Raw genomic sequence first — 127,591 nt, forward strand, 5'->3', positions numbered from 1 at the left:
AAATCATCACCGCTCAGCTTACGTACTAATGTGTACAAATCACTAAAACAGATTGATTGTTTCCATATCCTCAAAGAATACACTACTCCCACTTGAAAAGATTTGTCACATGAACGTGTTCTACGAACGGGTGCCGTTATATTAAATTATTCTAAAAAATATTAGCAACTATGCATAGCTATGAAATATGAAAATTATATTAATTACTCGTTTAAATTTCTTGCACCACTATGCATAGCTCTATAAAAAGGAAGCATCAAACCTTGATAAAACTTACCGACTTCTTTTTATTGTTAGGTTTAATAATAGAAGTTTGATTGAAGTTTTGTGAGAATGTCCAATGTGACGAAGATAATATTGAAGCTACTTGAATAGCAAAACATTCCCAATCACAATAAAAGAATTATGATAAACACTACTTAAAATGTAAAACTATATTTGTCGAGACATTTATTCCCCCTACATATAATACAAATATGTTTTAGGGTTATTAGTTCAATGCATTTGCATCAAGTTTATGATTTTTCATTCATTATTCTTTGAGGTTAGTTTAATGTAGTACGTTGAATCTAGTTTCCAAATTCTCATTAATTATTCTTTGAGGTTAGTTCAATGCAGTTGCATCAAGTTTCCGATTTTCCGTTAATTATTATTTGAGGTTAGTTCAGTGCAATTGCATCCACTTTATGATTTTCCGTTAGTTATTCATTAAGGTTAATTCAGTAAAGTTGCATCCAATTTTTGATGTTTCGTTAATTAGTATTTGAGATTAGTTCATTGCATTTGCATCGAGGTTCCAATCTCCCATTAATTACTCTTTGAGATTAGTTCAATATATCTACATTCAGTTTCTGATTTTCCGTTAATTGTATTTCTAGGTTAGTTCGATAGTTTACAATTTCTATACAATTTGCATACATGTAAGAGTCCGTTTTTATAAACTCACTTTCGTTTTGGGTTCCTAATTACTCATGTGAGAAGGCTAAAAAAGCAGACATTTATGCTTTGAGGTCAGCGCGATGCAGTTACATCCGACTCCTGATTTCCAGTTAACTATTTTTTAGGCTATTTCAATGCATTTGCATCCAATTTCTTATTTTCCGTTAATTAATCTCTAATTTTAATTTAATGTAGTTGCATCCAATTTTTAGTTTTCCATTAATTATTCTTTGAGGTTAGTTCAATGCAGTTGCATCTAATTTTCGATTTTATGTTAATTGTTCTTTGAAGTTAGTTTAATGCATTTGCATCAAGTTTCCGATTTCTCGTTAATTATTTTTTAAGGTTAGTTCTATGCAGTTACATCAAATTTATAATTTCCCGTTAATTATTCATTTAGATTAGTTTAATGTAGTTTCATCAATTTTTCAATGTTTAATTAATTAGTCTTTGATATTAGTTCATTGCATTTGGATTCAGTTTTCGATTTCCCGTTAATAACTCTTTAAGGTTAGTTCAATGCATCTGCATTTAGTTTATGATTATTTATGTTTTGAGGTTAGTTCGATGCAATTATATCCGGTTTCTGATTTCCCGTTAATTATTCTTTGAGATTATTTCAATGTATTTGCATTTAGTTTTTAATTTCCCACCAATTATTCTATGAGGTTAGTTCAATGCAGTTGCATTCGGTTTTTGATTTTCTATTAATTTTTTTTGAATTTAGTTCAATGCATTTACATCCAGTTTCCGATTTTCCATTAATTATTATATGAGGTTTGTTTGATGTATTTGCATACTGTTTCCGATTTTTCGTTAATTATTTTTCAGGGATTTTCATCCAATTTCTAATTTCCCGTTAGTTATTATCTGACGTCAGTTTAATACAATTGCACCGAGTTTCCGATTTTTAGTTAATTACTTTTTAACTTTAGTTGATTGCATTTGCATAAAATTTTCGATTTTCCGTTAATTACTCTTTGAGCTCTATTATGTATTTGAATCCAGTTTCTGATTTCCTTTTAATTATCCAATGTGGTGTGTAATACCAATTTCTACTGATTCATCTGTAGTGTCATTGCAAACATGACATAAAAAGTAAATTATGCTTGATTTACTATGTGGGATCATCGAAGATTATCCGGTTCGATTTTCCATTAATTATTATTTAAATTATGCATGACTCACTATGTGGAATATTCAAAGATTATCTATGAACGGGTGTTCTCACTATGTGGAATATTCAAAGATTATCTATGAACGGGTGTTGTTATATTAATTATTCTGAAAAATATTTGCAAATATGCATAACTATTATATATTAATATTATATTAATCACTTAACCAAATTTCTTATAACGTGAAAACCTCACTCTCCATTAAAAAAAATAACTCGCATTTGATAAAATCATTCAACTTTATTTTGTTGTTTAATAATAGAAGTTTGATTGAAGTTTTGTGAGATTGCCTAATAAGGTGAAGTTCATATATATTGAAACTGCTTGAATAGCAATGAGTTCCCAATCATACGGAAAGAGATAAGATAAACACCATTTTAAATGCAAAACTATACTTATCGAGATATTACCACAATATAGCCCAACTATGTTTTGAGGTTAGTTCAATGTATTTGCATATAGTTTCTGATTTTTCGCTATTTATATTTTGATGTTACTTCAATGCAGTTGCATCCAATTTCTAATTCCCGTTATTTATTTTTTGATATCGGTTCAATATAGTTGCATCCGGTTTTTGATTTCTCGTTAATTATTCATTTCGATTAGTTCAATACATTTGCATCTAATTTCCAATTTCCTGTTAATTATTATTTGAGGTCAGTTCAATGCATTTGCATCCGGGGCCGATTTCAAGAATTATTTTGTGAGATTAGTTTAATGCATTTTCATCCAGTTTCCGATTTCTCGTCTATTATTTGATAAAATTGCATTTGCATCTAGTTTCCGATTTTCGATTTCCCGTTAATTAATTTTTAAGATTAGTTCCACGCATTTGCATCATGTTTCTAATTTATAATTAAATTTTCTTTGAGGTTAGTTCAATGCAGTTGCATCCAATTTCCGATTTCCCGTTAATTTAATCTTTGAGGGTTAGCTCAATGCATTTGCATCCAGTTTCCGATTTTCCGACATTTTTTTTTTATGTTAGTTTGATGTATTTGTATCAAAGTTTTGATTTTCTGTTAATTATTCTTTGAGGTTAGTTTAATGCAGTTGTATTCATATTCCAATTGTCTATTAATTACTTTTTAAGATTAGTTTAATACTTGCATTTGCATCCAATTTCTGATTTTCTGTTAAATATTATTTGAGGTTATAGTTTGATGTATTTGCATCCAGTTTTCGGTTCCCCATTAATTGTTTTTTTACATTAGTTTCATTCAGTATTATATATTTTTTAAAATATTTGTCATTATTGCTTTGCCGTTAATTTTTTTTTTTTTTTTTTTAATTTCTATTATATATTTTGTGATGTTATTTTTTGTATAATTGTTTTTAACTATGTTTTGAGGCCATGTTAAGGATATATTCGAAATAAGTCGGTGTTTTATTAAAACTGTATGATTTGTAATAGGGAATTAGTTTATACAAATCACATATTTTTAGCAATTTTTTTTATTTGATCAAATATATAAGAATTTGAACACTAAAAATGTTTGATTTGTAATAGGAAATTACCTTTTATAAATCACCTATTTTTTAGCAATTTTGTTTATCTGATCAAATATATAAGAAGTGGAAATACACTCCAACTCTTCAAATATAAGAATTAAAAATACACTTAAACTCTCCAAAGAGGTTACTATGCGTGGAATTGTAGGATATTAGAAAAGATTATCTTTTCATATTAGAGCCACACAAAAAAAAAACAACTTCTCGTATTATTATTAAGTGTCACAGGAGAAAAAAACCCTCTATTAGAGGTCTCTGTTTTAGTATATAGATAGTAGATATCAGCGATATATCGATATTTTCGGGCCTTGTGAGCTACTTTTGTTTTATCTTCCGACCAGTGTATGCTTGCGACCCGTTGCTAGTGTGAGAGCAAAAACGACTTTGTGACTTTTGGCGTTCTCTGGTACTGAATGGCCAATGTTCGCCCGACAGAAGAAATGGTTCATTGAATTTGAGAGGCGAGGGCATGTTGGAAAACATGGCTTTCAGCCTTCCAATAATCTAAAGAGACGCTACCTTTAGGAGTTTAGGACGCCAACAAGAGTCAAAAGAAGTCAATTCTTTAAAACGAAAATTAAATAAATAATAACAATGACTTAGATCTTTCATTGGTCAATTACTTTAGCATGGACTGATGGAGAGTTGCTCCTTCTGACCTTTTCTATCTTGTTAACTTTACGTACGAGAGAAAAATGACAAACATATATTTTTTTATTCTGATCTGACATGATCTTACTGCAATTGAAATGCTAAATCGAATAGAGCTAAGCAGGAAGCCAAACAAGCCTGCAGAGTATTAGCAGAGCAGAGGAATGCTGAAGAATCAACCTCTAGCTTTGTATTGAAATAGTGAATACAGTCAGTACGCAGTTAGTCAGTTACACACTATCAAGTATCAACTATCAAAAGCGTTGGAGGCATGAATATTTCCCTATTTCTTGGACCTTGCATTCACGTTCTTGAAAGTTTAGAGTATCATAATTCAGAAGACTCTACATTCGGCAATTATACATTTCATCAACAACAACAAAAAAAAACCAATTATATTTTGTTGTAAATTTGTGGTAATATATACAATAACAAATAAAATTTGCAATTTACATAAATTTATGTTTTGTGGAATCTTTGTCGCCGGCAAAGAATATTTAATAAGGTCATTAGTCAGCAAATATTTTGAAAATGGGTGCCACTTGTCATTGTACGTTGCGAATGGATGCATGTTAACCAGGGGTGGCTCAAGCCAAAATGTAGCCTTGGACGAGGCCTTTATTTGCGAGGCTTTTATTTCCTAGGCCATCTATAATCATTAAAAAAATTCACTATATATTTACAATTCTATTATAAATTAAAAGCAAAAATCTAGTATCATTATTCAAATCGAACGAAAAAATGACATGAACGTAACCAAATAAACATCAAAACTATAAATAAATTAAATAATAGATTTATATTGAAATAAATTAAAAAAAAAATCAAATTTCATAAAAATTGTGAGTATTAGATGATGAATTGATGATTTACCGTTTATAACTCAAAAGTGAAATTGACAAATGGTTAAACTTGAAATTGGTGAAATAGAACAAGTGAGAGAGAAAAATTTAATAAGAGAAGTGTTATGATAATTTATTTAATTAAGACAGTTTAATTAAGAGAGAGAAGAAGAAATGCATAGAATGCGGAGATTCTTTCATTAAACGCGGGATTTTTCATTTGTTTTTATTCTTCAAATGAAACAATTTGATTAAATTAGCACACTCCTATCAAAATTAAAATTACTACGCGTTTGTAGCCATTGGATTCATATCAATACATCGAGATGTCATTTTTGCGGTAGACTATTGGATTGTATACACTCCCTATTAATTCACTTTCAAATTTAGTGGGTGGATAGAAAACCCATTTGTAAACAAATTGATTATCATTTTTATTTTATTTTTCGTATTTTTTTCTTTATAAAATTAGATAATAATAAACAAATATATGGATAAATTAGGAAATACGAGCCCTTCCAAATTTGGAAATTTGAGGCCTTAGGCGGCACTAATGCTAATGTTAACGGAATCCAATATCCAGTCCTATTACTCCTATATATATATATATATATATATATTTATATATGGGGATGGTTATATGAACTCCACCTTATAGCGACTCCAAAGTTACTCCACTCATAAAAATGAACTTATAAAATGAACTGAGGACTAATTTTTTGTAGATGTGTACATCTCATGATGGAGAACACCTCCACCAAAAATCAGTTCAATTGAATATGTCTAACCTTGTCAAAAATTGTATCGAAATTAAAAAAATCTTGACCGTTGGATAATTTCATAACTTTCTAAATGATTTTTTATGAAATTGTACATTTTCAAATGAGCTGATTTTTTGTGAGTATGATCTCTATTGTATGGAAAACATCTCCACCAAAAATCAGCTTCTAGTTCATTGAATTAAGTGGTGGAGTTCATTTGGAGTTCGTTTTAGTAGAGTTCATATAACCATCCCCTTTATATATACATACTCCTATAGAATTTTTAAATAATAATTATTATTATATAATTAATTTTTCCGTTCTTTCTGCGCCATGTTATAAAATAGACCATGCCTACATGCCTTTCATTTGTCACAGATAAGAGAGGCGTTTTCTTCTGGTGTCTGAATTTTGTGTAGTAATGGCAAGATTCTTGAGTTTTAGCAAGAAAGGATCTAAAATCTGCAACTCTTTGCTTCAAAAGGGACAGTTATCGTCTTTTGTGCAGAAAGTCAGAGATTTACCTAAGGATTTGCCTGGAATTAACGTGAAAAAAGATGTCTCTGAGGCAAGTTCTTAATTTATTCTCGTCTCTTCTTAGTACACTATATGCTTATTCTCCTTTTCTAGCTAGCTAGTCTATGATTTTCACTTTTCCAGTCTGTGTCTGTGCCTCTGTGCTCGATCATGTACACTTCAAGCTCACAAAACTACAAAAGTCAATCATAGTCACAATTTGTAGAGATTATAAATGTATAACTACAAGTCTAAGATCAGGTCATGGAATAGTTATAATTCAGATAGAGAGAGAGGTTTCATGAAATTGCAATCCAAGTAGTGCATATATTTGTGTGGCTGTCTTTTGATCTATGGATACTGGATAGAGTCAGCTGTGCTTGCCTGGCTGAAATCACTGTAGTAATTTCTACTGCACTGTAGTAATGGCAAGATTTATGCTGACTTGCTTAGAACTGCTGAATACTTGGAAGGCTGAAATTTTGAACTTCGGGACAAAATCGGTGATGTGGTGTATCAGTGTATCAGTGTATGGCAATAAAAAATTTAGACGGACTGATCAACTACTGTTCGTTATATAAATTTATAATAGTGACACGATCAGGTACATACACGAGTTAATTATCTAGTAGTGGAAGAAATAACTAAAATAGTTGCTGCCTAACTTCGGTGTTCTTCTTTTGGTTAGACACTTAGACAGCCAGCAACAACATATTTTCAGTAATAGTAAATTGACAGCCTATCGAAATGATATAATATGCATTGATTCCCCAACAATTGGACAGAGCATCAAGAGTTTGTGTTTATTGTTCATTAGTCATTTGTAACAATTGATACCATATACATGCACCATTACATCCGCGTGGGTCACACACTCATATCTATCTTTATTTTTACTTTTGGTTGCTATGGTGGTACAATTCTTGAAAGAAGGGCCCACGGCTAAAAAAGCTAATCCAACGTGACGATGGCCTGTCTCTCGCTCCCAAAGTTTTGCTATATAGGTTTGGGGGCCTGGACACCAAACCCACCCCGAACAGTAAATATAGGTCCACTGGGCCTACTGTAGCCCGATATGTCCTTTGCTTTTACATACAGCTATTTTACTTTTTTTTCTCCATACATGCAGACTTACGAAGTTACAGGAAATAAAATTGCAATGAATACATACTTTATTAGTTTCATATATATAGTTCATTTTATTAATTTGTCATGCAAAGTGCTTCATTAGAGTAAATGCGAACATGATGCACACATTTTCCTCATCGGTTTACTATACTAACAAAATCAATTCCTTCAGCTTATCTTTGGATGTATTGCCCAACTAAATAAGCTACAAGTAGTAATATTGATTTTTCCATGTTTCAGCTTATAGGGAAAACACCTCTGGTTTATCTTAACAAAGTTACTGAAGGATGTGGAGCTTATATAGCTGTGAAGCAAGAGATGATGCAACCTACAGCCAGCGTCAAAGATAGGTACTCGCGAGTACTTCATAGTTCAGACTAGTATTTGACATTTAAAGATTTCATTGAAGATAATCAAGACTAAAATAATTTGCTAGTCCCAAATATACTGATTTAAAGCTAATCAAATGGTGTACATTTGTTGTAATTCTGTACAGTGCAGTAGATACCACTATCTCTTTTGAACAATTAATGTAGCTATCTCATTTGTTGTCTTTGTTTTATGTCTCGTGATAGGCCTGCATTGGCGATGATCTTAGATGCCGAGAAGAAACAGTTAATAACTCCTGGCAAGGTGAGCTTATAAAAAGATTACAATTTAAATAATCAAATGTGTAAATTTGAAGTAAGAGCAATTATGTTAACATGATCAAAGGGAAGAGAAACTAAACAGAGATTGCACTACTCTGTGCATCCAATTGAAGATGCCATGACATTTTTCAAGCGATGCTTGCACTCCCTCATATAGACCACCGACACTTGATTCCATTAGTTATACCTGAATAGAGCAATATCTTCTTCAATTTCACTATCAGGTAGTGTATAATATTTTTCTAACTTTTACGTGTTTGAATTATATAGACAATGTTGATTGAGCCCACATCAGGAAATATGGGGATAAGTATGGCATTTGTTGCAGCAATGAGAGGCTACAAGATCACTCTCACCATGCCATCTTACACAAGCTTAGAAAGGAGAGTTACTATGAAAGCATTTGGTGCTAATTTGATCCTCACTGATCCAAATAAGGGGATGGGAGGAACTGTGAAGAAAGCTTATGATCTCCTAGAATCTACTCCAGATGCTTATATGCTACAACAATTTTCAAATCCTGCTAATACTCAGGTATGAACTAATGGTCTCTCCCTATGTCTCTGCTTTACCTTTTTGCTTGTAGCCTGTAAATATTAATCACGTCATGAACCAATCCTCCCTAAAATGCAGCAGGAGTACTTTAGGAGTTATTTCTATCTTCGCCATATGGCGTAAAAGGTTTTTACAGTCTCGAATGTAATTTTGTTAACAGGTACATTTTGAGACTACAGGGCCTGAGATATGGGAAGATACTCTTGGCCAAGTTGATATCTTTGTGATGGGAATAGGAAGTGGAGGCACCGTTTCAGGTGTAGGGCAGTATCTAAAATCTATGAATCCTAATGTTAAGGTGATTTATTCATCCATGCGATTTTCCACTTTTAAATGTAATGCATTCAACATTTAATTGAAACGTGTTTGTGCTTCTGTAGATTTATGGACTTGAACCTGCAGAAAGCAACATATTAAATGGTGGGAAACCAGGTAAATCCTAATTTGTACAAGCTCCATTATAGTGAATTTACTGGTTTGCTTGTATATAAATCGAAAAACAAAATTATGTGTAGGGAATAGTTTGCTATATAAATATGTGCATTTGTTGAGAAATTTGTTGTCTTATATAAATTATATATTATTATCTGTATTTTTGTGTTTTGTGTGAAACAACGTTGTTCATTTTTATAGGTCCTCATAGTATAACTGGCAATGGAGTTGGCTTTAAGCCAGATATATTGGACATGGATGTAATGGAAGAAGTCCTTGAGGCAAGTACTTCACTTTATATATTGGAAGAGTTTGAGAGTATTAATCCCCAAATATATTGGAAGAGTTTGAGAGGATTAATCCCGTCATATAAATAACATGTTTTCGGTACTTAAAACTATGAGTTGACTTCTCGAGTCCCTATTTTATGTTATATATAGGTTACAAGTGACGACTCAGTGAAAATGGCCAGAGAGTTGGCGCTAAAGGAGGGACTTCTGGTAATAATTCATCACAGCTGTTTCTATATTTGTTTCGTAATTTTCTGAAGTGCTTGCGATTTTCAAGTAACGAGGGGGTTTAATTATGCTTAAGTGTGCCGTTTCATTTGAAAAAGACAACATTAACTATATGAAGTATCAGATTCTAATGCAAAGAAAAAACTTCCACCGTACCAGACCATCACATTTAGCAGTGAAGTTTAATTCTTCAATTTGTCTAGGTGGGGATATCCTCTGGTGCTAATACGGTTGCAGCATTAAGACTTGCAAGAAGACCGGAGAACAAAGGCAAACTCATTGTGGTATGAACATTACATTTATTTGTTCGGTAACGAATTTATGTCTTAAAGTTAGTATCATTGATTCAGTGTGTACTAAAGTTAGGTTAATTGTCCATTGCAGACTATTCATCCAAGCTTTGGAGAGAGATACTTGTCATCTGTATTGTTCCAAGAGCTGAGGGAAGAGGCTGAGAAGATGCAACCTGTCTCAGTAGATTAACGTATATCATCGGTTCGCTATGGTGTTTCTCCTGTGTTAAATCTTCATTAGGAGTCAACAAGCTACTGATATGCATATAGACTCGTGTGAAGTACAATATCTGTTGTGTACTAAATAAAAATATCAGTCAGGCTTTGATGATATGTTGGAAATTACGCATATCAAATTTCATCTACTGGTTATCAAAAGATTTTTGTTTGGAAATCTCTCCTTAAATCTGCAAGTGATACAAAATATAAATTTTGAATTGGGTATACTGTTAAAGTTAAAGAACTTAAGGCAAGCGGAAGTAGTGATCGCCTAGTTTGTCACTCTCATTGCTAAGCCATGTAGAGCATTCATTTTACAGTTGAGCTCGTTCCTGCGTGTTTAGTCTCATTTATGTGACCACACCACAAAAATAATGATAATAACAATGTTGGTTAACTCTCAAGCGTTTCACTCTATAATAGACGCCTTCAACTTTTGTTTAGGGAAAAAGAGGAAAAAAGTTACGTTTAGCATGTAAAATGGAGTTTACCACACCTCCAAGCAAAATTTGATATACAATTTTCCCTGTCCGTCCTCATATATCTTTCAAGTTTTTGTAGCAAAAAAGTAAAGCTAATTGGATAACTGATAAGCAGTGGGGGCATGAGCGGAGGTGGAAAAGAGAGAGAAAAAGATGGATTTGTGGGTGGAAAGAGATAGAGAATTAGGGTTTGGTTGAGAGGAAGAGGAATAGGAATAGGTGAGGACAGACATAAACCAACCAACTTAGTTTTTGTCAGCCATAACCCCCCTTCTATCTAGATCGTTCGCTCCGCTCACTTGATTGATTACAATTTATATTGATGTGTTCCCAAAACTATCTTGCACGAGTAAAGTTGGTGGCAAGCAATGTTGTCGTAGATGAAAACATGAAATAGACAATTCCAATTAGCGATTGACTGACGATATCATAGTTATCCACCAAGCATCTTCCTCTTTTTTTCAGCCTAAAAAAACATCTCTTGTTATATATTTCTCTAACACCTAACCACGATACATCCAGTTGAACACAATATTTATGGCTTAAACATGACTTTGTTAGTAGAAAGTAAACGGGGACATAAAAGTTTGATTTTATTCCGCCAAAAGAGGCTCAAATTGAAACTTGCTACCTAATCAACCCAAGCCCATTCCGTGTGATTATATATAAACACATTTACAACATAAGCAAATCCGGCTTTAGCTCAGTTGGTAGAGCGGAGGACTGTAGTTGGTTTAACAGGCATCCTTAGGTCGCTGGTTCGAATCCGGCAAGCCGGATCAATTCCTCTTTTTTTCATAAGTTATTAACTTCAAGGACAAAAAAGTAATAACACACAACAAAACCCTAAACTCTTCTCAAAAACTTAAAACCCTAAAACCCAACCCATCTATAAACCCTCTATAAAATAAAAGTTCACTCTTCTGCTTCCCCTAAAAATTTCCCTCTCCTCTTTTTCTCCAACTAAGAAACTAGCCGCAGCAGCAGCAACCATGAGACCCCCAGTAAGAGGAGGTAAATCAAACTCTTTTACCTTCTTTATTCAAACCACTTTCATTTGATAGTCACTTACTCATTTTTTTATTTTATTTGCAGGACGTGGTGGATTCAGAGGAAGAAGTGATGGAGGTGGAGGAAGAGGAGGATTCAGTGGAGGAAGAGGAAGAGGTGGTGGTGGAGATAGAGGTGGAAGAGGAGGTCGTTTTGGTGGTGGTGATAGAGGAGGTAGAGGTGGAAGGGGTGGTAGAGGTGGACGTGGTGGTGGTGGTGGAATGAAAGGTGGAAGTAAAGTTGTTGTTGAACCACATAGACATCAAGGCGTGTTTATTGCTAAAGGTAGAGAAGATGCTCTTGTTACTAAGAATTTAGTCCCTGGTGAAGCTGTTTATGGTGAGAAGCGTGTTTCTGTTCAGGTAAATTAATCAAAAGATTAAATTTTTATGCTTTTGAATCATGCCGTAAATATGTGTTCTGATATTGGGTCTTGGTGCTGATTTGTAACACGTGTTTATATTTTTGAGGTGGAATGTTTATGTTATTTGGAGTTTTGATATGATAATGGTTACTGGTGGGAGGTCTTTTAGAAAGTTATAAGTTGTTTTTAGGGAGAAGGGGTGGCAAAGATGAATAATGCTAATTTCTGACACCTCTTGTATGAGAGGAGCTTTTATTGAGAGCTCTTCCTTGAGCACAGAACGCAACTTTCTGAGCCCCTCTGTCTATTTATCTTTCAGTTTTTAAGTTAATTACAAAAACATTTCTAAGCAAGTATTTCTATAGCAAGTTTGTATATAATTTGAAATTATTTGTATATCATTAGAGAATCATTCTGTTTAAAAAACCGGAGAATGTTTTAATTTGATAATTATGAGTCATTTTGTATGTTGTTGTTTAAAAAAAGGGGCGCAAAGATGAAGAGTGCTAATTTCTGACACCTCTTGTATGAGAGGAGCTTTATTATGAGCTCTTCTTTGAGCACACTAAGCAACTCTCTGAGCCCACCCCCCTTTGTGTTTTTTTTGCCATTATCAAGTATACAAAATATCTATAGAAGTAAGAGTTTCATGTCTTTCTTGGTTACTACATAAAATCAAGTTTTTTTTATTATAAAACCGTGATTGGTTTTAATGATTGTATTAAGAAATATAATAAATTGATAATGGATAGATACTTACCTTTTCTTAGAATTATATTGATGTGGAGCTTCGAGTGAAGAGGGTATTGAGTGTTTTATGTACTTGCCTCTTCTCATAATGCTCCGAATAGAAGATGTTGTCTGTTAGATTCATAGAGAAACGGATTCATACATTCTGTTTTTCGGTCTAGCGTGGCATATATGGTCTTGCTGTGGTACTTGCATTACCCATGATTCTGCACAGGTTCTGTTTTCAGATAGAATAAAGACGACAAGAAAACCTGATTTTCACATGTTTTTATAATGATGTTAACATAGATTTTTAAATTAACTGTGCACAAATTACTATCCATTTCCCTGCTATGGTATACAATTGTTGAGATGCTTACTCTTTATTTTGGATGCTTACAAATTTGTTGGCTCTCTTTTAAGATGCTGATATTGTTGTTATGTTCATCTTATAATTAAATCTTAAATTTTACAGAGTGAGGATGGAACAAAAATTGAATACAGGGTCTGGAACCCTTTCCGTTCAAAGCTGGCTTCTGCTATTCTTGGTGGCATTGACAACGTTTACATTGTAAGTTCTTTTTTTGCATGTTTGTAATTATTCAAGTTGTTTTGTGGATCTTCATTCATTTATTGGTTGAGGTGCATTTTTCTTATTTTTTCTTATGTTGTTTTATATCAAGGTTCCTGGTGCTAAGGTTCTTTATCTGGGAGCGGCTTCTGGTACCACCGTATCCCATGTATCTGACATTGTCGGACCTGTAAGTGTGACTCAATGTGAACTTTGCCATGGTACAAGTTGTTGTTTCCTTAACTGATACTTGATATCTGTTCTGAAAATTTGTGCTCTTTCTATTATCTTGATAGACTGGTGTTGTCTATGCGGTTGAATTTTCTCATAGAAGCGGTCGAGACTTGGTCAACATGGCAAAGAAGCGTACCAACATCATTCCTATTATTGAAGATGCTAGACATCCTGCAAAGTACCGAATGTTGGTTGGCATGGTTGATGTTATTTTTTCTGATGTTGCTCAACCGGATCAGGTATACAGTTCTTTCCTTCAACTTTTTTGCTGTTCTTTAATTAACCTTGTGTTTGCTTTATGTACTGGTATAGTTTTTAGCTTCCTCTGCCCTGCAGCATAATAATTTCCACTTTCGGCCCATTTTATTATAATTTTTGAACAAATGGGATAATTTTATCAATTTTGTATTGTCAAATTGAAATTTCTGTTTTCTATGATCTTTCCTATTGAACGAAGCAAGTGATGAAATTACTCGGATTCCCCTTCAGACATTCTGGAAGTTGATAAATCGAGTTTCTGATGCTGTAATGTTCAAAAGGTTGTTATAGATGTTTTCTAGTAAAAGTGTCTTTTTTCTACTTTTCAAGATCTACAATTTTTTTTCCATGTAGAAATATGTCATGATGTTTATCTTTAGCATGTTTTTACTACTGATACTTTTACGGCTTTAACATATGTAAAGCATATGAGGAGGTTATCTTTAGCTTGTAAGTGTTTGTTGGATGGGGGTTTTGTTTTTGTAAAATCACTTATCCCGGTTCTTTTATGTCATAGTGGATTCTTCATCTTCCTCTGCCCTGGCCTAGATTTTGTCTCTGTAAATCTGGTGATGGTTTGCGAGTAAGTTCTTAATGCGTGTCGCCGTATACTAGTATGTTAATGTTGTTACATGTAATCCAACGAGATTGAGGTTGGAGAATGAAGTGTTTGTGCATAGAATTATTCATTCTTATGTAATGTTTTAAAAACTTGTTTGGATATTTTTGTGTGACTGAAGACTTTGTTGTTGTCGTTGATGTCTGGTGGAGGCTGGTTATTTGTGATTGCTCCATCTGTTAACACAAAAAAGGAATGATATACTTTAGTTGCTTGGAAATTGGCAACAATGTTTTTCAAAACTTGCCTCTTCAGTCGTGAAAATTCATCATTGCAGACTATGTTTGAGTATGCGACAGAAGTCCATATCTACTTCCTTTCTAGTTTTGATGATCGAGTGATGGTTAAATCTTGTGTCCAGAATTAGTTTTCAGACGTTTATATACATAAATAGTAAATGTTCAAACAGTTTAAAATTTTTGTGACCTGAAGTTTGCTAGAGATTGCTAGATTCTTATTAATAGTTGAATTGTTGGATTTGTTAAAATTGTTTTACCATCCTCATTTTCAGGCCAGGATCTTAGCACTAAATGCTTCTTTTTTCCTTAAAAATGGGGGCAATTTTGTGATATCAATTAAGGTTTGTGATGTAGTATTTTGTTATCTTTTTCACATTATTTATTGTTTTGTTGCCTGAATGTTTTGCAAAGACTGACTAGAACAATCTGTTCTGACTATTTATAATATTTTAGGCAAATTGCATTGATTCCACTATTCCTGCCGAGCATGTGTTTGCGAGTGAAGTGAAGAAATTACAGGTAGATCAGTTTAAGCCTAAAGAGCAAGTTACGCTTGAGCCTTTTGAAAGAGATCATGCTTGTGTTGTTGGTATCTATAGAGATCCCAACAAGAAACAGAAGGTTGCTTCTTAGGAAAAGGGAAAGGCGGGTTGTGTTTTTGTTAGATACTACTCAAAGGTTGGAGGTTGGAGTTTTTTCCTGAAACGGTTACACTGGCCTTGATTTATTCAAGTTTTAGCTTCACCTAGACTTAAAAGTATTGGGATCAATGTTTATTCTAGATGTTTGGTTCAGATTATCTTTTGAATTTGTTGGATATCTAAATCTTGAGCATTTATATTTCAATTTGTTCCGTTTTAATGAATAATGGCGGTAGCTTTCTCATTTGGATCTGTCAACGTAGGTGAAAATATTTGTAAAAGCAAACTGTTTTCGCTAAAGCTTTGGATTGGTGTTTTTCTGAAAACTGTTTTGTCTGTCACCGAGAACTGATGATTCTTAATAGCCATTCAAAGCTTGATTATCCTAGCTGTTGATATACTGTATTTCATATTAGAAAAAAAAATTGGGGCGACATTTGCGAAGGCACACGACTAGACAGGTGATGCGAAATTTCAAAATTTGGAAGCAAATTTGATGAATTTGGAAGGTTATTCTACCTAGAGATGCTCTAATATTGCATTCTCTTATCAAGCAGCACATGTTATGTGTTTTGGTCTGGAGAATGATCAGAGATGTGAAAACCAACTGAATAGAGGAATAAATTCTTCACTGACCTTATTTGAATATCTGAAAACCTTTTATGTTCTTTGACTTCTTTTAGAATTTTTTTATATTTAAGAGCATGTCTTCAGTGCGCAGGTCGTATGGTGCGCAATATGGGCCTTTGGATTAGTATTTTTGCCATTAAATACACACACATTCCTTGGAATGAGTGGCCGAGATGTAATGGTGCACCATACATCTCGCGCACCATAGATTTAGCCTATATTTAATGGTGTTTAGAAAAGTGACTTAAACAGTTAAATTTCAACTTGGAAAAATTATCCGTAAAACCTCTTTTATCTTCGAAATGGAACCCAAACTGTCAGAAAATTTATTTGAAAATATTCTTTTATCTGCCGGTCGTAAGGTCAAGATTGATGGAGCAGCTTGAACCGATATTCATGAAAGACATATAGTTGAAGGATGAAGATGAGGCCATGTACCCCAAACTTTTAATAATCAAATTGTATAATCCGCAATTCCGCATTGCCTTGATCCCTTGACTAGTAAGAAGTTATAATTCCGAACGAAGATAGAGTCCATTAGCCAGAGCAGTTGAGCAATCCAGACTAATAAATTTATTAGGTAACGGGAAAATAAAGCCTGGATGAGCGCATGACTTTTGTTGTTGTAGCAGCAGTCGTAGGGCGTAGGCTCTCTTTATTTCGAAATTGAATGGTCCATCTACATATTTTCCACCAGACACCGGTTGAACATTTAACCAAACACTTATCAAAGGCCGTATGGGGACTGTTTCATATTTGGGAGTGATTTTTTGCTCCCACCTTTGGTTCCTCCAAGGAGATTTTGAGTCATACACGTCTCATCTTTTTCACAAAAAAATATAAGTTACAACATGTACAAAATTATCAAAATTTCCAATTTTACTAGTTTGTCTCTCATAAAAAAAATACAAATAAGAAATAAAAAAATATATAAAATAGAATAAACCAACAAATATGTATATTTATTTCTTATTTTCTTTCTGCAAAAACGTATTAATAATAATAATATCATCTTCTTGTTAGCTTGTTTTTAATACATCTATTGCGTTTTTCATATTTTGATTTATATTTTTTGTTTTGTTTTGTTTTATTTTTTATTTAGTAGTTATGACTTATGAGAGACAAACTAGTAAAATTTAAAATTTTGAGGAGACTAAAAATCGCACATCCAATTGAGACTACCTTTTAATATGCAGATAAGTTTTATATGTTTTTATCCTAGGAAAGCCAAAATCAAGAATTTGGCCACTGTATTGTTTTGAAGCTCTCTCACGCCCTTTGGCTAAATTGGCAATTAAAGCTGGCATTAAACTCGTCTTATTAAAAGCAAATGAGATTTGACAAGGAGAGATCATTATCTCTAAATTTTAGAGAGATCAAGACAAATAGTCGTTGGATGAAGAAATTTCTTCTCGAGATCGAGATTGTTGCATGGCCTACAACTGACAAACCACACCAAACCATATGATCATGTCATCCAACATTGTTGCATGGCCTACAACTGACAAACCACACCAAACCATATGATCATGTCATCCAACGGTCGATATAAAATGCGAACTAAATTTAGAGAGAATGATCTCTCCTTATCATTTGCCAAAGCAAATTAGCAATTAGGCAATCTGAGGCCAGTTAGCTATTTATCTTGTGAGAGCATGCGATACAACCACCAAATAAAGATTCTCTCAAAAAAAGGCAGACCATTCTCGTAAATAAATGAAACCACAAGTCCAATTTCCCAATAAAGAACAATCCTAACCGTGGTTAACACAAAACCCAACCCTGGAGTCAACAACAAAAAAAAAGGACAGCTTTATCATATCAACCAACCCAAATTCAGAAAAAACAAAATTATAAAAATAAAAACCACCCCCAAACGTTTAGGGTTTGACCAATACCACCAATCCTGAGAGTTAAAAACCACAAGTGGTTTTAATTTTACCAGATTCCGGCTCAATCACAGCTGGATCTACCTTAATTTTCTTAAACCCACTCTCGATCTAAGTTTTTCTAAAACGTAGGAAACCCTAAAAAAAAACACAGCGAAAATGTTGGAAAGAGAGAGAGAGAGAAAAGGCAGTTAAGTTTATATATATAAGATTTGACGTTGTTTGGGATTATTATTATTATTTATTATTATTATTAGCGGGACAAAAAAAAAAGCGCTTTTTTCGAAAACGAGTCCTCCCCTCCGTAATTCAGTTAAATTAGTTGACGGGTGTGTGTATTATTCTTTTTCTTGGAGTAAAATTGAGAGGGGGGATTACATGCAATCAGGTGGTGGTGGGTCCCAACAGGCCAGTCATGGCAGGTCTTCTGCATCTCCGTCTTCTTCTTCTTCAGCTGTTTCTGCTCCTCATCTTGGCTTCGATTCTATCCAACAACAACAACAACAACAACAGCAACATCATCAGCAACTAGCGTTTAGGCAGGTTAGTTAGTTGTAGTGTAATTTTGTGTTTATTTACTGAAGGGGGGGTTTGAATTGAATAAAGATTAGTTATTTACTGAAGAGGAGTAGTGGATAGTGGAAAATTGGTAAATAATTTAATGTAAAAGGCAGGGGAGTAATCACTTAATGTATGGTAAGTTATTCAGTGAAGTTATTAATTAATGCTTGAACTCTGTTTAGTAAAATTTAATAGTGACTGTATATGTAATGCCTAGTTGGGATGTCTATGTGCTTGGTGATACTTCTAAGTTACTGCTTTTTTATTACTGTTTCTTTAGTCGTTACAGCAGCAATATAGGAAGCCTGAAGGTGATGAAGCACTCCTAGCATATCAAGCACGAGGTATACATGGAGCTATGGGTGGGAGCAACTTCCCATCATCTTCTGCTCCAATCCATTTCCCTCCTCAACAGTCAAATAAGTTCCTTGGGATGTCTCAGCAACATGGGACCATGCAGAACCGTGACGAGAGCCAGAATAAGGGTCAAGGGTTGGAACAGAATATGCTGAATCCTATCAATCAAGCTTATATGAGTTATGATTTACAGGCTGCTGCACAGCAGAAGTCAGGTCATGTGTATATGATGCAACAGCAACAAGGTAAAATTGGAAATCTTGGTCCTCCATCTGGCAATGATCAGGAGATGCGCATGGGAAATCTCAAAATGCAGGACCAAATGTCTATCCAGGCAGCGAACCAATTACATGCATCTTCATCTAGGAAGTCATCTGAACAGTATAGACACGGTGAGAAGCAGATGGAGCAACTGCAACAGGCAACAACATCTGATACAAAACCTTCCCACCAAGTGCCAGGAATTGGGCAGATGACGGCTGGAAATGCTGTCAGGCCTTTGCAGGCACAGCAGGATCATCCTGGAGTCCAAAACATTGGAAACAACCCCTTCGCCATGGCCCAGTTGCAAGCAATGCATGCATGGGCACGCGACAACAATATTGATTTGTCTCTTCCTGCAAATGCCAATCTGATATCTCAAATTCTCCCCCTTCTGCAATCTAATGTGCCTGCACTGCAAAAGTTGAATGAAAGTAGTGTGGCTATGCAACCATCCTATCAGCCAACATTGAAGCAACAAACAGTATCTTCTCCACAAGTTGGCAGTGAAAATTCTGTCCATGGGAATGCTTCAAGTGATGTTTCCAGTCAGTCTGCCTCTGCTAAAGTAAAACAGACAGTTCCTACGGGCCATTCACAAATACTCCGACACCTTCAATGGCTAATCATATTCAGATGCAACAGAATGCTGTTCGCAATCGGGAAAACCAGGCTTCTAGACAGCCAATTGCGAATGTAAATGGAATGCCTCCTATGCATCCACCTCAGTCATCTGTGAGTGCAAGCCAAGGTATTGATTCTCCTCAAGCAAAGAATAACTTTAATGGGCAGCAGTTCAGTCGATCCTCATCACAATCAGCCGTTTTGTCTAATGAAGGAGGCTTAAGAGGCCGCACACCGTCTCCCGCTGGTCCTTCAGCCCAGATGTCACAACAGCGTTTTGGTTTTACTAAGCAGCAACTTCATGTCCTTAAAGCACAGATATTGGCATTCAGGCGTTTGAAGGTCTAAAACTTCATTTCATTTTGGTGTCCTGCAATTTATTTAGTATTATTTTGTGTAATTTTTGAATGGAAAATCTTTTTGTGCCGTAATCTAAACCTTTTTTAATGATATTTCACAGCGTGGTGAAGGTAGTCTTCCACAGGAAGTTCTTCGATCTATTGCTCCGCCACCCCTTGATACCCAGTCACAGCAAGCTCTTCTACCTGCAGAAACAATTAACCAGGATAGGGTTACTGGGAAGAATATAGAAGAAAATGCTAGAGGGATAGAGTTTAATGAGAAGGCAACGCAAGTTCTGCTTGCTAATAAACGTTCCAGTCTTCCAAAAGAGGAGTTTGTAGCAGGAGAAGGGACAACAACTGCATCTGCTGGTCACATGCAAGGGGCCGCAGGTGTTACTAAGGATTCTGAATGGGGGACGTCTGCTGGAAAGGAAGGGCCGAATACCTCAATTTCTGTAAAATCTGAGCGGAAGTTGAACGAGGTTTGCAAAATGTTTCTGTTAAAGGTGACCTGACAGCAGATAGGTTAAAGGGACTTCCTCCACAGGGTGCTGTATCAGATGCTTTACAAGGTAAAAAACCTACTCAAACAGGCACTACCCCTCAGCCGAAAGACGGTACGGTCACTAGAAAGTATCCTGGACCACTTTTTGATGTGCCCTTCTTTACCAGGAAGCACGATTCCTTTGGTTCGGCGGTGACTACCAATGCAAATAATCTGACACTTGCATACGATGTGAAAGACCTGCTCTTTGAGGAAGGCATGGAAGTGCTTAATAAAAGGAGAACTGAGAATCTTCAAAAAATTGGCGGTTTACTTGCTGTAAATTTGGAGAGGAAAAGGATCAGTCCTGATCTTGTTCTTCGGTTACAAATAGAGGAAAGGAAGCTTGACTTTTTAGATTTTCAGGCACGTTTAAGAGATGAAGTTGATCAGCAGCAGCAGGAAATATTGGCAATGCCTGACAGACCGTATCGGAAGTTTGTTAGAGAATGTGAGCATGGCGCCTGGATCTTTCCAGACAAGTACACCTCTCTAAAAAGTTCATGAGAGAGAAGCAATTGAAATCCATATTCCTGTGGCGTAAAAAGCTTCTTGAGGCTCACTGGGCCATACGTGATGCACGAACTGCACGCAACAAAGGTGTTGCCAAATATCATGAGAGAATGTTGAGGGAGTTCTCTAAACAGAAGGATGAAGACCGGACTAGAAGGATGGAGGCTTTGAAGAACAATGATGTTGATAGGTACCGTGAGATGTTGTTGGAGCAACAGACCAGCGTTCCAGGTGATGCAGCTCAGCGGTATTCCGTTCTCTCATCCTTTCTGTCTCAGACAGAAGATTATCTGCATAAGCTGGGTGGGAAGATAACAGCTACCAAGAATCAGCAAGAGGTGGTTGAGGCAGCAAATGCTGCTGCTGCTGCTGCCCGGTCTCAGGCATGTTTCATTTCCTTCTTTATACTTTTATTTTTCTACGACTTCCCATGTTCTTAGATCTTCTCTGATTTGTCTAGATGTTGTGTCTTTCTAAGTGTTTACCACTGTTAACATTAGGGTCTCTCTGAAGACGAAGTTAAGGCAGCAGCAGCCTGCGCTAGAGAGGAAGTGATGATTAGAAACCAGTTCTCTGAAATAAACGCCCCCAAGGACAGTCCATCAATTAACAAGTAAGTTCATCTTATTGACTATTGTTGTATAGAAGCTTAGATGAAAGTAGCATAGGAGAAATTATTTATGGCTTTCAAAAGCAACGTTTATAGGTTCACGCTCACTGATTAAACTTAGTTTTTATTTTCTCTTTTGGTTGTAAGTACATAATCATAGACCAACATATGTATATATGAGAGAAAAAAAGAAATTAACCCATTTAGATTTTAGAGTAATTTGGACTTCACTATCCAAACCTGTGCCTTCTAATAACATAAGGGCTGACTTTTGGTGAAGACGATCTCGCCAGTTGCCACCTTGTAAATCTTCCTCACAAAAACTGAACTTTCTGGGTGTGTCTAATTTTATTGAAATATTTGTTACAAAGCTGAGAATTATAGACCTTTTGGTAAAACCTAACATTTGAACAGACTTTGACAGGGATACACGTGTCCGATTGAGCTGAGTTAGTAGAGACTAGAGACGATGATTTCTTTTTCCTTGTCCAATTTGAATTATTGAACGACGTAAAGTAACGTAGATCTTATAGAATACATTGTTTCTCATAGGAGAATGTGTTATCAAAACTTCAACTGCTTTATAAACACTAGAGTATAGACTACCAATTATGCTGTTCGTGGAAATGGATGATGCGAAGTACTTCAATTTATAGACCAATATTGATGGGCTAGAAAATTCAGATTTGTCTCTTCAATTTTGTTTGTAGTGCTACAACATTTTGCAAGTGGCAGCATTATCCATGGTAATATACATGCTGTGCGAATAGAAAATAGAGCTGTTTGCTTTTGCTTTAGGCTTGCTACCCCCTTCCCCACTCTCAAACACGCCATAACGCCATAGTAGTCCGCCAAGACGGATAATGTTATTGATAAAAAGGCCCAGAAACTTTGTGAAGCAGTAGGACTATTGTTTATAATACTCTTAAAATGCATATGATGCTATAGTTTGTATATGCCTGAAAACGTGGTTCTCATTTTGTTTCTGTTTGATAACTAGTTCTCTTCTTATTATTATTTACAGGTATTACAATCTCAAGCACATGCTGTGAATGAAAAGGTCACGAGGCAACCTTCAATGCTACGTTGTGGCATTCTAAGAGACTATCAGCTTGTAGGTTGCGACCACATAATTTTTTTTTCCTTGTTTTTTTTTTCTTTTATATAGGTTTAATTACTTATTCTGAACTTGTGCTGTGAAACGACTTGAGTTGACTGTTCTTTCCTTTCCAGGTTGGATTGCAATGGATGCTTTCGTTGTATAATAATAAATTAAACGGAATTTTAGCAGATGAGATGGGTCTTGGGAAGACTGTACAGGTTAGTATATACCGTATAAAGTGGTTTTAGCAACTGGTTTCTACTTCATCTGATGTATCATGTTCTTTTGGTTCCCTTTAATGAAATAGCACTCACATATTCATGCCTGCGTGGAATGAAATAATTGGCATATAGTAGCACATTCTTAGTTTCAGGTGTTAAAATTATGTACTGATGCTTAGGTATCACGTAGGAGACATATTTTTTGCCAGGCTTTGTGCAGAATCAGTTGTGATTGTAGTTGATAGACTCAACTTTATCAATAACTTTAATGTATTACTTAAATGTTTATTAAATATCAAGAAGAAAAACTGGTTAAAGTGACTAATGAAGTATTTGAAACTTCTGATTGCTATATTTCAAACAGGTGATGGCACTGATTGCATACTTGATGGAGTTTAAAGGCAACTTTGGGCCACATTTAATAATTGTCCCAAATGCTGTTTTGGTTAACTGGAAGGTCAGGCTCATCTTATATGGATCTGTTTTTTTTCCCCACTTATATCTCACAGCACTCGTTATCTTCAACTTCTGACAATTTTATATTTCAGAGTGAGTTGCATAGTTGGCTTCCGTCTGTGTCATGCATTTATTATGTCGGCGGAAAGGATCAACGGTCAAAGTTATTTTCTCATGTACGATGCTGATACTTTCTCTTTTTCTTTTTCTTTTATGACCTGATATGACATCTGGTGCTGTGCTGTTTTCTTATGCTGATACTTGTCGTATAGGAGGTTTGTGCGCTGAAATTTAATGTGCTAGTGACCACATATGAGTTTATTATGTACGACCGGTCGAAGCTATCAAGAATTGATTGGAAGTATATCATAATCGACGAAGCACAACGAATGAAAGACAGGGAATCAGTTCTAGCGCGAGATCTCGATAGATACCGCTGCCAACGCCGTTTACTTCTTACAGGCACTCCATTACAGGTAAGTTATCCTCTCATGTGTAATAATTAGCAATGTATTCACTGCTCAAAACAAATAAATAAGCAACAAACCAAAGTGCATTTTTTTTTACCTTACTTTATATTGGAATTTATGCTATTTTCAAAAGGGATACACCATTTTTGAGCATTGTGGGTATCTCTCGATGCATTTTTTCTGGCTTACTGCCCTCTCGGTGATTGGTAAAATTTGGTAGTTACTTGAGATGTTTGTCATCCCATTTCTTCGCTTTGTTTCAATGAAGCGTCCTTGAGAGTAATTGAACATTAATACTCCGGTAAAGCCTTTTTTCTTCTTTTCAGAAAATATTAAGCGTCGACATTTCATACGGAAAATAATTTTTTTAATATAGTTATGGTTCACAGTATTTCTTCTTTACGAATTGAACCCTTGATGTTGAAGTTGGAACTGATCCATGCCCCTTGATTAAACATAGTGTCACCAAAGTTTTAATGAACTTATCAGTTGCTTGTATGTTTTTTTAAAGTTTAATATTTCATTAACTGTTAATCATTTACTAAGGTAGGTCATATCTATTGCAGAATGATCTTAAGGAGCTATGGTCATTATTAAATTTACTCCTTCCAGAAGTATTTGACAACCGCAAAGCTTTCCATGATTGGTTTTCCAAGCCCTTTCAAAAGGATGTTCCTTCACATGATGCTGAAGATGATTGGCTTGAGACTGAGAAGAAGGTTATAATTATCCACAGGCTTCATCAAATTTTGGAGCCCTTTATGCTAAGGCGTCGAGTTGAGGACGTGGAGGGATCACTACCCAGAAAGGTGCAATTTTTTTTTTAATTCTAGTTGTTATGTACATAGTGGATAGCTAGTTTGTTCATCACAGTCTATTATATCAGTGATGTACTTATGTATAGTATCTTGTGAACAACGGATAACTGAAGTTGATGTTTTCTAGGTCTCTATTGTCTTGAGATGTAAAATGTCAGCTATTCAAGGTGCGATCTATGACTGGGTGAAGTCAACCAATACTATAAGGGTTGATCCAGAGGACGAGTTACGGAGAGTTCAGAAAAATCCAAACTACACGGCTAAGACATATAAGGTTCTCAATAACAGATGTATGGAGCTCCGCAAAGCTTGCAATCATCCTTTGCTCAATTACCCTTATTTTGATGACCTATCCAAAGACTTCATTGTTAGATCTTGTGGTAAACTATGGATTCTAGATAGGATCCTCATCAAACTTCACAGGACAGGACACCGTGTACTGCTCTTTAGCACCATGACAAAGCTTCTTGATATTTTAGAGGAGTACTTGCAATGGCGGAGGCTTGTTTATAGAAGAATCGATGGAACAACGAGCTTGGAAGACCGTGAATTGGCCATTGTGGATTTCAATAGCCCTGGTTCCGATTGTTTTATTTTTTTGCTCAGTATCCGTGCTGCTGGAAGAGGGCTAAATCTTCAGTCTGCGGATACAGTTGTCATCTATGACCCTGATCCAAATCCAAAGAATGAAGAACAAGCAGTTGCTCGAGCACACATCATTGGACAGAAGAGAGAGGTTAAGGTTATTTATATGGAAGCTGTTGTTGATAAAATATCAAGCCATCAAAAAGAAGATGAATTTAGAACTGTGGGTACAGTTGATCTAGAGGATGATCTTGCAGGGAAAGATCGATATATGGGTTCCATTGAGAGTCTTATACGCAATAACATTCAACAATACAAAATTGACATGGCTGACGAAGTAATAAATGCAGGTCGTTTTGATCAAAGGACAACACATGAAGAGAGACGCGTGACTTTAGAGACATTATTGCATGATGAGGAGAGATATCAAGAAACTTTGCATGATGTTCCCTCCTTGCAGGAGGTGAATCGCATGATTGCACGGAGTGAAGAAGAAGTTGAACTCTTTGATCAAATGGATGAAGACTTGGATTGGATTGAGGAAATGACAAGGTATGATCAAGTTCCTGAGTGGATTCGAGCCAGTTCTAGAGAAGTAAATGCAACTATTGCCAAACTATCTAAGAAACCATCGAAAAAACTTTAGTTGGTGATATTGGCGTGGAATCCAATGATATGGTTTCGGATCTGTCAACTACTAAATCGGAGAGGAAAAGAGTTCGATCCAAGGGTGGCGTAAAATCTCCAAAATACACTGAGTTGGATGAAGAAGATGGAGAGTTTTCTGAAGCCAGTTCTGAAGAGAGAAATGGGTCTTCTTTGCATGAAGATGAGGGAGAGATCGGGGAGTTTGAAGATGAAGAACTTAGTGGTGCTGTTGGTGCACCACCAATAAATAAAGACCAATTAAGAGAGGAAGGCTTGGGTTCTGAGAGTGCTTATCAATACTGCCGCAAGAATTGAAGGCTCCAGAAATAGTAATGTATTGGAGGAAGCAGGTTCTTCTGGATCCTCCTCAGGAAGTCGGAGATTGGCACAGATGGTATCGCCCTCCTTGTCTTCCCAGAAGTTTGGATCTCTTTCAGCGCTCGATGCTAGGCCAGGTTCTCACTCAAAAAGGCTGGTACGATCTTTTTAAATATTTTTCCTGCATAAATCATTATTACCTGTATATATTTCTTTTAGGTGCCAACTGATGCTCCTCTCATCTTTCTTTATTCATTTTATTTTCTTTATTTATTTATTTCTCCCTGGATTTAATCTGTTTATGTGTGCTTTCCAGCCTGAGGAACTAGAAGAAGGAGAGATAGCCTTGTCAGGAGACTCTCCTATTGATATCCAACAATCTGGAAGTTGGGCTCATGAACGTGATGATGGGGAAGATGAACAAGTCTTGCAACCAAAAATTAAACGAAAACGTAGCATCCGATATCGCCCTAGACAACGAGTTGAAGAGAAGTTAGGCAATGACAAGCCTTTTTCTCCAGCGTGGAAATTCTTCTCAGTTGGCACTTCATGCGGAGCGTGAGAATGACATGCAATTAAGGAGTGATCCTGAGGAGTCGTATGGAGATCCCCCTGTTATCCGGCATGATGCAAGTGGTTTAGTTGTAAAAAACAAACGAAATTTACCATCAAGAAGGGGTACAAGTATTTCGAAATCGCATGCTATACCAAAGACAGGTAGATCAAAATCTTATGCAGTCGCTACAGATAACATTGTGGAGGACTCTAGAGAATGTTGGGATGGTAAAACTATGAACACTAGTGGATCCTGTTATTCCGGTACGAAGATGTCTGACGTCATTCAAAGAAAGGTATTCATCACTAATGAACGCTTAGAACACTAGATCTCTTAACAGTCTGTTGTTATATTCGTTTCCTGTCTTTAACTGTCCTGCCAACTGATTTTTCTCCACTTACTAGACTTAGTAGTATACTTGTATATGTATAGATAGATTGTTCGTTATCTAGGTAATGTAGATGTATCATATAAAATCACGACTGACTTGAACCATGGATACACCATCGCCAAAGTATAATAGAAGTTACTGAAACAAGCCTATTGACTCTCATTTTTATGATCTGTTTATTTTAGTTGTAAGTTTTGGAAGAAATTTCACCAGTCATTGGAACAATAGTAAACAAAAAATTACTAATTTTTCCTCCAAGAAAGAGTGAGTTAATAAAACAAGTCCACAACTCATATATATATGCATTCTTCATTCTGTCATTTTAAGTTGGATCTGGTCCTGATATCTTTTGTTTCTCACTACACGAAGCAAGCATTTGACTACCTAGTAACTTGATGTCTGGATATATGTATGTATCCTATCACGCCTCTAAATTTTAGGAGTGCTAGTACTTAAATAATTGTCTCCGTATGCTTCTTTATTATTAGACTACTAATTATGCTAGTTACTGACGAAAGATAAAATAATATAAAGCAAAGCTTATGTGCTTATAAAATATTTTTGCAACAAGAACGACATGTCTATTCCCACAGGACATACAGATCGTTATAGACATAAAAGACATGACTACATGAGTCATAGGAATAAACTAACATGGAATTTTTGTATCTTTGAAGTGTAAAAATGTAATCAGCAAGCTCCAGAGAAGGATTGACAAGGATGGTCGTCAAATTATACCTCTTTTAATGGATTTTTGGAAGAGGACTCCACATCCAAGTTACATGACTGCTGTGAGCAGGAGTAACTACTTGGATCTAGAAAGGATTGATCAGCGTGTGGACAGATCTGAGTATAATGGGGTGATGGACTTTGTGGCAGACGTGCAATCCATGCTGAGAACTGCTGCTCAGTCTTTGGTCTTTTCGTTTGAGGTATGCTTACTGGTATCTGCTCTTATGGAAAATTATTGCATCAATATTTTCACTTTTTTTTTGCACGAGCCCTTTAAAAGGGCAACGAGGTATATTGACACAGGACGGAGAGTCTCGCGGCTTCACCTCTGATTCTCTTTTCTTAATTGCAATAAATTGAGTACCTTTTTCCATATAATACTTTTTACTGAGATATTCTTTGAAATTAATATGAAACAAATACTACAAAGAGCGAGCTCGCAATTTAAGGTCTTTTTGTTCTCTAGATAGAAAAGAATTTGATCTCTTTGTTAATTTCATGAGTGAACAGTTCAAAAGCGTATCAAAGCGCTATGGTATATACGGATATTGGCCTGATGTCCACTTTTCTTTACTTTGTTTTTTTAAATGTATATATCTACTTTCAGACCTAGAGAGCATGTTCTTCGCTTATTTATACATATGAAAAAACAGTGGAAAATAGGACAACAGGAGAACCTGTTGATACTGTGGTTAGATTGTATAGATCAAAACAAATATGAGGAGCTAGTGTAGCGCAGGACCAAAAACTAGTATACACTATTTGTAAAGGAGAGCAGTGTATTGTGGCACAGAAAAAAAAACTTAGTATACTTGGAATACACTCTTCTGAATAGGAGACCAGTGTTTGGTTTATTTTATGGTTCCAGGATCGTCTATAGTTACTTTTTTAGATTCCCCTTGAAATTCTCACATAACTGTCCTGTTTTGGTTGAAGACGCTATGGTGTAGTCAAGGTGCCTTGTCTTACAAAGGACCAAAAATAAATTAAAAGAAAAGGGGAAAAAAAAAGACTGGTCCTAGAATATGTAATATGTTCAAAATTTGGAGACATTTTACTTGGTATGAGCCAGGCTCTGAGTTATCTGTGAACTCTTACGCACAGGTGAGGTCAGAAGCAAGGAAAGTACAAGATCTGTTTTTTGACATAATGAAGATAGCATTTCCAGACACTGACCTCCGAGAAGCAAGGAGTGCAGTTACTTTTCTGGTACTGGAGCTACACCCACTCCACCCCCAAGCTAGCTCCTTCTAGCCAAAACAAGCGCATAAGCTGATCAATGAGGTAGAATCTGAACCTAGTTCTGCCTCAAAACTATTTCCACGTGCTTCTGTCTCCACTGACGAAGAAATGAGGACCCACAGCTACACAACCAAGTTGCAGAAGGAATCCAGGCTAGCAAGCAGCAGTGGACGGGGGGAACGTGGTCAATCAGATGACGTCTCATTGCCCACTCACCCAGGTGAGCTTGTCATATGCAAGAAGAAGAGGAATGATAGGGAAAAGTCAGGTGTGAAGCCTAGGGCAGGACCAGTGTCTCCGCCTAGCATTAATCGCGGTGTTAGAGGTCCAGGTCCTTTGCATGCTCAGAAGGATGTGAAGATAAGTCATCAGGTTGCCAATCAGCAAGGTTGGCCCCAACAACCAGTTCAACAGACTAATGGGAGTGGTGGGAATTTGGGATGGGCAAATCCTGTAAAGAGAATGAGAACTGATACTGGTAAACGGAGGCCAAACCATTTATGAATGCAATGGAAGCGATTGTAGATATAACAAATAGGAATTGTTTCTCTTAATTTCAGGTGTAATTTTAGCGGCCTTCAAGGCCTGTAAAAGCCCAAATGAGTTCAATATTGTCAATATAGTGTACCCTCAAGTCCTTTTTGTACCAATTTTACATGTTTTAAAATAATCCATATTTGAAGCTGCTATTGCCACAACTCCGTAAGTTGTACTTTTTGACTGACTTCTTAGGTAGGTTATAGTAAATCCCACAATCTGTTTATGTGGGCTAAACAACATGGACCTATGGAACTATGTAACTTATCCAGCAGTTTTAATTAAAGTTTATTTTCATTAAAAAATTGACCCAAATGGCCAAATCTGTAAGTGAATACGAGTGTCAATTCAGATTTCAATTCATTTGTGATTCTCTGTTGTAAATTTAGTCACAAGACATGCAACTGCTTAGGAAAACAATTTTATGAAAATCATGGATAGTATCAGTAATTACTCACAGGTTGTAAGGTTCTCCTTGCTGCATTAGTAGCGTAGCAGGTGCCTTACTAGCAAAGTCGGTAAAATTTTTGGGTGATGACAAACTCCGCCAGCATCAAAGAGTTACCAAGTTCATTTAAAACAGGCTTGCCAAAAAAAAAAAAAAAAAAAATAGAAATAAGTGATATCAATTTAAGTCTGCTCTTCTACAACCATTTTTTTTTTTCTCACTTGTGGTAAAGTTTCTGTTTGTATGTATTTAATTACTTCTTGCTATTTAGAGGGTTCTTTACCAGTCACGTAAATGGGGGTATTGGATTCTCATATTGTCCAAGCATCTTGAAACTTACACTCAAGGGGAATTGGAGAACGGTATCACACATGTGATAAACTAATATCCATCTGGAAGCGTAATACATGATCACTGAATACTGCTAGTTGCTAATGCTGTTGGACATGGAACTTGATTCCAGAAATCTAGACCTACTGAATCTTAAATAGTCCAAAGTGTCCAAACTACAGAAGTAGATAAAGACCCACCTGACATCTCTTTGTAGAATATATAAACCAGAATACAAGCTCTCGTCCCAACAAAAATTGTTCTTGATTGATAGAAGTTGTCCAGGGACAAGGCTATGAGTTGATTTTGTATATTGTTTGAAAGACCCAAGCATGTTACTTTTGCACATATAATATTTCTCTCCACATGCACATATTCAACCAATCTGTAATTCTGTATATTACGCCCAAAGGTCATTTTGAGCCCCATTCAAGATATTTAACAACTTATCTGGACGCCTTGGATCTTGTTGAGTGTGGACTGTTATTCCATGATCCCAAAATCAAGACTGTTAGATAATCGTAAGACAAGAATCTCGAGGATCTTTTTGAAAATATGTCGCGTGAAACAATGATTGGTTACAGACTTTCAGCTGAAAGCATCGTTTTCCATTGAAGTTGGTGGCAAACACGTGCTAATTTGGTCTCATACCAAAATATTTAGATAGATAAGCTCAACTTAATCTTGTTTATTAAAGCCTGACAACCAATAAGTCGCTGTGAAAACACTAGGAAATTTCCAGTGTATAACGTGTAATGAGGACTGTGCCTTGGTCTTAATACAGTTGACTACTTTCCACGGTGCACGCGCGAGGAGTTGACAGGGTTCCCCTGAGTTTTTTATGTCAAAATTAGATCGTCCACACCGGGGTGTTGAGGTTGCAAGAAAATACTCAGTTATCTTGACATCATGTTTGATTGTTTTGACTAAATTCATGTTAATATCTTATTAGCATGCATTTTTTTTTTTTTTTTGGTAAAGGCAACGTTTTATTGTCTGATCATTCTTTCAAACTTTACACCACGAAGATCAGAATCTAAACATTCAAAAAGAAAAGATGGTGGATGCAGCCACCAAAATGAACAGGTAGAAGGAACAACGTTGGAGATTTGCTGATAATCCAATGGTCTAGTCGGTATGTAGTTGGTCCACCATTGATCATCCATAGCTATTGAAGAAGCATGGCCAGCAAGTGCATCAGCAACCCTGTTAGCTTCTCTATATGTCCATGATAAAGTTGTGGTAGGAATTTGAGCCAATAACTTGTTAATATCTTTGAGTAACACTGAAACCTCCACTGGACAATGACTAGCTGTACTAGTAATCATCTGAAATAGTGCTTTAGAGTCCACTTCAATCACCACTCTATTCAGCTTCAGTGCAACGACCACCATGAGTCCCAACTTTAAAGCATAGAATTCAGCCAACAAAGAAGAGCCGACTCTGATAGAATCGGCAATTCCAGCCATGAAGTGACCAGTATCGTCTCTTATGACACAACCAGCTCCAGCTGGTCCCGAACATGCATTTGAAGCATTAATAGAACACTCTGGTGTAGGCAATTTGATTATACGTAGATGCCACTAGTCTTACTATCTCAAGTTAAATATAACTTAAAGTCGATTCTAGTGAAAGCAGCTAAATTAGAATCTTAGTTCACTGCAATCCAGAATTTAAACGTGTAATTAGTTGGTATAAGCAGTCAAGGCGGAAAGAGGCGTGCGATTAAGGCACGAGGCCCACTTTAGTGCCTCACCTCAATTAAGCACGGGTGCACACATAAGACGCGTGCCTTCTGTGTCTTTTTGTGCATTTTGTTGAGGTGCAAGGCGTACAAGACGCGCAACAGTTTTTCTTGTTTTTTATACACTTTTGATTATGTGACACATCCACACTCAATCCAATAGTTGTATGGTACAAGAAATCATACAATTTTTATAAATTTTATATTAGAGTACACTATAAATTTGTATTTTTACAAATTTTTGTTAAGATGAATAGATTGAGAGAGAGACACAAAAATAAATTAAATAAAATTTTATGAGTTTCCAAAATTTGAATAAGGTGTTCTATTTTTTGAAGTCCATTTGGTTCAGTTCAATTTTTTTTTTGCACACAAGTAAGGATTTTATTAGAACCAGAAATAGAGTTACAGAGAGGTGAGTTTGTTGCATGCAATTAAAACTAGGAGTTACAATCCAGTCTAATTAAATCTGTAGTAGGTTCTCCAAAGACTCTCTATAGAGGTGATAAAACTTAGTCTGGATGTGCTTTATAAAGAAACTTCAATGATTAGTGAAGTACCCTTGTTTGCAGCTTAATCTGCACCAAAATTTGCCTCCCTTAAGGTATGTGTAATACACCAAAGGTCAAGCTTGCTTACTGCTCTCAACCATCTTGCTTTCAGCATCCAAGGCACCTGATTCTGCCCAAAAGATTGGACAGTTGTCGTTGAGTAGGGCAGGGAACAAGTCGGGTTCGGGTCGGATATGGCTATATCTGAATCCGAATCCGAATCCGAATAGTTTCATAATATCCGAACCTGAACCCGAACCCGATTAAAACTGAAATTTAATATCCAAATCCGACCCGAACTCGAACCGAACCCAGCTAACCCGATCAGATAACACTAAAAATTCAAAAATAACCCAAAAAATATATCTGAACCCAAACCAGAACCCAAATCCGACTCGAATAAATAAACGGATAAAAAAATCAACCCGAACCCGAACTACTCGAATTTGGGTCGGGTTGGATTCGGGTCAAATCTAACCCGATTCCCTGCCCTACCGTTGAGTCACTTTCGATCCAAAGCTTCTTCCAATTATGCCTTGCAACTATCTTTGCTGCCATGACGATGGCAGTGCACTCAGTTGTATAGTTGGTAGTCACTCCCTTGCCATATGCGAGTACACCTAGAACAATTGCATTATGATTTCTAAATAGCACATCGACACCACCAGTTCAAAGATTTCCCAACGCAGAACCATCTGTGTTCGCTTTAACCACTCTCCACTGAGGTGCAGACCATATCACTTCTCTAATATTGCTTTTTTTGGCTCTGCCCTTCAAGTTAAATTTGTTTGCTCATTTAGTTTATTAAAGTTGAGCTAGATTGTTTTGAGAAAAACATTTTTTATTTTACTATGTAATTGTTGCTTACGTTTTTCTTTTAAGTGATCGATTACTATCTAAACGATTCGCGATTTTTACGGTTGTTGCTTAATAGTTGACAAATTTACAATCCTATAGAATTGATTTTATTGTTTAGCCATGCAAATCAATTATAATTTATGTTATATATATATTTTTTCAATTTTTTTTTTTAATTACTATGTGTCTCACTTTAATAAAGCGTATGCCCGCCTCAATTTAATAAGACGCATTCCCCGCCCCGCGCCTAAGAGAGAGAGAGAATGATGCGCCTTATTACCTTGACTACACTCATTGGGCGGAGCTGGGGGCCAGTGGTACTGGCTCACCCTCAATTTTCGCCAAAAAAAATATATAGTTTTCCTATTTCCAAGTTAAAGACCAGGAAATAGTGATGATATTTAATAGCATGAGACCTAGTGTTGTTGCTGCGGACTATTGGTGTCAAATGAGTGGGCGGAGCCCCACGGGCTTATCGTGTTGGGTAAATAACTTAATATTATCAGCGATGGATATGTTAACTTGGTTTATGGTTTTTTCTTAAAACAAATAATTATGTCAAGGTATTAAATCTCAACTACAACTATTTTTTACAAACTAGAATTCTATAATTGCAACAAAACATGTAAATTGTTTTTCATTGACATTACCACTCCAATTAGCATCAAACTAGGGTAACGAAGTTGTATCGATGAGATACAAGGATAGAAAGGCTGTCAGAAGTTGGAACACCTATGTTCACAGATAACAACTTCATATGCAAGATGTAAGCATCTGAATTTGTGCATAAAACTACACGGATTAAAGTAGATAAACAAGAAGAAGAAACCAGTTTGGATAAAGATATATAAACTGTGGATGCAATTCATGTTACAGGGGATGAAATTGTAGAGGTTTATGAGGTGGAGAAAGATGCTATTACTAAGAAAGATGAAGGTTGGGAAGAAGCACTCATTTAGGCCTAAGAAAAAAAATAGATGATAAGGTAGCTAATAAGGAAGAAAGGTTACACCTTTCTTGGATGGTACTCATGCAAAAGAGAAGAGGATACAAGCTAGTGAGACAAGTCCAAGAAGGAATTCAGAACATAGTACTAAGCGGTTTATGAGCACTTCTCCGATTTGCTTAATCCAAGGCTGGTAATGGCTCGGTTCCGCCCTCGGTAAGTAATTTTGGAAGATCGAATTAAAATGTTTTATAACTTTTCACCGGTAATGGCTCATGTTCCGCCTCTTTAAATCTAAATTGTATTAGTCACATGATAAATGTCTATGACTTGTCGTAACCAAAGTTAAAAGCAAAAGCGAGATGCACTATGGATAGTTGATCCGAGACACTATCTTGGACCTAATGATTGACTTGTAATTCTAGAGATGATGATTGAAGTTCCAAATTACTATTTATGACCTCACAATCCGGTAAAAATAATTTCAAGATTTATATAATTCCTCGAAGAACTTGGAATAATCTCTATATATAGTCCCGACCCCTTTCAACCAAAAACAAAGCCCCTCTTTAAACAATTGCATCACTCTATGTGACGTTAGTAAAACCTAATCATATCTAGAACACCTAAGAGAATTAGGAAATAAAAAATGTAGATGCACAAGAATTGTTGAAATTATTCATAAAAATCTAGACATTAGTACATAATAACATTAATGGGTCTAGAGATTTGCACTACCATTCAGTTTTGATTTTTTTCATTTCGTGTGACAAATAATAATTTCAAATAAGAGTTGTGAATAATTAGTTTAAAAATTGAGTTTTTTTTTTTTTTATGTTTGGTTGGGTTGGGGTTGGCTCACCCTCACTCAATTTTCTGGCTCCGCCACTGACTACACTAGTTACATTGACTACATGTAATTTAGTACCAACAATTAGGGGTGTCAAAATGGCCCTCAAACCCTTAGCCCGCCCGCCCCGACCCGGCTCATGGGCCGAAAAAACCCTCAAAATGAGGCCCTCACACATCGGGAAATTTCGGGCCGCCTCCCCAAGCCTTTGAGGGGAGGGTAAGGGCCTAGACTTGAAACTTAAGCCCTCCCTTAAGCCCGCCCCTCATTGGGCCCTCAACATTTATTACATGTATTTTAATAAAAAATTTACAATATATTTCATTTTAACATTAATATGCTAAAAATCACTTAAAAAACGTTTATCTATTAAGTTTACTTAACCTTATAATTTCATTATAATATTTTATGAAATGAATTTAATTGATCTTAATTGACTAATATAACTTTAATAAGTTTTTTTTAGTAGTTTGAAGGTTTAATTGTGAAGTCGATTCGATTTTATCATTTTTAACTAATGTTTAAATTTATTTTGTAAATCAAATATATAACATGGGATCTCGGCCCTCACGCTTGGCCCTCAAGTTCTGGCCCTCAAGCCTCCGAGGGGGTTGGTGAGTAAAGGCTTCGAGATTTAAATATTGGCCCCGACCGATTTCGGCCCTCGAAGTAAATGAGGTAGGGCTGGCCCGGCCCCTCAAAGCATGACCAACAATATAGGCAATGGAGTTCTTCACCGAAAAAAATGTAGCAATGGAGCTGCCCCAATTTATATGGACAGTAGAGCCTGACAATTGAGTAATTGACCCATACATCAGGGGTCGTATGGTCCCAGTTTAGTGATGTGACAAATGTATTGCCATTAAGGAGCATATCCAAATCAAATGAACTATGGAACAAAATGTCTCTCAAACATATGCAAATGTGAGTCCATTTATACGTAGTATCCGTCAATCACTACTATTATTGAAGATTTGTGGGGCATGAAGTGTCCTTACCCCTTGGGAAGGTGTAGTTTTGTTACTGGAACCATTATTTTTCTAATCCTGGAAGATTTGTCTCCACTTGTGAAGACACATCAAAAACCCTACCTAGCTAGTCTTTTGGTGTTTCCTGTAGTTTGTTCTAACCCCATTGGACAGTTGCACAGTTTCATTCTTCAAAACTTGACTTTGTCGGTAGAGGTATAGAGGCCAATTTCGCTTTAACGCACTTTAGGCTGGGTGCAATGGCTCTCTATTATCTTAAAAGTGGAGAGAATGGCGGTGGTTTTTACTCTTTATCTCCATAATACTCTCTATATATAGAGAATAATATTGAGAAATAGAAAGTGTATTCCACACAAATTGAAATGATGTAGTTTGTAAAAACTCAAACGGCACTATTTAAAGTGACATAAAATACATTTTTCAATTTTATACTGTGCCATTTGAAATAATGTGGTTTGTAAAATCCCAAACAGCACCCACTTGAAGTGGCGTGGAATGCATTTTTTTTTAGTTCCGTGCCAGTCGAAATGGTATAGAATGGTCCGAACCATTGGACACCAAAATTGACTCCCCATCCTCAAAACACTGTTTTTTGGTAGAATGACACCATTAGACTCAGCCTTACCTTAATATAAAAGGCGGTTAGAAGTTCAGAAGTTAGAACTAAGAAATTGTAAACCGAAACTTCGAGGTCATCATCTGATAGTTAAAAATGGACCTCACACCAGTGTGATGAAATCAATCTCTTCAAACAGGTTGTACGTAAGATTTAAAGATATTTTAGAGTCACTAGTGCAGTTTAAATGGTTATTACTCCAAACCTGTTCCATGTTGTAATTTGTCACTTGTGAGATGCAACGGTGTGGGTATGCATAACCATGTTGTAACTTGTCACTTGTGAGATGCAACGGTGTGGGTATGCAAAACCTTTTCTTTATCTGGCCAGAATGGCAGAATGTGTGTTAAAGCCGGAATATACGCGTATGTAACTGTTTGTGTGAGTGAGTGAGTGAAACAAGGATCACAAATTCACAACAATCCAATCGGTATACTGGTCTCACATGTAGAATGAAAAGAGTATTTTGGACTACTCAAAACCAATAAAGTATAGTGATTCTCTCAAGTCAACATGGGTACAAGTCCTTTGGTAGATTTCAAGGACACTGATGCTACAGCTGTGGAGGTAAAGTCAAAATACACTGATACACATCTACACCAGATTGAAAGTATTTCTGGATTTTAAGGGATGCACCTGCAGACCATGTGACTATTGAAAAGGGCTACTCTATGGGAGAAACGGATGAATTTAGGACTCTTTTCGTTATGCTCACTTGCTCAATAACAAGGCGTGATTGATAAAAATTCCCAATTAATTGGGCAAATACTAGTGCCGGGCGAATCTGGAAGTGGGAAAAATAAGGAACTTTTTATTTGGCAAGGGAGAGATAGATAAGTTTTTTTCACTCTAAACGAGAAAATAAGGTGCGTGAGGGAAAATTTGTCAAATGTCAAAAACTTTGGCAAGTCTTAAATTGCATCCAAGTACTTTTTATGTGGGAAAATAACATTTGCCAGTAGAAAAACAATGTTATCAAGCAGGCCCAAAATGAAAATAAAATTGAAAAACAAAGAGCATATATCGAGCAATAATGAGGACATAGTGTTAAATTTATGAAGATATATTTGAGAAGTTGGGAGTCATAAGTCCAGAAGTATTCACCACCATAGTACTAAATATTGCAATATATAATAATATATCGTGATATTTATCAAGAAATTGGTAACAAATATGATATTGTCGAGGATATACAAGGGGCATTTTCAAGTGTAAAATACTAAAATGCGTTGATATATTGCGATAAATTCAAAATATCTATGAAATATTCAATGTGTATAAATATTATATGAAGAGAAATTGAGTATTCTTTTTGAGAAAAGGAGAGACTGTGGACACGTTTTTTGAGAGCTGTAGATTTTTTGTGGAAAGAGATGATTTTTTTTCTTTATTATGAAAAGAGAATTTTTTTCGAATTAGAGTGTTTCATGGGTATGAGCTTGTAAGAGGAAAAAATTATGGATTTATGGGATTGGAAATTTGGTCATGCATAATTCTTCAACGGCTTTGTTCTTCTTCTTGATTTCTTCCATGGAATGAATCCTCCATTTTTTTTTTCTATTTTCTTGTATATATCGATCACATTGAAATATTTACTAAAATATCATAATATCCCTTAAATATCAATGATATTTACATGTCTTCCAATATTAAATATTCTCAAAAGAAAGGGAAATATCAACGATATATATCGTCATTTTGCAGTTTGATATATCGGCCTATCCCGATATTGTGTACTATGCTCACCACAATGATGGCATGAATAATTGAACTTTTATGTAAACATTCCAACGACCAACTACTAACAAGTAAGAATTCAAAAAAGAAGAAAAATGGCCTGACAGAGTTTTGCATCTACACTAGTGAGGACTGAGGACTGCCCCAAGACTCCAAGTCTCCAAGCACATAGGAATATAGGATGATAAAAGATACGCACCGAAGGCTATCTTGCGTTGCATACATGGACACGACAGTGGATGTAACTAGCTAAATTTTAGTGCAACAGTATCTCTCTCGAGTTACCAAATACTGCCACTATTGGAAATTTTGGAGCGTACTAAAAATGTGCAAAACAGTAAAAGGGCATTCCCTAGCCATCAGATTCTAACTGTAAAAAGATGCCTATGTGTCCTGTCACTATTAGTTACTTAAATACTTCCAACGGTGACATAATCTAACAGTTTTAGAGTGAGCCTCAAAACTCGTCACTAGATTTTCTTCCACAAGTAAATGTGTTTGTGTTTATTAACACTCTACCTGTTACAAGATACTAACCAAAGTTGCAAATCATTCGTTTATAATATTTCCAACTTTAGAACCTTTGGGTATCTTTGGAATCCCATTGAAATCTAGTAATGATGGTATCTTGAAACAAGTTTTAAAGATCTTGGGGTGCATTCAAATTCAGAAAGTTAGACTCTTTATTGGGATTCATGGGAATTTGAAATGTCAAAGACCATGTTCGAGTTAACAGTGCAAGTAAGTACTGAACTCTCAAGTAGCAACTAATTTGTTTGTATTTTTTTATTCCTTTCATTTAATAGCTTCTGGGTTTTTGGATTTAATGCATTTTCAATATGTTTAAGCATTTTTTTTCAGATCTGTTAATGGACAAAGTTTGTGTCTTTTGTGTTCTATTTTAAGAGAATTTGGATAGTTTTTTAAACATGTTGCATAGATCATAGAGTCTCTTAACTTGGTTTCCATTTGTGTTTTTTTTTTTGAATCTTTGGTATGGAAGTTTCTACTTCAATCAAGTTTTGAATATGATTCCCGGGATCTAGAAGTACCGAAAGAAAACCTGTTCTTTTGAATCTTCAGACTGTTTTTTGTATTACTTGATTTCATACTTCCTTCTATAGTTCTATTGGAGAGTTTCTAGTTTCTAAATATGTTTGGTTTTCCCTATCTTTGTTCTAAAATGCTGTTCAATTGATCTTTATTTTCGTCGCAATATTGCCAGTACAAAGTGAGTTTTGGCCTTTTGAGTTACCTATCGTTTTGTAAACTTTTAGTTTGTTTCTCTCATTGTTGAAGTGTTTCTTATTTTTCTTAGTGGAGGTGATAAGGCTCAAAATAATGTTTTGCTGTTAATTAGTCTTTTAGAATCATTTCAACTTTCAAAAAGTTTTGTATACTGAATGGGAAAATTTATTTCATTGCAGAGAGGCTTGTGTTATGTAGAATCGTGGGAGATCCGTCTTTTGAGTGTGGGAGATTGTATGAAAATGGATGTATGGAGCTTCAACAAGACTGGTCTAAGGCATTATCAGCCACAACTTCAAGGAATCTGTCATCTTCTTCCTCAGCATTCTTTTCTGCTAACCAGTCGCCATTCTTCTCTCCAAGATCACCAACATATCTAGGATCGGAGTAGACAAAACCTGATATTCTGAATCCATCCAATGCTTCCCTTGCAAATTTGGAGCCAATTGTTTCAAGGCCAGAGACTTTGTCTGACGTTGGGTTTGTTTCAGCTAATGTTTCACCACCCCAGTTTGTACATCCCGTAATTCTCAGAAATCAGAGTTCCATGATCATGTATCTTCTTCACTTGCTCGCAACAGAAACTCATCTACTTATAGCCATGCCAGTGGCACTGGGTATTCAGGACACAAGGAAAAGCATAGAAAGTCGGGGAGAACCCATGGGAAGTTCTCACTTGCTCTAAACTCAGCTTCATACACATCTAATAGATTGAGGAGTTATGATGTCTACATAGGCTTCCATGGCGTAAGCCTTCTTTACTGAGATTTGCTAATTGGTTACGGGCAGAGTTGGAAGTTCAGGGAATTAGTTGTTTTGCAGCAGACAGAGCTCGGTGTAGGAACTCACGCAACCATGATGTTGTCGAGAGGGCAATGAATGCTTGCACAGTTGGAGTTTTGATCCTCACTAAGAGGTCATTTGGAAATCCATACAGTGTCGAAGAACTAAGGAACTTCCTGGGTAAGAAAAACTTGGTTCCCATTTTCTTTGATATGGGTCCAGGCGATTGTCTTGCTAGGGATATAATTGAAATGAGAGGAGAATTGTGGGAAAAAAATGGGGGTGAGTTGTGGATGTTATACGGAGGTTTGGAGAAGGAATGGAGGGAAGCTGTTGAAGGTCTTTCACGCTTAGATGAAGGAAAATTAGAGGCTCAAGATGGTAACTGGAGGGATTGTATTTTCAGTGCAGTGGTTCTCTTGGCAAGAAGGTTAGGACGACGAAGTGTGGTAGAGAAATTGAGTAGGTGGCAGGAGAGGGTGGAGAAAGAGGAGTTTCCGTTTCCTCGAAATGAAAATTTCATTGGCAGAAAAAGAGAAGTTTCTGAATTGGAACTCATGTTGTTTGGTAGTGTTAGTGGAGAAGCAGAAAAGGAGTACTTTGAACTCAAAACTAGACATAGGCTTAAAGAACGCCGTGTTAGGTTGGAGCGAGAACAAAGGGATCGATCAAACAGAAAGTAGTAGCAGCAAAGGAAAAGAACCAGTGATCTGGAAGGAATCTGAGAGAGAAATTGAGATGCAAAGGCTGGAGATTCCTCATGGGGAGTACAAGGCTTTAGGGTCAAAAAGAATGCTGGAAGGTGTAGGAGAAGAAAAAGATATGTGAAGATATTGTATGGGAAGGGCATTGCTTGTGTGTCTGGTGATTCAGGCATTGGCAAGACAGATCTCATATTGGAATTTGCATACAGGTTTTTTAAGAGATACAAGATGGTTTTGTGGATAGGAGGCGAATCTAGATACATCCGGCAAAACTATTTGAACCTTTGGTCATTCTTAGAAGTTGACGTGGGTATTGAAAACCAGTATCTTGACAGAGGCAAAACGAAAAGCTTTGAGGAACAGGAGGAAGCTGCTATTTCCAGAGTCCGAAAGGAGTTCATGCGAGATATTCCTTTCTTGGTTGTGATCGACAACTTAGAAAGTGAGAAGGATTGGTGGGATAAGAAAATTTTGATGGATCTTCTCCCACGCTTTGGCGGAGAAACCCACTTTATAATTTCAACACGCCTTCCTCGAATAATGAATTTGGAGTCTCTAAAGCTCTCTTACTTGTCTGGAGTAGAGGCAATGACATTGATGAAGGGAACAAGGGAGTATCCGATTGCAGAAATTGATGCTTTGGCTGCTATTGAGGAGAAACTTGGTAGATTGACATTAGGCCTTGGGATTGTTGGAGCTATCCTTTCTGAGCTTCCTATAAATCCAACCAGGCTTCTTGACACTGTTAACAGAATGCCTTTGCGAGATTTCATTTGGAGTAGTAAGGAAGCTCCTACATTGAGACAAAATACCTTCCTTCTTCAACTTCTGGAAGTGTGTTTCTCAATTTTTGATCATGCAGATGGACCAAGGAGCTTGGCCACTAGAATGGCTCAGGTAAGTGGGTGGTTTGGGCCTGGGGCTATTCGATTTCCTTATTGGCTCTAGCAGCAAATAAGGTTCCACAGAAGCATCAAGGTACTACTTATTTATGGAAATTGTTTTTCCATTCCCTGACTTGTGGTCTCATGCAACCCTACAATAAAAGAACAGAAGTGGAAGCAGCTTCCATGCTTGTAAGGTTTGGTATTGCAAGGAGTAGGACCAAGGAAGATTGCATCCATTTTCAGGATATTGTCAAGCTCTACTCTTGCAAGAGAGGAGTTCCTGTTGTTGCTCAAGCAGTAGTCCAAGCAGTCAGTTACCGTGGATTTACTTCCATGCATTTGGAGCATTTGTGGGCTGCTTGCTTCTTGGTTTTTGGATTTGGTTCCAGTTTAGTGGTGGAGTTAAATGTATCGGAGTTGCTAGTCCTTGTGAAACGGGTGGTTCTACCTCTTGCAATTCATACATTTATCACCTTCTCACGCTGCAATGCTGCGTTAGAACTCCTCCGTGTGTGCACCGAGGCTTTAGAAGCTAAAGAGGAATCCTTGGTTTCTCGAGTTGAGAAATGGTTGAACCGGTCATACTGTTGGGGTTCAGCCAAATCCGATGCACAGTTGAACCCATACCTTTGGCAGGAGCTAGCTATGTTAAGAGCAGCCGTGCTAGAAACAAGGGCGAAGTTAATGCTAAAAGGAGGGCACTATGACATTGCTGACGACCTCATCAGAAAAACTGTTCATATCAGAACTTCAATATATGGTGAGCATCATCCGGATACAGTCTCTGCTCGTGAGACACAAAGCAAAATAACCAGACTTCTAACTAACAAAGAAGGCAATTGATTTTTTAAGTTAGTTTGCTGTATGTCCATTCTTTCTTGTAATCAGGAAGCTTCGATTAGAATCACACAAGTCTCCAATAAACTTCTTTGTTAATGCATTGTGCAGATGTATTCCTATTATTGGAATGAGATTTTTTCCTTGTCGAGTAGCAAGTAGCGAGAATACCTCAATTTCACAATATTTGCAGATTTATAAATTTTTGTATCAAGTACGATGTGTAGGCACTAGGCATTAGTAGTTTTCCCTTTGTAAACTTGTCAGTCTGTGGGCACACAACATTTAGAAGCGCACATTTTGATCAGCCTCAGAATTTTGAACTCTCAACCATCCAATAAGATCGTACTCAAACCACTACTCTTCTAACCTACATTAAATCTTAGGGCTAAAATTACGAGCACTGGTCGGGTTCGAACTTGGAACAGAGGTTAAGCCTCTCTGAGGAGCAACAAGCCAACAAGTATCCACCAAACCCAAATTGGTTGTGACATCGTGTGTTCGAAGTTTATTGAGATCAGTGTTCTAAAAAACACTAGATGGTAGTCGGGGCGGTGGGAGAGCTCCTAGGCCTTCTAGGCATTGCCTAGACGGGCTAGGCGCTAGGCAGTTTTTTTTTCCTAATATATCTTATAATATATGTAGTAATACACACCTATACTATAAATAATGAAGAAAGTCATTTATCATAACTCAAAAAATAAACATAAACAAATATATTTATTACAAAAATGCGTAATAGTTGAAGAATATTAATTTCATATAAAAACATATTATTTTTTATAGTAACATATAATTTGCATTAGACTTTAGTCTTTTAAATTCATTCAAATCTTAAACCTACGGGTCTTTAAATTTCAAGATTTAATTATTAAAAAAAAAAAAAAAAAAAAAACTTGACTGGACCGCCTAGACCTGCCTAATCGATCAACCGATTCTTAAACGACTTAGACCTAGGCGAGTTGGGCACCGCCTAGACCGATTTTTAGAACAGTGATTGAAATAATATTATCTCCAAAGAAACCCAAACACATAGCACCTGCTTGTGTCTGGGCCGGTCCCTTATCGGGTTGGACTGAGGTCTGTCCAGAACTGACCAAAATTAGTTATCGGCCCAAACTCTATCGGGCCGGATCTTTAATGGGCTCAAAAACTAAGAGTCTAACTCATGTATTATCAGGATCGACTTGATCGGGTTTCGGGACTGGCCCAGTCCATTGACGGCCCTATTTAGGCACTGATATATTTAAGTTTAACCCTTTTTGAATTTGGAGATGGCGCTTTGGGCCTTTGGTTTCGGTTTCAAATTTTGTATTTACCCCTGTTTTGTATTCACGCCATTACGTCCTCCTTCCCTAAAATAGTTTGGTGTAGCCACACAGAACAAACCTCAATTGCAAGTGCGCAATGCCACCCACGGAGCTCACGTAAAGGAGTTTGTCTCAAGAGACTGCACTCCTAATGTAAGGAAGAAAGATATAGAGAACAGCAGGAAATGGCAGTGGTGGTTGACAGTACAGTTCCTATTTCAAGCAGTAGTTTGCCTAAACGTGGCAAACCACTGCTAATTGGTTTAGTCAATCACTCTTCCTCTTGAAAGAGAGTCACAAAATTTGCCACTTTCTAAGAACCAAACAGGGCAAGAACATTTATAATGCGAAACCCAAGTAAATTTATTTACAATGGCAGATGAAATTGATGAAAAGGTGGTCAGGGGCTATTTGTCCCCTTAACCAGAGTTTTATGCAGAGGTAACATTATGATTCAACATTGAACTAAATATCATGTACAGATACAGAACTCAAACTGCAGACTGCATATGCATATGGTGCACCTACGGATCTGCATGACCAGCTACTGCCTCATCACTGGAGGCATAGTCATAAATCTTCACTCAGCTCCTCATCACTGGACTTCTCCTCTGCCACGGCCCCAATATCTTCAGGCTTGGCATATTTTTCACAATATTCTGGACAGAAAACAAGTATTACTAAATAAGAAGTCACACATGAAATGGAGAAGAAACAGATGAACAGTTAGTTGGTGCTATACTGCTATTCGATCCAAATATAGGATTGAAATTAAATTTCCAAAATGTGTACGCTCAACACAAGATCAAATTGGGTTTTACAAGAAAGATACTACATAGAAAAACAGGCTCATTGTTCGTGTAACATTAGACGAGGAGGAAGGATCAATTGAATGGTTGTGGGTACAGCCAATTCATCCTTGAGCTGGATGTTCTTAAACCTCCCTCATCACAGAACAGGGAACTGTATCCTATATGTCACCACAAGTCTCACTGCTACCTGCCCAATCTTCCCAAGAATACCAGGAGGGGAGGGGGATGCTTTCAGTTTAAAGTTACTAAAGATCCACTCGAGTACTAAAAATATTTCTCACACAAACCACTTCCTACCCCACATTAAGTGAAGCTCCTGTTCTATAAGAAAAAATAATATCAATGATGATAGGTTCCAAATGTTAAAAGTAAATACCAGTTCCTTTAACACAAACCAAGTGTGCAAACCTCTAATATCAGATGTTCATCAGCAGATATTGGTAAATCATCCTGAAAGCTGAGACCAAAAACCTTCTACAATGGAGGTACTTTATAGGAAAGTATAGATGTGGCTTGCAATATACTGAACAAAGTAATTAAAAGATAAACCACTGAATCATCTTTCACTGAACATAAAAAAGGTTAAATCCTATTGATTTTTTTTCAATAAAATGGAGGATAACAAGAATTGTGTGGTGGTTCAATAAAAAGTTAAGGAAACAGAACTAACCCTATAGAGTGGTGGTTCAATAAAAGGCTAGGTTACATTCACACGCCGTATCGGACACGGATACGAACTGTCGGACATGGCAAAATATCAACATTTGAGGTAAATTACATGCAATATGTGTCCGACACGGACACTTGGATATGTATCCGACACGGATTTTTTTCAAAATATGGCGTGTCCATGTAACCTAGAAAAAAGGTAGAAGCAACAACCCACGACAACGGTGTATGAAAAACAACTAAATAACTCCTAATACAAGTAGTAAACAATTTACCAATGGCAAATCAACAAGAGAAGAAACACAAAGATTTAGATGGTTCGACAAGTTTTGCCTACATCCACAACCAAAGGGGGAAGTTTCCACTACAAAGAAGAATCACAATAGTACAATAAAACACTCACCTTGATTCCGAAGAATCCCCAAAGTTCCCAAGAAGAAAACTTGCAACTCTCTCTTTTTCTCCTCACAACAAATGTTCTCTCAAACTTTACAATTATCCAATAGTGTAGGCAAATACCAAAGAGTTTGGGCATAAAAAATAAAGAGAAGACTTCGAAGTTTTCTTCTTCCAAAGCTCTCTCAAGAGAGACACCAAATCCCAAACCCTAGCAACCAAATATGTCTCACACCCAAACAACCTAAACAATCTCCATTTTGTCAAAACGAATCTCGGTCAGTTCTACTGGGCTGTCCGTTTGCCAGACCATACCATTTTCGAAACAAGACCAAAGCCAACCATACTTCACAATGCCATCCAAACCAAACCGTCCCAACATTAAGTACTTATTTTGCATCAATCCCTTTTCTCTATTCTTCTCAATTAATGGTGTGTGCCAATAACAAATACTACAAAACCCATTTTCGGGTGGAACTTAACTTAGTCTAGTCGTATAGCTAAGTTACATTGACACAGATACATGAACCCGTATTCGACATGAATATGAGGTGTCTGACACAGCAAAATATAAAATATTGAGGTATATTGCATACAATATGAGTCCAATATATGTCCGACACAGACACGTGTATACGTATACATATTCGTACGCAGCACGGATTATTTTTAAAATATGGTGTGCATGTAGTAGCAGTCATATAGTTATTCAACCAGCAGAAAGGAACTAGACAGCATAATAAGAACTCTTCAATTTAAAGTATGTCTGAACTCTGAATACCAAAGATCAGGGGTAAAAACGAGCTCCCTCAATATAAAACTTATGCCCGAAAGATAATATATAGATGCTGCAAGTTCGTCATAAGTCATAACTAGTCAATGGGTGAATTGGCAAAGCAAATCACTTTTACCTAATTATTTCTCTGCAGAAAGGAACATGGTAAACTATTTTATATTAAGACGATCAGCAATTACTTTGAAACATATCATACAAAGAATTTTCTTTTATATCTAATAGCACCAACAACCATATAAGAAGTAAAGCAGGAAAAATTAGCATGCAGTACCATCCAAACAAAAAAAGATCATGCACTTAAATTTTCCCAATTAAAACCTTATTGAGATGAGTAGCAAATATCATGAGTTGTAAGCATTGCAGAGAACTAGACAGCCATTAACATGGCTAATTTCAAAAGCAAGCATACGAAAAGTTTAAAAAATGATCCTACCTTTCACTCTTTGCTCATACGTAGATTTGTCACGCATCATAAGAGCTGCGGCTTCTCCGTTCAAAGGATCTGATGGGTTAGGATAAAGAAGAAGCTGCGGTAGAAACACTTCAAAGACATTTACCAGATCTGCAACATACAACAAGACATCAGAAAGAAAATTATTTTTTTCCTTTTTCTGTTAAAGATCAGTGACAACAGAAAGCAATTGAGCACGCCCATGAATATTTAGCAACAAGCAACCGTTCCAATCTTAATATAACTAAGAATGGTTTGTAATTAGTTTACCAAACATTGGGCTCCACGTCTGATTGATGACATCCAAACATACGGAGCCTGACCTGAAATTTGGAAACAAATGAGATAAAACTAAAAATCGGGTAATATCAACAATTTCCAGATGACTCCTAAACAGACTAATTTTTTTAAACTTTGAAACAAAACTAGAAGTACTAAGAGTTCTAACGATTTTTTACTTACACTTCATCAACATTTGGATGATATATCTTATTAACAAAGCCAACTGATGGAGATTTGTAAGGATAAGCATCAGGTAACTCTACCCTTATCCTCCACACTCCTCCATGATAAGGACCTGATTTGAAAATAATCCAAAAGAAAAAAAATGAGCTGATGAAAATTTATGCCAACATATCAACAAAGTCCAAAAATCGGGGCAAACTGCGGACAGCTAAATTTACATGAACACATTACAGATTTCTTCGGCTAAATTTACATGAACACATTACAGATTTCTTCCACTACTTGGAGAAAGTAGACTGTGAAGCTTTAACAAACAGTCAACTGAATGAAGTAACTAAAAAATAACTTTCTTAACTACAATATTACAGAGAAGTGATAAAACTTAAAGAAGTTCAATAAATCTAGTGATTACCGACATGACTGGTTAATTAGAATAATATAAACTGCCCCTGAAGTCTATTATCTTGAAGAAAAAAAAAGTTGATATTTTTAACAAAAAAATCCAATAGTTAAAAAAGCCCCGTAACAGAAAAAGGAGTGGTGAGAGTTTTGAAGAATTATTACTTTCAGTTGGTCCGTGGAAATCCACAAAAAACTCTTGCATGCCATCGTTGATCATCTCCACCTTGTAGTCACTCATCATCCTATATTATTCATCACAAAAAAACAAAACTTTACAAACAAATACATGGAAGAGAAGAAAAAAAAACAAAGAAATATTACAGTTTCATTAAATCCATCTCTCGGCGTTTGCTTGGAGAAGACATAGTGATGATTGTTTGCTGTGTCTTTCTTTTGTGTGTTTTTTAGTTCAAAAGAGTTGTTGGACTTGTGGACTTGTGGTTGCTTTGAGAGATGATAAAGGCGGTGAGAAAGTAAAACAAACAAATAAAAAAAAAAGTGGTACACAGTTAGCAGGTTTTTCAGTATTCAGACACGGAGTAGTGAAATGAGGTGGGGTGAATGAATGAGAATTTCATTTTCATTTAATTTAGGGTGCAGCACTGATAATAATAAGATTCTACGTAAGTACTGCCAGAGATTGACTTGTTATTTATGTACCTAATGCAAAACACTCTCCTTTAATTCTGCACCGTTGATATTTTCATCTCATTACTATTGCTCTTATTAGTTTTTTGTATTCAATCAGTCAAAATGATGTGTGTCATCACCTTGAAACCCCACCTCTCATCTCCTACCTATAGTTTTCTCTACTTGATCACATGCAACTGTGACTAAAGAATGAAAACACTATTTGGTGATGTCATATTATGCCATGGTGTGTATTCCACTCTTGTGTTTTGTTTTATTGTGTAAAACAGGAAAGGACCATAGATTTCGTCTTTCTTCCTTGACACAAATAATCCAAATCTAAACAAATTTAGTTTGCTTCAACCTCCTTTAATAAACACAATTTGTGGTAACATGTATCTCTGCCAAAAATACATGGTTTTACATGTATATATTTGGGATTCTTTCTAACTTTAACTTTATAGACTCTTTTTATTTGACTTACTATTTGAATCTACTATATGTCAAAAATTTTAATTATTGATTTATATAGAGATATGTGTTCGTGTATATTGCAATGCAAACCAACATTATCCAAATAGTAAGTCAAAATAATAGGTTTTAAAAATAGATCCGTGTAGTACTACGCCACTACTCATTTTTATCTCTAGTAACAAAATGGAAACAATATTAGGCTTGGTCAAACCAAACTATGCATTTTTGGAAATTCCGCCCACAACCATAAGTCCATAACTGAGGTTATGACAAAAACATCAACTTTGATCTAGACAAAGCATTCAAGTCGTTGTATGTAAATAACCACATAAAAGATTTCGATAAACACTGAAATTGTCGACACATTTTGGCGGTATATTATATGTTTCGAACGTCACTCCGGCATTTTGAAATTCGAGCTGCCAACTAGAACCCTTCCTTCTTCTCACTTGCTGCCCACGCATTTAACCCAAAAAAACCCCATTACTAAACTTGATCAGGTTTGCAGTCTCTTTTCTTTTCTGTTTTTTAAAGCACCATGGGCACTAGAAACCATAACATTCAAACACTGGCAACTTCGATTTTCTTTTAAAAGATGTCTTCTTTAAAGTACAAGTGCTGTACTCAAATGGGTACGTGTTAAGTTCCATTAATTTGCTCGTTTTTGATGACTAAGGAACGTTTTCTATGAGAGTAATTGTATTGGGTACGTTTCGAAAACTCCTTCTTTTACCGAAATATTTGTCATTTACAGTCTATCATACTGCTTCTTCTTCTTATTCTGTATATTTATCTGAAGAAGAACAATTCGAACCAATCCCATATGTCCAGAATTGCAGTGTTGAGGAACCTATTGAGGAATTTGAGTTAAGGAAGGGAAACAAGCCCACACTGTTTCCCTTACTAGTTAGAGTGTTTCATACTTTAGATATCTGGGTTACGAGGAGAGTAACGTTTTCACTAGCTGTGGACAAGTATGGTTTTCCTCATTCCATCAGCAGTTTCGGGATTATGGTTCATATGTTTTCGTCGGCAGGAATGCACAATCAAGTATATTGTTTACTTATGGAGATTGTGTTGTACTACGAGAGAGTTGGCTATGATACATTTGCATTGTTCCCCACATTACTTGAGTTGTCGAATGGGGTGGAAAGATCTTTGGCTGTTTTCGACGTCTTGATGAAAGTATATGCAAGTTCTTTGATGCTTGAAAATGCAGTTGATGTGTTTGTACAGGTCAAGGGAATTGGACTCCAACCAGGTCTTTTATCATGTAATTTCATGCTTAAATGTTTGGTTCAGGGTAACAAGGCTGAATACATTACGAGTGTTTTTGATGTTATGAAGAATTCAGGACCACAGCCTGATGAGTACACTTACACTATTGTGTTGAATTTTTACTGTAGACAAGCTGTTGGGCAGGCCTGTGAATACATAGGCAAAGCTACTGAGCTCATAGAAGAAATGATGAGATGTGGGGTGAGCCCAACTGTTGTGACATATGGCACGTATCTTCATGGGCTTTGCCGAAATGGGATGGTGGACTCTGCACTGAACTTACTAAGTGAGTTGAGACAAAGAAACCAACATCTTAGTAGCACCTGTTACAATGCTGTCATTCGTGGGCTTTGTCGTAAAGGGGAGGTAAATGAGGCTGCGAGGCTTATGGAAGAAATGAAGAGTTCTGGAGTATCTCCAGATGTTCATAGCTACAGTATTTTGATTGATGGTTTCTGCAAGATGGGAAATGTCTTAAGAGGTCTTGATTTACTCGAAGAAATGAAGACCAGTGGCTTAAGACCTTCTTTGGTTAGCTATACCCCACTTTTGGATGGTCTGTGTAAGAGTGGACTAGCTGAATTTGCAGTGAATTTGTTCAAAGAAATTGGTGCCTTTGGTTATAGGCATGATAAGACTTCATACAGCATTTTAATTGAATGTTATTGTAAGCTCGGTGATTTGGATGCGGCATGTAAGGTCATGAATGAGATGCTTGGAAATAACTTGTTTCCTGATGTTTACAGATATACCAATGTACTCCATGGTTACTGCAAAGTTGGACGCCTAGATGAAGCCTTGGGTCTTTTCAAACAAGGATTAAAGGGAGGCATGCGACCCAACGTTGTTACTTGCACTGTTATTGTTGATGGATTCTGCAAGAAAGGGCGCGTAGAAGAAGCCATTTTGTTTATGGATGAAATGCAAGACCAAGGTATTATTCCAGACTTGTTTACTTATAATGCAATCATCAATGGGCTATGTAAAGAATTAAAATCAAATAGCGCCCAGGAAATTTATCAGTTAATTCTGGAGAGAACTTCCAAGCTGTGTAAGAGGATGTTGAAAGATGGGAAAACACCAAATGTTGTAACATACACTATTCTTATCAGTGCATTTTGTTGTGGCGGAAGAATGTATGAAGCATTGAAGGTGTTCAAGGAAATGATTGTAAAGGGTATTGTACCTGACAAAATAGCTTTCACTGCCATCATAGCTGGGTATTGTAGAATTGGAGATACAAAGACAGCTTTGGATTTCTATAGAGAGATGGAGAAAAGGGGCATAACACCTGATATCTTTACCTATACCTGTCTAGTACATGGGTATTGTAAATCTAAGCAGATGGACGAAGCTCGCAATTTATTTGACAGAATAATCAAGAGTGACACTCCTAATGTAGTGACTTACACTGCTCTAATGGCTGGATATCACAGAACCGGTGATCTGGAAATTGCTCTTCAGTTATATAACAAGATGGAGGAGAAAGGTATTCAGCCTGATGATATCACATGCTTGGTGCTAGGATTGGGCACAGTACAGGATGATGATAGGTAGGGTATAATGTCATCTTTCATCATTTTATATTTTCTATGTCAGCATTGTGTACGATCATGAGTTTCATGAATTTGCATGATGTAAAGGACAGACCAGACCAGATGTCAAACTCATACAATATAATTTTTTACTATTCTCACAGCAATCCACATTTTGTATCATTTTTATTTACATAGATGTTTCTCACATTCAATTTTTCGTTTTCTGTAACACATCAACATTCTACTTGTATTTTATACATGACCTGTGGAAATCTGAGAGATTGTCTGGATGTAGCTCAGGGGAAAGAACCATTGGATTGGGGGACTCGTGTTAGTGTTGAACTTGGAGCTGCAAGGGGGTTGGAATATCTCCATGACACAGCTGCTTAAAGGCTTTTGCATAAAGATGTCAAGTCATCCAACATATTTCTAGATCACCAGTGGAGAGCTAAAGTGAGGATCTCGAATTTTCAGAAGTTTATTACTGTTCTCAAATATGACTAAAATTGTTGGCAGGCTTGTTTTAATGTGGTCTAAGGGTCGACTTCGAATTCCAAACTGTCCATCCTTCAGAACATTCACTAGTTCATTTTATTTGAAGAGTAGTAAGGAAAATGGGTAGAAGAAATAAAAGTCAATATCTCGCATTTCTAAAGCTTGTATTCCTCTCGATTATAACGATGTAGAAAACAATTTTTTTTTCGAGTTCAGCTCTGACCGTTGGACTTTAATCTTTTATGTTATTCTCTCCTATCGTGGAGTCATACTGCAGAGTCATATGTTCCAAAATTGCTCTCCAATATATATAATTTGTGTTAGAGCGTGTGTAGTATCCGGATCACGGATTATGTTTCTTAATGTTTCATTCCTATGTACAGATAAGTGATCTTGGCATGGCCAACACTTGAGGAGAGATGACCTTCTTTCTCATGGTCAGAATGACTACGTGTTTTTTCCCTGGATGGCAGAGCCTATCTCCAGTGAATCGGTGATGATTCAGAACTTATTGCAGTTTCACTGGTAAGAGAAAGATGCTTCAGCCAAGTTTGAAGGGGGATTTTTCAGGTACAAAATATATTGTTCAATGTGTCATTGTTCATCTTTACTTACTCTAACTATATAGTGAGGTTACCTATATATTGAGGTTACTGAATTGTAGTGCTTATAGGCGGTTCTGAAGCTGCTTGGTTGGAGCAAGGCAGCAGGCATGGCTGCTGAACTTTCTTATATATTATTAGACTTTTTCTTTTGATAGTAGACTATTAGAAGTAAATCTGTAAAATCGGTTTGTTATTTTGTAGTCTTAAAATGGACCTCAGAGTGTCTGTCACCACACAACAAGAAATGGTGGTCTCAATAAATCCATGCTGGGCAAGTCGTTGCACTAACCGACTTTTTTGGTTGCTATGTTGGTTTTACGTAAAAGGCAAATTTACTGCTATTTGATAATGATACAGTAGTCCAGCCAGGTAATCCAACACTCTTGCATGCTAGTTGGATTAAAATATATTTTTTTCCATAACTCGAGATTCTCTAATTCCAGTGAAGTCATTGTGTTTAGGGATCACTGTGTAGTGATGGCTGAACGGGACAAAGAATAAATGGAACTTGACATAGCCAAAATGGAATTCAACTTCAAAAGAACATCTGTCATATGTAGAAGTGGAAGTCCTCTGATTCCGGCTGATTTGAAGAAGGTTGACTTTGACTTCTCTTATTACCATTAATATGATTTGATTCGAATCAGTCATCCACTCTATTTTTTACTTTAGTCATAGAACAGTCCGGAAGTTTTATCTTCGGGTAAAAATCTTAATCCCAATCTTGATATATTCAAGTAGCCTCTGGTTTTCCAGAATCTGCTAATATAATTAGGTGGATCAGCTTTGAACTTCTTTTTCTACTAGTTTTCACCATTACAGTTAACTACCTTATCACTGAAGTGTTTCATTTTATGCGGGAAATGATAGTTGCTTTGTGTGTTCTTAATTTATTTAGTTTCATATAGACCTGCCAGGTGATACAGCCAGTTAAATAAAAAATACTGTCTTCACAGGTTTCTGTTTCAAAGGCCCATGCTGTTATTGCCTTGCAGAAGATGGACATGCTGACCAGGTCTAGAATTATGTAATTGATGCTTTTTCTCGTGTTGCCTGTCTGCCTACTTACTCTAAACTCCTCTATTGTTTGATACAGAGTGATGCGCGTGCATTGAGAACAGTTTTAAGTTTAACAGGAGTGAAGGAAGGACTGAGAGTAAGTGTTTTCTAGCTTAGTTGGTAAAACTTTTGGGTGATGATACCAGAGGTCTGGGGTTCGAACCCCACTACACACTATTGAGTTACTGGTCTCTTTAAAAACAGACTTGTCCACACATTTTGCAGGTGCCGATTATTAAAGTCGGTAAAACCTTTGGGTGATGATACCGGAGGTCTAGGAGTCGAACCCTGCCAGCATCAAAGAGTTACTGATCTCATTTAAAACAAGCTTGCCAATAAAAAAAAAATGGACTGAGAGGGCACATAGTAGTAGAACATTCACTAGTTCATTTTATTTGAAGAGTAGTAAGGAAAATGGGTAGAAGAAATAAAAGTCAATATCTCGCATTTCTAAAGCTTGTATTCCTCTCGATTATAACGATGTAGAAAACAATATTTTTTTTGGAGTTCAGCTCTGACCGTTGGACTTTAATCTTTTATGTTACTTCTCTCCTATCATGGAGTTCATACTGCAGAGTCATATGTTCCAAAATTGCTCTCCAATATTTTGTGTTAGAGCGTGGGTAGTATTTGGATCGCAGATTATGTTTCTTAATGTTTCATTCCTATGTACAGATAAGTGATCTTGGCATGGCCAACACTTGAGGAGAGATGACCTTCTTTCTCATGGTCAGAATGACCACGTGTTTTTTCCCTGGATGGCAGCCTATCTCCAGTGAATCGGTGATGATTCAGAATTTATTGCAGTTTCGCTGGTAAGAGAAAGGTGCTTCAACCAAGTTTGAAGGGGGGTTTTTCAGGTACAAAATATATTGTTCAATGTGTCATTGTTCATCTATACTTACTCTAAAACTATATATTGAGGTTACCTATATATTGAGGTTACTGAATTGTAGTGCTTATAGGCAGTTCTGAAGCTGCTTGGTTGGAGCAAGGCAGCAGCCATGCCTGCAGAACTTTCTTATATATTATTAGACTTTTTCTTTTGATAGTAGACTATTAGAAGTAAATCTGTAAAATCGTTTTATTATTTTGTAGTCTTAAAATGGACCTCAGAGTGTCTGTCACCACACAACAAGAAATGGTGGTCTCAATAAATCCATGCTGGGCAAGTCGTTGCACTAACTGACTTTTTTGGTTGCTATGTTGGTTTTACGGAAATAGCAAATTTACTGCTATTTGATAATGATACAGTAGTCCAGCCAGGCTATCCAACACTCTTGCATGCTAGTTAGATTAAAAAATATTTTTTTCCATAACTCGAGATTCTCTAATTCCGGTGAAGTCATTGTGTTTAGGGATCACTGTGTAGTGATGGCTGAACGAAGAATCTGCTTTATTTTCAGATAAGGGAACTAATGCATATCTTGCCTTTTTAGGGCCTGTTGGGAAAGTCGTAAAAATGGAGCATCACTCTTTTGGATGAGTCAGAATTTTTTTGGTGCTTTTCAAGTCATTTATAAACTCAATTTTTGCTATCTCATAGTGAACTATTGTAGTAGGGATGGGCTTCTGTGTTAGACAACAAACTTGACGCAAGGGCAAGTCAAGAAACCTGCAAGGATGCAACAGAGATTGCATTGAAGACAACATAGTAGAAATACAATAACTTTTGAATGGAGTACGTTGTAAAGACTTTTGGGAATAGAAATACTATTGTGAACTGGAGTTATTTTTTTGTGATTTTTTTAGACTTACTACTACAAAGTTGGCAGTTAGAGAAGGGGCCAAAATTTTATGTATGTGGAACATGGACTAGGAGCCAGGGAGTGGTAAACCTGCTGTATTTTATTAATGGAATTTCAACTGATCAAAAAGTAAATAAAAGAATGCTTTTATGCCGTCATAGGTAATAACGACTTCACAATTGAATGTTGCCATTTAACTTTGGCAAATCAATACAATACATACATACAAGTAACACACGTGCTTTCACCTACCGATCAAAATACAAAAAACATAAAATGTAAACGAAAAAGTTTAATAAACGCAATCATTCTGTATTACAAGGACTGAAGTAAAGAATAAACTATCCAAAATAATGGTACGTATAATTTGACTGTATCGGGTAAGACAACAATCATTCTGTATTATAAGTTCAGATGACTTATCAGCCAACTCATGGGACGAAATCTTTGACCCAAATATAAGTGCCAACCATGGCAGTAGGATTACCCAAAGCATAATAAAAACTCCAGAACAAACTTACACTATTTCTGAACATTCCCCTGCATACATATATCCTGTTATTTCAGATGGTGATGTATATGTTCCAATAACTACAATGGAGACTCCCATCATTACAATCCCTATAATAATAAGTAGCTCACTATTCCATGTCTTGTATCTTCCAGACATTTTCAGATAGTAAATACAAGGAAGTATGATACAAGATGTGGAAGCTATAAATGCTCCGACAATAGACATTAAATCTCCGAAAAATGGAACAGCTAAAGCTACTATGACTGTGCTGATTAGGAACAAGGTTCTAATCAGAACGTTCAGAAGTCTTTTCTTGCTGTTTATGCAGTTTTTGATAGCTGAAACAACGGGTGTTGCAATTAAAACATACTTTGCAAGGGGATTAACCAGAGTAGTGTATATTGCTATCTTGGAGCTGATCTTTCTAATGGGTAGGTTTAGTGTCACTTGAGAATTCACCTTTTCACCATATATAAGATACCCCAGAACGGCCATCGATGTGTAACAAACAGTACATAGGACAAAGCAGACGATCAAGACCTGCATGACAACATAACATGCTGAAGATATTGGAAATTTAAGTACAAGGGTTTATAGAAAGTTTCTTCTCAATTTCCCCAAAAGGGTTTCCAAAATTGATATTAATATCAACTTCTTCTCATTTAGCTAAATAAATATATAGAAACCGGCAGGATACAAAATGTTAAAAGGACAGGAACATTGAAAGGCCCAAAAAAAATTGCACTCATACTAATTTAATATATGTTTTTTTAGTTGCTTTTGCTTCATTACTATAGTGAATTGGTTTCTATATGTCATGGAAGTGTATCGTGTTGGATTAAAACAGGATGAGCACAAAAACAGATGGTGTATAAAAGTTGTTCGACACAAGGTACATGAACATTCAAAGGCACAAAAAGAATTGCACTCACACTAACTTAAATACTTAATAGATGGCTTTTGTTTACCTTATTGAATTGCTTTTTGTCTGTCATAGAAATATACAATGCTGGGCAAACAGGATGAGCACTAAAACTGAAGGTATATAAGCTAAAAGCCATAGGAATTCGACTCAAGTTCAAAACCTTTCCCTTTTCATGAAATCCAACTCCAAAGAATCGCACAAATCCGAGACAATTGGGCTGAATGAGGATAACAGAAGTTATGAACCCAGTAGCAGATAAATAAGATAGCTTGCTCAAGTCACGTAACAACATCGAAGGAAAAATTATTAGAGCCACTATTATCACAAAACCAACTCTCTCATAACGTTAATCCATGAATACTCAAATCTAATTTCAGGAAATAGGTTATGTAGGTTATCTCATTCTAGTATTAAGAATCCTGTGGAAACAAAATAAAGCTGCAGGTGCATGAATATTGATAGCACTACCCTCATAATGCGGCCAAAAGCATGTCCTTCAATGTCCGATAAGTTTTAATTCTTGTATCCAAATCCATGCACCTTTGGATTAGCATTCCTGTGAAGAAAGTCGAGGCAGCTATGGTAAAAAAAAGTACCAAGCTTAACCACCCTCCACACCCTCCACATGATAGTGCATATGGAAGTGATATTATTCCAAGTCCTACAGAAACAAACAATTGGAAAAAGAATATTGTAACTTTTTTGTTGTTTGTTTTTTCATTTCTGAATAGATTAGCATGCAAAGAAAAATGATGACAATATAATAGAAACAAGGAGTTGGCTTAGATTATAAGAACAAAAAATGAAAAGAAATAGAGAACCTGATAATGCATTGAGCCCATTAAAGCAAGTCTTAAAGAAAGTAGCGTTCCAAAAGAGATTAAAATCTTCTGACCCGAGTCAACTGGTGGTTTTGGCAATTGGCAATAATAAATAGTCAACATCCAATTATTTAATTTTCCGAAAAGGGAGAGAAACACTTCTGAAAAAATACCAAAATAAGATACATTCACTGCCTCAGAACAACAATCTAGTAAGACAGTAGACTCTATTACTCCGAGAACCACAGTAAAACAAACCTCATGACGTAAAATTATTTTTTAATACCTAGAAAACGCTTAATTCGTGTCTAATCTTCGATCTTCCTATTCTTTCTACGAGCAAGTTATTTGTGTGTATATTAGTCCACGGCACATTAAAAAGTCACATACTTGAACTACGAGTAAAACCGAGTAACATTCAATAAATCACATAATTAACTAAATTTCTTAAATGTGAATATCAGATCTAAACACTTACCATTTGAAATTTGAGAGAAGAGATCATTATAACACCATAATAGATCAATATATCCGTTGCTCTTTCATCCGGATCTTTTTCGTATGTTTTTCTCAATATTTCATCCATGATTATAAAACTTCACTCTGGTGACGCAATAAAAACCTAGTGGGAGAGTGATACTGATGCCCAAATAAAGCTGTCGTGGATAGAGATAAACACAGAGAAAGTCATTGGGCTTGGGCTTTCCATAAATCTTGACATGTCACATGTCACATGTCACAGGTCAATACCGCTTACCGATAATGCTCGAATCAAGCGAATAAACCCCAGAGCACACCTTCAGCTCGTGGTCCCCTAGGCTTCTTGTTTTAGCAAAACTCAGTCCATTTGAAAAGACTAGCATTTAGCACGTGTTACACACCTGGGATTAAAACTGAAAAATGAGACCCTAATAAATGGGACTAGCACCCACACAAAAACACTAACGTCAACTAGTTACTGTGCGAGATCGCATATCCCATGAAAAGTGGTTGCCGCGAGATCTCATATCCCATGGAAGGTGGTTGTGGTGGGGTTTTTTTTCTTTTAAATTTTCTTTAATAGCCACCATAAAAAAAATTAGTTGTCGCGAGATGACTGTGTTTACTTAAATAGAGTTTTTACTTGTGTTAATTATCAAAACTCTTCTTCATTAATTTGATCACAAAATTTTCTTATAATATATGAAAATATTTGCTACGAGATAGCAAAATTATAGCTCAATTGTACTTTTTTTTTTTGTTATGGTTTTGGTGTTGTTCTTGAAGTGTATAAAAAAACTTTAAAGAATAAAATAAGGTATCATATGTCGTGTGTGTTCAATACACAAAATTTGAAGTGAAAAAAAAAACAAAAAACAAAAAAAAAAATGTCGCAGACTGCCTGCTAGGGCAGGGATCGGATCGGGTCGGGTTCGGGTCGGATATGGCTATATCCGAATCCGAATCCGAACCCGATTATATCCAAAATTTAATATCCGAATCCGACCCGAACCCGACCGAATCCGACTAACCCGATCGGATAACATTAAAAATCCAAAAAAAACCCCAAAAATTATATCCGAATCCGAACCCGAACCCGACATACCCGAATCCGACCCGAATACATAAACGGATATGAAAATCAACCCGAACCCGATGTATTCGGTAATCGGGTCGGGTCGGATTCGGGTCTACCCGACCGATTCCCGCCCGCGCCCGCCGTGGTGGGATGTACGATCAGTAATCGCTTTCACCGTAGATTGTAGCGCGATCTCGCAAAGAACGATACCGTAAAACTATGGGCATGTGAGGTGTAAAATGAAATATAAGAAATAACCATTATTGTTTTACTTTTTGTCAAAGGGGTGTCAATCCCATAAAGTTGGGTGCCAATATTGCGCCCCCAAAAAATAAGCAAAACAGAAAAAGACAAAAAATACGGACACCATGACAGCTTATCCGGCTGGCTCGGTAAAGCCTCTTTATTACATAGTAAAGATGTATACCTCCCCTACACTGTAACACCCTCATTTTATTAAATGTCCAGAATTAATTATTTTGCAAAATAATAATAATAATAATATATTAACTAAGTCTTAAGTTAAGTAGAGTGAATATGTATGTTTGACTTTTTGAAGAAAAAAAAAAAAAAAAAACAGATTGTTTGGTTTGAAAATGATTTAATAGGAAAGTTTTTAAGTTTTAAAATAAAGTGTAAAGATTTTTCTAATAAGGAAACATGGAGAGAATAATTTCGTAATTTATGGGAGAAAATATGAAAAGTTTCTTAAAATAAAATATGGCAGAGAATTCTTTAGAATGGGATGGTTTATAAAAAAGGGAGAATTTTTAAGAAAACTAAATTTTTTGCTTAGAACTAGACAAGTTAAAACAGAGAAGAATAGAGGCCGGATTGTGCATATTTTATCTAGCTGTGGATCGGATTGGTGGCGTTCTATTCTATATATTTTTCTGCAGGAATACGAAGGTGAGTAGATATTTTGTTGAATTTCTTTTATATAAAAATTCTCGTTATTTGTCGATTTCACAATGCTGGAAAATGGTCTGTGCTCATACTGAGTTTTGATTCAGTTTTGATTTAGTTTTAGTACTGTATTTTATTTAGTGTTAACTGTGTTTATATTCGTGTTTATGGATTGAAGAAAACTCTGTCTCCGGAAAACTTGTCCCGATCCCTTGATAACAAGTGATAAATCAATCGATTTCAGGACTATTGTAAATAGATTTGTAGATTGATGTATAGATTATTTGTGGTCGCGTTTTGGTGGATGGTGAAGTGATGGTGTATGGGTGCTGTCGGGATTGAAATTTGGATGGGGTTGTCGAAGCTTTGAATCAGGCATTAATGGCGTCGCCTGTCCTGTTTTTCTTGGATTGAACTCTTGTTGTGGTGATTTTTAATTTGTTGGTTTGAGGTTGGTTATTGATTTTTGAATGGGTGCTGGAGAGTGGTGCAATTAAAGCTTGAAGAAGCATTAATGGAGGTCAAAAATTTCCAGATCTAGTTTAGAGGGAGTGGATGGAGTTAAGGGAATTAGTTTTACCTTTGTTAAAGTTGTAGGCTTTTTCACCAGGATCAAAATCGATGTGATGAGGAAGGGAGGAGAGGTGGCCAGAAACCGAGCTGATGTGGTGGAGGGGATGACGACAATTTGTATCCAGTGCTCCCATCTCACCATTTTAGTTTCTATTTCGGTTGGGCTAGGGCTTTTCTTTTGTTTGGTTGGGCCGAAATCAATTAGTTTTCTTTGGGCCGGTTTAGTTTAAGTTCTTTGGGCCGAACCAATTAAAGTTTTGGGCCAGTTTAATTTCATTTTTTTTTAGTTGTTGTTGGGCCGAAATCTATTAATTCTTTGGGCCAGTTTCAAATTTTGTTTTAGGCCGATTCATATGACTTAAAAATGGATCCAATTGAGTCTTTAAATGTTTAGACTTTTGGGTTTTGGTTTTGGACCTTGATCGTGGGCTATTGAACTATTTTAAACATGGGTTCGGGTTAGTACTTGTTTGGATGACTATCGGTTTATGACTGTTGATTGTTGGGTTTGATTTGTTGACCAATCAACTCTTTGACCGTTGACCGTGGACTGTTGACTGTTTATTGTGTTACATTTTTATGTATTTAATGTTATGGACTAATCAAATGGTAGAATATTGTGGAAGCATATATAAATTGGATTGTCATTATCTAAGAAAGATTTGACGTTGATATTGTGTATTTATTGACACGTGGCGAGAGTAAAATTTTAGAAGATATAATATTCCTAAAACGCTATAAAAATGTTATGTGGTACGTTTGGAGCAATTGTGACACTATGTAGTATGTTGTAATTGTTGTTCTGTTAAATGATATAATATGTTGGGATATATATTAAATGCAATATTTTTAGAGAAATAAATGTAAACGCTCAATCATTATATATGTGAGATGCTACTATGAGGTAGTATAATATTTGTGGATATTTTCCAAGGGATTGTGGCTTAGTGCAATAATTTATTTGGCACGTGAAAGAATGAAAGTTGTTATGAGATGTATTGAGATATTTATAAATATTGTGGCTTAGTGCAATGTATTTGGCATGCACGTGATAAAGTGAAATGATTATGAGATATATATGTATGACACCTGAATAAATTACGTAACAAAAATCCTAGAACCTAGCTACCACAACTCATGTAATTTGGCCATTGTGATGGACGTATGTGATATGATTGGCCCTTGTATAGGGTGTATATATGAGATGTTGATTGACCCTTGTGAAAGAAAATCGTAGCCGAATAGTGGCTTGATTATTCCGTTCACAAAATTAGAACGAGACGCGTGATATTTTATGCCAAATAGTGGCAGTACCCACGTAATGTCGGTTGTGTGGGGGTTACCTGGTATGCGATATCCCGTTTAGGGTAATTACGCTCGGAGTGGTTCATTACGTGAGGGGAGGCATGTGGATGCTCATGTTCAGCGTTGGAGAGCGATTGTGGTAGCCAGGAAAACTAGGTAAGACATAGAGACAACGTGATTCTAGAGACATTTGAAGAAACTTTAAACAATAATTGTGATGATATATCAAAGTATATGTTAAATCTATAATAAATAACTTATTGTAAGTTATGTTGCATTCACAATGGTTTTGTAGAAAAGTGGGTTGAATTGATTATTTATGCAGGTGTGACCCACTCTGTGATTAGGCTTATACTAGTGTAAGTATATAGTAAGTTTTAGTTTTGTTATTTTATTATTAGATGCAATTGATTTAGTATGGTTTGAAGCTAAGGCGCCTCAGTAGAGGAACTACTTGCCTTAATTAGTGTATTTAAGAATGTTGTATTATTCGTTGGAAGTTAAGGCGCATTGGTGGAGGAACTAACTGCCTTATTGATTGTGTATGTATATGTATAAGTATGATTTATATTTTAGGGCTACTCATACCAGCATTGTTTATAATACTGACTCAATTTGCATGTTTGTTTATAAAATGAACCAATTTGATAAGTCTTGATATGATTAGTGGAAGAAAATTGATTGTTGCTTGTAGTTCGCGTTAACGTCTCATTACAGGATATGTTTTGTTTTCCTTTCAGGTGCAATAGATTTTTAATTAAGGCAATGTTGTTTTGTATTTTCAGTTGTAATTATAATTAAAGAGTTGTTGAAAGGAAATTTGTAATTTAATCCTATTTGTGAGTTTTTGGTAATGAAGAAGACTTTTGTTTATTTAAAAAAAATTATTGGTTTCAAATTATTGAAATAGTTAAACGGATAATGGGTTTTTTGGAAGTTGAGAGTGCATCACACCTCGAAAATCGAAGAGTCGGAAACAAATATTGTTTTTCCAATTTTGTCGAAATTCGGAGTGTGACATACACCCTTAACCAGAATTAGTTGCACATACTATCCATTTTACTTTGAAATGGACATGGTCTTTACGTAGTATAAATGTATACCTCCCCTACAGTGGCGAAGCCAGGAATCCCCTCCACATGGGGTACCGAACGTCTCAGTTAAATCACAATTTGTTTTCCCCAGCTAGTAATATATCACCTTACATATATGGAGATATTAAAAATTCAACAATGAATCATATACATCAATATAGTTTGAAATTCCAAAAGTTTGATGAAAATTTCCCAAACGTCAAGAAATTCGACATGTTATACATCACATATTTCACAATCCATACTTTGAAAAATCTACGAAAAATGAGAAATGAGAGAAGTAGATATCAAGTTTTCATACGAAAATTTAGACTTGACTTGTGAAACTTACACAAGGATCAAAACTATCTTCTAGCTGCTTGTAGACGTTTTAAAATACTCCATATCACTTTTAAGTCAATAATTTTGCAAAGTCAGGTAAGGTAAATTATATTATTTCTTAACGAGAAAACAATTGTCCATTTCATTTTGGTCCTTTAGTGATTGTGGTATCAATGCGTTATCGATGGTGAGTATTGAAGTGATGGCTGGGTACATTTATATGGAAGGATTTCATGGCACTAGATAATAGATATTTGTAACTTCAGTAAGTATATTTCAGATTTTCTATCAAATTCACGTGGGGCACGTGTCCCATGTAACTCCATGTGGCTCCGCCACTGCTCCCCTACACCCTTAACCAGAATTAGTTGCACATACTGTCCATTTTACTTTGAAATGGACATGGTCTGAGTAATGGTAGTTTCAGGCTTTCAACAATAGATTGGTCCTACCATCTTGAGACGAGAAGTTTCTTTACCATCTAGCCACAACTGAAGCAATATATCAAGTAGAAAATTGGAATCTTAGAGCATCTTTAGGAGAGAAACTAAGAAAACACCTAAAAATTTTAACCAAACCAAACACCAAACAAAAAAAACACCAACTAACTTCAGGAGAAACATCAAATGACGCGGTTTTGGATAAACCGCGCCATATAGCCCACACGGTTTTCTCAAAATCGCGCCACTGAAGCCCATTTTAGAAGCCCAAGCCCAAAAACCGCGTGCTATAATCTTTTAACCCTCTGCGTGGTTCTCTTTATTTTTCATGTTCCCTCTAATCCTAAACTCATCTCCTTAAAAAAAAAAAAAAAAAAAAACTACCAAAACTCTTGACGATTTTTTAATGGATCATTCATTTTCTTTTGATTCATTTTCTTCTGATTCATCTTCTTCTTCTTCATCAAACTCGAGCTCTGCAAATGATAACACTGCAATTAAGCGTTGTAAAAAATTAGTGGCATGGTTATTGCTCTACTTTTGGTCCGACATCGTTTGGGTTTATTTCGTCAGCAAAAAGCAGAGTCTTCTTATAAACCACATGGTGGTTTGAAAAAAGAAAGAAAATGCAAGAATCGTCAGTACGAGGCAACACTCTCTCGTTTAAATGCCAAATATTTCAGCGCAAATTCTATATTCACTGACCACGACTTTTGACGCCGATTTCGTGTGGGTGAGTCATTGTTTACTCGTATTTTTAATCATCTTAACCATAATATACTATATTTTCAACAAAAAGTTAATAATGCGAGTAAGTTTGGGATTCACCCAAAAATCAAATCACAACCGTCTAAATACTTGCACGAAACCACAACAGTGTTTTGTTTCCAATGCGAACCACATGTTCCTCGCCAAGTTCACGACGCAACTCGCTCAGAAGACTCAGTAGCCACTAGCCAAACCTTGCACATATTCATGGTTCCATTTCTTTCCTTCTGTCATAAGCAAGTACCTTCGCCTAGGCAAAAAGAAAACAGAACATCGTCTACAATGGCAGCACTACCAAACCAATGACGTCTCAATTTTGTTACGTTCTCCCGAGACTTATTTTTCCCTTTAATATATATTTTTTTTTATCCGTGTTACATTGACAAAAGACTTTTGTCACCACCAACTGCAGTAGAAAGTAGAAACCACACCATACGCGTCAATGCCCTCGCGATGATTTTCAGGTAAAACCGTAAAAGAGTTCATTGATTTAATACCGGATCGAAAACCTCAGCTCAGGCAGATTCAGGTATTAAACCGGCTGAATTCCACCCGAATACATATATTTCACGGTGGGTAACATGATGATTTTTTTTGTTTTTGGGTTCTCCCTACATGATTGGGCTTACCAGCCTGGACGAACTCTCATAGTTAGCAGTTCGTAATACAACAAAAATTCAATACAGAAAGTATTCAAATAAAATTCGAACTTCGATAAGAATTTGTTTTTTCAATTCAGATTAAAAAAAATAGAAATAGCAAAAGTTCTGTTCGTAAGTAATTCGAGTATAATATAATATAAAAAAAAAAAAAAAACGAGAAAATTTGATAATAGACTTATAGTAAAAATACGATAAATTCGCGAATAATTCACGAATTATTCGTAGAATTGCTAAGTATGCGAACTCTTAATGCCCTGTGTGAGCCATGGGTCCATGACAACCAAACGTTTGGAATATATATATATATATATAGCTTGACTCATAAAAGGATTTTAAATAAGGACCTTAAATAAGTATCAAATCTAAAACACCCATTAACTTTTTCTGAAATGATTTATAACCTAATCTTTTGTGCAGATATGATCTACTAATCATAAATAACATCTCTACAAAAATTCAACTCGTTTGACAATTTTTAACATTGGCAAAAGATGATTGCAAAAACTAGACATTTCTGGACCTTTATATATATTTTCAAAAGTGGAAAACAATTTTATCTAAGTTAGAGGATATTAAACGAGTTGAATTTTTATAGAGATACTCTTTATGGTTAGTAGATCATATCACAAAAAGATTAGGTTATAAATCATTTTGTAGATTTTAATTTTGACTTATTTAAGTCTTTAGGAAACGGCTATATATATATATATATATATATATATATATATATATATATATATATATATATATATATATATATATATATATATATATATATATAATTGATTCAGTCTTTTATATCCGGTGAATGTGCAAGCAATCGATTTTGCTTGGAGCATCTTCCTAAACCCTAGAGAGGAACAGGTAGCTGTCCCCTAAGGCCCTAAAGAAGACATTCGCAAAACATTTCAGTATTTGAGAGTTTTGCAATAATACCATAAAGACAGGATTTTAGCACTATAATTCTAATGTGTAGAAACTTTCCACAATACAGATAATAATTTGGAAGATTTTCTTCCTTCAGCTCATTTAAGATTTCGAAGTATGCTGTCACCTATATACAGCTCATCGACATCATCGAATGTGATAATTGTGTAAGCCATGCAAGCACAAGGTTTCACAAACAAATTGATAGGTACATGGAGAAATTTTCTATGATTCTGTATACATTATGCGGTTGAATTTAACCATTTAACTGAAGAGGCCAACAATAATAATAACAACTTTCTTCTTATATCATGTTCAAAGAAATTGAAAACAGCAAGTGCCAATGCATCCTAATTGTGTGTGTATTGAGGGGGTTAGCCTCACTATACCATTTCCTTAGAAAACAGTTACATAAAAAAGAAAAACCAAAAGACGGTAACAGAATGCCAACAGAGGGTACCATTTCTGTTGTTGGTATATGCAGATACAGTCTCAAGAAAAAAGATGTAGACCATGAACCAAAATAATCACCTGAGTGTAGCATGATCCATCAACGTGCTCTTGTTCGACACAAATTCTGTTACATGCTTCGACCACCATGTCTTCTCCAATCAGAATCATTTCCTATTAAAAGGTTCAACACAGTAATGGACGAAAAGGAAAAGAAACAGATGTGACCTCCATCAAAAAAATTGTATGCGAAACTCGGTCTATTTTACGTCTCAGAAGAATTTGGTTCTTGATCTGCATGTCTCCTAACTTAAACCAATGCACTGCTGATTCTGAGCACAGGATATAGATTTGAAACCCCGGACTTTTACTGCTTCATGTCTATAACCATTACTTAGAGATCCAAACTCTGACTCATCATCATCACTGTCAATGTCACTTGGGGTCACCCGGTTCTGGTAAGTTCTCCGCCGTAGGACAAATACATTAAAATAATAGCTCACCAAGCTTTTCCAACTTTTTGAGCGAAAGCATTTAGTTAACTGATCCCAGAAATCCTTTTCCATGGACGGAGGGTTCGATCTTACAATAGTCTTGAACTTTTTCTCTTCTCCCACTGTCCATGACAGTGAAACTTCTTCGCCCATATGATGGAATTTCCAACTGTAGAAAGCCAAGCCCAATTCAGACTTCAGCCTCACCTTTTCTTCAGCAGTATGAAATCTAACGCATTCAACAGAACCAGGGACTCGGCAGGTGCATGAATCTTGTCTACCCTTTCCAATGGGATACTTCTCAGCAAGCAAGTTCTGTTCATCTGTTATTAATGGCCATTGAAGGGTTCCCAACCATTTTGGATCTCTCTTATACGCCACACCAGTCCATGCTGGCACTTCAGCTTGATAGAGTGGACCCAATGGGATTCGTTGTCGGGGCTCATCTTCATCACATGGATTGAGGGATTGATGGTCCAAGTCAGGTGACTCAAGAAAAGGGTGACCATTTCTCTGGGATGTAATCCTGGGGCTGCATTTTATTCTGTCTGTAGACAGATGATCAACAATCACTTGATCCTCATACATGGACGGATGAATCTTCTGTTTTTTCTGCAGCATCAAGAATCTCTCTGAATATGTATTATTTAGAATAAAGAAATTGTACACGTTTAGCGTCAGCAGAGTGGGGTTGCTAACTCTCACATATTCCACTGTTCTAAGGGCAAGACTAGGTAAGAAGTATCATAATAAATTGTGGAGACAATGAATTTCCTCAAAAACTTGCTCCCTATTCAATGAAAACCTATTTTATAGCTCCTAATAAAAGCTTGATTTAATAAAAGAGGAGGGGGGGACGAAATGGGAGACATTTAAACAATTCATGGTTATGTCGTATTATCAAACAATGGTCATATTAAGTACCTTTCCTTATTACAACAATTATGTATTCATTAACTATGCTTCCACTGTTATAGCATGTACACAAATAACCTAATTCCTAGACATATATTTTGATCTACAATAGAAATAGCACAACTTTGCATCGTTAAAATGCCACGTGCTCATGGGACCACTAAAAGCATTTAAGGATTGACGAATAAAAGATGTCAAGACCCTCCATTATATTGAAACTTTGAAATCAGAGAGTAATAGTATGTAGAAGCCTCTGAAACTTTTTGAAGATGATCTGTGGAAAAAAATATTGTCCATGTGAACCCATGTGCATGCATTAGTGGTTTTTCTTATATAAGATCATCTCATCACAGAGAAATCCTTGAAGAAGACCACTTCATTCAAGCCTCTCTGGATTTTCACTAAAAGATTGCAGATCAACAAAAACAACTAATGGGCAGGAATCATTATGGTGCAGATGGCTTTAAACCCACACTTAAATCCATGTTGTAGTTGTAAACACGGCAGCCCTGATGCTAAACTACCACAGCAACCAGGCAATCATGACCAGATGGGAGAATCCATTAGAAATATGGTATAGGTGAGAGTGGTGGTCTAAGCAATGGGACATGCCTTGGGAAAAAACTATTATCCGTGCCAATGGTACACAACATGTACCAAACAATGGAAGTAGTTTGCACGGAATGAACTTAATAGAGAATTTTATAGGTGAAGGCAAGTGGTAGATTCCTGATCTTGTAAGGACATTTACTTTGACCACACTACTCGAAGTATTTCTTTTTATACGTAACATTCAAGACATTTTATTTTTCCCTTTTATGAAGAAATTCTTGAATTAATGTACCGACTACCACATTTGACTGTCATTCCCTTTTCATCTAACAGTAAACATTTATCAATTAATAAGAGCATTAACTGATCAGTCGTAGTCTCCTAGACGTCAGATAAAGGAAGAGCGATCTTTTGGGCATGGATAAGATCAGCAAGCTATAATTTCTCTCTCTTTATTAGAGTATTTATGATCCTTCTCAGCCCTGGGTGTAAATCCCGCCTCCTACACCTCACAAAAAAAATGATGACGGCTGGACACTTATTTAAGACCCCTAGAAAAACAGAAGTAAAGGCTATAACAAAAACTCGCAACAAAAAAGGAAGTTGTTGTTTGTGCTTAATCTCCACAATCCTATTTCTCTCTCCAGAATTTCTCTCTTCTTCTCAACTCGACTTTATCTAGTTCAACGAAGAAAAAAACAAAAAAAAAATCATGTTGAACAATCTAAAAGCAACTTTTTATCAATCTCTTGACTCATTCAATGGTGGCTGGACAAATCACAGTTTACTCTGTTCCATATAACTTGTTAAACAGCGTCATAAAAAGAAAATTCAAAGGATTTTATTGACAATTAAGTTATGACATACCAAATCTAATAGGTTTATCTCATCTGCTCATTGGTGTGCAGTTAAAGGGGTAGTGTGGCTTCTATTCTTAACAACGCCTGAGAAACTCAAATATGTGAAATTAAGTTATATTATGCTAATGAAGAAGAAAGTTTAGAGAGAAAGGAGAGAGAAAAGAGAGTATGGCTTAATTAGTTTCGTCCTTCTCTCTCACTTCTTATATAGGAAAATAGTCTGTTTACAACATGGAATAACCTTTACAAAATTAGTTTTGGGTGGGCAAAGTGTCCCACCTATCTAATGAATCACGCAAAAACATGTAATACACTGGTGATCGGCTTGGGCTAATTCAGTTTCAGTCATCAAATAACTGGACAACACATAAAGAATTAAGGCCAAGAATTAAGCAATTTGGCTAATAGAACCCTATATGATCTCCAGTTATTCTTATGCATCTACAATGCATACGCCATTAGATGATGATATGGTTTTTGAAGGAGGGAGAATAAGAGAGAAAAGAGAGCGGGAACCAGATTGTGGAGAGACAACCAGATTGCGGAGATTATCACAAACAGAAAACTTCCTATTTTGTTTTGTTTTGCTTTTTCTTTTTTTATTTCAAAGCTTTTGTTAACGCCCGTTACTTCCCTTTTTTAGGAGTCACGATTTTTTTGTAAGGTGTAAGAGGCAGGATATACACCTGGCCACCCGGGCGGAGAAGATCTGCTCTCTTATGATCAGGTGTAATTGACAGCTTTAGAAACCATGCACCCTATTTATAGTTGTAAAAGTTTCTTGTGCAAAACTGTATTACATATTTGTTCCAAAACATGTCCATTGTTCAGCTAACGTTATCCCAAACAGAGTATTTTAAAGTCCATCGATCTTTATAATTTGGGATCACTCAACCAAATTAATTTCAAAATATAGGAAATCATCAGGGGCTGTAAGAGCTCTTAAACATTTCCTCCCTCTTCTAATTTCTTAAACATAATTCACTAAGGAATACACTACCAGATGGGTGCACAGATAAATCACAGTCAATTAAAAAATATACTAATCCACACCACCATAAATACGTACCTTAAGGAAATCTATAGTTTTGCAGTATTGTTTCTTTGTTGATATATAAGATATTAAAGGCCAAATTTATCAAAGACCTTCAAAGTAGATTATCCCATAAATGGCAAGCAAGAATATAAAAAACAAGCGTATTTCTACAAACAAAGAGAGTAACTAATTTCATCGAATATATAGTGAGTAACGGATATCAAAACAAGTTGTAGTTTTCGACTAGTATAAAAAGTACTAATTAATTTTCAATTATTAACTTGGAACAAATTTAGAAATAAAAAACTGAATTAACGCAAGAACATTCAATAAAGCCAACTCAAAAGAAGATAAGATAAATAACTTTGAGTGTGTACCTGCCCGATAGGATTTTCATTTTCCTCGCTGAAATCAAAAGTTATGTTTTGAAACATTGCATTTCGAGCTAATAGAGCCCAACTTTGAAACTCCTGGCCTCCACATTCCTGCTTAGAAGCATCTATAAGCTTCATACGCGTAGTATCACAAGAACTCTTGGCAATCCCTGTCAACCAATGCAACATTCCCGACAAAGCCTCTCGTTTTCTCTTCCGAGAAAAAACCTTATCATCAACTGCACTTTTGTCTAAAATCACTACATCTTCGTCATCATCAACAACACGTTTGTCAACTCCACCTTTCTCTAACACTCCTATAACCTCATTCCTGTTATAATCACTACTAGAGGGTGACACCGACACTTGAATATCATTATTCATCAAAACCACCTTTTCTGGCACCTCCTCAACTATCCTACTCCCATTTGGTATATCACATAATATATCTTTATAATGTGTTTCCAATACTCCCATATTCCTATCGCATTCCCGTACACCTATACCACCTTTTACGCCTTCAAAACTCCTCAACCATCTATCCAATATATCCAAATACTTGAAGTAAAACAATTTTACAGATGAAGCAACACCTAAACTCAATCCAATCTCCTCAGCAACACAACCCCATAACCCGTTCTTCGATACAAAATCCAACCCACCTTTCTCTCTAACAACCCAAAACAGTTTAAACAAATCTACACATTGCCCATCACCAAGCATAACAGGTAAAGGTCTAAAACAATCAGTTACAGATATATTCTTAAGAAAAACAGATAAAATATGATCAAACAAATACCTCAGCTTACCATCCTTACTACCACAATCATTACTATTCATTTTCAACGAATCCATATCAAGATCAAGACAAAACCCATGATTCTGAAGCTTCTGAAGAATTTCCAAGTAATCTAAAACAGACCCGTTTGATAAAATCGACCAACCAGCCATGGGGTAGTTAAAATAAAAAACAGATTTTTAAAACAACAACAAATTTCTCCCCATCTACACTGTCGTTTTTTAAAAAGTAAGTTGGAATGAAGAAAAGAGACCAAGGCTAGAAAAAAGAGTACCTTTTAATCTTGTGAGAAAGATCGAGTTGTGGCGGGAATTATTAGATTTTCGTTGGATTTTTCTCCCGCGCTTTCTCTCTCTCTCTCTCTCTTTTTCTTGGTTAATTGCAAAAAAGGACACAGGAAAATAGGGGAGGGTTTGGTTGTAAATTTTGAGAAAAGAAAAAATACAGAAATTCTTTTTTGTTTACGGGGAAGAAAATAAGAGATGGAAAAAGGGAGACGTACCAGAGTTTTTGTTAAAATATGAGAGGGGTCCTACTATCTATTAAGAGATATATAAATAGATTGGAAGAGTTTAAGCCATGTGACACCCATCCATCTATGATTTTGTTTTTGTTTTTGTTTTGTTGGGACTAATTGACCACAACCCTAATTTTACAAAATTTGGGATCAAAATTGTAACCCTAATTGATCTTGATGTGTGTTGTTGGTGTTGGGGCCATATCAAGGGTTTTTATAATGAAAAACAAAAGTAGAGTTGTTGTGTATCAAAACTATCAATACAACTCTTTAAAGGAGTTGCTAAAAAAGACATTGGGACCATATATTGCAGCAACAATCTCTATATCGAGGTTGTTATCGATACGATGCATTGTACCTTTTACAGATACAATGCATTGCACAAAAATGGCTTATAAGAAATCAACATAATAGAATTAGGTTAGGATTGCGGGATAATCTTTGATAGAGTGGATGCTATGAATATCATCATACCAAAATATTTTATGCTTACGGAAAAAAGACAGAGAAGATTACATACAAAACTCATTCCTAAATTTGGTTTGTAAAATTTACTACTACAAATGATGAAAAATTACTAAAAACGCATAGTAGATTTAGTAGAATTATAAATTTTGAAACAAGTTTCTATTTTAGCATGAAAATATTTACAATTTTGACCATCAATCTTGTAAATAATTACAACCCAATTCCATATAGTTTGTCTATAGACGTTTTATCTACACACAAAAGCATCCAACTACATAGAGTTAGGTCATGGTTTTTTATAACAATGATCTTGATTATTTTGATAGTCAAAAACAATTGAAAGTTGCAAATTGAATTTTGCAAGGTGTTAGAAGGTGTTAGACGTTGTTTCAAGTTTCAACAAAGTTGGACGCTAGAAAGACTTTTGTTTAAGTGGTGGAAATTTGATAGTGCCTCTAGAGGTACCCCTTGTTTTTTTGAGAAAAGAGTGGAGCTTATTGCACCCTAGGAAAAAGACAAATTTCCTCACCTTTAAATATTATTGAGACTGAGGGGGTGTTGTTCTTTTTATAATTTCACATCCTTCTTCTTATCTCCCCTACCACCATTAATGGTTTTTTGGAGAATGAAAATAATTGCAATATTAATCTTTTCGAGGGCCTCAAATAAAAGTTGGTACGAGTGTTTCTAGTGTCCAACTTTGTTGAACACAATAACGTCCAACCTCAAAAAGACACAGTGGAATTAGGTTATGAGTTTTGGGGCATGTAATCTTTATGCCATGGATATCAAAAGCTTGTAGTCTTGAATCGTTTTCGGCCATCAATTCTACACATTTTTTTAACTTAATTTAGCAAAAATAAAAAACTTAAAAATGAAAACATAGAAGATTGAGCAAATTTTTCAAAACCGTAATTTTAATAATGTTGAGATCATCTTCACAAAAAATCGCAACTTAAACATTTGTTGGAATTGTAATTTTCCTTTTGGGACTTGTCGAAACTACTTTGGAACATGAAAAAACTCCGAAAAACATGATCATGATATATATATATTTTTTTGATAATCTATTGCAATTGATTTTTAAGGATTTCAGATTTAGATATTTGAAAAATAAGGATTTAATTAATAACCAAAAATGGGATTGAGGTTAATATGGGCCCAAAAGTGTTACAAACAGCAGTACTACAGTACAGCAAATCCAGTTCTCCGGTGTCGTCGACAAAAACACAGTCTAAGCCAAACGTGCAAATTCTAATGACGCTGACTTTAGTTCAAATTATGTATAGGCCATCTCATTGTAATAGCCGGTATAGGTCATCAATTTGCACAAAAACTAACATTTTCTCAGTGACAATCTGAAAAATACATCTAATTGTTGGATTGTACGAGAAAACGGCGTACGCCAAAATCTCAAGTTACTTTGTTTAGTGTATCTCCACTTTGTTTAGTGTAGTGTACCTTACAGCCATATATAAATTGATGGACAGGGGGGGTTCCTATCAACTTCATTATTTTAGAGGGGTCTCTGGAAGAATTTTCAAAAACTTCTTCTCCGCACAATTACATACGGTTTGTTTATGACATCAGCGGATAGGCACCTGGCACTTTTTTTTTTTTTTTTGCCACCCCCCATCACGGAATTGAAACAAAAGACCAACCACTTCAGAATATTTCGGTTGTAACATCTAACTTTCCGATTCGCTAATTTATTTATTTGTTTTTGGTAAAGATCCACTAATTATATTAGATTGATGCAATATTGCAATGTGACACCAAATTTCATAGACCAAATGGCACAGCGAACACACGTGACACGTCTAGCTGTATAGCCGACGCACCAACCCCACAGCTGTTATTATTACAGCTGTTATTATTGACTCAATTTTAGAAAAAAACAATTGCTATGATTACAACTAGCAAATCAGCCCGCTGTTGGTTGGCTGGGGATTGTTACATATTTATTGTTAAATTAGTAATTGTTGGTAATAAATAATAACACACTATCATTAACGATAGATAGGGCCGGTCTTGCGTTAAAATGGGCCCAATGCAAGGTCCGTAGAATGAGGCCCTTATTTTCTTTTTTTTTTCAAAAGAATGGATTTTTTATGTGGGTTTTTAATACTGTAGTGGGGATTTTTTTTAGCTTAATGGGGCATTTTGTTTTGGTTTATATTGGGGGCCCTATGCAAGGCCTTAGACGACATTGGCCTAGGGCCGGCCTTGACGATAAGTACACTTAGTCTTCTTCATTCCTAGTACATGGTAATGCTTTTTGGACATGGTATATTGATATTGCTTCATTGCTTGTCTTCAGATTCTTTGGAGTTGTCATGACCGGTACATCCCTAGTCGGGTTAGTTTCCTTTCGGTTGTTAAAAAAATCCATGAGCTAATGCTGCCTCATGGGGAAATGATCCTCTTGTTATACCTTAAGGTAGGCACCATGCATGTAGTGTGCCTACTAAAAAATCAATAGCACTAAATGTAACATAACATAACATTGTAAATTGGAAACGATTGTTATAAGGGGAATAAAAATAAAAGTATAAATTAAAATAAAGTAGTATACCAATTTCAATTAAACTGGGCAATCAACTTGAATTTGCAATGGTATTGGAACGGGCTTAAGGACTGCAATGAGGATGGGTTACCAACATCTGCATGTCAATTTTGATTCAGAAAGAGTTGTGAATATTGTAAATGAATTTGAAGGTATACACCATGGTACTGCTTGGATATAATGCAAGCTATTAGGGTGCACAAACTCAGGTTCATTAACTTGGAAGTTAAGCATATCTACCGAGAAAGCAACAGAGCAGCGGATTTTGTAGCTACATCTTGCTGCCCTGAGGAGGAGATTGTTAGATTTCAAATAGGTCCTTTAGAAGAAAGACTTTCTGTAATAGTGCATGAGGATGCAAATGGATTCATGTACAAAAGGTTTTAAGAAATACAGGTTTTGGTCTAGCCTAACCCATAACTTCAAAACAAAAAAAAACAAAAACTTGAATTTGCAATATTTTTTGCTACAAAACTCATGTTATTCGAGCATTAGTGTAATCTATTAGACATTTTACCTACAAATATATTTTCACTATTTTCCATCGAAAATGTATCAAAGTAAACCGCACAAAAGAAACCTTTGTAGTGCAAATGGAAATAGTCAACTATCCACTTAGTACACCAATTGAAGTACGTCAAAATTAAAATAGTCCAAAAGAACATCCCAGTTTTAGTTGATGTGAACAAATCCAAATGACCAAACTGATGAACCATCAACTGAAGCGCAGCTTAACTTTGTACATAATTAAGCAATGTCTCTTCCTTGAGATTGAGACCTTGGAGAAAAGATCTCTATCTCTTCCGCCCTATTATATTTTAACCTCCTAGCTTACTTCTTCATTTGATATTTGGAGTGCATTTATGAGAACTTCTTGGGGCATTGCTCAGAGCGCGGAGTTCCTTCCTGCAAGGAAGCTTGTGATGGCATTAACATTAGTTTTGAATGAAATCCAATCGAAACTATTGTCACCAACCTTCTTCATTGTAGGGGACATATATTGTCATCAATATATTCGCGACGTGTCATTGTCATTGATCATATCTTGAGACTAACTTATTGGATCATTACAATTAGTCATCTCAAGAGTCATGAGTTACCAAATAATAACTACAGTCATGCCAATTCAAGGCCAACTGTCAACCATAGTAACGCCCCCTAAAAGGGTAGCTATTAACCAATTCAATCAACTTAATGCCCTGCTAAGGATCAACTTTGTTTCAACTATAGTCACGCCAATTCAAGGCTAGCTATCAACTGTGATCTCCAAATCACACGCTCCATCGAACTCAAATGCTACATAGCACCACCACTTCTCACTAGTTGGGGACCTATACTTCTAGGACTGACTCAGTGCAGAACGCTCTCTAAGAGCACTAGGCTCCCATGGGGTACATCGCTCACTTGAGCAAAATGCTCACTCGAGCTTGAATGCTACATATCGCTAACATTTCTCACAAATTGGGAACCTATACTTCAAGGGCCATCCCAGTGCAGAACACTCAATAAAACAATACGCTCACTCGAGCTTAAACGCTCCCTAGAGCAGAACGCTTCCATAAGCGCTAAAAGGTCCCTTGACCTACTGGAGCAGAGCGTTTACATAAGCGCTATATGGTCCCTGGACCTACGCTCACTCGATCATAACGCTTACTTAAGCACTAAAAGGTCCCTTGATCTACTGGAGCAGAACGTTTACATAAGCGCTATATGGTCCCTGGACCTACGCTCACTCGATCATAACGCTTACTTAAGCACTAAAGGTCTTAGACCTACGTGTTGGCATTATCCCTCACATGAGGAGGAAAAGATTTCAGCCTGCGTGGGAAAGCTTGAGCGCACCCGCGCTCAGTTTTGTCTTGCTCGGAGCGCGACCCACGCTCGTGCCTTGATGAACCTACTAACGAGTGAGCGCACTCTGCGCTCGACTTAGCCTTACCGCGAGCGCGACCCGCGCCCATGCCTATTTTGGCAGGATTCTATTTGTCCGGAACCGCGAGTTTTGGCTTATATGTTTGGGTTTTTGGCAAAACCAAACACACGAGAGACAACACAAAAGTCAGAGAAAACCCAATCTTGAAAGCTATCAAGATTGAGAGATAACATTTACAGAGAGACAATCCTGTAAAGAGATAAGAGTGATCTAGTAAAGTGAGAGACTGCAAGGAGTGATTGTAATCTTCCTTCCCACTTTATAAAGGACTAGCTCTTGTGGAAGTAGGCACCATTGGCCGAACCACGATATATCTTTATGTTGTGGTATGCGTTTAATTCTGCTTTACATTATTATTTGTTGTTAATAGTTGTTTAGCGAGTTGGGCATGTTAGTATAGGTTGTAGTTGATATTTAAAATTTGTCTGGAGTTGAATTGTGTTCAAATACAAGTTATCTGTGTAGTGGGGGAATCGATTGGTATTGGTATAAACCCCAACACTACACTCACTAGAGCAGAATGCTCACACACCCTCCAACATGCTCACTGTTCCACTTAGACACGTGTCAAATTATTTCTCTCATCAAATCGTTCTTAAGAAAGCACGACCTAACGAGAGGGGGATGTGTGAGGGACATATATTGTCATCAATATATTCGCGTTACGTGTCATTGCCATTGATCATATCTTATGTCACAGCCTAAAATTTCTAAACAATAACAAAGTGAATATTTGAAATATAAATATCTCAAACATCACTATGTTCACTTGTTTAAAAACCCAGACTATAATGGGGTGGATATAACACATACAAAACCCTAACAACCATATCATAAAAGAATCAACTTAAACTGCACAATCCCCATAATTTTTCCACCATCACTTTATTAAACTATCTTCCATCCAAATAAAACATCAAACAAACTCTCTGAATAAAATTCCTCACTACCATGTTCTCATGTCATGCTAAAAGCAAACTACATTATTACATCTTTCTAATAAGAATCAGACCTAATAAAAGAACTAACGGACTGCTCCAGGCAAGAATCCAAATCACGCCGCGGTTCCACTGCCTTCCACCTATGTTCTCAAGAACACACCCACGTTAGCAAAACAAAGCAAACATGGGATTGACAAAAGCGAATTTCTTTGGTATGAGTAGACTAACCACATATAAACATTTTCAATCTTTACTTATCCAACCAATACTTTAAATATATCATAATATAATCATTCTCATCTTAGAAGACAGATAGTTTCGTCATTTTAACCGGCATAGTTTCTTCCCAAGCAAGACTCTCATCTTATTAACTCGTTATAATAACTTGTTTTAATAACTAAGTAATTGAACTAAAACTTACCGATATCCACTGCTTTATTAGGGTAGGACCGCGTCCCTGCACAAAATATTATTAAGTCCTACCCTCCTGCAAAAGAAAGTTAGAAATTTTATATAACATATGTAGATATCCTATGGGTATTCAAATGTAAGCCCAAACACACTCGCATAATCAAATCAATTTCTCTTATCAATTAATCAATTACTTTTCTTATACACCCACCCTTTAGTACCTACTCCACGATTTGCACTCCACACATTTGCCAAATCACACATTTCTGTGTGCTTCTCTCCCACCGAATACCACAATAGCATAGCCATTTATGGGCTTTCATACACATATTTCACAGTCTCTTCGGGCACAAAAACTCAGGTCATTCATGTCACATTTAATGAATACCTTAGATCATTCCTACCACATTCAAGGAATACCTATCATATCACTAACGGGTCATTCATGACACATTCAATGAATGCCCTGGGTCATTCTCGCCACATTCAAGGAATACCCAACCCTACATTCTCGTACACTCAAGGAATACAACTAACCCGCAAGGCGAATACCTTAGTTCCTCTCTAGGGCAGTCCAAACAATTTGGTCATTCATGGCACATTCAATGAATACCCGGGTCATTCATAGCACATTCAATGAATACCCATTTATAACGCTAACGGGCCATTTATGACACATTCAATAAATGCCCACCTAACATATGACATCATCAGTCATAAAACTCATTTCCAAAACTTGAGGCGTGGAGAGTTCATTAAAAGGGTGCAGTAAATTTGTTTACACATTATTGAATTTTATTGCATATATTATTTCAGAGAACGAAGGAGTATCTTGTTTTTTGTATTTTTAGTTTATGCGTTATTAATTACATGGATGTCTAAGTGTCATAGCGTCGTATATATAACTGAAATATCACATAGTAGCTAATACACGTACACACATATATATAAAGGTCTTAGCCAAGCATGCTAATAGCCCTAGACCTATCCTAATAGACCGAATCAGAATCTGAGTTAAAAGTCAAACTGCGTCAACTGGTCAAAGTCAACCCTGGTCAACAGTCAAAGTCAACCTGCCCATGGTCAACAGCAGTCAACCAGCCCATGGCCAACAGTAGTCAACCAGACCTAAACTCCTCTAACCCAAAAGCCCAAAGCCTAAGGCCCAAAGTCTAAACTTAAGTCCAAAATGAAAATCTAAAATTTAAAAAAAACACATAAGCCTACCCACGATTTGGCCCAAGCCCAAATCGAAATTCACTGTTCACCTTCTTCTTCCTCCAGTACCTCTCCTCCACCTCCAGCCACCACCGGCCATTCAACAAGATGAGTTGGCTCTACCCAAACCACAATAGGAATGGTTCGGCCCAAGCCCAACAGAAAAAGAAATCGCTAGTCATCTTCTTCCCATCATAGCGCCTCCACCACCACAGCCACCATCGGCCATCACTCGCCACCCATATTGAACCCAGCGGTTGGGTTTCTTGAGAAAACCCCTAAACACCTATACCAACAATTCGTGATTCCATTATACTGTGAAAAACTCGAATGGACGCCATTAATGCTTCTGTAAAAGCTTATCCCCACATTCTCCAGCACCCAATCAAACCAAACACCACTTCAAAACCCAACACTTCACCACACAACCAAACATCACCAATTATGACCACAACAGTTCAACATCACCACAAATCAAATAAAACATAATTCAAACACAACAAATAATAGGACGGTTTGGTGCTGATGGCGACGCCATTAACAACCGGTGTCAAGGCTTCGACAGTTCAATGCTCACATTCGTCATAGTTTTATTTACTGTAGTAGTTCAAAATGGTATCTAACAGCCGACACCATTAACAGAGTCGGCACCATAAACAGAGTTTACAAGATAATAAAAAAAAAGAAACTAGTATTACAGATATGATTAGCAGAAAACAAATATTTAAAAACATCATCCGACTACTCACTATTTATAAACCGAACAGCTTCCCGAAAGTGAAAAACCCCAAAAGACCGACATCGACTGTCGCGCGAAAAGATGATCTTCCTCGCTCAAAACCTTTTAAGTAAAACTCCCTTTTTTTCTAAAACTCTCGATGTGTTTTCCCCTCAAAAACTCTACGTGAGAAAACTCATTTTTTTTTATTAGTTTAAAAAAAAACTCACCGAAAAACAAGAACAACACTTATCTATTACTTACGGGACTTTTATCCCTAAGCTGATAGTTATCATATATTATTTTTATCTATTATCATTATTATTATTATTATTATCATTATTATCATTATTATTGTAGGAAAAACAAATAAAAAAGATGGGGTGTTATATCTTGAAACTAACTTATTGAATCGTTACAATTAGTCATCTCAAGAGTCATGAGTTTCCATATGGTTACAAAATGAACATGAATACATGCATTAAATATCATCAATTCATGGAGCACCAAAGGGGGGGAGGGAATTATATATATTTCCTCTCCACTCTCTAAAGGAATGGGGAATTGGAGGCTTTTTCCCCACTCTCCATCTTCTCCGCTCACCATCGGTCACTCTATCACTCGAATCCAAACAATAAACTACGTTTGACTTGATTCAAATTCGTTAGCGAACTGGATACATAGGCAGTTCGATCCGTCGAACTCAGTCACAATATCATTATACTCAAATCATCAACACATGTAAGGTTCGCCCAAAAAGAACCTTTACATTCACCACTGCAAAGTTTTACGGAACTACAAGATGTTGACCCTGACGGAGTTCACCATCATAGATTGGATGTTGGTAGTTTCCAACAATTTGAACCCGAGCATCACCCTTGGTTACATAGATCACGTACACTGTGGGCATTCATATTCCAATAAGGAGCGCCTTGGCAGCATTATAAATTATTGAAACCATTTCAAGAGTTAGAATATATAGTATATAGTGAAAAACTAATAATTAAGATACGATTCGGAGAGAGTACTATTAGTGAAGGTGCCTCGAGTGTTGGTAGAGAGTACCCTCTCATAATCCTAACCAACAACTAACTTGAATGAATTAAAATCATCAATTTATACCTTGTAGAGAACTCCCTTCTCGGCATTCAATTGGAACAATCTCAAGATTGGAAGGTTCCTGTTGTTGATTATTCTATTGAGGCGTCCGACATATGGATTGCATACATCAGATTTTTGGGGTTGTCAATGTTCAACCTAATAGCCTTCTGTTGCAAAGAGCTGAGACTCCTCTATACCGTTTGGTCTTTCTTGTTGATATTCTTGTATCCTAAACTCCTGACAAATAACGTATAATATAAATTTGGATTACCGATTGTTTTGTTGAAGTAGGTTTTCTTTCAATTTTGGTTTAATATAAATGGGGTGTTTGTTTTAAGTATATATATATTTTTTAATTGAAGTGGGGTGTTTCAAAAAGAAGAGTGGGGGTTTTGTTTCTGTCAAGAATAAGAATGGCGGTTAGGTTACACTTAACGAAGAGTTGGTTTTTTTTTATTTGATAATTACTAAAATAGCTCATGCGTAGAATTGAAAATAACGGAAGTAGTTTTTTTTTTTTTTTTTTTTCAACACACATGAAAAAACAATTTTGACTTATATTGGATTATTTTGGTAAGAAGACAAATAATTACTTTTCAAGTAGGGACTATTCTAAAACCTTTGCTGAATTTGGCTAACTATGAACATCCTGGAAGAACCGATATTAATGTAAGTAGGATGGGGCCACAAAAATTAAACAAATCTACTATCTATATACTAAAGTAGAGACCTCTAGGTGAGATTTTTCTCTCTCCTAGGTAGCACTCTAATATCAAAGCTTTTGAGTCTGCTACGCCACGTGGATCTCTAATTGAAACCCTTCCTACTCTAATTGAAACACTTCCTATGTGTAATTAAGGAATAATACTACTCTAATTGAAACACTTCCCACGTGTACTTAAAAGTTTACAATCAAACAATAACCGTGTATGAATGCAACAACTATGTTATGATTTCTGCTTTTTTGAATTGAGTCTTGGTCCTGCAAGTTTGATGTGCTAGACGATTTCCTGACTCCATCAAATAAACTGGTCACTACAGAGTCTTCAAGTCCCACTAGGATTTGCATCGACATCTGGCTGCAAGGGGCAATTCATTTCTTTGGACTTAGGCCTCGAGGCTAGACCTTTCCCTTTTATAGATGAAAACACACTGCCCCCACCATTGTCCTCCATCAATGGCATATTGAGGGTGTGAGAGCCAATGTCGGTTTTAGCCTTTTGACGCCTGCGGACAGACTTCTTCAATTTCTCAGATTCACCATCCCTTACTTCAACAACTGGCACATCCTCATCTAATCCACCTTCTTCTGAGAAAATGTCGTTGACCAGGCTTCTAGACTTTCTATGTCAATTTGGAGGTGGCTCAGAAAACGAAAATGGTCCAAATTCTAAGTAGTGAGCTCTAACTGTCCTGTAAACTGCCATCTCTGTTTCCTTTTCCGTGTGTTTGTTATTCTATGGTTTAAGACGGTAATAGCCCTGTAAACTGCTCATGGCTAGAGAAACCTTACGTTGGGGTGACTCAAACTTGAGGGGCTGTAATGATTCCAATATATCAGAGCATGCACTTCGGGATTGGGTCTGCTCGGCACTGCTTTTCCTGTAATAAGATCCAACAAAGTATTATGAAAAGATTGCCTATTTTTTAGGAACTATATAAGAGTCCTGCTAAAAAATAGGTATAGATTGTTACCAAAATTTTTCCATCCTAACAACACAGAGTCAAGCAATTAAAGTGATAATTACAACTACTAGAGTTACAATAATTCCTCCCAACCCTACCTTAGATACAAGGAAACCAATAACTAAGAGAAGATAATGAATTTGCTTACTACAACAGCAGGGGAGTGTATGCCAAAAAATGGGACAATGTCCACCTACAACCAGTTCTCAACTGCCGATCCCACCACAACACCCACAACCAGTCCCCCAATAGTTATCACAGTTGATTTTCCTGCAAGATGCACAACAACGCACTTCTTATATACTCTCACAAACTGAAAAACTAAATGTCTAGGTGCATTTGGAAACATATTCAAATTAAGATAACAATCAGCATAATAACCTTAACAATTTGACCTCAAGACGTACCCCGACCTAATTCCTGAAACAGATGGTCCCCATTTGGAAGGAAACTACTCACGTAATATAAACTTACTACAGAGTACAGATACTCCGACAAAAGTCATTTGAAACTTCAAAAATTGCTGCAACAGTGTCCTCTTGCAAAACACTTGGAGATTGTTAGAGGAAGGCACCTAGAAGAGTTCATTTACTCTTTTATGACATGGATGAAGTACCCCAAACACTAAACAAAGTATGAAACAACCAAAAAAGCAATAAGAAAAGCAAACTATCTCGCCCCAGATCATGGTGATAGTCTAGAATAACGAGTTTTAGTTTTTAAATGCATCAATCAGTTGTGTATGTACAAGCGAGAAACTAAGTTTCCAGGCCACACCCATTATTCAGAAATTTGCAAAATGTGAACTGTAATGTACTAATGTGAGCGGGCGTGAAGTGCAGTTAAAACTTCAAAAATGTCATACTAAAGCGCGAATCAAACAATGTCACACAAAATAGAGTCCAACAATGTCAAACTAAAATCATGTCAAAAAATGGATATGAAACGTAGACTTCCAACACTTCTACCCAATCAAAACCACAATAGCGTCTTAAGAGGATGATTATGTAATCACAGCACAAGCCTTAACTTCAATTTCAGAGACAAACTTAATGAATAAAATCAAGTATTGATACCATTAAGCAAGGAATAATAGATGAGACACCTATCGTGCTTGGTACAATATGGAGGTACTTTACAACTATGCATGTTTGCGGATTTTCCTTGCAATGCATGTTTTCCAGGAATTACACCTATATATATCCAGTTTGCTACTAGAACTAGGTATGTTGGTACTTTACAAATAAAAAAAGGCATGGGTGCGCATACAACTACAAAAATTCAGCAGAGATGAAAGACTCAAAGACTTTGGTTCGGATAGTGAGGGAGGAGAGGGTGAATCCACCTTGGTACATCCTAAACACAGTGTTCTCCATTAGGAACAAGGTGCTCATGCTAGAGCAATGATTTTTTTTTCCAAGTATTTAGAGATTTAGGCTGACCTCAACCTACAATACTACGTACCACACAACAAAAAGCACTTGAAATTGACCAAACTCTATGGGGGAGATACAAAATGTAAAAACGGACAAAAATATAACAAACTCACGGAGTTTGACAGTGTAGGTAACATACTTGGATATCAAGACTTAATGAGTTTGGCAAAATTGTACCAACCCTGTTAGTGTATACTCACAGTTCACCTAGATCTAGACAGATATGCAAAAAGTTGGTATCATAGTCAAACAATCAAACTCTTTCAACCATATATAAAAAGCCCGAGAGTTTGATTGTATTTCTATTTCCACAAGAGAGTCTAATTTGTATGATCTATAGAACTAACCTGTTAAAATATATAACATATTCTTTAGGGAATTATCCAACAAACAGTGAATAACTAATCTACTGCTTCTACGTATATATAACTTTGTAGCATCAAGTAAAGGAAGCATTTGAAAGTTTGAAACCTTGCAATAGGCATACAGTACTACGTACCACACAACACAGAGCACTTGAAATTGACCAAACTCTGTGGGGGGAGATACAAAATGTAAAAACAGAGAAAAATATAATAAACTCATGGAGTTTGGCAGTGTAGGTAAAAGACTTGGATATCAAGACTTACAGAGTTTGGAAAAATTGTACCAACCCTGTTAGTGTATACTCACAATTCACCAAGATCTAGACAGATATACAAAGAGGTTGTAACTATTCCAGAAATAAAATTGACGCTTCTGTAACTGAAGTGAGCCAAACTACCAATATAGTTTAGGCTCAAATCTTCAATGGTATTGTAAATCCACTAACACAATAAATCCAATTGGTGATAAACTTAGTATTGATTATTATTCTTTTCAAAGTTCTTATAGAAGTGTGAGTTTTTTTTCATGTAGAGTTCTCAACGGCTTTGGTGAGATAAGCCATGATTAGTTTTTTTTTTTATCCATATATATTTTTATTAGGTGATGTTTGACATGGTTTTCGGATTGATCTGATAGAAAGCAATAAAACTCAAATGCCAATCCCTATTTCTGACGTAATTATTACATGCTCTGTTTTCCCTTATACATGAATATTGTTTTTTAAACAGGTAGCCATTTGGACTACACAATGATTTTAATGGACTATTTTCTTCCAACGTAATATATGCCGGAGAAGTTTCTTCAATGATTCGAGTGTTCAATGATCAAATAATCATCATCTTGGAAGTTTTGCTCCATCGACTATAGGGGTTTTCTCAATCGTACAAGATAACGCTCTTCAGCTCAAAACTTAAATGGATGTCGCTTCTGCCTTTAATGTATTCCCTTGGAATTGATTGTCATTTTCCATCAAGTTATATTCAAGTATTCAAGAATCTAAATGGTGCTGACCTATGAGTCTATGACCAGAGTGATCCTAAAGGCTGCTTCATCACGTGGATGCCAAATTCAAGGCGACTATAGGAGTTTCATCAAACAAGATAACGCTCTTCAACTCAAAAGTTAAATGGAAGGCAAATCTTTAGAATCTAATGATCTAAGTGAGTGGGTACCTAGATGATAGGGAGGGTGTTATTAAGACGAATATAAGAATTATATGTATTTTTGTTTTCTTTATTTTTTTTTTCTGATAAATAACATAAGAACTGTATAGACATTAGAGGGTTACTTTCAAAAATGTTTTGTTAGTAATTGTAAAGTAACTTTTGTATCCATTTAAAGTATACTTGCATATTTTCTAAAATAGATTTGCTCGGCAACCTTGATTATCGATCTAACAGTCCAAGAGATGTAGATCTTGCCAATTGTTCATTTGTTATTGTAATTCCAAGATATTAGCACACCGTGGAATTTGTAAAAGTAATGTATATCCATTACGGTGTAGCACTTGAGTTCTCTCTAAAAGCTTTGTAGAAGGTAATTTTCTATTACGAATCAAACACTTTTAGTGTTCCAATTCTTATATATATTTGATCAAATAAAAAAAAAAAGTGCTAAAAAATAGGTGATTTGTAGAAGCTAATTCCCTATTACAAATCATACACTTTTAGTGTCTATGATAAAGCACCGACTTATTTCTACATATTCTTCAGTTAATAATTTATTATAGGGTGTAAAATCAGCTTCCGACGGTTCCCCACATTCTTTAAGGATTATATGAGATATACCGAATTAGAACACTCAAAATGTTATTCGCATAACCCTTTCATATACCTAGAATTTGCATTTGTTGCTAGTTATTAACTTCTTAAGAAGTAGACCAATATACTTCCCGAGTAAGTGCCCGAATACCTATCACGTACTCTCACATTTTTAACATATGCACTTTTCTTCCTTTTCATTTTTCTTTATTGGATCTCATTCTGATTTTCAAATACATGTAGGCTACAATAAGATAATACATATTAAAAGTCTAAACCTGTAAAAAGAACACCGGCTTATTATGAAGGGGTGCTTTTATTTGCACATTTGATTTATGCTTCTTTGTATGGTATTGTTTCTTTAGACAATCTAATGATATATCTAATAATCATCCAAACACAACCTCTAATATACATACACTCGATTCATAAAATGCCAAAGTTAACACGAGATCAAATGCCAAGGTGCAAACTCTCCCAAATTCTTTCTCATTAATGTAGAGAACTGTGTTTCTATCGATTTAAGAATACTATGAAAGGATCGAATGATCACCAATAGTCATATTTGGAAAACAGGTAGATATAATGTATGGTTATGCATGTGATGTTGTTTTTCTATTCAATATATATTGAGCAATAAAGTATGTTTACATGTGAATCCATAGAGTTTTTTCCATCACAATAAGAGCTAACTATAAAAATCTAGATTTTGTATTCAGATATCATCAGGAAACACAAATGAACTCAAAAGCAAAATTGTATTTGGCACCTGGGACAGTTTCTTTTATTGCTCAAATGGTAAGCAAAACCTTAAGTATATGTACTTAACTAATTTCATTTATAAACAATATATTGGCTTTCTTTGAACTAAATATATACAACCTTCTTACATTTCATTTCAGCTCCTGGAATAGAAATTGGAACTGACACTTATAACAAATACAAGATACGGTGAGTGAAATCACATCATTCAGGAGTGAGGATTAAATTAACTGATCGAGGCGGATGTCTTTGGTTTCCTAAGTTTTGTTATTTTTTTTTCCCGAGTACATAAAAATGGGATAGTGCTAAAAATAAATATTCAAAATTTGTGCTCATTCTGAGTGCAAGAAAATGTGATAGTGCTAAAAGATATGGGTCAGGATGCTTATAGAATGTCCATATCTTGGAGTATGATCATACCAAGTATGTTTCACCCCTCTAACATTATAAATGGGTGTGGATGATTATAGAATATAATGTTTATATCATCATGGAGTAGGATCTTGTCAAGTTGTATAATAATATGATGTCTTATATGAGCTACTCTTGGTATTGTATAAGAAAGCTATTATTGATTTTGCATTGTGATAAGCATTTCAAAGCGATGGAACTACAATTGAACTTGCAATAGCTTAACAACTTTTATTCGATACGCAACAAACTTCGATTGCAAAGAGAGCCACCTAAATATTTTTTCGTTGTAGGAATTTTAATAATTTTGGAGTAAAATATATCAAAACTTAAAAATTCTTACAATTGTTCTACTGATAATTGATGGATGCTAATTCTTTGGTCCAAAAGAGTGAAAAGTGTTTGTGTGAATTATTGTTATACTTATTTTTGTGACACTTTATTAATATTATCAAATTTAACCCTTTCAACATTAGTGCAATATTGGAAGAACTTTGTGGTACTATTTCTTCATCCGAACTTTGTTTTGCAATGTGCTTGCAGAAACATTGAGAATTAATAAATCTACTATAAGAAATAAGAAAAAATGTGAAATAAGATGGAATATTTTAGCATTTTATTGTAAGTTCAAGGTGTGTGTTAGAAACTTCAAATTTGGAAAGAGAATGTTATTTGAAAGGCACACTCTTCTTCCATTCATTTGATTATTAGATTGTTCAAATTTGAAAATTAATGGTCATTACTCATTTTACCCACCCAATCTTACGTTAATACTTTGACATGTTCACATTGACGAAAGACATAGAACGACATGATATTCTATGTTATTCATATTGGAATTGAATAAGAATATTTTGCATGTATACAAACAATCATGTAGAAAAAGAGAAAATACTTGGGGGAGTATTCTAAGTAGGTGAACGCATTTTTTTGAAATATAATTTTTTTTGTATTCATCAATTTATCGTAGAACACGTCCATGTGATAAAAAAATTCAAGTGGGAATAGTATATTCTTTGAGGATATGGAAACAATCAATCTGTTTTAGTGATTTGATAGATATTTTAGTGATTTATACACATTAGTACGTAAGCTAAGCGGTGATGATTTACCGCTAATCACCATAAATCTAATAAAACTATTATACAAACTAAATTGAATTTAAGATAATTTTATTTGAAAATTACAGATTAATATCCTAAACCACAAAGTGAATAGACTATCTCAATTTGATCATTTAGTTTCCAAGTACGTATGCACCATAATCGTTGCTCATTAATGTATTTCGGTTTATTTTTAATAAAAATATATTCTGATTTGAAAATTTATGTGAAACATTTTGTAAAGTATTTTCAGCACACAAAATATTTAATAGATCCCGGTGTATGCCCGGTCCAAAATCTAGTAAAAATCAAAAGTAAGATCTCATTTGGGCTGACACATTTTTTATCTTGATTAGTTAGGAAACCATAAATCACAGCCCATAGACTTAGATGGCTAAAAATGCGACGGCTCAAAAATTGGTTGGCTCTCACGACTAGCTCGCCAAAACCTCTTGTCAGGCTAGCTTATAGGCCCCTTTAAAAGGTGTTTTTTTGATAAATATTACATGGACTTCGGAAGTATAGGTTAACATGGATCAAATTGCGATGTATTATCGAATTATTTGTTGTCGAAAACAGGAGCTCGTGTTCTTGCCCTTACTGGTGACCTATTTGCATGGGGTTGCGCTGTGGAAAACACCCACTACTCTGAAATACGAACAAATTCAAGCTCCTAGTTATGTCATTCCTAAACAACATCCTACTTCCAACAACCATATTGTTAATGCATTTAAGGGATGTCACGTCAGAAAGTTTTAAAAAATCGGCCTGGGTTGACTCTAGAATGCAATTCGTTAAAAATGGGTTCTACCACTACCAGCAGAGTATACTTCAACTGTAAACAGCATATATGTCCGAGGGCAAAGGTCCAGCATGTTCAATGGTCATAACCATCAAATCCCATTTCTTTGCACAATACTATTTGGACAGACCAACAATTATTGGAAATAAAACAAATTGGACAGACAAACTGGTGGGGGTAGGTGATAGTGTAATACAGACCCTGCGCAACCACCCAGTTCCAATTGTATCAGTTTCTTCGAATCCAGTCTCATACAGGACTACAGGAGTGTATACCGATTGAATAAAGGTTGCCCGACTCCTGCATCAATACTGCAAATTTGGCACATATCCAGGCAGCAGTAGGATTCAACAATTATGTGGATTTTTATTAATCTAATGTCTTTATAGGATAACTTTTGAATGTAGAAGCGGAATTTAGTACATAATGGTTCACCGGGGATAAGAAACCTATTTATTGGGCGGTCTATGTTTCCCATACACAGTGCACATACGGTACTTCCTCTCCCTTGACCACCCAAAAGGAAAGGAGAGAGAAACACAGAACAAAGAGCACCATTAAGAAGAAAGGAAGTATCGTAATCATATATAAATAAATCCAATGTGAAAGATAACTCTTTGCAGCTTCCCTGTCCGAATTAAAATTGCTGTACAAAATGAGAAAACGAAACTCAAGTCAATCAAGAAGATCAACATAGAGGCAGGGTTTACCAATTTATCTGTAGGTAAGCAACACGGGCTCGCAATAAGTTCCCTGCAACGATTATATGCAGCCCACAGTCAGTCTTCCACTTGGAATGTGCAGAACATCTGAGAGACTGAGATTGACAAGCTAGGTATAGAACAGGCCAAAGAGACAAGGTAAATAAGAAAACTATATTCATGTTGTGCATACATCCACAAAGGCACTTAACATCTGCAATATAGACCCATCTCCTCGAAACAACATGAGCAAACTAAACCTGAGACTGGCTGCAGACTAGTACAAAGGAAGACACCCATTACCAAGAAGCCAACTATTCCTTGACATTGACAAAGTTGCTATCAAGAATCTGAGGACTCTGACTCTGTTTAAGAATGAGTTGGCAAAAGCTACTCATTTATGTTGTTGTTGAATATCATTTCCTGTATCATCAAATATAGCAAGCCTTTTAGCTGAAATACAATAGCTAAGAATAAATGAAGATCAAAACTTCAGCATCCAAATGGATAATATAAAAGTTGCATTCAACAAACACCTGGTCGCATACGGGGCAGGTGTCACTTCTTTCCATCCATTCGAGAATGCATGACAGGTGAAAGTGATGATCACATTTTGTAACTATTCTCGGATTCTCAGCATCATACTCTGCGTAGGATAATATAATATATTAGCAACACTTCCAGTGCCAAGGAATGAATTAGATTAATGTAATGTTCCAACTCAAAAGATCAATCAGTTACATATGGTGCTTAACAGATTCAAGCATACATATGTATCTATCTCTATCAATAGTTTTATTTAATTGCTATGTATTTTTCTCCGGAGTTTTTCTTCTTTTCTTTTTGGGTGTGTGTGCGTGTAGGCAAGACAAATTTCCTCCGGAGTCAACGGAAAGGGAGAGGCTTTACGCTGCCAACCATGTGACCCTATACATCAACTAAACTGTTTGAATCAGTAAACTATTTTACCTCTTTTAACAATTCTCATTGATTTTAACTTTTAAGTAACTCTTCTTTTCAACATGATTGTCACATTTTTCGGAAAAAGGTAATAATGTTGAACAGTTGATCACCACTAGCCATTCGAACAATGTAGTTTATGTAGAAGATAAAAACTTTTTTATTACAAAACTTCAATAGGCACAAAAAAGGGAAGTGTTGCCATACTGAATGATCATTTATATGCTGTGTACCGGTGTAGAGTACCAACTAATGGAGCATATGCAAACCCAATACTACAAAGACCAAAAAAAATTGAAAAGGGCAGTGGAAGTCCTACTTAATCTAGAAATAAGAATGGTACCTTCAAGACAGATGGGGCAGTCCTCTTCTTCTGTTACGGACAATGACTCACTCAACTTCGAGGGTTCAACTTCTGCCTCCTTTGACGATGGAAGCACAGAATCCACTTGACCTTTGCAATCTGACTCCTTAAGTTCATCACCTGAAGCAGGAGTTCCAACCACACAGCCACTAATTATCCCTTCCATAGATTGTGAATCCGTTGCATGCGCTGCTGCATCTATCTTGTTGCATCTGCTTCCCTGAATGACAGGTGGTGTTTGTGGACGTCCAAGATCTGTGTCATAAGGCATTGGTGCAGGGGGTGCTCGATAGGTATCAGGTGTCGATGTATCCAGGTTTGTGTCCACTAAAAGTCCACTCGATGCTGCTGAGGGTGCACCATGGGAGGAAGACAAAGGTTCTCGTTCTTCCAGAGATTGTGGGCACTGCAGGGAACAGTTGGAAATTCAAATGGGGAAAACAGGAAAATTAGTACAAATATCCAAGTGACTCCGACTGGCCAGCTTACAAACTTTGCATATTATGCAACAACCACACTTCATGGGCTTTTAGAAAACACACCATACAAAAGAAAAAAACCCACACCCTTTCCCCCAAACCACCACCCCAACAGAAAAAGAAAACCACAAAAAAGATGTACGTATATGAACCACGTGTTGTATAGCAATCAGGTCATGTGGGAAAAAAAATTGCATCAGCAGTTGGACCTGGCCACACATAAATACCAAAAGCAGCTAGTCTAGGGTACTGGGAGAAAATACTATGTAAATGAACCAGACAGAAAACTGTCTCCTTTTATAATCTGTTCTCGACAACAATGAAATGATATGCTACAGAAAAAACGCTCAGAAACAAATTGGTAACAGTCTATAAGCAAATAATAAATCCATGAAACGCATCTAGCTTGTTGGTGATAGATGTTTAGCCTTTAAATGGATTCATTTAGTCCGAAATCTGAACATAGGTTCTATGCATGTTGAGGCTAATATCTGTAACAAAGCTCTTCAGCAGTAAAACTTCAAAAACAGAAGCACTAACTTATCTGCAAAGTGAATTAAAAACTTACTCCGTTGGAGATAAAATTAAAACTCAAAAGGGGAAGTGATCAGAGTGTGAGGGTACTGACATAATAGTATACAGGTGTTCCATTATGTTGATCTCTTCTAGAAGCACAACAACAGCAACCGCCCATTTCCTTCAGTTGATACTATTATCCGCCTGAAGTTTTAAGCATTTGGTGCATCGTTTCCTGTACTTTGACTGAAAAGAAGAAGCCATCATTAGCTAAACAAGACAAAGCAACATTTATCCACTAGCAAATACATCATGCAATGAACACATTTAACTCTTAACGATGTCAACACGGGCAAAATCATAATAATTCCTGCTCCAGAAAGGACAAGTACAAAAGGGATTCAGAAATCAATATATCTCTGGTTTCCTGTGTCCAAGTAAGTGGGATTTCTAGCTTGTCTAACTAAGTAAAATTACATAAATATATAAAAAGTCAACTAACATGCACCAATCCGTAACCTACCCTGCTATCCCATGTAAATAAACTAATCCCCATTTCGTCAAACCCACCACACAACAATCTCAAACCTTGTTTCTCCTCTTTCCTTCTGACTAAACAAAGTAAACTAACAAAAAATTACCACTAACCCAAGTATATCAATATTAAATAACCAGAAAAAACCAGTGGCTACTGATTTAGTAAACAAATAACACATATTCATTTTACTTCCCTACTAAAACTAGCAAAAATTTAATTAATAACGAAACCTAATTAAATTGATGAAATTGATAAATACAAGCTAATAAAAAGAAGATGAACCATACCAAAATATATATACTCCTTCCAACTGATTACCTTAATAACTGCGAGAAGACAAAAAAGTAAATACAACAGATATTTTAATTTCCAAATAAGAAGATAATTGAATTGAGAATATTAATGTTACCTAATAATTTAATATTATTATGATTATTATGATTTGATTTTTTCGGAGATTAGAGAGAGAGAGTGTGTTTTTTTTCTTCTGCTTTGTATTTTTGTCTTTCATTCCCCTCCTCTTGTGCGAGGAGAGAGAAAGAATCGCAATTGTGGAATAAGACACTTATATATTATTTCAGACGTGTCAAGTGTGTAGTGTGGAGTGGGAAATTTTCTTTTTCTACCTATTCTGTGGGTGTTGAAAAATCCAATTTCTGTTATTCTGTAGTACAAGACTACAAGTTGCATGTGAGACTATCTGAACTTGAATATGTGTTAAATTAAAATCGTTTAATAAATAAAATAATAACCAAACTAAACTAGTATACTGGTAAATAATGGAGGTGGTAAATAGTGGGGGTGTGAACGAAGAGGGAGAGAAAGAAAAAAGAGTGGAAAGGGAAAAAGAGGAGTTGAGATTGAGAATGCATGGAGAAAGAAAAATGAGAGGGACGAATAAAGAGAGGGATAAAATAGATGAGAACAAACAGACAGACATAAACTAACCAAACACATTTTTCGTCTACCCATAATTTTTTTCTGTCCAAAACATTCAGCTCCACTCACTTGACCTGATCAGCTCGGGTTAGATAAGCTCATGTTCAACCATTTCAAATTTCAACTAATTTTTACCAGAATTTGACTTTACTAATGAGCTATTATTTAATGATAAATAATGTGTAAACTTCATTATCTATCAATCTGGCGTGATTGATATTTCAGTCAAAGAACTTGGAGTGTCTACGGATCACGTTATTTGGGTTCGTAAAGCAGCCCATGGAAACATTTGGACTTTTGTACCTCATTGGATCGAAGCGGCAATAGTGGGTTAAGTTGATGACAAAGACCCACGTTGTAGCTTGGATTGAGATGTGTTGAAAGGTTCTCTTTTTAACTTTCTAATTCACACGAGTCGGAATTGTATCTAGCCATAAGTTTCACCCAGATACACGCTCCAATTGGTTACTGGATCCTTGGTCTGGGTTTATGAAACCGAGATCTGAAAGAGATTATGAAACCGAGATCTGAAAGAGACCAATTCAGCAGTTGTCACTTGTCACAGGGAAGGGAAGAGATCCCAATCCCATAAGTTCCACCTGCCGCCCGAAGACCAAAGATTAAGAATTAGTTATTAACTATTAAGTTAGAATAATAAAAAGCAAATGATTTTGTTGGGTGTTAATGGTTGTTCTTTATGAGTAAGAAGATGTCTATTATTAGATATGGATATTATTAGTTAATAGATATGGATACGTTAATGGATCATGATATGAATCGTTAAACCAAGTGCTTCCACATACATAGCTCTCTTAGATTAAGTTGGAATGATTTTTATAGTTATTAAGAGTGGGCATCAAGTATGACACATGTAGTGATGAGTACAGATGTGTGGTCATGAATGACAAGTGTATGTGAAAAGCACACAGATAACAATTGTAGGTATTTAGGTCTATCTGAGTTAGCATAGGGTGTAATTATGGTACATATATTACGGCGGAAAAGGGGCTTAAGGATAAATTTAGTAACGATGACAGTACCAGATAATGACGTCACGAGATGAGATTGAGTTACGAGTCACTAGGTTGCTGAATTTGCGAGTGTTCTGATATAGCGAGTGTGATGGGCGCTCGTATGTCTAGGGTCGCATTAATATTAGAGGAGTCGTTAATGGCATGTGAGTCTCGAGCACATCACGCGACTGGTGGGATGTCTCTTACAGAGCCCTCTCTCGTTAGCACGTCATTGAAAAGTGCGTGTTGACGAGACAAAAATAAAAAATAAAAAAAGATAATTGAAGGCACGTGATGTGACGGTTACGAAAAGCGAGATGGGTTGGCGAGAGTAATAAATGTTGCGGTTATGATTGTTTTGCATATGAAGAGATAACTGTAAAGGCGTGATTCAGCTTTCCTTTACAAATACAGTTGGATGGGAACTGGAATGGGTTATTATGGGGACCGAGTTCGGTTTAGGAGCGAACTGCCTACGTATCTTGCTCTCGATTCGTCCGGGAGAGAAGAATCAACATGAATCCTCGCCCACCACGTGTAAAGTGCATCACCAACATGGGGTCTAGGTCAAGGAGGCGTGCGAGAACTGTCTTTATAGGTCTGCTGTGATGATGGAGATTAGTAGTCTGGGCAAGTAGCTTGCGGCAGTGGTCGATGGGCGGTGGCGATGATCCGTGCATGTGCCTCTTTGTTCATGATTGCTTCTAGAAGGCAAATTTCGAGTCCGCGTTCTGACTGGTCGCGTACTGGCGCTTGGCATATCTGGAATGTTCTCTTAGCTTATAGGTGCTATCTGGTCACAGGTCGGTGTGATATTTCCACCGTGCTGAGTACGCGCCTGATGTCGTCAATTCGTTCCTTTTTGTGAATGTGAAACATGTTGATTTGCTTTCTATAAGTAGTATTGTGTATGATATGAATGTTTGCATTTTGTAAGTATGGGTATGCTGTTGCGTCTTGTCGTACGGAGGGTACGGTGTCGATGACCTGTGACTTTGCTTGTCTGTCGTGCTTGCTATCCGATTAACATGGTGCAGGTCGCACATGTCTTGAGGACGCAAGGGACGTTCTTTGCTTTGGAGTTGCTTGAGCTACAACACATGCGTGGCACGTGTAAGAATATGGGCGGTCGTGAGATTTGAAATGATGGGTGCCAGGTGGGCTGCCGTTTGGCGTTTCGATGCCATTATGACTTGTCTTGGGAAGAGACGTTTCGTAGGTGTTTCGACCCCCACCTACGTGGCAAACGTCCATTAGTAGGGGTCTCTATTTTATTCATTTAATCAACGGGGATAAAGCCCAATTCGCAATATCATGGATCAATGTACGGGCCCATTAACTTCACGGTCTAAGGGTGAACCTTAGCCACATGGCTTTGCCACTAATGTACATTGATTTATGTCCAGATTCATTTTCATCAAAGAGATAATTATCGGTTGATGGGTTGTATTCTATCACAATTACTCAAGCAACAAGATTACTTGAGCTACAAGGACTCTCTACTCTACCTATATAAATACCACATTATTTTTCATAAGGAACTACGTGGAAACTTGATCCCTAGAGAACGGATCTTGGGGTGCGAGGCAGCCATTATTTGGTTCAGTTTCATCTCCCCCAACATCAAATTCCTCTGTTTCTTAGTGTGTTCTTTACCATTGCTCTCGTTGTGTTGAAGCAGTTTATTGCCGAAACATAATTGGCGCCGTCTGTGGGGACCTTAGAATTCATTATCACGTGAAACAATCAAGATGGTAAGCGCAAGAAGCAGACCAAATAGTCAACATATTCCTCCTGCTAATAGGAATTGCAACCCTCGAAATTCAAATCGGCCAATGCAAGAACCGTTGAACAATCAAGTTGCTCCTAGTAGTAAGATCAATTCTCAACATCCAACCGTAGCAATGCCACCGCCACCACCACCGCCTCCGCTACCGCCACTCCTAATACGGTTGAGCGTGAGTTACAACGAGTCATGACCAGTGCACACTCTAAGAGTAATGACCTTATTACCCGTACTTATGGGGAGAATCGGATTGGCAGGGATAACTACTACCCTAGACATGTCCGATCTCAAATGGAAGATTTACCTCTGAAAAGCAATTTCAGGGAAGACCGCCATCCGAGATATGTCCGACATGATGGGAAGGCGGGCATCCCAACAAAACAACAAAACATGGAGAAGTGGTATAATTATATACCGGTCACCCGGCCAAGTGGTGACTACCGGCCTAAACGAGGCTTGTTCTGAGGGATAGACAAAGGCAATCACCGGTCGGCCGATCGTCGCGTCGTAAAGATCTCTAACTCCAATAAGAGATAATGGAAGGTATCCTTCTCCACATGGGCACGACGACCGAGGCCCCGGTTGTTTGATCCAATACTTTAACTCAAACGAGAACAAGGTTGAAAGAGTTGATTGCAAAAGAACTTAACGATAGAGAGTCGAGGGATGTAAAAATGAAAACTTGGTGATCAATGATGGCGCGCTTGATAAGTTTTCGCTCGACATTCAAGAAGCTTACCACCATCCCGACTTCAAACAACCAGATTTTGAACTTTATGATGAGTCGGAAGGAGATCCTGGCTTGCATGTTCTATCGTTCAAAAATAAGTTGGTATTATGGGGTGGAGATGATCCGCTCATATGTAAGCTCTTTCCATCAACTCTAAAAGGAGAAGCATTACGCTGGTTTAATGAGTTGCCTTCAAGATCAATTCACCAATTCAATGAACTAGAAAATCAGTTTGTTAATCGTTTCCGCCACAATTGCAAGACGCCAAAGAATGTCGACTCACTTCTAAACATCAAGCAATAACGTGACGAAAAGTTACGTACTTTTGTTACTAGGTTCCGGAAGGCAGCAACACCGCCGCCGCCGCTACCGCAAACGGCGATACAAATGCCTCCAAAAGAAAGCGTCACGGAAGAAAGTATAAGAAAAAACTTCATCCCAGATTGGACCGACGACGCGGGAAGGCCGACCCGCAGATTTCGCGGAAAATCGCCATCCTAGGCGGTCGTCAGTCCGGGGGAAAAAGCGTCCACGGAAGAAAGTATAATGAATACCTTCATCCTAGACTGGACCGACCTGACAGGGAAGGCCGACCTCGCAGATTTGAGAAAAGCTGTCATCGCACAGTCCGAGCCGGCGGGGATGGAAGGTGTCCTGAAGCAACTAGAGGGAAGACCACAATCCGGCACAAAACCGACCCTAGATAGGTTGGTTACCGCAAAAAGAAAAGACAATCTCGGTCCGGACCCGAGCGTGTGTACCGCTTTTAAAATCTCTAACTCTTGTAAGAGGTAATGGCGGTGTCATTTTCCACATAAGCTCGGCCCGGGCGTCATGTCATTTTAAATCTTCCGGATAAAATGGATTTCACCCCCTCCGTTTGCCACGAATTTCGGGCCGGTGAAGCGCCACCGGGCTTCCAACGCCTATCTTTCATGGATGCTTCTTGAGTGGTACTACTAGATATCTTTGAATGTGGATGACCAAGAGTTCACCGCCTTCATCACCGACCAATGCATTTTTGCTACACTATTATGCCTTTTGGTGCGAAAAATGCGGTGCAACCTACTAAAAGCTTGTCAATACAATTTTTTCGATCGGCTGGGAAAAATAATGAAAGCTTATATTGATGATATAGTCGTTAAATCAAAACATACTGGTGATCATCTTTCTGTTCTTCAACTTGTTTTTGATGGGCTTAACAAGTATAAAACTCAATCCGCCAAATATTCTTTTGGCCTCTCTTCCGAAAATTTCGGGATTCCTCATGACTCGTAGAGGTATTGAGGCTAATCTGATCGAGATCTGTAGCCGTTATTGATATGCCATCACCAAAAAAAAAAAGAAAAAAAAAAGAAGGAAATTCAACGACTTTATCGGGTCGGCTTTGCCTCTTCATAGATTTATTTCTAAATATTCCGATCGTTGTCATCCCTTCTTCCAGACTTTAAAGGGGGCGACAATTTGGAACGTTGATTGTGAGATGACATTGCAACAACTAGATCGAGAAATACTTGGTCAGTCCTCCTATATTGACAAGTCCTTCAACGGGTCAACCTAGTGGCATATACCTGGCAGCTACAACTCAATTCATTAGTCTTTGTTTTTTCATTGATGATGGTAGACCCGTCTTTTTTATCATAATCAAGTTGATTAGCCGAATGGGAAAGTTATCTTAGTGCATATAGCATTGTCTTTGACAGTCATACTACTGAAAAAGGACATGCTTTGGCTTCTTTGATAGTTGATTTTCCGATTAATGATTCTCCTATTGATGATTTCTTGCGCCAAGAAGAATCTATGGAAGACATTATTCGACCAATAAGCGGGGCTTAATTTAAGACCAACATGAAAACGCAATTCTTAATCCCATTGACTTATGGATTGTTTACTGAGATGCCTCCCATAGTAATCTGGGTTTGGAATTGGATGCATTTTTTTGTTAAACCCAGCAGAGAAAAGATTGGGAAATCTGTGCGACTTAGTTTCGCCGCTTCAAATAACGAAGCCTAGTATGAGGCTGCCATTTGTGCCTTGAGAACAGTTTTGACAGCGAAGCGAAAGCTCCGGTTATACCGGATTTCGCCTTGTTGCTAATCAGTTTGGTGGGTCTTTTGAAGCAAGAGATGAGCATTCATTGGCTTATCTCTCCGCCGCCGTTAGAAGCGAAGGGTCAAGACACATCACTTTTGCAGTCATCTTTTCGTCAGTTTAAGTTTAAACGTTTTACGCTCAGTTCATTACTATCATTAAGAAAAAATCCGAAGTTACCACATTTAGCCGTCGGGTTTTACGTTTTGAACATTTTTACGCGCTTAGTTCATTACTATCATTACGAAAAAATCGACGAAGTTACCACATTTAACCGTCGGTTCACGTTTGAATGTTTTACGCTTCGCTTAGTTCATTACTATCATTACGAAAAAATCTGGACGGTTACCACATTTAGCCGTCGGTTTACGTTTAAACGCGTTTTACGCGCTTGCTTAGTTCATTACTATCATTACGAAAAAATCGGACGGTTACCACATTTAGCCGTCGGTTTACGTTTGAACGCGTTTTTACGCTTGCTTAGTTCATTACTATCATTCACGAAAAAATCGACGGTTACCACATTTAGCCGTCGGTTTACGTTTGAACGCTTTTTTACGGCTTAATCATTAATATCGCTATCACGACAAAATCGTGAAGTTACTACCTTTAACCGCCCGGTCTAAGTTTGAACGCTTTTACGCTTGCTTAGTTCGTTACTATTGTTCGACAAAATCGGACGAGGTTACCACGTTTAGCTTTGTCGACCCTAAGTTTGAACGCTTTTATGCTCGCTTAGCCTAATTTTGCAAAGTTAAGTATGCATTGGGAATTTTTTTTCTCTACATGGGGCATCTCGTTCTATTTCATTTCAACTATATAAATCAACAACATTGTCGGGTTTTCCACGGTATGTTATCTATCACAACAACAACATTCAATAGCAAGCGCGATACTTTATTTTTATTTATTTTTCATCAAAAGCGCTTTTAGCTCTATGGTATTACATTCACACAATTACCTAATCAATTGTCTCTCAATTATCTTACGGTTCCGCTTCAATTAAATCTTCATTTTCTTCTTGAAATCTGCATTAAACCCTTAGCACTTTTCGGTTAATTATCTTCCGTGATTCATTATTTTTCTAAGGCATTGCGCCGCTCTTTCTCAACGAAACTTTCCGTCGGCTTCTAAGGCAGTGGGCCGATATTTCTGAGAGACACTTTTCGTTAATTTTTCTGAGCGAAAATTTTCTCCGACTTCTTTATTTCTTCTACGGCATTGCGGCGCGATCACCCTGAGCAAAACCTTTCTTCATCTTCCTTATTTTTTCTAAGGCCTTGTGCCGATCTTTATGAGTACAACTTTCCGAGTTAAACTTTCCGACAGTTTCATTATTTAATTTCTTCTACTACATTACTTGACATCTTTCTACGCGAAACTTTTCTCTGTCGACTCTTTGTAACTATATTTTGCTCGTAATTCCGCCATTTCAACCTGCGACAAAAATACAAATCTTTTCGTCAGTTTTTCAGACTTAACCACAATTTTACGATAACTGATAAATAAAAATACTAACATACATGTTTCATCTTTGTCAATAATCATTGGCACCGCTTAAAGTATTTTTCGAGTTCATCCACGGTGAACGACACTTTTTCTTTAGTCATTGGTTTTCGAATAGTCACCCCGACATTCTCTATCATTCTTTCCTTTACAATCCAGTTCTTTTATTTTCCACTTTTGTTTAACTATTTTCCGCTATCGAAATATGCATTCGCTTCGCTTAGCGCTTTCGGTTAACTATTTTCCGCAGTCATTCTTTTTCTAACGCATTGTGCCGCTCTTTCTCAACGAAACTTCTGTCAGCTTCTTTAATTCTTCTACGACATTAATTGATGTCTTTCTGCGCTACACTTTTCACCGTCGACTCTTTATGAATATAATTTGCTCCTAATACCGCCGTTTCTCCGTGCGGCGAGAATTCGCATTACGTCACCTTTCTTCGCGAAAACTTTTTCCATCTTTATTATTTTTTATAAGGCATTAAGTCGAACTTTCTGAATGAAAAACTTTCAGAGTTAAACTTTCCGTCCGCTTCATTATTTTTCTAAGGCATTGTGCCGATCTTTCTCCGAAAAATTTTCCGAGCGGAAATTTTCGATTTTTCATTATTTTTCTATGGTATTGTGTCGATCTTTCTCCTAAAATTTTCCGGCGAAAAATTTTCGTCATTATCATTATTTTTCTAAGGCATTCTCGCGATCTTTTCTCTGAAATTTACCGACTGAAATTTTTGACAGCTTCATTATTTTTTTTCTAAGGCATTAAGCCAAACTTTCTGAGCGAAACTTTCCGAGGCTCGTACAACTGTTGTTTCTCCGTACGGCAAAAATTTGCATTACGTTAACTTTCTAAGCGAAAACTTTATTTAGCTTTTTTATTATTATTTTTTCTACGGCATTGTGATCTTTCCGTTCAAAACTTTTCGTCAATATTTTTTGCCCGTAATTCCGCCGTTTCAACCTACGACAACAAAACAAATATTTTCGTCAATCATTCAGACTTAACCAAAATTTTACGATAATTGATAAAAAAAAAAAAAAAAATAAAATAAAATACTGACTTGTCGAAGTTTTTTGCCTACGCTTTGTCCTATTCTCCGAACTTTTCTCCGTCTTCTTCGGCAGCCCAAAATAACTCAATAATTGCGCAATTTCTTTGCTTAACGGACTTGCACTCCCGCAACTTAATTGTGTGTAAGCCATTACTACTTCATCTTCTTCGACTTTCGTTTCAAATTCGTACACTTCATCTATCTCAAATTTCTCGAGTCCTAGTATTTTCTGTATTTCCTTAAGCGACCATTGACGCGGTTCCAGATAGTCGTTGTATCTGTCACCTTCTTTGCACCTCACCAAGTCTGCGATCGTCATCGAGTTTTTCTGCTCGAGTGTTTTTTCGTCCGTGTATTACGGTAGTTTCTACCTGAAAAAAAGAGAACGAAAATCGGGTCAGATTGCTCAAAACCGGGTTCACCGCGAGTCCACAAGGGCGAACCCTAACCAACTTCAATGGGACAGTGCGGTGCCCTTCCCGGAGGGCGTTTCACCGTATCATGTTTTTTTTCAAAATCTTCGCATGCACAAGCCGGTCATTAAGTGCGGTTACCATGCCTCGTCCTTAGGAGGGCGTTGCACCATAGCCTGTTTATTCATATTGGTTTGGTTCAGCGCCATCATCGTTTTCCCTCTTGCCGCTCATGCCGAAGTCGCACTAAGAAACAAATAACTCCACCATGGAACTTGTTTTGTTTTTCACTATCCTACTATTTTTTTTCTAGTCATCTTTCTTGTAACTAAAACAAGAAGAAGAAGAACAGACAGATTGTCACTGGATCGCTAGGACTCCCAATGATAGGTCAAAGTTTGGGACTTCTTCGAGCCATGAAGGCGAACTCTGATGCAGAAAAGTGGCTTGAAGATAGAGTAACCTAACGGAGTATGGTCCAATATCAAAGCTCACTCTCTTTGGACTTCCAACAGTTTTTATTCATGGACAACCTGCAAACAAGTTTGTGTTTACTAGTAACGTACTTTCGGCAACCAAAGCAACCTCAATCCATGAAAAAAAAAAAAAAATTTGGGACAAAGGAATCTGTTTGAGTTGAGTGGTGACGATCATAAGCGTGTGAGGGGTGCAATCATGTCATTTTTGAAGCCGGAAGTGTTGAAACAATATGTTGGCAAGATGGATGGGGAAGTAAGCAAGAACTTTGAGATGTCTTGGCAAGGCCGGCAAAAGGTAACGATACATTGATCCATGGACGTTTGCCACCGGAAGGTATCTTTGTTTGGTCTTTGTGTTAAGGTCGATTCGCCGGCGTGTGGCACCGTCTTTTCGACTGCGGTGCACCCAGCCCAACGCTGTGCCCTCCACTTGCGCGTTATGAGCCCTCGTTAACAAAGATGAAGATCAAGAGAGACGTGCACCTGCTAGTCAAAACGAAGGCGACACAGTCTTTGCGGTATGAGCCCTCGGCATGGACGCTTTCTATTCTCTGTTTATATATTCTTTCAAATTTGGTCCCGTATTTGAGTCCATGTGTGATTCTATTAGCTAAACCAAACCGACTTCATGTACAAGCCTTGATGATAAGCGTTATCCAATCCGGATTTAATTTAGGAGTCCTAGTTTCGTAGTATTTTCACGCGTGACATCTTTCGTTATTTGAGGAGATATATCGAATTCCATTTATTTCGTTTCCGCGATTGCCGGCCCGATTTATGTCCGTTCCGTCGGATAATTCGCGGATTTATCTCCACAGTTTTCAACGGCCTAATCCTCGTATTGCTATTCCGGTGGTATGCGTCATCGACCTCCCTTTCGCCTTGTTACGAAATACGTTCGGTATAGTTTTCGGCACTCAATTTCTTTTTAATATTTTCGCCCGTATTTTCTTTATGTGCATCTTTTATTCTATCTATGCGTTTTCGGCCGGTTTTTCTTTAACTACGTCATTGTGTCACGTCTACATTTATTTGACATTATTTCGTTTCCGCTAATTCACGATTTTTCCCGATTGTACATTTTTCTTATCGTTTACGTTCACACGACACTTTGTTATACACTCCGCTTGCTCTTTTATTAATTCACGTTTTCCGTGATTTCTCTTCTCTTCTTTGCCTTGTGAACTTTGTTCGCCTGACAAAGAGGGGGCGGTGTTTCGACCCCCACCTACGTGGCAAACGTCCATTAGTAGGGGTCTCTATTTTATTCATTTAATCAACAGGGATAAAGCCCAATTCGCAATATCATGGATCAATGTACAGGCCCATTAACTCATGTGTCTAAGGCTGAACCTTAGCCACATGGCTTGCCACTAATGTACATTGATTTATGTCCAGATTCATTTCTCATCAAAGAGATAATTATCAGTTGACAGTTGTATTCTATCACAATTACTCAAGCAACAAGATTACTTTAGCTACAAGGACTCTCTACTCTACCTATATAAATACCACATTATTTTTCATAAGGAACTACGTGGAAACTTGATCCCTAGAGAACAGATCTTGGGTACGTAGGCAGCCATTATTTGGTTCAGTTTCATCTCCCCCAACATCAAATTCCTCTGTTTCTTAGTGTGTTCTTTACCATTGCTCTCGTTGTGTTGAAGCAGTTTATTGCCGAAACAGTAGGCATAAATAGAACTGATTTGAGAAATTGAAGAGTATTTGCTTTTCTTTTTCTTCAAGTTTGCTCTGCTTTCTTAGATGGTGCAAGGCTCCGTCGTTCTACTGATCATCTCAGGTACGTCTGTGCTTCGCTTGATTCGTGGTTTATCTTAGGAAACTTTGTTTGTGTGCTAGCTCGCTGATGCTTGAATGTGATTTGTATGTCTGAAAATGGCTAGACGTAATTCCCAGAGTGTTGGTGGTAGTGAGGGGGAGAGGGAAACTTCACCTCTCGTGATGGAGTAGATGACATTCCACCTCACCCGCTGGGGAACCATGGTAAGCGTAAAGCTGATGATTCTAGCGCTAGGAAAGGCAAGCGTGCGAAAGTAGGGGGAGGTGGGCGACCTGGAGGGTTCGTCTTCAGGTCTCCGAGTGGCAGAGGGGGTGACGATCGGGAGCAAGATCGCCATGCTGCGTCTGGCAGCTCGTCCCCGCGTCGTGGTGATGTGGGGAGTGACTTCTACTACATTGGTCGTATTGGGAAGAAGCGCATGGTGAAGCATTCTGATTGTAGCTTTCACTCGGCGTCCATAGTGCTCGATGGTGACAAAGTCGAGTTGGAGAGTGAAAGCTTGGAGACGACCCTGAAGACCACCGACGCGGCTTGTTGTTTGGTAAGCTTTCTATTTATACATTGTATTGTGACTTGAATGAGGACGATTGAACGTTAATGTCCTTCATGCAGTTCTTGGCAGGGTATGATAGATTGAAACATACTGTTCAGCGACCTGGTAGTGGTGATGGTGGCGTGGCCGAGCTGGCTATGATGCGTTATGCTTGGGAGCCCGATAAGAAAAAGCTGGCGTCCCTAAGGAACAAGCATCATGAGGCCGGGGAGAAGACTGTACAACTGGTAAACTCAATGATGGATCTGCAGAGGCAGTTGGCGTCTGTGACTGAGTATGCCAAACAGTGTCAAATGGTGGCTCGTAAGGCGCAAAAAGAGTATGATCGAACTTGTGAGGATCACTCTGTACTAGCGGAGTTGTATGTGGAGCTACTGGAGAAGCATGACCAGGAAGCTGAAGACGCCGCCGCGCTTGTTGTTGCCCGTGATGCGAGTCATCTTCCCTCGACCAATGCCGCGCCAAGGGATAATTAAGCATCTTGTGACAGATGTAGGACGCTGATTGCCTGAGCTTCTCTTTGTAAGCATTGAAAATAGTTGTTTTGTTTATTTGTGTTGCGATCTGGCCTCTCTATAGGAGAGTTAACAATAGAGCTGGTTTCTCAGGTCTGCCTGAGCAGTTCGCCTTTTTGGTTAGATACTTGACGAGCTGGTTTCCACGAAAGTGGCAGCTCGATGCCTTTCAACAAATGTAAAAGCTACCGATCTGGATTTCCTGGGTAAACCCAGCAAATCGGTGGAAGCGTTAACAAATGCCTGGGCTTTGGGCCCGCAATACTTTTAACGAATATGCATGGAATTCATGTTTTTGCTTATGCTTGATCTCTTTTCGCTACTATTCCGTTTATGATGCTTGTAGCATATTGTGGATATGAAGCTCGAGACTTAGGTTAAGAAAGCGATATGCTTGTTAAGTAGTGCTCAAGTGAGCAATCTCACTGCTGGGATGAACCTCTAAGTATAGGTTCTCGACTTAGCGAGATTTAGATAGGCGAAGGGCCGGTAAGCTCCTGAGAGCGTTCTGTTCGTGATGATCGCATTTAGCCTTTGAAGGCGTACTGCTTTCTGAAAGTGTGTGTAGCCCCTGAGGGCGTATTGCCTACTGAGAGCGTCCTCACGAAGTTGATGCTAGGATTATAGGTCCTCAACTTAGCCAGAGTTGGAGAGGCTATGAGCCTGTAAGCTCCCGGCGTCTTTGCTGCGCAAAAGAGCGTTTTAAGTCATTTGGAGGCGCATGGCTCGCTGAGAGCGTTCTCACGAAGTTGATCCTAGGAGTATAGGTCCTCAACTTAGCGAGATTTGGAGAGGCTATGAGCCTGTAAGCTCCTGAGAGCGTGTTGCTCGCGAAGAGCGTTCTGTCGGAGTTAATCCTAGAAGTATTTGAATGGAGTGGTTGACAATACGAATGTAACTAAACTATCTGAATTATCAAAGATTAAGAACATGATTGTGTACAAGACTGAATTTTTATTGATAAAATTTTTTTGACAAGTAAGTGTTCCAAGGTCGTGGAAGTGCTTTCCCTTCTTATGTCTTGATCTAGTAGGCCCTATTGCCCACAACTCGGTCCACTACGTATGGTCCTTCCCAAGTTGCGGCTAGTTTGGAGTCATCCTGCGTCTTTTTCAGAACTAGATCACCAGGCTGGAAGGATCTAGGATGTACTCGTTTGTTGTAGGACCTCTTTAGAATCTGTTGATATGATGCCACTCTGATAGCTGCCAGATCGCGGCGCTCCTCCAACAAATCAACCTCTCGGGCTAGGACCGAGTCATTATGTCCTGACTCGACAAGCTCGGATCTAGTTGTTGTGATTGTCAGTTCGGTTGGAATAACAGCTTCGATGCCATAACATAAGGAGAATGGTGATTCGCCTGTGCTGGAGCGAGCTGTGGTGCGATGAGCCCACAAAATGTTCTCTAGCTGGTTTGGCCATTGGCTCTTGTTCTTTTCAATCTTTTTCTTTAAGTTTTCTAATATGGCCTTATTGCTGGCCTCTGCTTGACCATTGCTTTGAGCGTACTGTGGAGTGGAGAATGCGTGAACTATCTTCCACTTGGCCAAAAATTCTTTGACCATTTTGCCTTTGAACTGGGAACCGTTGTCCATCACCAAGGTGTGTGGCAGACCAAATCTGGTGACAATGTGAGTCCAAATAAAATTTCTAACATGTGACTCCTTGACATGTGCCAAAGGAACTGCTTCGATCCACTTAGTGAAATAATCGGTTGCAGCTAAAACGAAGCGGAACCCGGTGCTCTTCTGTGGGATGAATGGTCCCATGATGTCCATGCCCCACATGTGGAATGGGCAGGGACTTGCAATGCTGATCAATTCACGAGTGGGTTGGATGATGTTGTGGCCAAAAGTTTGGCATTTGATGCATTTGAGCACATATACTTTGGCGTCGATCTGCATGCGAGGCCAAAAGTATCATTGAGAGATCGCTTTGTGGGCCAAAAAACGACCTCTAGCATGATTGCCGCATTCTCCTTCATGAATCTCAGCAAAAATCAATTGACCTTGAGTTGGACTTATGCATCTCAAGTGAGGTCCTCTGGCGGATTTTCGAAACAACTTGTTATTCATAACACAATAGCGACGTGCTTGATATGGTATCTGTCTGGCTTTGCTCTGCTCTACCGGGAGTGTGCCTTTCTGAATGTACTCTATGATGGGTTGCATCCATATATGTTTGGCTCATCTGATTCTTAGCTGTAGCGCCATTCTAAGCCCCATAATTACTACCTCGTACTCCGCTTCATTGTTAGAGGTCGCAAAGTCGATGCAAATTGATTTCTCCATTACTTCTCCGGCGGGCGATACTAATACGATGCCAATGCCACTTCCGCCCGGGTTGTTGGAACCATCTACAAAGAGGGACCAAACAGTCTTGTCGCTGTGCTTGGGAGGTAGGATGTCTATCTCTGGCTCCCAATGTAGATCGTCCACAGGGAAGTCGGCAAGGAAATCAACCACGACTTGTCCTTTCTGCGAGGTGCGCGGGACGAACTCGATGTGAGTTGTCTTGTTTTCCTTGTGAAGTATCTTCTTCAACGGGAGGTCGATAAGTACTTTGATTGGGTGTGCCTGGAAATATGGTCTAAATTTCCTTCCAGAGTATAACAGTGCTAAAACTGCTCTTTCGATGTAAGAGTAGTTCTTTTCGGCTGGAGTTAGTGTCTTACTCGTAAAGTAGATTGATTTTTCTGAGTTGTTGTCTTCCTTGAACAAAACCAAACTAATAACGAAGTCTGATATTGCTAGATACAGCCCCAGCATTTCGCCGTCTGTTGGTTTGGCGTGTTGTGAGGTACTCTTTGAGAGTGGAAAAAGCCTGGTGACATTGATCGTTCCATGAGAACTGCTCGCCTTTTTAGGAGTTACAAGAACGGTCGGCACTTGTCTGATGCCTTAGATATGAATCAGTTGAGTGCGGCAACCATGCCTGATAGCTTCTATATATGCTTCTTTATCTGCGGATCGGGCATATCCAAGAACGCGCGAATTTGATCTGGGTTAGCTTTGATCCCACGTTGTGAGATCTGATAGCCCAGAAATTTGCCGGAGGACGCTTCGAAAAGGCATTTTTCTGGGTTCAGCTTCATGAGAGTTCTGCGTAACCTAGACAACGCTTGCTCGAGGTGAGTGAGGTGGTCACCTGCTTTTTTGCTCTTGATGACCATGATATCAATATATACTTCCATGGTGTCTCCTAACATGTCTTGGAACATGTCAGTTACCATTCGTTGATACGTCGCTCTAGCGTTCTTGAGGCCGAATGGAAAACGTTGTAGCAATAAACCCCCTATTCGGTAATGAAGGATGTTTTCTTTTGATCTTCCTCAGCAAGTGGTATTTGGTTGTACCCACTATAAGCATCTATGAAGGAGAGGAGCTCGTGGCCGCAGGTCTGGTCCACAAATCGGTCGATCCTTGGTAACGGGAAGCTGTATTTGGGTGTTTCTTGGTTGACATTGGTGAAGTCAACGCAGAGGCAGACCGTGCCATTCTTTTTTGGAACCGCCACTATGTTAGCGATCCAATCTGGGTAGTCGACCTTTCGGATGAACCCGACTTGCTTGAGTTTATCAACCTCATCGTTGATTGCTTTTTGGAACCGTAGTGATAGTCTCCTAGGTCGCTGTCGAACTGGTTTGGCACTAGGGTTGACGTTCAGCCTATGGCAGGCGACACTAGGATATATACCTAGCACGTCAATATACAACCAAGCGAAAACATCTTTATTCATGGACAAAAAGTTTACAAGCTGGGCTTTGAGTGTGTGGTCGAGGTTAGCCCCTACATAGACGAATTTAGGGTCATCTTCCGTTCCTAGATTCACTCGTTGCCTCTCTTCAGCTGCTGCCATAGCTTGTGTTGGGAGAGCGTCCTCTGGGGGGTTGAGCTCTGTGGATGCGTTGTTGGTCTGATGAGTGGTTGGAGCTGCTACAGAAGTTGGATCGTTTTCTGTGGTTATGACCCCAGTGCAGGATGACCGTGGTTATGACAAACGAAGGTCGGATTTCTGCCGCGGCCGTTTTGTTAGTAGGGGATCCGGTGGGGCGACCTCTGTGGTCTGAACAGGTGGAACACTGGTTACGGGAGTGATCTCTGGTGTCTTGACAAGTGAGTGAGTGGCTGCTTTGGCGACTTTCGGAGTCTGTTCAGATGGATATGCCTTCTTGTTGGAGCCTCCAGCGCTCTGAGTTGGTGCGTTGCCTTTGACTTTGGCGACCAGGTCTTTTGCCATAGTGTAGCTGGTGGGCTCATCTCTTATGCTGATTGGGGCCTCAACGGTCTTGTGTGTTGAAAGGATCAATTACAGTGATAGGCTTCAAGCTGGTTGCTACGAAGCTCCATCATGCCCCTGGGGCCTGGAAAACGGAGGACTTGATGCAGTGTAGATGGTACGACGGCCTGCATTTGATGAATCCAACGCCGTCCTAGGATGGCGCTGTAGGATGACTTAATGTCCAAGATGCTGAAACATGTTGAAGCTGACTTTATCCTCTCTTGATCCCACTAAAACTGGGAGTATGATGTCACCGATTGGGTCGGCCCTGGAGCCATTGAACCCATAAAGAGAAGCGATAGGATCTATGAAGACTGACTTGGGTAGGTTCATCTCCTAGAGTTGTGTGGTAGAACAAAATGATGCAAGAGCTACCAGGGTCTATCAGGACGCGCTTAACTGTCCAGTCGCTAATCCTGACGTGGACGACCAACGCATCGTTATGAGGGAGGCAGACCTTGGAGAGGTCAGCCTTTGTGAAAGTGATATCCCCTCAATGGCGACCGAGTGTCGCGGGGCGTGTGCTGCTTGTGAAGAAAAATGGTAGACTTCTTGAAGAGCGCTGACACACCTTCGTTTCTCTCTGGAAGAAGTAACAGAATCATCTGGGAAAGTGATCATATGGATGGTTCTACCGTTGTCACGATCTGACGAGTGTAGGCGGCGATCATGATGGGAACGGTCGACGGGGCGTCCTCTGCTGCGGGAGCGAGCTTGGATGTTTTGTCGTTCCCTGCGGGGTGGAGATCTGCTACGCACTCGGCGGGCCATAAGCTTGTGGCGCAAGTCGCCATCAGCAATGTTGGTGTACTGCTTTATTTGTCCGGCTTCAATGAGATCTTGGAGATAATGTTTGAGCCCCCAGCAAGCGTCGGTCTCGTGACATTTTGCTTTATGGAAAGCGCAGTAGGGCATGTCAGGTCGGTCTTCCGGTTGCCGTACGCTAAGATGGAAGTATGAGGCTCGCTTGATCTTTTCCAAGATATAGTTGGGAGGCGTGTCGACAAATAAACTCTCGTTGTTATCCGCGGTTGCGAATTTGGGTGCTTTGCGACTGGACCGCTTTTTGGCGGTGGGGTGTCGCGTCGAGATTGCCGCGAACTTCTTGGTCGTCCCGATAGGACCGTGATGTCATAACAACCCTTCTTGCCGCTTGATATATTTGTCGACCTGAGCATATAGCTCAGACAGGGTTTCTGGACGCGATCTCATCAGCGACCTGGAGAGGTCTGTGTTACACACCCGACAGGCGTTGGAGAATGCCAGTCTGGCAAAAAATTCTTTGAGGCCACTCTCCATGCATAACAATTCGGCTTTGAACCGACCTAGGAACTGGCGAATGGTTTCATTCTCTCCAAATGATAATTGGAAGAGTGAATCCAGATCTGCTTTTTTACATCTGTTGTGCACGTACTGGCTGGCAAACAGATCAGTGAGCTGCTCGAAGGTTTTGATCGAATCCGACTCGAGTGAAAAGAACCAATCGAGTGGGCCATCTTTGAAATGGGCGGAAAAAGCCGGCATGATGAAGATGGTCAAACTCGGAGTTTGTAAAAGTGTCAGACTTTGAATGTAGCGGGCTACATGTTGGTTGGGGCATGTGCTGCCATCGTACATTGGGAAACGTGGCTGGACAAAATCTTGAGGATAAGGTTTACTGAGTACCTCTGTGGTGAATAGGGAAGTGTGGTATGTCTTGAGCATTTTCTAAACGATCTGGGATGCGTCTTTTCGTACTGCGCTCTGGTCGATATGTTGCGACAACTCATTAATTTGTTGATTAACTTCGTTGATGCCGTTCTCAGCGACGTTACCAGTTGGCTGTTGTTGAGCGTCAACTTGTGCACGGAGAGCAGCATTTTCTTGCCTGAGCAAGGAAATACTCTCATTGGTTAAGCCTAACTGGTTTGTGAGGCCTTGAACTTAAGCTTCGAGGCTTGCCATGCTTCGTGGGCTTGAGATATTTGGTTTTTGGTGTTTGGTTCTTTGGTTTGTGTGAAGATGATGTCTCAAGTAATCGAGACCACAGATGGCGCCAATGTAAAGGCGTGATTCAGCTTTCCTTTACAAATACAGTTGGATGGGAACTGGAATGGGTTATTATGGGGACCGAGTTCGGCTTAGGAGTGAACTGCCTACGTATCTTTCTCTCGATTCGTCCGGGAGAGAAGAATCAGGTCTGACATAGTTCATGGGAGGGGTATTTATAGATGTTCAGCATGAATCCTCGGCCACCACGTGTAAAGTGCATCACCAACGTGGGGTCTAGATCAAGGAGGCGTGCGAGAACTGTCTTTATAGGTCTGATGTGATGATGGAGATTAGTAGTCTGGGCAAGTAGCTTGCGACAGTGGTCAATAGCTGGTGGCAGTGATCCGTGCATGTGCCTCTTTGTTCATGATTGCTTCTAGAAGGCAAGCTGAGTCACGTTATAGCCTGGTTCGCGTACTGGCGCGAATTGTGCTAGAACGTTCTCTTAGCTTATAGGTGCGATCTGGTCACAGGTCGGTGTGATATTTCCACCGTGCTGAGTAAGTGCCTGATATTCCTAAAGGGGGATATCACTCCCTTACAATAACTTAAGGCACTTGTTGGCTGTTGTTGTTGAGTATTTGTTGATGACTGGTCAACTGGTTCAACTGGATGAATGTAAAAGAGGGAGTGGAAGGCCTCAGTGTGTTGAGGTTTTGAGTCGGGTCGTAATTGAAATGAGAATGAATGTAGCCTTTGAGAAGTCATTGTAAGACTTGTTGGTATAATAGCAAGATTGATAAGAGAGTCGTGTGCATGTGAGCTCCTTGAGGTTGAGTGAGCATTTGAAAGTGAGATGATGTTAGCTTAACATATGTAGATGTTGTGTGCAAGCGAATGGCCTCAGTCAATGCAAGTAGGAGAGGGCTTACAAACTGCGTGTAGCATTTGGTTGTTGTAGACCGTAAATGCGACTGTTAGCCCTCAGTGTGGAACTTGAGACGTCGTGCCTTGATCATTTTGAGGGCGTGATTTTAATCTATCCCACAATTGTCGAGTATTGTTTGCAGTGTGATGTTTTTGATGACGTTGTGAGGGCATTGAGCACTTGTTACCAAGAGTTAGGCCGTTGGACTTATTGGGTTTAGGATTTGATCGGTTGAGTACATAGATTAAAATCAATCCCTCGGTGATCGAAAGTTGTTGGATTGACCTGCAATATGTCAAGTTATGCCATAAAAAATGTCGATGGCAATTAGTAAAAGTTTGGAATGTTGTAAGTAAAATGATGACGAAAAAATAGAAATGTTTTAGCTTGGTTGTTAATGACGTCTCTGTATTCACTATGACTTGACTTGGTGAGGGTTTGGCAAAAATCTACACCTCAGTCATCAAATATTGTTTGTAGTGGAATACCAAAAGTTAGGTCGTGGGCCTACTTGGATTTTGTATATATGCATTGATGAGGCCGTTGTAAAAGCGCTCGGCATGTGAGTTTTGAATTTGAGTTTTAGAGGATACAAATTAAAGCCAAACCCTCATTGATCAAGCATCATAAATATTGAAATGTCAGGTCATTGTTAGTAAAAAAGGAGAAATGTAAATGAAAAAATAAAAATGCTTAGCCTTGAATATGTTGACGCTTTGGATGGATGTAGTCTGGAATGAAATTCATGATGCCTTAAACAAACAGACAGCACCAAATATATGTAAATGTCTAAATGATTAACTCCCCATAGACGGCGCTAAATATAAATGTCTAAATTTATACCAAAGATTAAGACTTAGTTCTTAGCTCTTAAGTTGGAATAATGAAGAGGAGATGGTTTTGTTGGGTGTTAATGGTTGCTCTTTATGAGTAATAAGATGTTTACGTATTCAGTACTATGTCCGTGAGACTGGAATCAAACCACACGTAGCTCTTAGAGGATGACTTTTATAGTCATTGAGAGTGGGCATTAGGTGCGACACGTGTACTGATGAGTACAGATGTGAGGTCGTAATGAATGACAAGTGTCTGTGAGAGGCATGCGGATAACAGTTGTAGGTGTTTAGGTCTATAGGAGTTGGCATAGGGTGTAATGATAATTTTTTTCCGTAATTATGGTGGATGGCTGTAATGATACATGTATTACGGCGGAAAAGGGACTTAAGGATAAAGTTAGTAATTATGACAGTAGCGGTGTGATGACGTCAGGAGGAGATGGGGTCGAGTGACGAATCACTGGACTGCTGAATATGCGAATGTTCTGATATAGCAAGTGTCATGGGCGTTCATATGTTTGGGGGTCACATTATATTAGGAGTAGGGCAGGGATCAGGTCGGATATGGCTATATCCGAATCCGAATAATTTCACAGTATCCAAACCCGAACCCGATCATATCCGAAATTTAATATCCGAACCCGATCCGAACCCAACTAATCCGATTGGATAACACTAAAAATTCAAAAAAAAAACCCCAAAAAGTATATCCGAATCTGAACCCAACATACCCGAATCCGAATTCGACCCCCGAATATATAAACGGATATGAAAATCGACCCGAATCCAATGTATTTGGTAATCGGGTCGGATCGGATTCGGGTCTACCCGACCCATTTCCCTGCCCTAATTAGGAGAGTCGTTACATGTAAGTCTTGTGCACATTACGTGACTAGTGGGATGTGACTAGTGAGATGTCCCTTACAGATACTAAATTCTCGACTCATATCCTACCCATTTTAAAATGATTTCATTCAATATATCATGAGTATATTCAGTAGTTTGAGTACCCGGATTTATTTTAAGCCAATGATAATGAGCGGACAAGTTAACCGCACAAGTTAACTTGAGTGGCAACTAATCCCATTAGATTAACTTTGAGATTAAAATTAGATAACAGTGATTAACACCGTTTTCTATTACGTTAGCTGTCAAAATCTTTTATTTAAGTAACTAAATCTAAACCAATGGACACAAATCCAAAATCCAAAAGAGAACCCGCGAAAAACTCATCTTCTTCTCTCCTATTGTGCTCCTGAACTAATTTGTGTGACAACCAAATCGACCCAAAAATTGAAGTATGGAGGAGTTCACATTCAAATGTTTAGTGATAATTTTGTTTAAAGATTAAGTTTACTGATAATTTGGTTTTAATTAAATGCAGGCTAGAGCAATCATATACCATGCAAGGAGAGAAACTGATGAAAAGTTGAAAAGTTCACATGATTCTCATTCAGAACCTGGATCACCATGCCTTCAAACAATCTCAACTGCATAGTCCAAATGGCATGCTTATGAAGAAGTCTCTTCAAAGTTTCCTTCAGAAGAGAAAAAATATAATCAAATCAACTAATTCTCCTTACCAGAGATAGCTATCTGCATCTTCGTTTTTAGCATAGCGGGTCATCTTTTTTTCTGTAATGGGATTGTACGTTGTTTAGGCTAGAACCTGATGCCTATGGAATGAGAATCTTGGAGCTTCTTCATAGCACCCATTAGTTGTTGTTGTTGTTTGTTTGTATCTGATGAACACCCATTAGTTGTTCTAGTTCAGGGCTATGTATCATTGAAACTTTATAATTGGGAAGATTTCCCCCCTTAATACTACTCCCATTTAAATTGGTTTGAATGGTTAGTAGGTAGAAATTTTCAGCAAAATTATCTTGTTTATTAAGCAGTTGGGATTTTGATTGATACGTCTTTTAGACGCGTGTACACACTTCTATGCAAGAAAAACAAAGATGTGGCAATGGGGGCGGGGAATGCAAAAACGGGGTCTGGTGTGCATAGCTTGTAGTTTACGAAATCAATTTGTCGGCTCATTTGTTAGTTACATGGGTTCAATAGGAGGGAAGAAGATGAGTTTTTGGGCGGGCTCTCTTTTGAATTTTGGATTTGTGTCCATTGGTTTAGATTTTGTTACCAAAATAAAAGATTTTGACAGCTAACGTAATAGAAAACGGTGTTAATCACTCGTTATCTAATCGTAATCTCAAAGTTAATCTAATGGGATTAGTTGCGCCCACACAAGTTGACTTGTGCGGTTACCCTCACTGAATCTGGACTCATATATCATTGGCTTAAAATAACTAAATTTGGGTAGAGGTTAAACTACTAGACGAGAGTCAGCATAGTTGAATTTTGGCCTAAAAAACTGATGCTTTTGGATATTTCCCCTGAAAATATATACTCTCTCTTTTTTTTCGATAATCCTAAAGAAAATATATACTTTGCTACTTCATACTTCGTTGTTGTATACTTGTATGACGCTCATAACAAATAGGTACAAAAAAAATACGTTCATCCTATTTTCTCTTCGAATATAAGTTCATACTATTTAATACCATGAGAAGGGAAACTCAGCTAATTGGTGAAATTAGTGGTTATATTATACCTTACACATTTACATTTACACTACATTCTCCACTGTTACTCGAATAAAGTTGAGGCGTCCTTAGGCATCTGCCTAGCCATTTCAAATTGAGTATAGAACACCCCCACCCTCACCCAAAAAAACCCAGACAGACAGACAGATAGGCCACTTCTACGAGTTTCTACGAGTTGGCGAGTTTTTTTTTAGCATATAGCGAAAAGATCATACAGTGCAGTTTGTACTTGACTGGAGCAATTTTGGACAGCTCTAGGAATTACATTATTACAGCCCAAAATGAGATTAAGCTTTGTTGAATCGGCCAGAAAATGAGCATGCCTAATCAGTTCTCTAGGAGAGAACACTAGTTTAAAATAAGCAAAGTTTTGTTTAAGAGATATTATCTCTTACAAAATACTGAGTAGACTCCAAGACAAATCTGAATTGCCTTCATTAACAGTTTTCATCAGGTTGTGGCAGTTTGAACAAGCAACTATCTTATTTATACCTGAGTGCAACACTTCCTCAAGCCCGATTTTAAGTGCCAGCAGCTCTATTTCTTCCGTTGAGAATCGGCTTTGAAATGCTTGCTTCCTACAATGGTTATGTGTTTATTCCACAGGTTAATAGTAAAACCAGCACCAGCATCTCTACTAAATAGATCAAACCCACCATCAGAGCAAAGCATGAAAAGATCATTGATATGTAGTTGTGGAATTAAATACTTAAGAATAATAGGGGGTGTAACGGGTAGGATCGAGTTATGGGCTTGAGAAAGAATCTGGGAAAAATTAAGAGGATTATAGTTTGGGTCAAATGTGAGATTATTTCTATCAAGCCAAATAAAGTAAGCTATATTGGCCAAAGTAATAAGAGAAGCTAAGACATCCTCATTATTAAGACAGTTATAACATATTTTATTGATCAAATTTTGCACCCAGAAGTGCCTATCCCAGGATTCAAAAGACAAAGCTAAAGGAGAAGCAAACCAAACTCTAATAATCTTAGGACAAGTAAAAATAGTATGCTCAATAGATTCGACACTATCATTACATCTAGGACATCAAGAAATATCACAAATATGTCAATCATATAAAATCTTCCTAGTAGGCAGAATAGATCTCATAAGTTTCCACATAAAATTTTTAATCCTTAAAGGAGAATGCAATTTCCATATAAAATTTCAATATTTCTTTAGAAAACCATGCCCATTACTAAGCTTAGGTATAGAAGACTGAGAAAGAAATCAATTGTAAGCAGATTTCACATAAAAAATACCGTTCTTTTCTACAGACCAAAACAGAGTTTGGGATGTGTTGGATGAGTGAATATTAGTTTTAAAAATCTCATGTTGAATATCCGGAGGGAACAACAGACTAATAATATCAATATTCTAAGAAGAAATAGTTTGATCAATCAAGTAAGATATATGGGAATAAATATTATCACAAAGTTTTGGACCAAAAGGTTTTTTTTAATATGGGAGGGATGGGATCCAATTATCCTCCCAAATATTAATATTAGAGCCACTAGAAATACACCAACAAGGAATAAATGAAATATCATTTTTTACCTTAATAACATTCTTCCACCACTTAGAAGCAGATATTTTAGTTTTAGCTTTCAAAAAATGAGTGTTTTCCCCATAACAAGTTTGGTTCAGACATTATCTTCCAACAAATCTTGGAGAGGTTTTATTTTGGGAATAAGAGTGCCTGAACCTATAGCCCCCATTATTTTTTTTTTTACAACATTATTCTCAATCTAACATGTGTATCTTATTGTTATCAGAATCATTAGTACCCCACCAAAAATTAGTATTAATTATATCTACATGATTACATAATTTTTTTGGAATAAGATTAGTATATATATATATATATATATATTATGAGAGTACCCGAGTTGGTGTAAGACTGTTGGTGCACACAACATTTTCTTTTGCTTGCGTGTTAATAAAACATATCCTACTATAGGCATCTCTCCTCTCCTCCACGCTCCCATCTTGATTAGTAGTACAATTATTTTCCTGCTCGTGTGAAAACAAATTGGGACGTGCCGAGAATACATGTGTTGGCATCTCTAAAATTTCAACAGCACAACCTTTTTCCTTGCGTAAAGTTTGTACTCAGTCAGAACTCAGAAATCAGAAGACCGCATTCGTCAAATTATCGCAATATATGCCGTGGGGGCCCGCATGTTATTTTTTTATTGGCATTGAAGTTTCATTCCCGAGTCCCGACTCCTGAGCCAAAAAGATCAAGAAAATATTTCTATTTCTGTAGAGATGGCACAGGCGCTGGAGTAATGATGAGAGTTGCGAGCCACGGCAGCCCAATTTCAAACAAGGAAATCTGCTTCCATGCTTTCAAATTTTAAAATGTACGTTTCTTTTATTGCATGCTACTATGGCCAGTGTCATGTCAACGTCGCAATTTCCACTTACTATAAAAGGACAAGACTCACATTATCCCGTGACACAAAAGAGAGGAATGATAGCTGTACCATATCTTAAGCTTTACAGTCACCAACCCTAACCTAAAGTCCTAAACAGGAGGACTTTTTCCTCGTCGAACTATTATTAATCTCCTCATATCAAACCTTATATAGATGAAAAGCAAAGTTGCCAAAAAAATAGAGATACAACTGTATAGGCTTGTCTCATCACTCTGCACTGCAACCAATCCTAGATAACTAGTTCTGTAATCTTGCCAATCAAATAACAAGACAGTAATAACAACTAACAGGGATGAAGCTACCAATTGATGTGGTATAATCTATTAATATGTACTTCATTGGTGATATTACACATCTGCGACTATAAATACAGGTAAATTACCAAATTTTGACACACTACATGGTTAGCAGTAAACCCTTCGATCCATCACTCTAAGAAATAAATCATATGTACTTAGTTATATTCAGAAGTTAGGATGATAGAAAATTTGGAATATATACTACACGCATCATGGGAAATCAAATGTACTTCCCCTGTGTAAGCCACTGATCAGCTAATAGGTATTCTACTCCTCGTCACTCATTTTTAATCTCTTGGCAGCATTGATGAACTCCAGAATCACTTGAGTCTCATCCAACCTCTGTCAAATCCAAAGATTAACAAAACAACCAAACCATCAGCTTATAAATACACAATTACAAACATTAGAAATAAGGAAAGAAATACTGACCTGCGACAAAAAGTGCCTTTGCACAATATTAACTAAATGTTCCTTTGAATGACCAGGAGTAAGACTAGTATTAGGATAGACCTACAAAATAAATCAGCAAGAAAGCATTAGTCATGAAATAAAATGAGAAAATGTCGTCATATCTTATGAATATTATGAGGAATGATCATATGATCCAAACTATTAGATGATATATCCTCACACTTGTCTCCAGATTGAGATCCTCCAAGAACTAAGAATGAACATATGAGTGGGGTGCATGTGCCAATTAAAATAGGTACTAAATGTAGATTCTTTAAGAAACGCATTACAAATTTACAATAAGATATAAGTGGTCATGCTTAAAACCAACACAAATAAAATTGAATACTGACGGAGAAGCATGAACATATACTATTAGCTTAACACGCAAACAGACAAGTGACACCAGATAGAATTAAAGTTATCTTGCAGTCTTGCTTATGGTGAAAGGCACAATGCACAACTAACAGCCTAGAGAAGTAAACAAAACTCACAAGGTTATAGTGTTTGCAGTATCTCCACAATGAAGACATCCCTAGCTTACCAAGGTCCAGCCTCTGATAATACACAAGCACAAACAGAAGAATAAAAGATAAATAATAAACAAGTTCTCAGATGGCAAACAAATTAGATTAAAAATTGTCAAACACCATATTCTTACCGGTTGGGGTTTATGGATATTAGACTGAACCTTTAAATTGTTCCGACCTACTGACTTAGCAGATGAAAGACACTGCTTTGGAAGTCGAACCCTCGGTTTGCTGCGCCTAGCGTACTGTAATCCAGGGTATTGCAATCCACTCGCTGCACAATAATGAAAGACAGATTTAATTTCTATATAAAAGAGAATTTCACTGAATTGACAAAAAGCCAAATACTGTAAATATAACGGGCCTAGAACAAGAGGCTTACAGAAATCATTATCCTTTTCACCCATGTCAGAACTACTGTAAGAGTTATCTAACTCATGATCATCGTCGTCAACTTCATTCCCCGTGGGAGGTTCAAGCACCATCAGAGCGTTTCTTTGTAGCTTTACTTCCACACCGTTCTTCAAAACCTAAAACACCAAACTTACAGAAGTATTAATTCACTATATGAATTTATGGAAATATTAACAAGATATTGTGACTGACCAGAATAACACAAAGCAGAAAATTTTAGTTCACCGACAATTGGGAGAAAAAAGGGAAAAAATAATGGAACGTTTCTGCGCTTGTATTGCACTTACAGAAAGAATAGGAAACATAAACTCAGAGTTAGAAACCTTCTAAACCACTAAAACCTCGTCCCGTAAGCAATGCTACTACCTAAACATAACTTTCCAATCTAACCAAGAGTCCAGAACACAAAACTAGAAAGTGAATCCTGTATTCCTGTCTCATACTATAGTAAAAATATGCACTCAAGATTAAAAAAAACAAAAAATCCGGACTAATAATAATCTAAATATCCTTTTTTCTTTGCAAATACAAACATGAAATAGGAAACAAACTTAGATCATATCAATAATTTCTACAACAAAATAGCATCCAAATTACAGTGTAGTGTACAGAGAGATAACATTTGAAAAATAAACATAATCATAATAATCACACGAAAAGACTATGAAACAATTACAACCAAGTTGGGAATTGATAAAGACTCACCAGCCAGTGCCAACCGCCAAGGCCAACAGCCTTCTTGACGACTCCTTGTAATCCAACTAAAACAGATTTTGTCCTATTATTCCCGGTAACAATAACTTTAGTATGTCTTGGAAGCACAGAAAGCTCGTCATCACCACTTTCCTCACGGCAAGGAGACACAATTCTAGATGAACATATTTCAGGCACTAACATTTTCTTGATATCAACTGTGGCCTCCATAATTTACAGTGGAAATTATAACTAGCCAACAAATTAACCAAAATGTCAAAAGACAAGCAATGCAGTTAGCTTCACTCCCATCACTCCCAAATTTAAGCATCTAAATCCAAACAATCTCAAAAATCTGGTAAACTAGCATCAGATCAATAGCCCAACCATTCTTAGTTGAAAACATGCCCTGTCTTCGTGTCAAGTCCTGAACAAGCATAGAAAAAACATTCAATCAGTTGTGAAATTTATATAACAATGTTAAACACAAAACAAAAAAGAATCCCAAGCTAGAAATAATATTCAATGAAGTGGATAAACTTAATAACATATTCAAATTCAATACTTCACGGGTTTAATATATTAGTAATAAATGAAGTAAAACAACTTTCTGATCAACAAAAATTCCATCTTTACAAGCTTTGTATATATCTTCATTAAAATTTACAGTGGTAAACATATATAAAGTTGTAAAGTTGAAAAAACTCATATACCTAACTCAAAACCATCAAGGCAGCAAAAAAATATGCAATGCAGACAAATTAACCGAATTTTTCACCACTATAACCTTTTCCAGTATAGAAATTTGAAGTTGAGCTAACTTAAAGTAAAGAAAAAAGTGGGTGTTTTGGGAAGGAACAAAGATAGATTCTACTTTTGTAGGAAGTGTCTGAAATTCTCAGAGCTAAAAATTAGAGAGAGAGAGTGAAGAAGAAGAAAAACACAGTTAATGCTTACCAACTGCCAATGAAACGACCTGCTTTATTCGTACAGTCATGCGTTGTTTCTTCTCTTTGATTACTTGTTGACTGGGTATTACCGGTTGTTTTCTGTGTTTTGGATTCCCGCCCGAGGTTGAGTAATATTTTAGTGTTTTGACTTTACTTTATCTTAGCTTTATTCTCTTTGTATCTGCCATTGGATGTTTCTGAAGATTTGTTTGTGTTTTTTTATGTCAGGGTTGTGTATTATATATTACGTACATGCACTTTACATCGTTTTCAAATTTGAGAGTGAAAATGCAATGATATGGGTAATGGGTCCATATAGGGCCAATATGGGTTTTGAATTTTCAAACTCACAAGTTCCAAATGAGCTTGCATGCATAATTGCATACCTCATTAATAACAAGAACAATTTTTGCTCGGCTTGTGCATACATTTCTCTCGTCTTTCTCAAAGAGAAAAAATAGTGATTTCTAGGATCCACTTTCTTTCAAACTCACACGGTGATAAACATTAGAGTATTTCCGGTGCTGGTGATTTCAAGGGGAAATAACAATTTGCCACCCTTATAAGCCAAAAACAATGACCCAATATAATCGTAACTATAAAATTAGTTAGTTATTCACTAGGTAGCAGTAGTTTACTACTGAGATTATCACTAAGTTGTAAACTTCATACGGAATCATTTCGTCAAGATTTTAAAATTATTTTTGCATTGAGCAACTCCTAGTAACTTCTCATCAAAAAAATAATAATAAGAAAATAGTTATGTATGGCGCCTATGTAGAGATAACAAGTTGTTGTTTGTATTAAGAATATTCTTAAAGATGCATTTGTTTTAACTTTTCAAAGACTGTTTTTATTTTTCAAAGACGGACGTTGATTGACTCAAGCGAAGCGAGGGGTTCACAAATAAACACCTACGTACATTATATGAGTTGTGAGTATAAAAAAACTCTGTGAAAGTGTTGCATATACTCTAATACTCCTATGCCAAAAAGCCCAAACCAAGTGAAATTAGCGTCTGTTTTTAGAAACTAACATACAACTCTTTAATTATGGGAACACGATTTTCCACGCCACAATTTGACGCATCTCTGGATTTCTATTCCAAAATTTTTTTTTTTTTGAGAAAATCCCTTAACAATTTTAACAATTGACAAAAACTTCAAACTTCAAAAGAATGGTTCAATTTGACTTCTATCATATTCTTTTTCACGATTCCAGCACGCACAAACCCTTCTCTCTCTTATTCTTATTCTTATTCTTTTTACATGAGTATATAACTATGTATTCACCATCAAAATTACAAAATACAATCCTCAACAAAAGATCATTGTTGCATAAAAGAAGAATTGGTGCTCTGAACGAAACATTGAAGTGACTTAAACTTCAAACTGACGATTTAATCACAATATTCTAAACTTTTTATTTTGTACGGTTGGTATCATGGGTTTAAATTTAATTTTGTAGTTTTGTGGTTTGACACTTTGACCCGGTGTTGGATGTTTGAATCTGGGTACAACAGTGGACAAAATGTGCAATAAAAATTAAAAATGGAAATCTAAAAAAAGAAGTACATAATAACATGTATAATGAGCGGGTGCGAGAATTGAAGGATTCAATAACCAACTGTTTTTTTTAATTAATCAAAAGTCGGGATTTTAGCAAAATCTAGTTTTGAATAGTCGCTACCAATTTTTTTTGTTTAATAGACAATTTTTTTTGTATAAAGTGTTTTTGAGTTGAACTTGTTGAACTTTGGTTTATCCTTTTTTTCTTCTCCCGTAAGTATTGTTTGGGAGTTCTTAAATGGTTGATAATTTTGTTATATCGATTGTAAATCAATCGGGAAGAAGATGACCGTGGTGGAGTGGTGGTTTGTCCGCTGTCCCTGATGATGTTTCCGAAAATTTTTTTTAAAGATTTTACTAACGAAAGTGCAGAGGCGTGCAGTAGGTGGAAATTTTAAGGGCAAAAATGGAAAGTACAGTGTAATTCCGGGAATGCGACAAATTGAGGCATGGAAAACTGCATTCCGTACCAAAACCACTATGAACTTCTGAATTATTAGTTCAATCACTTCAATGGCAGAATTTGTATGTTATAAACCACAAATTTCATTTGGTTCAGTACTCTACTCTCAAGTCTCGATAACGCGAGTACTAACCTAGAGGTAGTGTTTGTTTTTTTAAACTCTGACTTTTAGAGCTCTAAACTTAAAAATCACAGCTTATTTATTTTTGCGAGCCTCTGAATTAATGAAGATGTTAAATAACTTTGTGGAGTTGCGGTAGCGGGATTGGCCTTGTTTGAAAGTAGTCTTGAAACCAACAGATATTCAAAATTGTACACTGAATGTAATTGAGCTTCTAAAAACATTTTTTTGGTAACTGTATTTATTTGAGTTTCTAAAAACTGGTGTTATATGGATTTGAGGTTTGCAATGTCCTTACTTCCAACTCATTTGTAGAAAATAGTTATATTGTTTTATACTAGATACAAGAAAAAGACTAAAATTCAAATTTCTAAAAAATATATTTCGTTCGTGATTTTTTATCAAGTGAGCAGAGCAAATATTTTAGATTGAGAAAGAGAATATGTAGCAAAAATGTGATTTGGTTTGTTTATGTCTGTTTTTATTTTTCTTATTTTTGTTTTCATTTCTCTTTCTCTCTCCACACCCACATCCCTATCCACTCAAGTAGAGTAGGCAGCATAGGCCACTGCCTATGCCCCATTTGATTGCTAATATTCTAATATTTAAGGCTTTTAGCTATTATACAAGTGCACACTCACTGACGCACTGATCCACGTCCATATTCTTTTATTTTTTATTTTTTTTTTTGTTTGGCTATTTGGCTGTTTGGCTAGGCCCATTTAGTCAAAACTCAAAAGCCTAATTGCACTAAACAAAAGAAACGAAACGAAACTTACAGATTTACAGTAGCAAAACAAGAGATATGAGGATGCCGGATTTCATACTATTTTAGCGAATTAGCGAATGCCAGATTTGTTATCTTTTTGATTTTTTCCTACAAAATCGAAAATTCTTCTAACAAACGTACGAGGTCTCAAACTCTCAATGCTAAAATTATTTGAATTGCTTATTCTATTATTTCAAAAAAAAAAAAAATTGTTTATGAATTATGAGTTTGAATATATAATATGTTAGACAATTAAGTTTTGCCTTTAGTCAAGTATGTCACAAGAAAGACTAAATGGATTGGCTATGATCACGAAATGCATTGCTCTGTTCACGCCCCCACTACAATGCAGTATACTATTGATAATTTAAAAAAAAAATACGCACGCGTGTGTGTGTGTTTTTTTTATTTTTCCTAAGACAGAGGGCCCATTTTTAGGAGCTCGCCTAGGACCACCCAAACCTCAGAAACCGCCCTGCACTCTCGCCCCACTGTATATGCATTAGTATACTAGTATATTGTTATATAGCTCGTTGGTGACAAATGGACTAGTCCATCAGAGTAAGTCACGATCAACTTTATTTGTACAAAGAGTCATAACTGAAGACCACCCGTAATAAGCAAAATTCTCTAAGTATAAACAGACAAACAGTACGTGTAGTGCACCAAAGTCATCCATAAGGCTAACTCCAATGGTTTGGTGCGCCAAAACACCAAACCACAATAACACAGTAGATACAGTTAGTGAGATAGCGAAATCAAATCCAATGGTTTATTTTTCAGCTGTTTTATTTGACAATGGCGTCCAACACAAAATATTAAATATCGGTTAAAAAAAAACCAAGTTTTTTTGGACGCCATCACCAGTGGCGGGCAAAAAAAAAAAAAAA

The 127,591-nt window shown here is 37.1% G+C and overlaps 9 protein-coding genes, 1 long non-coding RNA gene, 4 other non-coding genes and 2 pseudogenes across 28 annotated transcripts; 10 read left to right on the forward strand and 6 right to left on the reverse strand.

The window, feature by feature from the left end:
* Positions 1 to 6,221: 6,221 nt before the first annotated feature.
* On the forward strand, positions 6,222 to 10,369 carry CYSC1 (cysteine synthase C1). The gene is made up of 10 exons (XM_086596484.1): positions 6,222 to 6,451; positions 7,768 to 7,877; positions 8,103 to 8,160; positions 8,448 to 8,711; positions 8,893 to 9,030; positions 9,113 to 9,164; positions 9,366 to 9,445; positions 9,605 to 9,664; positions 9,886 to 9,966; positions 10,067 to 10,369. The coding sequence occupies exons 1-10, from the start codon at positions 6,305 to 6,307 to the stop codon at positions 10,163 to 10,165; spliced, it is 1,089 nt and encodes a 362-aa protein (XP_086452610.1). The 5' UTR covers positions 6,222 to 6,304; the 3' UTR covers positions 10,166 to 10,369.
* A 999-nt stretch (positions 10,370 to 11,368) lies between these two features.
* Positions 11,369 to 11,455, forward strand: TRNAY-GUA (transfer RNA tyrosine (anticodon GUA)). The gene is given in 2 exon segments: positions 11,369 to 11,405; positions 11,420 to 11,455. It is a non-coding gene; the product is annotated as a tRNA-Tyr (tRNA).
* A 78-nt stretch (positions 11,456 to 11,533) lies between these two features.
* LOC147513442 (rRNA 2'-O-methyltransferase fibrillarin 1-like) lies at positions 11,534 to 15,628 on the forward strand. Its single transcript, XM_086596485.1, has 7 exons — positions 11,534 to 11,690; positions 11,772 to 12,088; positions 13,295 to 13,390; positions 13,503 to 13,580; positions 13,687 to 13,863; positions 15,013 to 15,081; positions 15,194 to 15,628. The coding sequence occupies exons 1-7, from the start codon at positions 11,669 to 11,671 to the stop codon at positions 15,371 to 15,373; spliced, it is 939 nt and encodes a 312-aa protein (XP_086452611.1). The 5' UTR covers positions 11,534 to 11,668; the 3' UTR covers positions 15,374 to 15,628.
* Positions 12,292 to 12,387, forward strand: LOC147513443 (small nucleolar RNA snoR1). Its single transcript, XR_015219691.1, has one exon. It is a non-coding gene; the product is annotated as a small nucleolar RNA snoR1 (small nucleolar RNA).
* Positions 12,580 to 12,674, forward strand: LOC147513444 (small nucleolar RNA snoR1). The gene has a single exon (XR_015219693.1). It is a non-coding gene; the product is annotated as a small nucleolar RNA snoR1 (small nucleolar RNA).
* Positions 14,079 to 14,149, forward strand: LOC147513445 (small nucleolar RNA snoR60). The gene has a single exon (XR_015219690.1). It is a non-coding gene; the product is annotated as a small nucleolar RNA snoR60 (small nucleolar RNA).
* A 2,501-nt stretch (positions 15,629 to 18,129) lies between the features above and the next one.
* Positions 18,130 to 29,951, forward strand: LOC147513446 (chromatin remodeling ATPase BRAHMA-like). Its single transcript, XM_086596487.1, is given in 21 exon segments — positions 18,130 to 18,443; positions 18,742 to 19,663; positions 19,666 to 20,045; positions 20,164 to 20,512; positions 20,515 to 21,048; positions 21,051 to 21,487; positions 21,605 to 21,717; positions 22,739 to 22,751; positions 22,754 to 22,828; positions 22,948 to 23,034; positions 23,402 to 23,494; positions 23,586 to 23,669; positions 23,766 to 23,969; positions 24,530 to 24,772; positions 24,909 to 26,007; positions 26,010 to 26,326; positions 26,328 to 26,489; positions 26,649 to 26,831; positions 26,833 to 27,183; positions 27,957 to 28,211; positions 29,116 to 29,951. Coding segments are annotated over 21 exon segments (6,708 nt in total). The 5' UTR covers positions 18,130 to 18,278; the 3' UTR covers positions 29,758 to 29,951.
* A 10,374-nt stretch (positions 29,952 to 40,325) lies between these two features.
* LOC147513447 (uncharacterized) lies at positions 40,326 to 43,504 on the forward strand (annotated as a pseudogene).
* A 1,462-nt stretch (positions 43,505 to 44,966) lies between these two features.
* On the reverse strand, positions 44,967 to 49,217 carry LOC147513448 (ubiquitin-conjugating enzyme E2-23 kDa-like). Its single transcript, XM_086596488.1, is given in 7 exon segments — positions 44,967 to 45,204; positions 45,206 to 45,287; positions 47,735 to 47,863; positions 48,023 to 48,075; positions 48,215 to 48,329; positions 48,782 to 48,861; positions 48,941 to 49,217. Coding segments are annotated over 7 exon segments (555 nt in total). The 5' UTR covers positions 48,985 to 49,217; the 3' UTR covers positions 44,967 to 45,152.
* Positions 45,998 to 46,349, forward strand: LOC147513449 (uncharacterized). Its single transcript, XR_015215463.1, has 2 exons — positions 45,998 to 46,136; positions 46,309 to 46,349. It is a non-coding gene; the product is annotated as an uncharacterized LOC147513449 (long non-coding RNA).
* Positions 49,218 to 50,092: 875 nt separating the features above from the next.
* On the forward strand, positions 50,093 to 56,604 carry LOC147513450 (uncharacterized). 11 transcript variants are annotated; one of them, XM_086596497.1, is made up of 10 exons: positions 50,093 to 52,554; positions 52,840 to 52,992; positions 53,418 to 53,604; positions 53,708 to 53,744; positions 53,841 to 54,008; positions 54,083 to 54,236; positions 54,596 to 54,654; positions 54,736 to 54,795; positions 55,374 to 55,558; positions 56,138 to 56,604. In XM_086596497.1, exons 1-2 carry the CDS (start codon positions 50,411 to 50,413, stop codon positions 52,970 to 52,972), a joined length of 2,277 nt encoding a protein of 758 aa, XP_086452623.1. In that variant the 5' UTR covers positions 50,093 to 50,410; the 3' UTR covers positions 52,973 to 52,992; positions 53,418 to 53,604; positions 53,708 to 53,744; positions 53,841 to 54,008; positions 54,083 to 54,236; positions 54,596 to 54,654; positions 54,736 to 54,795; positions 55,374 to 55,558; positions 56,138 to 56,604. The 11 variants fall into 11 exon arrangements, with proteins under 11 accessions (XP_086452623.1, XP_086452621.1, XP_086452622.1 ...); XM_086596495.1 differs by having other exon boundaries at positions 54,088 to 54,236; positions 55,664 to 56,604; XM_086596496.1 differs by having other exon boundaries at positions 54,088 to 54,236.
* A 116-nt stretch (positions 56,605 to 56,720) lies between these two features.
* On the reverse strand, positions 56,721 to 59,292 carry LOC147513451 (amino acid transporter AVT1I-like; annotated as a pseudogene). Its single transcript, XR_015216116.1, has 4 exons — positions 59,185 to 59,292; positions 58,707 to 58,785; positions 57,929 to 58,546; positions 56,721 to 57,500 (listed from the first exon to the last, which is right to left on the reverse strand). The product of XR_015216116.1 is annotated as an amino acid transporter AVT1I-like (transcript).
* An 8,252-nt stretch (positions 59,293 to 67,544) lies between these two features.
* On the reverse strand, positions 67,545 to 73,432 carry LOC147513452 (AT-rich interactive domain-containing protein 1-like). 2 transcript variants are annotated; one of them, XM_086596501.1, is made up of 3 exons: positions 72,751 to 73,432; positions 71,945 to 72,639; positions 67,545 to 68,816 (listed from the first exon to the last, which is right to left on the reverse strand). In XM_086596501.1, exons 1-3 carry the CDS (start codon positions 72,890 to 72,892, stop codon positions 68,016 to 68,018), a joined length of 1,638 nt encoding a protein of 545 aa, XP_086452627.1. In that variant the 5' UTR covers positions 72,893 to 73,432; the 3' UTR covers positions 67,545 to 68,015. The 2 variants fall into 2 exon arrangements, with proteins under 2 accessions (XP_086452627.1, XP_086452626.1); XM_086596500.1 differs by having other exon boundaries at positions 71,945 to 73,430.
* Positions 73,433 to 91,496: 18,064 nt separating this feature from the next.
* Positions 91,497 to 95,086, reverse strand: LOC147513453 (putative E3 ubiquitin-protein ligase RHB1A). 2 transcript variants are annotated; one of them, XR_015215465.1, is made up of 7 exons: positions 94,907 to 95,086; positions 94,785 to 94,823; positions 94,072 to 94,205; positions 92,944 to 93,370; positions 92,177 to 92,286; positions 91,834 to 92,063; positions 91,497 to 91,692 (listed from the first exon to the last, which is right to left on the reverse strand). XR_015215465.1 is itself a non-coding variant. In XM_086596505.1 (6 exons), exons 3-6 carry the CDS (start codon positions 94,135 to 94,137, stop codon positions 92,031 to 92,033), a joined length of 636 nt encoding a protein of 211 aa, XP_086452631.1. In that variant the 5' UTR covers positions 94,138 to 94,205; positions 94,785 to 94,823; positions 94,907 to 95,080; the 3' UTR covers positions 91,497 to 92,030. The 2 variants fall into 2 exon arrangements, 1 of the variants encoding a protein (XP_086452631.1); XM_086596505.1 differs by having other exon boundaries at positions 91,497 to 92,063; positions 94,907 to 95,080.
* Positions 95,087 to 109,564: 14,478 nt separating this feature from the next.
* On the reverse strand, positions 109,565 to 110,146 carry LOC147513454 (uncharacterized). The gene has a single exon (XM_086598920.1). The coding sequence runs from the start codon at positions 110,144 to 110,146 to the stop codon at positions 109,565 to 109,567; it is 582 nt and encodes a 193-aa protein (XP_086455046.1).
* Positions 110,147 to 120,730: 10,584 nt separating this feature from the next.
* LOC147513455 (uncharacterized) lies at positions 120,731 to 123,775 on the reverse strand. 2 transcript variants are annotated; one of them, XM_086596503.1, is made up of 7 exons: positions 123,544 to 123,775; positions 122,843 to 123,257; positions 122,106 to 122,253; positions 121,855 to 121,997; positions 121,688 to 121,750; positions 121,173 to 121,253; positions 120,731 to 121,082 (listed from the first exon to the last, which is right to left on the reverse strand). In XM_086596503.1, exons 2-7 carry the CDS (start codon positions 123,059 to 123,061, stop codon positions 121,008 to 121,010), a joined length of 729 nt encoding a protein of 242 aa, XP_086452629.1. In that variant the 5' UTR covers positions 123,062 to 123,257; positions 123,544 to 123,775; the 3' UTR covers positions 120,731 to 121,007. The 2 variants fall into 2 exon arrangements, with proteins under 2 accessions (XP_086452629.1, XP_086452630.1); XM_086596504.1 differs by having other exon boundaries at positions 123,618 to 123,765.
* Between the last annotated feature and the right edge of the window lie 3,816 nt (positions 123,776 to 127,591).

This window comes from Coptis chinensis, chromosome 3 (assembly GCF_015680905.1).
Source record: "Coptis chinensis isolate HL-2020 chromosome 3, ASM1568090v1, whole genome shotgun sequence".
Taxonomy (NCBI): domain Eukaryota; kingdom Viridiplantae; phylum Streptophyta; class Magnoliopsida; order Ranunculales; family Ranunculaceae; genus Coptis; species Coptis chinensis.

Coding starts and splice junctions, on each gene's coding strand:
- CYSC1 (XM_086596484.1), top strand. CDS start 6,305: ATGGCAAGATTCTTGAGTTTTAGCAAGAAAGGATCTAAAATCTGCAAC. Junction 9,665..9,885: donor CGCTAAAGGAGGGACTTCTG/GTAATAATTCAT, acceptor CAATTTGTCTAG/GTGGGGATATCCTCTGGTGC. Junction 9,967..10,066: donor ACAAAGGCAAACTCATTGTG/GTATGAACATTA, acceptor TGTCCATTGCAG/ACTATTCATCCAAGCTTTGG.
- LOC147513442 (XM_086596485.1), top strand. CDS start 11,669: ATGAGACCCCCAGTAAGAGGAG. Junction 11,691..11,771: donor GAGACCCCCAGTAAGAGGAG/GTAAATCAAACT, acceptor TTTTATTTGCAG/GACGTGGTGGATTCAGAGGA. Junction 13,581..13,686: donor TATCTGACATTGTCGGACCT/GTAAGTGTGACT, acceptor TTATCTTGATAG/ACTGGTGTTGTCTATGCGGT.
- LOC147513450 (XM_086596494.1), top strand. CDS start 50,411: ATGAGAGTAATTGTATTGGGTACGTTTCGAAAACTCCTTCTTTTACCG. Junction 52,555..52,839: donor ACAGTACAGGATGATGATAG/GTAGGGTATAAT, acceptor GATGTAGCTCAG/GGGAAAGAACCATTGGATTG.
- LOC147513452 (XM_086596500.1), bottom strand. CDS start 72,892: ATGGCTGGTTGGTCGATTTTATCAAACGGGTCTGTTTTAGATTACTTG. Junction 68,817..71,944: donor ATGAAAATCCTATCGGGCAG/GTACACACTCAA, acceptor TTGATGCTGCAG/AAAAAACAGAAGATTCATCC.
- LOC147513453 (XM_086596505.1), bottom strand. CDS start 94,137: ATGGGCGGTTGCTGTTGTTGTGCTTCTAGAAGAGATCAACATAATGGA. Junction 93,371..94,071: donor GAACACCTGTATACTATTAT/GTCAGTACCCTC, acceptor TGTTCCCTGCAG/TGCCCACAATCTCTGGAAGA. Junction 92,287..92,943: donor CTGCCCCATCTGTCTTGAAG/GTACCATTCTTA, acceptor TATCCTACGCAG/AGTATGATGCTGAGAATCCG.
- LOC147513454 (XM_086598920.1), bottom strand. CDS start 110,146: ATGCTGGGGCTGTATCTAGCAATATCAGACTTCGTTATTAGTTTGGTT.
- LOC147513455 (XM_086596503.1), bottom strand. CDS start 123,061: ATGGAGGCCACAGTTGATATCAAGAAAATGTTAGTGCCTGAAATATGT. Junction 121,254..121,687: donor ACTGCAAACACTATAACCTT/GTGAGTTTTGTT, acceptor TTTATTTTGTAG/GTCTATCCTAATACTAGTCT. Junction 121,083..121,172: donor AAAGGCACTTTTTGTCGCAG/GTCAGTATTTCT, acceptor TGGATTTGACAG/AGGTTGGATGAGACTCAAGT.